The 144,179-nt window shown below is 45.7% G+C and overlaps 1 protein-coding gene, 1 long non-coding RNA gene and 1 pseudogene across 2 annotated transcripts; 2 read left to right on the forward strand and 1 right to left on the reverse strand.

The window, feature by feature from the left end:
- Positions 1-22,630: 22,630 nt before the first annotated feature.
- Positions 22,631-51,234, reverse strand: LOC146006935 (uncharacterized). The gene is made up of 6 exons (XR_014444133.1): positions 51,162-51,234; positions 49,789-49,983; positions 43,331-43,402; positions 41,958-42,152; positions 23,247-23,334; positions 22,631-23,164 (listed from the first exon to the last, which is right to left on the reverse strand). It is a non-coding gene; the product is annotated as an uncharacterized LOC146006935 (long non-coding RNA).
- LOC146012735 (U2 spliceosomal RNA) lies at positions 27,135-27,354 on the forward strand (annotated as a pseudogene).
- Positions 51,235-51,948: 714 nt separating the features above from the next.
- ERCC6 (ERCC excision repair 6, chromatin remodeling factor) lies at positions 51,949-101,106 on the forward strand. Its single transcript, XM_083146092.1, has 21 exons — positions 51,949-52,060; positions 56,456-56,812; positions 58,416-58,536; positions 66,732-66,843; positions 67,060-67,759; positions 67,846-67,971; positions 68,352-68,510; positions 73,719-73,854; positions 82,470-82,640; positions 83,581-83,757; positions 85,736-85,852; positions 88,877-88,972; positions 90,564-90,782; positions 90,987-91,097; positions 91,269-91,388; positions 91,985-92,079; positions 94,128-94,273; positions 94,681-95,127; positions 95,402-95,597; positions 98,878-98,956; positions 100,430-101,106. The coding sequence occupies exons 2-21, from the start codon at positions 56,457-56,459 to the stop codon at positions 100,847-100,849; spliced, it is 4,104 nt and encodes a 1,367-aa protein (XP_083002218.1). The 5' UTR covers positions 51,949-52,060; position 56,456; the 3' UTR covers positions 100,850-101,106.
- The last annotated feature ends 43,073 nt before the right edge of the window (positions 101,107-144,179 follow it).

Below are 144,179 nucleotides of genomic sequence, written 5' to 3' on the forward strand. Positions count from 1 at the left end.
CGGGTGCTGCTGCCCCGCCTGCTCTCGCTGCCTGTGCCACTCATGATTACCGGAGTAGCAGGGAGGGACCACACAAGCCAGACCAGCCCCAGCATATCAGCCGACAGCCAAAAAACAGCCTGCAAGCACACCATAGAGCCCACACCAAAAGCTGCAAGCCGCTGAAACAGGTAGGGGGTGTAAATAGGGGTTAGAATGCCTACTGCTATAGAAAAGTTACAAGTGCGCACCCACAATTTTAAGCTAGGGACACTAGGAAAGGTAAAAGTGAGAGGGGGCTGTGAAGATGGGGAGGGGGTACTGTAAGGAGTGGAAAGATAGAGGGAGTGCAGTGAGGAGGGTGAGGTGGTACTGTGAAAATGGGGAGGGGTGCTGTGAGATGGGTAAGAGTGAGGGGGTACTGTGAGGAGGATAAGAATTGAGGGGGTGCTGTGAGGAAGTTAATGGCGAGGGAGTGCTATAAAGGGGATGGCTTGAGGAGGGTAATGGTGAGTAAGGAGGGTAAGCATGCTGGGTGATGTGAGGGGGTAATGGTGATGGCAATGCTATGATGGGCATTATGTGAATAAGTGGCACTGCTATGATGGGTATTATATATATACCTGCACTACACCCACACACCCCCATCCAACTGCCTGCATCCACCTCTCCATTCCGCAGTACCTCTGCAACCAGCCACCGCAACACAAGTTGCCCATTCCCCTGCTACATTACACTTCCACCCACCCCCACACACCCATGCAACTGCCCGTCACGCAACCAGTCCACCCCCGCATCTAACCAACATACACCACCCACATGGCCCACAGCCTCATGTGTAACTCTACCACCCACAGAATCCCCCCACCTGACACTTGCCCATCCACAAACACCCTCACCACACATGGTACACTCGCACACCAGCCTCACCCAGCCACAGCACAATGGTACAGTGGACTTAACCACATCCACAGCACACCCAAACCCCATCAACCCACAGTATCCATGCACCTACCCATGCCAACACCACAACCACCCATCACCCACTCACACTACCCACGCACCCATCCCTCTCCCAAACACACTACCCTTGCTGCTACATCCGCAGTCCCATCTCAAATGCACCTCACAAAAACAGCGCACCACTGCACCTAACCAACCCACACAACCCAACATACACTCCACCACACACAGTATCCCTGCACCCACCACTTCACAACACACACCAACCGCTAACACTTTTCAACACCCATAGCACCCTTGCACTCAAACCTCCCCCACCCACCACACCCTTACCTACAACAACATTGCTCCCCTCCCACTTTACACCCACCACACCCCCACATCCACTGCAGAGCTGGCCCTAGCCTAAATTACGCCCTAGGCAAGATTTTGACTGTTGCCCCCTAGCACCGCCACTAGTTCCGCCTCTGACCCTGCTCCCCTTTCCCAGCATCATCAACCCTCATCATAGCAGTCATCATTTTGGTGCTCCTACCCGCAATATTTTAAATAGAAACAGCGCACCCATTCGGTGCGGAGCCCAAACAGGGGTGTGTTCTTGCTGGGAAGGGGCATGGCCATACAATAGTACCTCCAATTCAAATTATGCCACACAGTAGTGCAACTTTATTCACATTATATCCTGCGATGGTGTCCCTTATTCACGTTACATCACACAGTAGTACCACTTTACCTTATGTACATTACTCCTCATATTATTCACATTATACCATTGGAAAAAAATCCTGAGAAAATATTGTATTTTAAGCACCTCCATGGCCACACTGCAACCCAGCATAAAGCAGGGTGTGCTGGGCAGAGGAGAAGAGCTGCAGCTGCTGCTGTCCCTTATACACATGACACACATTATGCCCCTTACACATATGTCACACATTATTAATGCATTTATACATGACACACATTATGCCCCTTACACATATGCCGAACACTATTGCACAACCAACCCACCCACAGACAGGACTCGCACAGCCGCTAACAGCCTCACTCACACACACAAAATAGGCATGCTGCATATCATTTTAATCAGCAGAAGCTGCTGATGCCCCTAGGCATTCCAAATGCCCTAGGCAATTGCCTAGTTGGCCTATGCCTAAGGCCGGCTCTGATCCACTGCATCGCATACTCTCCCACCTATTGTGATTGCAATGGGAGTGGAGTCTCCATGATTGCTGGGTTTACAGCACCCATTGAATGAATCCTTATACAGGACCTCCAGTGTGTTTATTCTGTCCAGCGATGGAGTCTGCGACAGACACGGGACCTGTGCAGGGAACCGGGTGTTGTGATGGATTGGACGGTATTAATTTGGCATTGCTAACACAAGGTAACGTGTTATCATTCTCAGAATCTGAAGCAGAGAATATACTGTTTAAGCAGAGATTGGATGAGGATACCGAATGTCGCTCATTGCACCAGTTATATAATGATTGGACGAAATTGAAGCAACGAGAGGTTGATGATTTATACCATGGCATCACACTAAGTGACTATTTCAAAAGCAAACAAATGACCAAGTGGTTTTCGCATTAAGAATGCCCCTACCATCGGTCGGTTCAACATAACATTCTGTAAGAGATGGATTGCAATAATAAATAAATGCAGTTATGATCTAATTCTCCTGGTTGTCGAGGAAGCCAATCGTGAATTGAGATTGGCACGAGAACGGATTGTTCAATTTGAAACTTTGCATAAGAAGACTTTTGTGGCAGATCAATCATGTGATTGGCTTGATAAACTGACTAGACAAGTTGCTGACTATCAGAAAGAACTGGTGTTTAAAAAATGCAAAATGGAAGGTGTAAAGTCTGACTATGAACAAAATCGTGTATATCACTGGTTGACTGGGGGTCCCTCTCAATGTGGGTTTAATCAGCGCACCAATAGGAACAGAATGCGCTCCCGCAGACCGAATGCAGGGACTGATTCCTTGGTCGATGGTCTGAGGACTGACAACAAGTGACTCTGACAAAATCACTGAGGTACCCCCGAAACGCCCTGGTTTGATTCCTTTAGGGGTCAAAATGCGCGCGGACATGGCCATGACCCTGTGTCCTTATGCGGGCCTCCTTTACAAGAGTTTGCTCCGCACTACACCTCCGAATGTACTTGGCTTAGTTTACAACATTTTTAGAACATTTCTATCATTCTCTGTTATGTCCATCCAGATACAGATAAGCATAAGTGGCAGACTCGCCCACATCTACGTGGGCACATTTGTGCTAATGCACTGCTCAGTAGGGTTAGTTTAGCGAATTTTGCTTTGTGTTTGTTATGCATATTTACAATTTTTGCAAATCTATAAACTTCAACTTGCATATAAAAAGTGAAGTAATTTATCAATCAGAGGGCCGGATTCTCTTCTCTAAATATGCGGTAAAAACCCAGTTATCGGGGTTTTTACCCATTTTGATATGCAGCAAAACCCGCACAGCAAAAGCTGGCAATACCCGAAAGAAGCCTAGGGGCTTCATAACGCACACACACCACCCCGAACAGACCCCCGCCTCCTCGTGCCGACCCCCTCACCTGTGTCCTGGCAGCACAGTGCTGTGCTGCCCGGGCCTGTGACCTCCTCCTTCCTACACTGAAAATTCTCTTCCAGGTGCAGGGAGAAGGCGGAGAGCCCAGCCGCTCGCAGCAGCAGCACCGAGTAAGGAAGGGAGGGGGGAGCCGCCGGGACCCGCTGTGCATCACTGGCTCACCGCAAAGGACAGCTCTTAACGCAAGAGCTGTCCTTTGCCATAATTATCGCATATGTTAGTGCCTTTTAATCTATGGTTAGTTACAGTAGACGTAAAAAGCTTATATACGTGCATCCCACATTTATCAGGATTACAAGCAGTGAGACAAATGTTGATTAATAATATAGCCTATACTGGTCCAGGCATTAATCTCTTTATCTCGTTGTTAGAATTAACCTTAACCAAAAAAAACAAAAACTTTTTTTTCTTCAACAATGAGTACTTTCTACAGACAGCGCGGTGTGCAATAGGCTCTGCCGTGGCACCGTCGCTGGCTAATTGTTATGTTTACTGTGGAAAAGGAATTGTTTTTCACTAATCCAGAGGTGTCCAAACATTTACATAGCTACACCTTTAGATTGTAAACTTGCAGCAGGGCCCTCCTACCTCCAAGTCTGTCTGTTACCCAGTTTGTTTTATCACTGTCTACTATTGTAAAGCGCAACGGAATCTGCTGCGCTATATAAGAAACTGTAAATAAATAAATAATAAATAGTAGGTAAGGCAGAATAAAGATGCGTCCATCTAGTTCAACCTCGGTTTGTAATAGTATATCCCTTGTTGTATTGTATGTTCCGGTGTATGAAAGACAGATTATATTTCTTATTTATACCCATGGATGTTTTTAACCAATAAATATTTATCCAACCTTATTTAAACGTATTTATTGATTCGGCTGACAACACTTCTCCAGGAAGAGAATTCCAAAGTTTGACTGGTCTGACTGTAAAGAAATTTTTTCTTCTAGATGAACAAAATTTTTTTTCTTCTAATCTGAACTCGTGCCCTTGTGTCCTAGATTCCTGTCTAGCAGAAAAAAAGGGCATTTGATAGTTCCTTGTATTGGCCCCTGATATATTTGTACATGTTGAGCATGTCCCCTCTTAATCGTCTCTTCTATAGAGTAAATAATCCCAACTTGCTTAGTCTTTTCTCGTAGCTTAAATTATCCATTCCCCTAATAAGCTTTGTTGCTCTTTTTTGAAATTTTTCTAATTCTATGATGTCCTTTTTATAGTGAGGGGCCCAGAACTGTACTCCGTATTCAAAGTGAGGTCTAACCAATGCCTTTTTGTTATTTTTATTGTTTATTGTTAATTTTGATATATATAGACGATCTCCTGATCCTGTGGTCAGGTCCGCTTGAGATACTTACAGATATATTGCGTTGTTGCCGAATTAATAGTGAAGAAAAAACACGTGACACACAATTACAAGAGCTAAGAAATTTCTTAGCAGAGGGTATGAGCCGGCGATTTTGAAACAACAGTGTCTCAAAGCAAAGAACAAATCTAGAAGCCATCTTTTACATTACATGGGACAAAAAACTCCCAAGCCTAATAGAATACCATGGGTGACCTGCCATAATACGGGCAGTATCACCATAAAGAAACAAATAAAAAATCTCTGGCCGATGATTAATACCGACCCTGATTTGCCCATGCTTAAACATAAAACAATTATGCATCACTTTCGTATAGGATGATTGACCAGATACCGGTCCTACGGAGAGGTGGTGAAAGATGCCGTAGATTGTTCAAATCTGAACGGTGGGTTCATAGACTAGGCACCCTGTCGCCGTATGGTTTGAATTAACATACAGGTTTGCATAGCTTTTTATGAGAAAAAACACATTGCTTTCCATAGTCCTAGCCACTTTCAGATACATTGTGTTTCTCTTTACTCTATTACATGGGACAAAAAACTCCCAAGCCTAATAGAATACCGTGGGTGAACTGCCATAATATGGGCAGTATCACCATAAAGAAACAAATAAAAAATCTCTGGCCGATGATTAATACCGACCCTGATTTGCCCATGCTTAAACCTAAAACAATTATGCATTGTCAAAAACATGGACGTAACCTCAGAGAGCTTCTGGTCCCAAAAAAACAGGCTTTATTTTAATAAAAAGAGCTGTTTTAGATGTGCTAATTGCACTACATACCATTCTATGATGATAGGAGATTCATTCCCCTATCCACTAACAGGGATTAGAATCCCTATCAAACACCGTTTAACCTGCACATCTAAATATGTGATATATCTCATTACTTGTCCTTACGGAAACGGATATATGGGAAAAACAGAACGCATGTTCAAAGAACGCATTGCTAGACATTGTAGCACAATCAGGGCAGCGTTAGAAACCGGCTCAGTGGAACAGCCAGTAGCTAAACAATTTTTGACCCATAGACATAGCTTGGCATCACTTTCGTATAGGATGATTGACCAGATACCGGTCCTACGGAGAGGTGGTGAAAGAGGCCGTAGATTGTGAAAAATCTGAACGGTGGATTCATAGACTAGGCACCCTGTCGCCGTATGGTTTGAATTAACATACAGGTTTACATAGCTTTTTATGAGAAAAAATGCATTGCTTTCCATAGTCCTAGCCACTTTCAGATACATTGTGTTTCTCTTTACTCTATTTTTTATTTTTGTAAAAATCTTGCTCCAAGACAGAAACACAGAAGGCTGATTAAGCCTGAAGGGACATAAACCACTAAGGGTTCTCTTAGGGTACACCATGCTGTTGGTCACATGACTATGTTGATGAGGATGGGCATAAGGCCTATCAGGACAGGGGGGAGGGTCCAAGCAGGGTAGGAAGGATCACGCTGTTAGAGTGATCTGCCCCTGTCCAAGAAGCTGCTGACCAGGCAAGACCTCCAGTGCAGCTTCCCCTCTGAGTCAGGTTTTTCTATAAAATTAATAGCTGTTAATCTCTCCTTTCTATCTCTTTATAGCAACAGCATACTCTGTCCTTCCCTTCTGTCTCTATTTCCTACCTTACATAGGCCTTGCTCCGCTGCAGCTATGCCCCGTCCGTCCAGGGTATCCAGGCTGCCTGCCCGTTTGGCAGAGTCTGCGCTCACGTGCAGGGGTCGCGCTGGGTCCGGCTCTGAGGTCTCTCCGGGTCCTGTAACCCGGGGGGGGTCACGGCGGGGACCGGCGTTGTCTAGCGCACGTGGGCGCGATGAGCCGGCTGGGGCGCGTGTGGATGACGCGGCCGGGCGGCCGGCCGCGTCACACGCGAGGGGAGGCCGCGGTCGTGGCGCCGCTGCCTCTCCGGCAGCAAGGGGGTCGGGCAGCGCTAACGCCCGGGGGACTGTAGTGCACGCGGCCAGGGCGCAAGTGGATGACGCGGCCGGGCAACCGACCGCGTCACGCGCGAGGAGAGGCCGCGGCCGCAGCGCCGCAGCCTCTCCAGCTACAGGGGGGTCGGGCAGGGGTAGCGCCCGTGGTGCTGATAGTCGCGGGCGCGGGCAGGAGACCCGCGGCCCGCGTGGGACATTAATTCGCAGGGCGACCAGGTCAGGCACCCGCCAGGCGGGGCCTGATTCAGGCCTGGTCGCATCTGCTGCCCCCAGCGTTCCTGCACCACAGCAGTCAAGGGGTAGGCTTAGCATAAGGGCTAGGGACGCTCCCAGTGTCCCCAGGCGGGCGATTAGATCAACGCAGCCTGGGGTGGGATATAGACAGCCCTCAGTCACGCGCCCTACACGGGCGGTTAATGCATTAAGTGCCCCCACTGCCACCCCTACCAGGAGGATGGCAGCGTTAGCCCCTTTGCGGCTGGCAAAATGGCGCCTGTTGCAGGCTGCTAGGAGAATCCCTCAACAGCATACAGAGGGAGGGCCCTCAGTGGCTCCCACTAGTGGGGTCCCAACTGTAGCCCAGGCAACCCCGGGCCCCCGTGCCCCTATGGAGGGGGAGGATGCGCGACAGCTCCTGGCGCTGCTGTCATCTTTCTTGGGGCAACCTCTAAATGCGGCGCCTTCCCCGGTGGCATCCCCGCCTCCCTTGCCCGTGCCCTCCACGTCGGCCCAAGCATCGATGGGAGCAGGTGTCACTCAAGCTCCTGAAGCTTCCACATCCACGGCTGCAGCTGTCCGGCCAGCCTCCACGGATGACCCTGCCCACGGTGGACCCTCGGAAATGAGCCTCGTGCCTCGGGACGGCACTTCAGGTGGGTCAAAAAGAAAGAGCAAACGGCGCAGGCGTAGGGACTCCCGCACCTCCTCCTCATCCTCGGGACGTTCAGGCTCAGAGACGTCCGGGGAGGAGGGTGGACGAAAGTCAAGGAGACGTCGGCGTCGCCACGGGCGACGTCGCCGTCATTCTAGTTCCAGTGGTAGCTCAGGGTCCCCCTTATACCCTAGAGGTCAGGTGGTGCAGTGTGAGAATACCGCTGTGCTTAGAGGCCTGAGACGCAGTGTGCAAGAGCGTATTAGAGATGGAAAATACGTGAATTTCTTTAAGATGACCGCACAGGATGAAAAAGATTATCGCGCAGCTATGCGAAAAGGAGGGATTGGGGAGGAGGCTTTTTGCACTTACCACAGGTGGCAAGCGGGTCTCTTCATGTTTGCAGCCTGTTACCTGGAAACTAGGCCCCAGGAACACATGAATGTAATGCGTTACATACACATGATGCATTCTATGTTCCTTACTGATGGGGACTCGACATGGCGATCCTATGACGAGAGTTTCAGAAGGAAACAGTCAGGGCTAGCAATCATGAACTTAGGCTGCAAGGATGTGGAGATCTGGATGGGCCCAAAACCCGCAGCTCCACCGACTGCGGCCCCCACCCCTCCTCCAAAGAAGGCCGCGACGCCCTTTCGCGCAGGAGGGGGGGCGGGGGGACCCTCCGCTGGGCGCTGCTATGGTTACAACGGGGCAGGCTGTTCCCTGGGGGCGCGATGCAAATACAAGCACTGTTGCACTAAGTGTTGGGGCCCCCACACGGCCAAAGAATGCAAGAAAGGAAAGCAGGGAGGCCCGCCGGCCGCGCAAGCAGCAGGCGGACACCCTCACTAAGGCCGTTTCCCCAATTAGACTCGACCGCATGGCCAGCTGGCTGGCGGCATACCCTCATAAGGAGGAGGCTTCCTTCTTGCGGTCAGGATTTGACGTAGGTTTTCGCCTTCCCATTGACGGGGAGGTGTCGACCTCGTCACCCCGAAATTTAAAATCTGCCATACAGATGCCCGGGGTGGTTTTGGATAAGGTGGCTAAGGAGGTTTCACTGGGTAGGATGATAGGTCCTTTCCAGTTCCCCCCAGTGGCCAATTTAGTCTTATCACCAGTGGGAGTGGTTCCCAAGAAGGCCCCGGGCAAGTATCGGCTCATTCAACACCTGTCACATCCTGTGGGCAGCTCGGTGAATGACGCCATCCCCGAAGAATTGTGCCGAGTTCGATACCAGTCTTTCGAACAGGCTTTAACAATGGTTCGGGGTTATGGCCTAGGGGCACTACTGGCAAAGATTGACATCGAGTCGGCCTTTCGCCTCCTCCCCCTGCACCCGGAGTCTTTTCGGTTCATGGGCTTTCGCCTCCCCACGGGTTTTTACGTGGACAGGTGCTTGCCCATGGGCTGTTCGATCTCCTGCGCCTTCTTCGAACGTTTCAGTAGCTTTTTGCACTGGTGCGTCGTTACGGGATCAGGGGAGTCCGGGGTGGCCCACTATCTGGATGACTTCCTGTGTGTGGGCCCCGCGGAATCATCGCGCTGTGGAACTTTGCTAGCATACATGCAGGGCCTGTTCCAGTATCTAGGGGTACCGGTGGCAGCTGACAAGACGGAGGGGCCGGTTTCCTGCCTTTCCTTCTTGGGCATCGAGATCGACACGATTGCCGGATGCTGCAGGTTGCCTCTGGACAAGCTGGCCCGTCTGAGGGCGGCAATATCCCTCGCGCTCCACACAGGTAAGCTGCAGCTGCGCCAAATGCAGTCTTTGTTGGGTCTGCTACATTTTGCGTGCAGGGTGATTCCCATGGGGCGGGTTTTCTGTAGAAAACTTGAGAGATCCGTCTCTGGGGTCAGGCATCCCTTGCATTTCATACGGCTCTCAGCCGAGCTGAAAAGGGACCTGCGAGTGTGGCTATCCTTCTTAGAGCATTTCAATGGGGTCCTCATATGGCCTTCCCCCCCCTGCGACAATCACCAACTGCAGTTGTTTACTGATGCCGCGGGAGGGGTGGGTTTTGGAGCTTTCCTGGATGGGTCATGGTGCGCAGCACCATGGCCTCCGGAGTGGTTCACCGAGGGCCTCACAAAAAACTTGTTGCTCCTCGAGCTGCTTCCCATAGTGGTGGCTTTGGAGATATGGGGTGACAGGCTACGCAATGCTAGCATCATATTCTGGTGTGATAACCTGGGAGTAGTGCACGCTATCAACCGCCAGGGTTCCTCCTCCCTTCCAGTAGTTCGCCTCTTAGCGCGGCTGGTGCTAAAATGTTTGCTGCTAAACATTAACTTCGTGGCAAGACATATTCCCGGGGTGGATAACTCCGTGGCGGACGCCTTGTCCAGGGCTGACTGGGCAAAGTTCAGGGCCCTGGCACCTCATGCTGATCCCGTTGGTGAATGTTGTCCCTCTTATGTTTGGCAGATGATCAGGCCGGAATGGAGGGGCTAGCCATGCGGGCTATTGCACCCACGACGCTGCAGTGCTATCGGGCTGGTTGGCAGGAGTGGGAACAGTTTCGGCTGTCGGCCCCTCAAGCAGGTAAGACACCTAATGCGGCCATGGTGGCCTTCGTATGGAGTTTATACTCCTTAGGTCGTTCTGTCGCTTCAGTGCGCAGGATACTGGCGGGGGTGTCTTTTTTTTTTCTGCTTTGCAGGGTAGGGCGGACCCGTCCCGGTCGTTTTTGGTGTCGAGAGCATTACGTGGCTGGCGGAGAGCCTCGCCGGCGCCCCCAGACCGGAGACGCCCGATTGATATGGCATTGCTACCAGCTTTGCTGGACGCCCTAGGGGACATTTGTTGGCCTGCCTACGAGGTCCTTTTGTTCCGAACGGCGTTTGCAATGGCATATCACGGGGCCTTCAGGGTGGGAGAGCTGGTGGCTCCGTCAAAACGGGCTCCTTCACCTTTGTCCGTGGACGATGTAGTGGTCCAAGAGGATTCGGTGCTGTGTCACCTGCGACGATCCAAGACAGACCAGGCTGGTAGGGGGAGATGGCTGTCCCTGCTCCCATGTACGGTGGAGGGGGCGTGCCCTGTGGCGCTGACCACGGCCTGGACACAGGCACGCCCGGATCTGCCTGGTGCTTGGTTGATGCATGAGGACGGGTCGCCTCTCACCAAATACCAATTTGGGCACGTCTTGGGACGGGCGCTGGAGGCCATAGGCCTTGATTCGAAGGAATTTGGGTCGCATTCCTTCCGGATCGGGGCTGCTACCTCGGCGGCTGCGGAGGGCCGCTCCGACGCAGAGATTCAATCTCTGGGTCGATGGCGCTCGGCAGCATTCCGAAGGTACATTCGGCCGTCTCTATCTATCACTGATCACCATGGTCGACTGGACGCATAAGCGCTCGCCAACTTCCAGTGGGGGCCTTGAGGTGTGTTTTCGCATCCGCCCGGGGGCACAATTTGGCTATAATTACAATCTGGCATGGCGTACTTGGTAGTTTACTCCGGGCGGTGTGTTTTGTGCCTCAAGAGCTGGTCGGCCACGGGTTTTCCTCCTCCCTTCTTCATAACCTATGCAGCGTGTGAGTGCAATGACGAGTACCTTCATCCAACTAACTAACTTTTTGTGTGCATATTTCAGATCGACGGGACGTTAAGTCCGTGTGGATGTTGGGCCATTCATTTGTGTATTGGGCCTCGCAGGCAATGAACGCCTCTGATGTATGCATGTTTCCACAGGCGGGGGAGGTTAGGTGGTTGGGTGTTAGGGGCATGAAATGGTGTTCACTGCAGGCCCGAATGATCAGTGCCGTTAAGCAGTTTGGGGTCCCGGAGGTCATCATATTCCACCTTGGCGGGAATGACCTCGGACAGGGATCTGTCCTGGAGCTGCGCTCCATGATTGTCCGGGACCTCCACATCATAGCCCAGGTGTTGCCATCATGCAGGTTGGTGTGGTCCTCCATGATATCCAGGATAGTGTGGAGGGCAGCGAGATCATGCACCAGCATAGAGCGTTCACGCAAGAAGGTGAACTCTATGGTGGCGAGATACCTGTTAGCTAATGGCGGGGGTGTCATTTGGCACAACGCCATTAGTTTCCAGCGCCCTGAGCTCTACAGGAGCGACGGTGTACATTTGAGCCCTGAAGGTATGGCTTTGTTTTTAGGCAATATTTTTGCCTGGTTAGCGACGCGGTGCTGAGCGTTTTTTCTTGGTGGTGGCGGTGGCTGCGGCCTAGGGCCTGGCTGTGGCGGTAAAGAACGGTCATGCTTTAAGAACTCTGTATGTGTGTAGGTAGTGGGGTACACTCTCCCTCGACAACGATTGTCATGGGCCACGCTTCTGCCCGGGGGATGGCCGTCACCACCAGGCCTGGTGGTCGACCAGGGAGAGTGGTCATCCAGCGTTGTATGTATGACTTAGTGATCTTTAACCCCCTCCTTCCTATAATGACCGTTCTTTGGTGCCGCCACCATTCATAGTCTTAGTTTAGTTTAACTTGTCAAATAAATTTGACATTCTGTTTTTGAAACGCCAGCACTTGTGTCGTGTCTTTATTTTAGGATAAGTTTATTAAGATAAGGTTATAGATAAGTTAGATAATTAATGGTATCAACAGCAGGTGGGATCAAGGGGATACCCGATGGTGAGTTTAAGAAACACAGAAGGCTGATTAAGCCTGAAGGGACATAAACCACTAAGGGTTCTCTTAGGGTACACCATGCTGTTGGTCACATGACTATGTTGATGAGGATGGGCATAAGGCCTATCAGGACAGGGGGGAGGGTCCAAGCAGGGTAGGAAGGATCACGCTGTTAGAGTGATCTGCCCCTGTCCAAGAAGCCCCACCCACCCTTCCCTTTTTCTTTTCCTCTTCGGCGGCGGTAAAGAACGGTCATGCTTTAAGAACTCTGTATGTGTGTAGGTAGTGGGGTACACTCTCCCTCGACAACGATTGTCATGGGCCACGCTTCTGCCCGGGGGATGGCCGTCACCACCAGGCCTGGTGGTCGACCAGGGAGAGTGGTCATCCAGCGTTGTATGTATGACTTAGTGATCTTTAACCCCCTCCTTCCTATAATGACCGTTCTTTGGTGCCGCCACCATTCATAGTCTTAGTTTAGTTTAACTTGTCAAATAAATTTGACATTCTGTTTTTGAAACGCCAGCACTTGTGTCGTGTCTTTATTTTAGGATAAGTTTATTAAGATAAGGTTATAGATAAGTTAGATAATTAATGGTATCAACAGCAGGTGGGATCAAGGGGATACCCGATGGTGAGTTTAATTCCCCTTTACCATGTTTTAGACATACAGTTTTTAAATATACTCTTAAAATGTCAATATTTAAGTCAACATTTTAGCACTATTTAAATACGCTTACACAGTTTTGATTTTTTATCCTTACAGGCTTCCGTAGTTGATATAGTCACCATGGTGACGGATAGAGTACTCTTGACGCGTTTCTCCATCCTTTTTGTGTGCACACAGTATAAGAACACAGGTGCCTTTCCATATTGTACCCTCAATAAATTGCTTGCGATTATCTCTCCATGTGTAGCCACAAAGCTACAGCTCAAACTGCCCTCTCAACTTAAAAATCGGCCGATTGGACTGTTTGTATTTCTACACAAAGGTTGGAAGTACCTTATCTATGTGGATTGGAGACTTTGAGTAATCAATAAAACAGCTGATTATTGGGGCATATCATCTTAGGGTCTATTGAAATATACCAATTGGCAGGAATTGGTTAAGTGTTACCGGCCTTCTTATATTCTTTGTTATTAATTGGATGTTTTAGGAATTATTACATGTATGTATTTGTGTATAATAAATTTTTATTGATGCTCTATTGTGTGCATTATATTATAATTAAATACTAAATTTTAAAGTTTGTGGGCCAGATGTATCAAGCTTCAAAAAGTGATAAAATGGAGACTGATAAACAACCAGCAAATCAACTCCTACCTGCCATGTTACAGGCTGAGTTTGAAATATAACAGGTAGTTGCTAATTGGCTAGCTGTTTATCACTCTCCACTTTATTACTTTGTGAAGCTTGATACATCTGGCCTTGAGTGTTTCTTGCGCTCTCTATTTCTTATGTTTTGTGTACAGTTGTAGCAATTTAAGGAATACAGAGAGCCTTATTGAGAGCAGCAAGCAACACTTATTTTCAATCATTAACTGATTAACAACTAATATTCATTTTATCTGTGCGCCCGAATATTCAGCCCTTTCTTCTTTTCCTTCCTCGTTTTGTCCCAATACCATGTGTTTAAATTATCACACATGTATTTGGGGCTGACTGGGGAGTAAGACTAAAGGGGCATATACACGTAGAGATCTGTGCTAAGCAATTTTGCTAAGCTATTCTGCTAAGCAATTTTGCTGGTGTCAAGATCTCCCATGGGGAGCACATACACATGCAGAGATTTGTGCTAAGTGATTTTGCTAAGCGATTTTGCCAAGCAATTTTGCTTAAGCAAAAAAAGGCCGGGTAATGGTTCAGAATGAGAGATTGTGATCAGTATCTCTCATTCTGTACACACAGAGAGATTTGCAGTCATTTGCTAAGCAATCTGACTAGATTGTGACTGCATGCACTGACTTAGTTAGCAAGAGATATTTAATCTCTCATAGGGGCATACACACAGAGAGATCTGTGCTTACTTCCTAAGCAATCTAGTCAGATTGCTTAGAAAATTGCACCAATTTGCTCCGTGTGTACACCCCTTAAGGGGCTGGACTATTGTTTTGTTTCTGTAAAATGACAGAAGCTGATGGGTTATCTCTGTCCACATTTTGTTAGATCTCCCCCATAGTGGTTACAAACTTTAATTGACCAGGCTTTGTCACTGTGCATAGATAAGCTATAATCTATTTTGAAAAGTATGAACATGTCAAAAACATCCAGAGCCATTTCCTGCAGCTTCAGCAGCCAGTATCCTGTGCACTTTGCTGATCTGCAGACCAGGATGAAGCTCCTGAGTCTTTGTAGCTTTTGACTTGGCTTCCACATCTAATTTTCTGTGACAGTTTAATTACTCAGGGCCTATGTGCTGGCTCCAAAAGAATCTGGGACTCTCGCCTCGCTTGTTCATTAGTTTTTAATTAAACCCTTTAATTTTATTTATGCTGTCACTGACTGATTAACAGTTTGCCAACGCTGACGAAGGAGACAAAGTGTACCTGAAGGACTACAGGACAGACTGTGTGTCATGGTTCGGGCTACAGAATGATGAGATCGAGGTGTGTGTGCCCCTCTGCCCACACAGCCCAGACACTTATCTAACTAAACACTGTCATACATTGGTTTCTTCAAATTCAAGTTAGACAGAAGGAGACTACAGTAGTCATGGATTTACTGTTTCCTTTATATGATGATATATACTTTCAGGTCCCCAATGAGCTGGCTAAAGGTTCTACTTTCTTTGTAATAACAATTGCAATCTCAGTTTAACAGTTATATTAGGAATTGATTTAATTTAAAGCTATGATATTCAAGAGCTATCTTAAAAAGGAGATTTACTACATTTATTTTTACACACACACACACACACACACACACACACACACACACTTGGCATATGCCGTCATTGTCTTTGCTGTTGTCTTTTTCGTTGTTAAAGTATACACAGTTAAAAAAAAAGGTACTTGTGTATTATAGCGGCGCCCCCGATGTGCATCGCGCGATGTTTATATCGCGTCGCATCGCATCGCATGGCATGCATCGCGTACCATGCGATGCGACGCGATTTTTGCCCCCTATGCGATGAAAGATCGTATAAGCACCATAAAGGGTGCTTTTAAGCACCCTAATGGGTGCTTACAATGTGAAATGCACCCCCACGCCACCCCCCCACTATAAACGTGAACCCGAAGCGTGGCGAGCGCAGCGAGCCCGCGAGGGGCGGCGGTACGCGTCCTCCGACCTTTTCATACCCCCATTATCCACGTCGGCGTGGAGAGCGCAGCGAGCCCCGTGAGGGGATGCGGATACCTTCACAGGTATCTGAGTCCCCTCGCGGGCTTCACAGGTATCCGCGTCCCCTCGCGGGGCTCACTGCGCTCGCCACGCTTCGAGCTCGGTGGCTCGCTGCGCTCGCCACACTTTCTATTCTCAACTCCACGCCGACGTGCGCTCGCCACGCTTCGGGTTCACGTTTATAGTGGGGGGGGGGGTGCATTTCACATTGTAAGCACCCATTAGGGTGCTTATACAATGTTTAATCGCGTTGCAATGTATTGTATGCATTGTATGCCATGTACAATGTCATACAATTTTAAAATTGTATGACATTGTACAGCATCGCGCGATATCGCGTCGCATCGCATACCATCGTATGCCTTATGGTATGCGATGCGATGGGCGCCGCCAAAATACACAAGTACCAAAAAAAAAAATAATCAAGCAGTACGATAGTTACTCTGAACTAGTATCTTCCATTATGGAAATCACCCAAATTATAATTCTTGACAAACATTGCTAAACAATCAACTGTACAGCATCTGAAAGATTGGTATTCTCATTCATGTTCCTGATTATTCCAAGGGCCAGTGCAAGGCTTTTCAAGGCTTTGCAGGGCCAGTGCAAGGCAAAACTTCAGCTTATTGCTAGGGATGGCCATTGATCATCAATGATTTGAAATCAGTGATGGTTTCTGACCGATCTTGAATACTTTTGCAATCGATGTGGGAGAACCAGATGGTTTCCCTACATTGATGACTCAGGAGAACTGATGTTTCTTTTTTTTTTCAAGGTGCCGGGATATGGAGCATAGCTCCACCCCTGACAACACAGAAGCCCTGCCCCTACATTCAGGGCTGGTGCAAGCCCTGAAAGCTCCCTAGGCGACCCCCAAATCGCCTGCCCCACCTCCACTCGCCCGCCCGCCGGGGGAGGGAGGGTGTTTATCTAGCGGGCACCAGACCCGCCACGCTCACAGAGGGGAGACCAGGAAGAAAGCTGCTACTGCACCAGCAGCAGCTAGCAAGTGTGGAACACCCAGCCTGGGGATTGCGGGCGCGGTAGTGGTGGAGAGGGGGGGTGCGGGCGGGTGGGGGGGGGGTCACCTGGGGCACTCTGCAGCTGAGCAGCAGGGGGGCAGCACATTGCTGCTGTCCCGCAATGGGCTCCATGCAGGGAGGGGGGCATACAGACTCACCTGGCAGCTCCCTGCTTGGTTGAATTCCTAGCTGGGTGTTCCGCATGCTGCTGCAGCTTTCTTCCTGGTCTCCTCGGCGGCTCAGTACCGCCCTCCAGTGGCCGGCGCCCTAGGCAAATGCCTAGAGCTGCCTAGTGGTGGCGCCGGCCCTGCCTACATTCTGATTGGCTCACGAGCCATTCAGTCAAAGATAATGGATGATCATCGATAGCAAAAACTATTGATAGTTAGCCATCACATAGTTTATGACAATAGATGGCTGGTTGTTGTTTTGCTATCGATGGCAACAATCAATGTGACTGCACCGATGGCCATCCCAACTTACTGCTCCCTCCCCCATGTGTGTTTGCTTTAGGCATCTATTGTAACGTATGCAAAACTACGTCAAAAAGCTATGGGCCCATATGATAAAGACTACTCTAGTGTCCCCTATAAAATGCATACAGAGTAAAGTGACTGTTATTCAATACAGGGACCCTTATAATGATGAATAAAGAATACAGGAACCATTCTTGTTACCAATATACAATATATGAACTATTCTACTGACCAATATCAATGCGGGAATAATTCTAGTGACTAACATTTAATACAGAAATCATTCTTGTTACCAGGGCTATTTTTCTGCCGGATTGGTCTGAAACGCCATTCCTGAAGTTCAGATGAAAAAGTACATAATTGGGAACGGCGTTCCGGAACCTCTAGCAGGGTCTGTAGTGGGTGCTTGCGAACTCTTCAGGCAGCCAGGCAAGGAGATGCCCGGCGTACGTCCTGATATGTATGCTTTACAGGGGTGTGGCATGGCTAGGCAGCAGACAGGACGTATCTCCTTTGTGCTCCTGGAAGGCGCTGTGGAGCTGGGGAGAGAGTAATCGCACCCTGTGGGTTGTGGCCTCCACCCTCAGTGAAGCCACCTCCCCGCCAGCTGGACGTACGCCAGGACCAGATCCACGGCGACCCGGTCATCCTGCCCCGCCAGTTAACAGACAGACTGTCCGGTAACCTGCCGCTGATGCCCTCCCTGCCCAACTGACCTTTCTCCTGCCTGCGCGCTGCGGATCGTCCAGCCGCGCAGGCTCCAGATCTCAAGTGCATCATGCATAGCTCAAATGCGTCCCGTCATGCCCACTTCATCTGCCTCCCTCTGTGTGTCTCAGGCACAATGCAGTAATGAGGGACTCCAACCCACATTATCCTGCATTTCTGCTGGGAGTGCAGACCCCAGACCATCCCCAGGGCTTTTCTAGAAGAGACGGCCACCACCTTTATTTGCTTTTAGGGACTTGCTATAGACCACCCCTTTTCTGCAACACTCTGGACAGGTTCCCTGTGACTGGAGATAAGCTATGCCATTATCTGGTACCTGCCTACCCTCTCTACTAAGCGGCAGCTCCCATAAGAGTCCCCCCGATTTATAGCGAGTGCCGGAGTTGCACTTTGCCCTCTCAGCCCTGATATCTGTGGTGACAGAGAAGACTGGCGCTACTCATCAGACTTGACCACCCTGTTGATGGTCCTCTTGCTGCCATCCACACTACCAGCTTTGTCACATAGGCCCCTGATAAAGACCCCGTTGCCTGCTGACTTAAGTGATCGGACCCCAGATACCCCGCTATTTAGACATAGGAGCCATCAGCACAGATAAGCCTATACTATTCTTCACCTACTTATCAGATCTCTGGCAGGTCCGGGATTTGAGGTACCTCAAAGGCTCCTCAACTTTGACACTCCTACCCAGGCTACAAATACCAATTAATTTGACCAGGATACGTATGCTGTACACGGAGCCTATTGGCTACTGTGTACAAGATGGACGGGAAGGGAAGCTGCTGGCAAGTATGGAGCTGGACGCAGGGCCCTGAAGGGCAGCACCGCATGCTGCCAATGAATGGCTTCTCTACTATTTAGCTCAGCTCAGTGCCTCCTCTTCCTTAAGGATGAGTAGCAGAGATGCTGTGGCAGGCTAATGTTATTATGGGACTAAGTAAAAACCGGACCTGGATAAGACCACAGAACACCGGACCGGACATCAAACTCTATATTCCAGAGCTTGGGGGGTGTCTTGTCCGGGGTCCCTGTGATAACTTTCACCAGGGACATGGAGAATGGGAGATTACAGCCTCCCTGTGTGGTCCAGACCGTTCCAGTTTTTGCTACATGCCCGGACCATACAGGGAGCTTTTATTCTCTCCCTCCTCCTCTCCCTGGTGACAGCTGTCACAGGCAGCCCCCCAGACAGGACAGCCCCCGGACCGGACACTACAAGCCCCGGAATGCAGAGTTTGATGTCCGGTCTTGCATTCCGGGGTCTTGTCCGGGTCTGGTTTTTACCCATACCCTATTATTATCAGCCAGGTAAGCTTCTGAAATGCTGGCTCCCATTCTGTACTGCTCTGTGCTTTGATGCTTTCCTCTGTCTGCATTCCCCCCACCCTACTCATCCAGGCTCCCTTCTCCTGTCTTCTGCCGCTGCTGCCACCAAGGAGCAGCAGTCCCGATCAAGGCAGCAAGCCCAGCAGGTGACTGAGTTCACAGCCTCCCACCAGTGCTGGGTACAAATCTGCAACAGATGCCGTCATTACAATAGCTGCTCTGCTGTCCCTTCCAGCTGTGGTGAGTCCTTAATGGGACCTGGCACCCACAGTAAATACTACTGAGGTGGGACATGCAGGGCACTACTGTGGTGTCGCCATATAAATCACTACTCTGGTAGGGACATATCGGGCACCACGGTGCGAAGCTGTATGGGCTACTACTAGAAAATTCCATATTGGATTTAATACTTTTTTATTTATATTTTTAGCTGACTTAAAGCACTGTGGGCCTTATTCTAGTTCACTCTTAGAGGTAAATTCCTTCTTAGCTGGACAAAACCATGTGCACTGCAGGTGGGGCAGATGTAACATGTGCAGAGAGAATTAGATTTGGGTGGGGTTTTTCTTCAAAGTGAGATCTATATTGCAGTGTAAAAATAAAGCAGTCAGTATTTACCCTGCACAGAAACATAATAACTCACCAAAGCTAAATCTCTCTGCACATGTTACATCTGCCCCCCTCCAGTGCACATGGTTTTATCCAGCTAAGAAGGAATTTGCCTTTAAGAGTGAACTAGAATAAGGCCCAGTATGTCCTGTATTAAGGTTTCTGTAATAACTTGTTCTAAGAGCTCATACTATAAACCGTCATTTTAGGTTTTGATTTGTACAGTGTGTATATATACATTTTTGGGGTATACATTTGCCAGTCCTGCTGTGCTTCCCACTGCCAGTCTTCCTGTGCCCCCCTCTGCCAGTCCACCACAGCCCAAATGCTGACATTTAAAAAAAAAAAAAATTAAATCCATACACACTGTTTGAAGCCCTACCCACACAAAAGCTCCGCTCACATCCCGCCCACTCTGCTCCTTCCCAGAGAGTTCCTGGTCCTATTTTTCTACAAATATAGCACTGCTCGTTACTGATTTACACTACTGTTCAAAAGTTTGAAGTCACTTAGAAATGTCCTTATTTTTTAAAGAGCAGTTTTTTTCAATTAAGAGCACATTATTTATATTATTATTTTTATTTAATATAATTTATCAGAAATACACTCTATACTTTGTTAATGTAGTAAATAATTATTCTAGCTGGAAGCATCTGGTTTTTAAAGAAATATCTACATAGGTTTATATAGGCCCATTTCCAACAACTATCACTCCAGTGATAATGGTACATTATGTTTGCTAATCACATTAGAAGACTAATAGATGAACCCTTGTGCATCCAGATGGTAAGATCTGGATGCACACAAAATCACATAAAGGTGCTCATACACTTATCCAATTTGGGCCTATATTGCCCAATTCTGATTGATCGTGACGAGAAATCGGCCCAAATCTTATGTGTTTGACATCCCATCTGAACCGATACGCAGTCCTGTGTGCATCAGGTCGGACCCTAAAGATTGAACTTGCTGCAGGTTCAATCTGTTGGATTGGACCCATCAGCGGCACATTGCAGGTGCTGTTTAGCAACCATGATGTGTTGGTCCGATCCATAGGTGTGTGCCAGCGGTAAAGCACTGCTGGAACAAACCTATGTGAAGGGGCGGGCAGGGTCTGGGCTGTGTGAAGCACCCAGGGGCTGTGAGGGCAGTCCGCAGTGTCTGGGAAGCGCTGAGCAGAATTATAAAAAAAAATCAAAAGATTTGCTTGCCGCTGATTGGCTGAGAGTGCTCTCTCTCTCTCTTAGCCAATCAGCGCCTCGCTGCATTGTAACTAATTGGCTGAAAGAGAGAGAACTCTCAGCGGCCAGAATATCTTTTGAAAAAAAATTCTAATTCTGCCGCCAATGTCAGAAATGTCCGCTCAGCATTTCTCAGACACTGCGGACTGCCCGTCCTGCCGCTTCACCCACAGCCTCCCAGTGCTTCATACAGCCCAGACCACACACTGTTCAGGTTTTTTTTTTTTTCCTGCACCCGCAGCTCCCTGGGAATTACATGGGATAAATTGCAGATGACGGCAAATTTTCCCCCAAACGACGAGGTTCGCCGCTAATGCATTGAGCCGGCTGCATACAGCGGTGACCCTCGCCATCTTGACTGCCAAACTCGCTGTTTCCACCTTGCTGAAAAGACCCAGCGAGGTGGAAACGTTGAGTGCAGAGCGTTCAGTTGAATACTGACCCATGGGCTATGATGGCGAGCTATCGGCACTGCTCATTATCATAGCTCACCATAGGGCATTGAATATACCCTAATACCGATACATTCTCCCACTCAGAGGCGTAACTACCACCTTCTGGGCCCCATAGCAAAACCTTGAAAGGGGCTCACCTCCTAATCAAGTATTTTCAATTCCCCACTGACCCCCGTTCAGTCTGTCCTGTCCACCGCTCACCACAAAGTGTGATTGATGCTGTGTACCTGTGCACTGGAGGAGGCTCTTCTCATCCGTGCAGAGTCACCATCAACTGACAGCTCTGTGTCTCCACCACTCAGAGGACGGAGATCCTCCTCTACATGCGGCTCTTGTCTGGGTCTCCCACTCCTCTTCCACACATCGCTGGTGCCACGTGATTCGCGCCGGGGCTGGTCACTAGATAGTGACGTCAAGCCCCGGCAGCATCATAGTGGGGAGACAGGAGGCTGGATCATTATGTAAGCATTCATTTCCCTGCTCCGTTATGTAAAGCATTGCCGCTGGTGGGGGAGGGGGCATGTGACGACGCTGCTCATTGATGACGCTGCTCATTGTCAGTGCTGACACTGCGACTATGGCACTTCTTAAGTACAAGGGTGCAGGGGATTGCCTGCTGAGCTATGGGGCCCCCCCAAGGGCCCGGGCCCCATAGCAGCTGCATCCCCTGCACCCTCCATAGTTACGCCACTGCTCCCACTTAATTTTTGATTGCAGGAGCTGCTACAGATTGCTGATGGAGCAGGCACCTCATACAGTGGCGTAGCTACGTTTTGGGCGCCCCCCCGCAGTTAGGGGGGGCGCCCATACCCACACCCCGCCGCCCCGTCAAGCACCCCCCCGCCGCGACGTTGCCTATGCTAACCCCCTCCCCCGCAGTCTTACCTATCGCGCTGCGCTGGTCCCAGCGGCTCCGTTCTTCTGCTGAGGACCACCACAAAATGGCCGCCCCCATACAGCAGACAGTTTCACAGAACAGTGTGCTATATGGGGGCGGCCATTTTGTGGTGGTCCTTATCAGAAGAACGGAGCCACCGGGACCAGCGAGCTATGTAAGTCTGCGGGGGATTGGGGGGGTAACTATAGCACCGCAGCCCCCGGCGCCCCCACATGCACAGCGCCCCCCTGCGGTGGCGGGGGCTGCGGTGCTATAGTTACGCCCCTGACCTCATACCATTAGTTCCCACCCCTTCATGACACAATGTGGGTTTTACAGGGACATGAATAGGGTAGAGCTAGATGCGTTAGCCCTGCCCCTCCAAACTGTGATAAAATAATGTAGTGTACACACCAGGACAACCATGAACATGCGCTTGTGAAATTATTTCCATCAAAATCGCACAATGGTCTTACGATGGATTGGAGTACACGATCTGTAACCAATCCAATGTAGATGATGGATTTTTACTGCAGCAGGTAACATCTACAATCCAACTCGGCTGGGGCGTGTATCAGATTGGAATCGTACTGAAAACAGGTACGATTCTGCTCTTTTTCTATACAATCAGTTGCACGATGCATCAACATTGGGGGATTGGAGCCATTATCATCCTGGTATGTTCCCAGCATAAGGGAAGGAAGCAGCTGTCATCACTTGTGTTTGGAGAAGACCAGACACAGGGGGTTATTCTGAAGAAGACGCTGAAAGTACAAACAGCGGGGAAACGCGTTAGAGGTCATCACTCAGCACTGCACAAGTAAAAAGATCCATACAGATACCTACAGCAGACATGGCCACTGCTCTCAGCTTCTACACCGGATAAAGTTGCTTCACAGGTTATTCGGCACCAGCAGCTGGGAGGATTGAAACTCTGCGGATAATACAATTTGTAAGGTACCATTGTCTAAACCAGTGGTCAGGGAACTCGTCCCTCATTACCCTATGCAGTACATGTTTTGCAGGTCTCCTCACAGAATCACAAGTGAAATAATTAACTCCACCTGCGGACCTTATAAAATGTGTCTGTAATTAGTACACCTGTGCACCTGCTGGGTTACAAGCAAAACAGGCACTGTGTGGGGTAATGAGGACCAAGTTCCTTGACCACTGGTCTAAACTGTCTGGCCAGACCTAAACAAATGGACAGCACATAACAGTACAACAACTATGCAATAATACAGTATTCAAAACATCTGGGCACTGTGTCACCTAATAATATTAACAACAGTGACTTATTTAGAACACGGGACCATTTACTAACATTCATTAACGGACATAATAGAAATCACTCCGATTGCCCATATGCTTAATGACTACAATACGTGTGTGCACTTTATAAATACCAATGTATAGCTAATTAATTTGATACATTTTAGGATGTTCTGTCATTTATTGGTGATAATTAATCAATAAATATTATATTATTGACTAATTAACTCAAAGGGCTATTTCACACTGTCCGGCTCCTGCCGGATGGTGAAATACTGCATAGCCAGGAAGCCGTGCCGTGCACAGTAGTTGTGAATGGACACTATTGTGTCCATTTACATGGGACGGCCACGGCCCGGCCGTCCGGTTGCAGCCGGATCCCGCCACTGGAAGGGACGGCTGCCGGGCTGTGGCCATCCCATCCATGATAAACTGATGTGTGCAGCATGGCTTCCTGGCCGTGCAGGTTTTCGCCGCCCGGCAGGAGCCGGAGTGTGTGAAACCGCCCTTACAGTCACTATATACTGTGTGTATATGTATATATATATATATATATATATATATATATATATATATATAATATACACACACACACACACAAGTACCAACACACTCGCCAGTCCTACAAATGTGGTACAAACAGCACCCACTTCCCAGGTTGGGGTGCAGTGGCCTGTGACCACACACTCTAGTAAATACAAACACAGGGGGCCCAGCACTCACTACAACAAACTAACTCACCTTAGCATTAAAATAATCAATTCAATAAATTATGGAGTTTTAGTTCATGAATTGATCAATGCATTTAAGCTTGCAGACCATCGCCAAGGAACCCCATTTCACTGCAAGTCCTACACAATGAATTTTTGCAACGTTTCGGGAACCTTTAATATTCCGTCCTCTAGAAATACAGTACATGAGTACATCTAGCCTGAGGACGGGATATTAAAGGTTCCCGAAACTTTTCAAAAATTGACTGTTGCCCATTGATTGAAGCGAGGGGTAACCAAGTCCCAAGTGTGCGGTATCACAGCATGCATATGTAAGACTTTCTTATACCAGCACCTGGGCAATTGATGATTGAATGGAGTGTGCCGGCATCTCGTGGGAGATAGATAGATATAGTGACAAGGAATCACATATGCTGGATAAGATGATGGGCGGGAATTCAATGAGGCTGATTCGCCAGGTTTTTATGGCGATTTTGTGCTGTAAGGCGAATTTCTGACTAAAACGGTGAATCACCCTATTCAATGACCAGATGGCGAATACATTTCAAGGTTTTTTTCGCCATGATTCACCGAGTAGCAATCGCTATCTTTTTATGGTGAAGTGGAAGGTGAACTTTTAAAATAAAGTGTTTTGTGTTTTACAATTGGTGTCAAAATATCAGGAATTTTATTCTGAGGAGGGGCATGCTATTTTTATTCATGTGCTGTAAGCACATGAATATATATTGAATAAAAAATATATATTTTTTTTTTACACAGACCAGCCAGCAGGGGGCCGGAGCAGAGCCGCTCATTAGATATTCATATATTCACTTCACCCGATCATTACATATTCATGATCGGGTGTAGTGAATATGCCCGGTCCTCTGCTGGCACCCCCGGGGGGCAGCCTGTGCTGCCTGGCACCCGGGGAGCCCACCTCCCCCCCACAAACGTTGTGGGGCAGGCAGGGAGACTTCCATCTCCCTGCCTGCCACCGCCCTCAGGCTCCCTGCGGCGTTCGCCGCAGGAGCTCATATTCGCCGGTCAGGGGCAGCGAGCCCCTGACTCGTTGAATACCGGAGCCGGCGAGGCTCCGGAACGCTGCGACTAGTGGCGAATGTGCAGCGAATCCTAAACAGGATTCGCTGCACGTCGCCGGTATTCACATTGAATACCGCCCGATGTCTAGGTCTTTATTTAGTAGCAGGTACCAATGTAATCAGCATAAGCAAGTATGGTTACAGCATTGAAGCATACAGATGTCACAGCATAGTACAAACTATTCAGCCCCCCTTTCCATAGTAGGCAACTATGGATGATAATGAGTCCTTGTTTTGAGTTTAAGCTTCCCTTGTGCCCTCCCAGAAAGGGCAGCCAGACAAAAGGTAAGTATGTTATCATCGCTGCCACAGATCTCACACCCTGAGACACCAGCAAACTTAACATGGACATCAGACAACAGAGAAGTGTGACACATGTTATAAAATTGGTTTGTTGCCCCTATATTCAGTTTTAACACAACCCTATAATACTCCAGGTGGCATATAAGGACCTGCATCTCCTCCTAATACAGGCTCAGTGGCAAACGCAGGATTTTCAGAAGGGGGTTTCCAGAGGGGTGGAGCAAAGCATGGAGATGGACACTTAGGTGATCCAGTATATGCCGGGTCAGTTATAGATAGACCAAATGTATATAAATAATAATAATAAAAAAAAAAAAAAAATATATATATATATATATATATATATATATACACATACATACATACATACAGGGGCATCAACAGCAGTGTAGACCACTGGGCATTGCAATGTATTGGGGCCCCTACCGATCCTCCGATGTCCTACGAGTGGCAGGGGGTATTATATCAACCGCTCAGCATGTAGGGCCTGGATCAGTAATTTCTACTAATTACCCCTTTACTGCACAGATGGTGGGAGATTGGGTGGGAGAAGGGGGCATTGGGCTGAATGAAGGGGCCCTGATACATAACTTCCAGGGTGGTAGAGGATGTTTAATATGCAGAGGAGGGGTGTATAGTGGAGTGGGCTCATTATTCATTATTTTCTGGTGGGAGGACAGCTTGCTTGACTGAAGATATTTCCAGTTCCTGGAAATAGATTTCTTAGATTTTAATGGAATTAAAAACTAGAGAATCCCACCTACCAAATGGTATTGGGGACTATGGGATCAGAGTTCAGGAGGCAGAGCAATCTGCCCACGAGTATATAAAACTACATACCAGGTGTGTGGAGCTGGAGCAGTAACCAGCTGCTGGAAGGCTGATATCGCTGGTTCTGCGAATAGTAGAGACAAGCTTCTAGTGTCCCTCAAAGGGAGAGAGTCCCTTCCAGCCGTTCACCAACACCGTGCTTTAGATATCAAGGTACATAAGATTAACATACGAACAAAACAATTCACCAAGACCAAATTTTCGCAGCACCTTACCCATCAGCTCATGAGAGACACGGTCAAAGGCCTTTTCCTGATCAAGACTGATCAGGGCCGTGCGCACATTACGATCTTTCACGTAATGGACCGTGTCCCTGAGGAGGGCAAGGCTGTCTGCGATCCAGCGGCCTGGTATACCACAGGTCTGATCCGGATGGACAATCTGTCCGATGACAGCCTTCAGCCTATTGGCCAGTACCTTGGCGAGGATCTTGTAGTCCACGTTCAGAAGAGATCGTGATCATCCCTTCCCTCAGCGAAGGAGGCATTTTTCCCTCCACCACCATCTCCTCATACATCGCTTCTCGGCCTTTTGGCTAAGATCAAGTGTAGTATCTGTTCTTATCAGTGGGTATGGACTGGCCTCTGGCAGAGAATAGAGAAAGGCTGGACTGAGTAGCTGCTCTGATGGGCGGAGGGTGTGGGACCCCTCTTTTTTGCCTGGGAGTGGTGAAAAGTCTGGCTGAGTACCTTCACCTCTGCCTTTGGTAGGAGGTGTTGTTTCTGTAAATCCACTGGTAAGAGGGGGGGAGAAACACTGGGCCTAGTAGTTTGACTCTCTTGACGGGGTTCGTAGCCCCCGAAGGATGAGACAGCGAAAGGCTCAGTCTAGTATCCATTCCCAAGGAGCGGAGAAAGGCTGGGACTGAGTAGATGGCTCCTGTTCCAGAGGTTCGTAGCTTTTGATGGGGAGACCGCGAAAGGCCCAGCTTAGTACCTTAAACTTGGGATCGGAGAAACACTGAGACTGAGTAGATTGCTCTTCCGAGGGGGTCGCAGCCCCTAAGGGAGTCAGTCGACAAGCCCAGTGGAGTACCAATTCCCATGCCAGGGGCTGGAAAATGCCCTACGATGGGAACAGAGAAACCTTGGTCGGACGCTGATCGGTCGGTTGCTTGGAGTCCGAGGCTGCACTGTGCCCCCGGGGAAACTCGGGGGTGCCGAACATGCACGGGTGATCCCAAAATCACCATGCACTAGTAAGCACTTGCACTGCGCACTTTCCCTTCAGGCGACGCTTCACGTCCTTACCTCGTCCTTTTGGATGAGGTAGGACAATTTTTCACACCCCCACCCTGGCTGAGGTATCTTTATTATTTATTTCTCTTCCCCTCTCACGTTTGTCACTTTTCACGTTCCTTGTTTTTTTGTAGTTTGTCACGTTTTTTGGGTAGTGTGGTCGACCCTTTCGGGCCTTCCATTTCCCCAATGTGCCGAAGCTCTCGCCTTTTGGGGAGAGCTTCGTGCCCCCCGAGGACGACCCCGAGCCGCAAGGCAGAGGGAAGTCTACTGAGGGTCTCTCCAAACCTTCGGGTGTGGAGGACCCACCGTCCTAACCCTTCCGGGGGTTGAGGAATGAGGGTCTCTCTAAGCTTCGGCGAAGAGGACCCACCGTTCCCTATTTTCCCCTCTTCGGCCTTATGGTTGAGAGGGGTTAGGGGAAAAACGGGCCCCGCTTCCTTCGGGAGATGTACCATTTCGATCGCACGGCCCCCTTTGCACGTGTTTAGGCACAGCACTGGTGGTAGGGAGCACACCTCGGGCTCCTGAGTTTCTTCAAACTCAAAGGGAGAGAGTCCCAACTTTTGGAATATACCCTCAGAAAAACTGTAAGTCATACACAACCTGAAATATCTGACTGGGAATAACAATTAACAGGCATGGATGGGGACCACTGCTTTGAAGTCAGATATCTCCGGTTACCAAGGGCCGATTTTTACAATTCTTATACCCATGGAAAGAGGGGACCCTCAGCTTTCAGCTGAGGACCCTTAGACTCCTAGGGGGTTTTCTGGGTACTCAGAAACCCCCTCTGCATGCGCTACTGCAGGCTGCTTTCTGCCTACACACACACACACACTCACATATATAGTGGCAGATGGTCAATTAGTTTAGTAATACCACTCAGGTGCATGAAAGGGAGGTGTATTACTGGGTAAGCAAAAAAAAAACATAGATTCCCTCAGCTCACTAAATGGTATTAGTATCCAGCCTAGAACACTACATGATAATAGAATTGAGAGATATTAGTTACATATATTTGCGCAAATGTATGATTTCAGTTTAGACTGAATTTTAGTGAAGGGGTAATAAATGGTTCGATGGCCAGTGTAATAGTACATATCCACTTGCATACAAATGCGGGGATTTACGCAGCGGGGGAGACAGGCAATTGACTGGGTGGTGTTTACCCGTTCACTATGTTGTGAACATGTGCAGCCTAGCGAATGGGTCTGAATTAGGCCCAGTGTATCAGTTTGGGGAAACTTTAAAAATGAATGCTGAAATAATGAAATCTTTGTGTATTTTATGCACTTGGGAACTGATGACTGGAGTACCAAAAGAGCTGCCCATGCTCAATCGGTAATTATCAGTTTTGGTCAGGACCACAGTGTCTTGTCCAGTTACTAGACTAAAGGTGCCTATACACAGCTGCGATGTCTCGCAGCAGTGTACAGACACTCGATACCCTGCAATCCACCCGGAACCTTCCCGCCGGCAGGGGCGCATGCGATCTGTCACAATTTGGTGTGATGGATCGCATGCGTCCCTGTTCCCGCCCATCTCGCCACCAGGAGGGAGGTCGGGCGGCCAGCAGGTCCGACCACCTGCTCGGATCTGATGCACACGGGACCGCGCATCGGACCCAATGGCATGTCAGGGACAGCCGATTTGGTCCGATTTAATAGGCTGACGCGTTTTGCTGGGGGACTACCAGCTTTTTCAAAGGTCTTTGAAAAAGCTGGGAGTCCCCCAGTGAAACGCGTCAGTCACAGGCACCCCACTCCACTATCATCTTCCCACTTGTGGATTACAATTATTTTGGATTCCTGAACCAGGACTTTTGGTAACCTGCCGCAAGCTTCAGCCACTGGGCAGCAAATAAGAACATCAAGCCGTCTGCACCACTCTATGGGGTAATATCATTTAATCTGCAAATTCACGCAGGACTCTTCCCTCCAATCGTGAGTGGTCCACTGAACTGTCCAAGTAAATGGAGCACCTAGTCCATTATTTGGAACAGGTTCCTTAATAAGAGGAATTTATAGATGTGCCTATCCCAGTATCCAGTTATGAAATTAATTTTATCACCCGTCTTTTAAATTGTATTTTACTATGTTTAATCATGTTTATAGTGTCATATTAAATTTATCAAAGATATAAACTAATTATCCAGCACGCTGTGTAGCCATTGGTTATTTCCTCAGAGCGCAGCTTCTTCTTTTTTTTTGTCGATTACCATCATGCAGTTCATTGACTTCATAGTCAATAGTTACAATTATTGGGAGGGCCCTTCTGAGAGAGATCTTTAAATTTTTTTGTCTAGTGTGAAAGGCAGATGTGTCTGAAAATGCCGTGAAAATGTCGATCGCAATCTATCGGTAGCTCCGGACTTGTACAGAGCAAAGTGGGGAGAAAGAAGGTATTGGCTGACTGAGAAGAATGGGCTGCAGACTGGTTCTTCGTCCAGGACAGAGCACGGTAGATAGGTGAAGGCAGCAATTACGGCTAAAGGAAAAAGTGTGCTGGGCTTGGTCCACTGGCCAGCAGAGAGCAAACCCTGTCCAACGCTGAAGGGAGCTGGCCTGGCGTAGTATAATGAGTCGCTAGATTCATCAGCAGCTACAGGCTCTGTTACTGTCCGCAGGCTTGTATGCCCCTAGGGTTTCCAAATGCCTAGACATTTGCCTTGCTTGGCTATGCCTAGGGTTGGCTCTGAGGAGACGTCAGTAGATCCCCGGTAAGTAAGTGTATAAAAACTAGATCCCGGGCTACAAAAGTCTGGCCACCCCTGGCACTGCGGTCATTCTAACAGTACATAAAATTGTATGCTGTACACCATTCAGTTTAAGACAGCTAATATACCAATTTTTAAGAATAAATGTTTTGATGAGACATCTTTGTTTTATTTTTTTGATGATATAGATTGACTAATAGATAAAACTTTGCATTTACACTCACTCTCACATCACTGTCCCCCCTCTCTTTCATAAAGATGCTGCACATCTGCTCTGTAAATTTTAAGTGCCCGAGGGAGACGCTTCTTCCCCTGGCAAGGCTTTTCTGCCTTTAGAAGGCCAGGCAGCAGCAGCTGTTGTGATCCCCTCTTATTCTCAGAGTGAGATTGAGGCTCACATCTTTTAATTACCAGTCTGTGGCTGGGGCATCGGCTTTCACTGAGCTGTTATCCATATTTCTAGCACAGGATACATCACCGGCTGTCTGCCAACTTTAAACCTGCAGCTGCACTCTCTCTGCCATGGGCATGTAGTGGGTCCAAGTGGAATACATACCCTGCATGCACAGACATTACAAATCAACATCCCATTGCCATCTAATATCCACAAGTAGCATGTCTACAAATATCCAGCTGTTCAATGTTTAATGCAGCGTGGAGCTTGGAATATAATTTTCAATGCCCACACTGCAGGAGTTGTACATACTCACTGTAGCTGTCATATTTATATTAATACAGTTATCACTATCGCTACCAGAGTATTGCATTACAGCACAGTTAGTGCCATTTACTCTTTCAAGAATATTGCACAGGAGATTGATAATGGGTAATAAATTAGCTAAGAATACATTATATCCAGACTTCCTTGTATTGTTCAAACTAAGAAAAATGATTTACACAAACAGAAGACACTAGTATTTTAAGTGATTTTTCACTTTATTTTAATTTTATGTTCATTGAAAAATGTGTGTAAACATTATCATTTATTTGAGTATGTGCGGGTGCAAGATAATTACAATGCCAAAAGGCCAGATATGGTACAAGATATATATATATATATATATATATATATATATATATATCTCCTATATATTTGGCTACATCTGTCACTCAAAGTGGGTGTCTGTGTCTATAACGCTCTGTTCCTGGACTTTCCTCTTAATGTGTGATTGCCTTCATCTGTGCTGAACACCTTTCTGAGAAATTAACCTGTTTAAAACAGGTGATGGCAAATACATTAAGGGGAAGTCTAGAAACAGAGCATTGTGTCCCTCCTGGAGAGGGTCATGTTGGGAGGTATGTGACAGAGAACCAGCCCAGTGAGCCCACAGACAGTGCCAGACACCCACTGCCTTCCCATGTTGCCCAGCACTGCTACTCCACAGCCACCAGGTGAGCGCCCCCCTCCCGCGATTTGCGGCAAAACCTCTCCCCCCCCCCGCGAGCCTCCCGCGATTCGCGGCAAAAACACCCGCTCCCCCGTGACCCCCCCTACCGCGATTTGCAGCAAAAACATCCCCGCGACCCCCCCTCCCGCGATTCGCTGCAAAAAGATCCCCCCCACGACCCCTCCCGCAATTCGCGGCATAACCACCACCCGCGACCCCCCCCCTCCTGCGAATCGTGGAAAAAACACACACCCCAGCGACCTCCCTCCCGCGATTCGCGGCAAAAAGAACCCCCCCGCGACCCCCCCCTTGCACGATTGGCGGCACCCCCCCTGCGACCCCCCTCCCGCGATTCGCGGCACCCCCCCCCCCCCGCAATTCGCAGCAGCCCCAGGATTAAATGGCACATGCAAAACACTGACATGGCTATGGTCGACAATGAAAAAGGTTGACGTGAGTTTTTGAAGATTTATTTTTAATTTTTTTAATTTTTTCATATTCATTGTCATGTGTCGACATGGACACCAATGAAGTGGCACACTTATGTCAACATTTACATGTGTCGACCTTTCTGTGTTGGTTTTTTCTTGTGGCGATTCGCGTCACACCCCCCCGCAACCCCCCCTCCCGCGATTCGCGGCACCCCCCGTGACCCCCCACCTCCCGCAATTCGCGGCAACCCCCCACCGGAACCCCTGTGAACCCCGCCCTCCCGCGATTCGCGGCACCCACCCCCGCGACCCCCCCTCCCGCAATTCGCGGCACCCCCCCGTGATTCGCGGCAGCTCCAGAATTAAATTGCACATGGAAAACACTGGCACGGCTGTGGTCGACAATGAAAAAGGTTGACATGAGTTTTTGAAGTTTTTTTGTCATTTTTTTAATATTTTCATATTCATTCTCATGTGTCGACATGGACACCAATGAAGTGCCACACTTATGTCAACATTTACATGTGTTGACCTTTCTGTGTTGATTTTTTTCTTGTGGCGATTCGCGTCACACCCCCCGCAACCCCCCCTCCCGCGATTCGCGGCACCCCCCGTGACCCCCCCCCTCCCGCAATTCGCGGCAACCCCCCACCGGAACCCCCATGAACCCCGCTCTCCCGCGATTCGCGGCACCCACCCCCCGCAACCCCCTCCCGCAAATCGCGGCACCCCCCGCGATTCGCGGCAGCCCCATGATTAAATGGCACATGCAAAACACTGGCACGGCTATGGTCGACAATGAAAAAGGTTGACATGAGTTTTTGAAGATTTATTTCATTTTTTGAATGTTTTCATATTCATTGTCATGTGTCAACATGGACACCAATGAAGTGGCACACTTATGTCAACATTTACATGTGTTGACCTTTCTGTGTTGATTTTTTCTTGTGGCGATTCGCGTCACACCCCCCCGCAACCCCCCCTCCCGCGATTCGTGGCACCCCCCGTGACCCCCCACCTCCCGCAATTCGCGGCAAACCCCCACCAGAACCCCTGTGAACCCCGCCCTCCCGCGATTCGCGGCACCCAACCCCGCGACCCCACCCTCCCGCAATTCGCGGCACCCCCCGTGATTCGCGGCAGCTCCAGAATTAAATTGCACATGGAAAACACTGACATGGCTATGGTCGACAATGAAAAAGGTTGACATGAGTTTTTGAAGTTTTTTTTTTCATTTTTTGAATATTTTCATATTCATTCTCATGTGTCGACATGGACACCAATGAAGTGCCACACTTATGTCAACATTTACATGTGTTGACCTTTCTGTGTTGATTTTTTCTTGTGGCGATTTGCGTCACACCCCCCCCCCCACCCCACCCCCCCACCCCCCCACAACCCCCACTCCCGCGATTCATGGCACACACACACACACACCTCCCCGCGATTCTCGGCACCCCACCCCGTGACCCCCCCTCCCGTGATTCACGGCACACCCCCGCGACCCCCCCTCCCATGATTCGCCGCAACCCCCACCCCGTAACCCCCCCTCCCGCGATTCGCGGGACCCACCCCCGCGACCCCCCCCTCCCGCAATTCGCTGCACCCCCCCGCGATTCGCGGCAGCTCCAGAATTAAATTGCACATGGAAAACACTGACATGGCTATGGTCGAGAATGAAAAAGGTTGACATGAGTTTTTGAAGTTTTTTTTTTTCATTTTTTGAATGTTTTCATATTCATTCTCATGTGTCGACATGGACACCAATGAAGTGCCACACTTATGTCAACATTTACATGTGTTGACCTTTCTGTGTTGATTTTTTCTTGTGGTGATTCGCGTCACACCCCCCCACCCCCACCCCCCCGCGACCCCCCCTACCATGATTCGCCGCAACCCCCGCCCCCGTAACCCCCCTCCCGCGATTTGCGGCAACCCACCCCGCGACCCCCCTCCCGCGATTCTCTGCAATCCCTCCCCTCCCGCGATTCGCAGCATCCACCCCCCCACAACCCCCCCTCCTGCAATTCGCGGCACCCCCCGCGACCCCCCCTCCTGCAATTCGCGGCACCCTCCGCGACCCCCCCTCCCGCGATTCGCGGACACCTAAGTTGCAATACAGGGCATCTTTCATACAATTCTAACCATATTTCTCATATACAAACGTTCACAAATTAAGGGGGCGCAGCCCCTTACGACGGTGTGAAGAGCGCCCGTAGGGCGCGATGAATCACCTAGTATATATATATATATATAGATAGATACAAATTACCCTGTTGGATGGGGGATGGATAGGATGTGGGAAACCATTGTAAAATGGCGCCCTTTAAGGTGACCTTAAGGATTAGGTCAAACAAGCCTTCAAGTAATTCTTAAACTTTCTAAAGTAAATAAAGTAAAATCCATAAATTTCAAACGTTTATTAAAAGTTTCTTTTTCCACTCGGTATTGGTGGTTGGCTCAGACCATTAAAAGGTTCAGATATTTCAACATAGCAAACAGAGGGTGACATTTAATAGGTAGTGATTTTAGGATTTTGTCGATTTTTAGCGCAAAATCGTACGTTTTTCCGAAATCGCCAACTTAATGATATGCGAACTGCGGCAAAAATCGCACATTCTGAAGTGGCGATTTCTCAATTCGCATCCAGATGTTTTCCCATTGGAAAATATACAATTCGCAAATTTAATGGGGTGCGAATTTGGAAATCGCCCCCAAAAAATGTGCAAAAATCGGCAAAAAAATAGACCAGGTTCTGACTGGCAAACAAATCCCCAGGATTTTATTAAACCAGCACCAGGCTCAAGGGCCGGTCCTGGTTCCCAAAATACGAGGGACAAAATGAGTAGGGGTCCCCCGTATTTCAAGAACCAGCACCGGGCCCAACCAGCCAGCAGGGTAATGCCACAGCCGGGGGGAGACTTTTTATACAAGTCAGGCCAAAGCATTCATCCCCCTGACCGGTCAGCATGGGCAGGGGTCCTGGGGGAGTGGGGACCCCCCCAAAGAAGGGGTCCCCCCCCTCCAGAACTTACCTGCCCATGCTGAAGCCCGGGGCTGTCCTCGATGCCCCTGGGCGGTCGGCATCGAGCTGATACTTGTGTAAAAAAAAAGATGATAAACTATTATCTAATACCGTGGAACTATGAGTCCCAGCAAGCCTCCCCAGCATGCTGGGACTTGGAGAACCACAAGTCCCAGCATGCGGGGCATTAAAGGGCCCGCTGGCACTTGTAGTTTCACAGTAAAAGAAATAGTTAAATAAACACACTGACACCCATTTAAAATAAAACTTTTATACATACAAAGCCCACACATACTGATACTTACCTATCTTGAGCCCAGTGGCGTAACTAGATACATGTGGGCCCCATAGCAAAAGTTTGTAAGGGCCCCTATTCATCAACTAATTCTAAAAAATGTATATAGAACATGATACTTTGACAAGCAAAATGGGCCCCTCTCGGCCCCATAGCAGCTGCACCCCCTGCACCTATGGTAGTTACGCCCTTGCTTGAGCCCGTCGGTAGGTCCCTGGGTCCGGTCTGGGTCCTTGGTTCCAGGGCTGGTCCGGGGCTCCAGGGCTGAAGAGTCCGGGGTCCTGGATCCAAAGAAATCCATGGGGACCTGTGGAAGGAAATCCTACTCACCCAGGTCCTCTAGCGAAGATCCCGACATATTCTCCATCTTCTCCGTCTCCGCCATCTCCGCCGCATCAGCCGCCGGTACATGATGGGCTTTGAGAGGCGCAGAGATGTTTCATCTTCTGCGCCTCTCATCCAAATGATTCTATTGGCCGCCTAGTGGCCAATCAGGGGGCGAGAAATTCGACTCCTGATTGGCCGCTAGGCGGCCAACAGAATCATTTGGATGAGAGGCGTGGAAGATGAAACATCTCTGAGCCTCTCAAAGTCCATCGTGTACTGGCGGCTGATGCGGCGGAGACGGAGAAGATGGAGAAGATGTCGGGATCTTCACCAGAGGACCTGGGTGAGTAGGATTTCCTTCCACAGGTCCCCATGGATTTCTTCAGATCCAGGACCCCGGACTCTTCAGCCCTGGAGCCCTGGACCAGCCCCGGAACCAAGCCACCAGACCGGACCCAGGGACCTACCGACGGGCTCAAGATAGGTAAGTATCAGTATGTGTGGGCTTTGTATGTATTAAAGTTTTATTTTAAATGGGTGTCAGTGTGTTTATTTAACTATTTATTTTACTGTGGAACTACAAGTGCCAGCGGGCCCTTTAATGCCCCGCATGCTGGGACTTGTGGTTCTCCAAGTCCCAGCATGCGGGGAAGGCTTGCTGGGATTCATAGTTCCACGGTATTAGATAATAGTTTATCATCTTTTTTTTTACACAAGTATCAGCTAGATGCCGACCACCCAGGGGCATCGAGGACAGCCCCGGGCTTCAGCATGGGCAGGTAAGTTCTGGAGGGGGGGGGGGGCCTTCTTTGGGGGGGTCCTGACTCCCCCAGGACCCTTGCCCATGCTGACCGGTCAGGGGGATGAATGCTTTGGCCGGGGGGGACTTGTATAAAAGGTCTCCCACCGGCTATGGCATTACCCTGCTGGCTGGTTGGGCCTGGTGCTGGTTCTTGAAATACGGGGGACCCCTACTCATTTTGTCCCCCTGTATTTTGGGAAACAGGACCGGCCCTTGACGGGGGCGCTGCCCTAATTTGCATAAACTGGGACATCATTTACATACGCCACACCCCCTTTCCGTGCAGGAGGTTTTTACTTTAAAAAAGTTGGGAGCTATCCATTATGGGAACTTGCGTGGGTTTACTCCGAGTGCACTGGTTTCCTCCCACAATCCAAAAATATACTGGAAGGTTAATTGGCTCCTAACAAAATTAACCCTAGAATGTCTGCATGTACATGTGGTAAGGAATATAGAATGTACATGTGGGGCATGGGCTGATGTGAATGTCTGAATATTCTCTGTAAAGCGCTGTGGAATATGTATGTGCTATATAAGAAACTTTTAATAAATAATGTTCCTGGTTAAAGCAAGGAAAAAACAATAGTACAGTAGGTTCCTGGTTTACTGCAGGACCATCCTCAATTACTATGGCAGTCAACTTGGTACATTTAAGGCCCATACACACTGGGCGACTTTGAGCTGAAAGCTGCTCAAAACAGCTAGTTTGAACGGCTTTCAGCTCAAAGCTGCCCAGTGTGTATGGCCCGGCGATGAGCGGTGATGCCCTCTCCCGCATCATCACCCGGAAAGAAGCTCATCTGCTGGTATTACCACCCCCTGCTGTCGAGGCCGGGCAGGGGGACAGCCGATCCGTGTGTATGCACTGAGCGGCTTTCCCCCCCAGCGATGATAGCGATCATCGCTGTCCAAACACACTGGGCATAATCGCCCAGTGTGTATGGACCTTTAGAAAGACATATTGGGCAACCCTCTAACCTTTGCAAGAAGCACACATGCTGTGATAAAGATTATGCTAGTATTGTGCTAGTTGGGATCAACGTTAAATTTGAAACTGACTTTTATTTGAAAGGCACTTTAAAAAAAAACCCAGATAAGATGCACTCTCAGATGGTTAGACAAAACCTCAGTGGCTGGCTACTACACCTCTTAAATACAGGCCCTTCATGCACCAGTCCGACACTGCAACTGCTGTCCGTTAATCCACTATATATAGCAGTAAATCTTCCCAACACTATTTACCTCCATCTCCCGCGATGGGGGGTCCGAGGGTCAAATGAAGCGATCTCTGCATTTTAGCTCCACCCCTGCAGTGCAATGCCTGAAATACCGGCATTGCACAGCAGGGGGGAGGGGCTAAAATGATGCAATCATTCTAGACACCCCCCCCAATAGGGCAGCCCGTCCATGGCTCCACCCCCAAACCTCCCCCTTTTTGCTCCCGGCAATGGCCCGGGATACGGTCATTGGGTCTACAGCAAGTTGGTCGACAAGCATTGGGTCGACATGGGGATAGGTCGACATGGGTCAAGGTCGACATGGGGATAGGTCGACATGGGTTTAGGTTGACACAAGCATTCAGTCGACACAAGCATTAGGTCGACAGTCAAAATGTCAACATGGGGTTTTTCACTGTCCTTTTGAGTCGACATGTGCCGACAGGCGGTATTTCAGGCCCTACCATCCACTAGGGCGTGGTGGGAGACTAAAATAGTGTGCCGAGCGCAGCAAGGCACTGTGTTTGAAGCACGAGGGGATGCAGTGCATTGGAAACTGTGTCCATGTAGACTGTGTAGATATTCAGGTAAAAAAACAGTGAAAAACCCCATGTCAACCTTTTGACTGTCGACCTAGACCCTGTCGACCTATTGCTTGTGTCGACCTATTGACCTGTCGACCTAAACCCATGTTGACCTAGCCCCATGTCGACCTTGACCCATGTCAACCTAGAACCATGTCGACCTAATGTTTGTCGACCAACTTGCTGTAGACCAAACGATCCCAAACCCAATGGCCCCGCCCCCTTGCCACACTGAGAGGGCAGCCACAAAGTCGGCAAATATGTATTTACTACACCACAACACCACACTACAACAATTCTGAGGGCATGGGACTTAATCAGCCCTGTTAACACATGTTCACACTGAATTTCAGTTTTCCACACAAACGTATTGACGCATGCTTGCCAACTCTCTGGGAGTAGACAAGGGGGAGGGCTTTCATAGGGTTCCTACTTTTATGGGTGACCCAGTGCCTCCTGGCCATTCTGGAAGATTAGGCAAGTATTAGGCACTTTGACATCAATACACTTTAATCAAAATAAAATGCTAAAGTATCAGTTTTACCACAATACAACCGGTTGCACTAGTATGCAAATCACAACTTCTTAAACATTCTAATGACACATTTGTGCCAGTGCTAGCGCAAAACATATAATGAACACGCCCTGTACACATACCATACTTGTGTACCCTCCCGGAATGGCCTGGAGGCTCTGGAAAATTACATGGCCCCGAGAAAAGGTGGGCAAATCCCCTGTATCCCCCGTGACTACTTACAAAACAGTGGGCAGACAAAGGGAGACCTAATGACGCATTTCATGCTGAATGTCATCATCACAGCCCGCTATACAGTGCCGGAGGGGAAAGCAAAGTCAGTAACTTGCTTGTCTCATACTGAAATGTCACCTTATACAATTTCTACCCCAAAGGGATGCAGGTACCCATAGTCAAAAAACACTGACAAACTCTTTATAAACAAGTTAAAAATAATATCAAGGCAGAAAGCAAACTCTTCCCTGCTACAGGTTATAGTTAACAAGCTATAGCTCACTAATACCACTTTTACACCACCGCAAAAAACGGGTCAGTGGCAGGTCAGACCCGGATCAGCGGCAGTGTAAATGGGGTCAACCCAGGGCCGGCGCCACCACTAGGCAAACCTAGGCATTTGCCTAGGGCGCCGGCCACTGGAGGGCGGAAAATGCCGCCCGGGTACCTGTCCTAGCTACGGCGCTATCTATTTAAATCTGGCGGCGGAGGCAGCGGGGGTCCCTGCAGTCTATTAAAAATCACGAGCGCTATCCGCCGGGCTATGCGGAAGCGCTTCTAGTGTGAAAACTCTGGCAGCACGGCGCACGCTGATCTCAGCCAATCAGCGTGCTGCCAGGGTTTTCACACTAGAATCGCTTCCGCATAGCCCGGCGGATAGCGCTCGTGATTTTTAATAGACTGCAGGGACCCCCGCTGCCTCCGCCGCCAGATTTAAATAGACAGCGCCGAACGACAGGTACCACCCCACACCCACCCCCCCCCACCCCCCCCCCCCCCGGCACCGGGGCGCCCCCAGCCCGACTCGCCTGGGGCGCTCCGGTGCCTTGCACCGGCCCTGGGTCAACCCGGGTCAACCCGTGACCTGTGTGGAACACAGCTAGGACTCGTGTAGAGGCCAGTGTAAATGGTCCCAGCACGGGTTGGTACATTGGCGAGCGGCAGTTCTTCATACCTCAGAAGTCAGCGGCAGCAGGGAGAGAAGATGGCCGTATACCCTCCATGCGCTTTCCGGAAGCCATCGGCAGCGAGGAGACAAGAGAGCGCCACACACAAAGGTGGGGCCATGAGGCACTGGGGAGGCAGCGGGGTCCCTGTGGTGGATAAGCAGACAGCACCGGGGTCCCTGCGGCAGATGGGAACTAGTAGCGCCACTACTAGTTCGCAGGGACCCAGCCGCTGACTTCCCATTTACCTCAGGGACCATGCCGCTGCAGGGGGGAGATGTGTTGCTGCTGATGCGGGGGAGGGGGGGGGAGTGGGGGAGATGTGCTGCTGCTGCAGGGGGGTGTGGGGAAGAAGTGGTGCTGCTGTTACAGGGGAAAGCACAGAGAGAGATGTCCGCTGCTGCAGGGGGCAGCACATGGGTGATGCTGTGTGCTGCTGCATGGGAGGATTGGGGCTGGAGGGATACTTGATAAAGGGGTTGTAGCCCCAAAATGAGCCACTGATGACCATTTTTAATGACATCCGCAAGAAAAAGCAAGGCTGACCCAGGTTCAGTGTAAATAGTGCAGACCCAGGTCGAAGTGCTGTAATTGGGTATGAATCTGGGTCTGACCCTGGAAACTTCAGTGTTCAAAGACCAGGAATTTTAGTGTGAAAGGGATATGAATTAATCCTTGTAATGAGCACAAAAGCTTTGCAAAGGTGAAAAAGCAGAGAGCTGCATGTATCATTAATAAGCACAATACCGACTTTATTAAACAAAGTAGCACTACAGGCAAACTTCAGTCATTAAATAAAACAACATTATCAGGCGCAATATAATATATTAGCAAGATGTGTACTAAAAATATAGTTCATAGGTGTAATAATTTCAGAAATATTAATATAAATGAAATCTTCTCCCATTGACCAGACTGTCATTCCACTGTCATTTCTTTTTAGTACGTCCCTTTTGCAGCTCCCAATGGGTGAAACGTACAGTCTTAACATGGCAGGTAGGAGCTGATTGGTGGTTTATTACTCTCCATTTTATCACTTTCCAAACTTAGTATATCTGGCCCAGAGGGAGCTGGATAACTAAAAAGCACCAAGTGTTTAATTTTGCAATAACTTAGAGAGTGCAGTACAATAGAAAATGTTTTAATATTTCACATAAATGTAATACCCCTTTCTATGTAGATATGTATATACCCTGATTTAGTAAGGTGAAAATACTGCAAGTGATTATACCAATATATACCAAAGTGTTGTTCATTAATTAAGACAGCTTTGACAGTATGAGTTCCGTTGTATATGAACATATTGGTGGGACATCCCCTATTTCTACAACAATGGAACCTGTCACTTGATATAAACTATGACAGACTATACTATCTCCACTGCGGCCAGGGGAGAGACTACAGCGTGACTGTAGGATGCTCTGTTATTGTTAAATAAAGTTGGGGTGCGCGAGTGCCCCAAGGAGACAGTTGCCAGCGGAGAGAGAGGGGATAAAAGGCGGGGGGAGAGAACTTTCTGGAAGCTGTGAGTACACGGGAGAAGGACGAGGAGAAACGAGGCAGAGCTACGCAGCACAGGGTGACGGACAGCGGTGCCGGAGTGCAGGGTATACTCACCGGAGGTCTGGTGCGGTATCCCACGGCATCACGTCGACAGCGGAGATCACTGATATCTTCTACATTGCCAGTGGAGCCGTCAGCTCGGGAGGTGTGATCGTGTGACGCCGCGTCATTGGGAAGGCGGCACCTCCATTACCGGGCGGTGATTCGTCATCAGAGGCGGAGGGGAGGGAGTATATACCCTGCCCCTCGCTGAAATAAGAAAACGGAGATCAACGAGGGGTGAGTGTTGTGAGGGTTGTACCAGCCCACTAGCCCAGCCCAGTAACTCGGTCAGACCAACCCCTAAAGCTGTATAATGTCTCAGCTACCTACGCTGGATAGGGACAGCTGTCATATAGACAGACAGCGCATTGGATATTGGTAGGGATAATGCGGAGGAGGAGTTTCCCTGTGTCCTAGCTCGGAGGAGCCATTAAAGAGAGTATTGGTCACCAGCATCTGAGACGACTAATTACCCCTGTGAGGTCACAGGCTGCGCATTGTTGGATACATAGTTCCAGATAGTAATTGGTTACAGAGCAGCGAACGGATAGAAAGTACCTATATGCATCTTAGCACCACCAAGTCAGCTTAGAGGGACATACATTCACGGTATAACAAAAGATATTAAGGAAAAGAGTGAACGGCAGTTCATCCGTGTTATAAACTATACTGATGCTAATTTATTATCCCTGTGCGACCGCAGTCCTTATCCCTATTGATTACTGTTTGTACAGCCTCCTGGAGCCTGGCATAGACTGTAGGTCATTGAAAGTAGTCCCTCACAGCCATTTGTTCAACTATCATCGTACATAGCTATACTACTGATACAGAGAGAGTTAAACCCGGTGTATAAACCAGGGGACACCTCTCTGCTACCTTACAACAAAAAAGGAGCTGACCTAGTGAACAGTCTGGGGAAGTCTAGGCTACAGATTTGTCATTACTCAAGCTAAACCCGGTTCTCCAAGAGCCTGGGGACGCTCGGTCAAGTCATCAGAAAAGTAGGAGTTATAGAAGAGACCGCTAATTATAGTCATTAGCTGTCTACAGCAAGTATATACTGTCATAACCATATACTCGAGAGAACAGGGGTAGAAACCGGAACCCAGAGATATAGGAGAACAGAGACGATCTAGGATAAGGAGCGAGTCAGCTTAACGGTGGTGAAGTACTTAATAGAGCTAAACCCGGTTCTCCAAGAGCCAGGGGACGCTCTCTCAATACTACATCCACAGGATATAGCCAGAAGGAAATCTAGCATTGTTGCTGCTGTAATAGCTGCCACTATATAATTAGTACTCTGAGAGAGGAAGCAGTAACCCGTGAAGTCCAGGACTGATAATTGCATCTGTATCTACCCAACTGAGGAATACCGTAATACTTACCGTTGGTTTTAACAAACTTGATCCTATTGACTTGTGTGCCGACTTTGTTACGGGAGGTAATTGGGTGATTACCTTTAAGGGAAATAAAGTGCTGAGTTAGTTAAGGTATAAGAACAGGAATATTTATATAGTTAGGATTATTGCGCAATAATCTAAAGAGTGTAATGTATAAGTAGTCTAGGGAGTAATAGCATACAGTAATTGAAGCAAAATAGTATTACCTAGTACAGTATAACAGTTGTGTATGTTGTGTTCTAGATAAAGATAGATAGAACACTCATTGTTACTAACCCATTGTAATAGATTATATACCTTGTCGTATGTATTGTAGTAAGAAGTCTTAAATAAATTGTTATATTGTTCACTTTCATTGATATAGTTTTTGGGTGATTCCCCAAGCTCACCCAACTAGTAGTCACCAACCATAAGTGCATTGGTGATTGGTGTTAATTACAACCGACACTACTTGGGGTGGAGGCACTGCACAACCATATTGCGGAAAACAGCGTTACATCTGGAGGCACTGCTGAGATCCACCGAACCAAAATGGAACACCTAACTTCTTCAGAACTTCAGGAGTGGATGCAGCGCCATGGATTATTTGTGGATTGTAGTTTTGCACTGGCAGGACAGTTTGACAATATGTCTGACGACGAAATTCTGGAAGAAGTCGATAAACTGTATGGAGTACGTCGACCCAAATTGATTGATAAAAAATCCAGAAGTGAAGAAGGAGATGTGTGTGCAGTATTGATCACTAACCTTAACAAATTGGATTCCACCTTAATACCGGCCCAGATTATAACATCCCAATCACCCACTCAAAGGTGGAAGATTATCTGGCCGGGAAGTACTGGTGAGGAGCAGAGAGAGATACAACTGGAAAGTTATGCTACTCAGGCTGGAAATGGAGATAGGGGTAACGACTCCCATACTGGTCTGCATTTAGATACTGATGTAACTAGGGAAACGGACACAGAACCGTCGGTGGATAAAGTGATGGATCGAGTGGTTAGCCAGATGGAAAGGTGGCATTATGAAGGTGGATATAGGCGATTACGTATATTTTCTGGGTTGTTACCAGTTCCGACAGGAGAAGAAAATTATGAGGCTTGGAGGGAAACGGCTACACAGCATTCGGAAGAGTGGCGATGTCCGGAGCATATAAAAAAACAACGCATTGTAGAAAGTCTTAGAGGGCCTGCCATGGGCATCATACAAGCTACCAGGAGGAGTAATAGTAACTGTACGCTCAAGGATTATTTTGATGCCCTGGACTACTCATTCGGAACATTAGAGGATGTAGGAGATCTATTATCCAGACTAAACCACACCTACCAAGAGCCTAATGAGACACTTACTAATTTCATCTATCGCATAAATAAGATCCTTTACAAATTATTAGACAAAGGGATTCTGGGGGCAGAAATGGATGAGAAACGACTGAAGTATGTGTTGCGGGGAGCGTTGACATCAAACCCAGTGGCCCAACGGCTTAGGTGTACTATATCCAAAGACAAAGCACCGACTCTGAGTGAGCTCATAAAAGAAGTGAAATTGGAAGAAGTGCAAATTGAAAACAGAGAAAAGACCCTCAAAAGAGTCAAGGTGGTAATTCCAACTAATGAAGCACCTTTGGCCTCTGATCGGTTATACAAGCTTATGGAAGAGCAAAATAAGAAATTGGATTAACTAATAGCCTTCCAGATTCCCACTGACCCAGTGACTACTGGAGCCTCTATAAATCGGGGAAGAGGTTACAATCGAAGATTGGATGACCGAGGGAACTATAACTATACCTGTTACAGTTGTGGTCAAATGGGCCATCGTAGTTTTGAATGCCCACAACGAAGATATAGCCGACGAGGACCTAATCCTGACTCCCGGGATTCTACACCGTCGGGAAATGTACAAGGGACGCCGATGAACCCCGCATCGACTCCCAACTTATAGATGTAACTTCAATGGGGAACACACAGTGGTCTGGTTTGATACACCAGGGACTGGTTGGAGACGCCCCAATGGTTCCCGCGTTAATAAATGGACAGTATTGTAGAGTGTTATTGGACAGTGGATCACAAGTTTCCATAATCTTCGAGGGTTGGTACAATCAACATATGGCGGAGATACCCTTGAACCCTATAGATGGACTAGTGATATGGGGACTGAGTAATCAAAAATACCCCTACTTGGGATATGTGACCACTCACCTTCAGTTTATGGACGATACGGCCAAGTATCAAAACCCGTTGCCCTTTCTAGCTCTCGTATGTCCGGATCCTCCCTCGGGACAAGAGGTGGTGTCTGTAATTGTGGGGACTAATTCACATCTATTCAAAACATTGTCTAAGTGGTGCCAAAACCAAGATAACATACTCTCCCAGTCTTCTGAGCAAGAGGCTCAATCTCTCAATTGCCTTGCATCTCCGAAGGATATTGCCCACTTCATCCCTGAGGAGGTTGACCTTCCTGCCTTCAACGCCCGAATAATGGAATGTTTTGAGGGCAGCGACATCTCCTATGAAGATCGAGAACAACTAATACGGGACATGAAAGTAATTGAATCAGTATATTCATTAAGCGATTGGGATTTGGGAACCGCCAATGGGGTGGAACACCGAATACGAATGACTGATGATACCCCGTTTCGTGAGAGATCAAGAAGATTGGCTCCCGCAGACTTCGAAGATGTGCGCCTTCATTTAAAATTCCTCCTGGAGAATCAAGTAATAGCTGAATCTCAAAGTCCTTACGCGTCACCCATTGTGGTCGCCCGTAAAAAGAACGGAGATATAAGATTGTGTATTGACTACCGAACTCTGAATAATCGAACTATTGAAGATCAGTACACAGTACCAAAAGTGGAAGAAGCGTTGGACTGCCTTCAAGGGAGCCAATGGTTTTCGGTGCTTGACCTACGGTCAGGATACTATCAAATACCCATGCATCCGGATGATCGTGCCAAGACTGCCTTTATATGTCCGATAGGATTCTTTGAGTTTCTTAAAATGCCACAAGGTATAAAGGGGGCCCCCGCCACTTTTCAAAGGACGATGGAAAAAGTAATTGGGGATATGTGCTATCGTGAAGTACTTGTATACCTCAATGATGTCATAGTGTTCGGGAAGACCTTAGAAGAACACAATCGGAGATTAATGAAAGTGCTGAACAGACTACATCAGAAGGGATTGAAGCTGTCCATTGACAAGTGCAGACTGTGCCAGACCACTGTCAAATATCTGGGCCATGTAGTCAGCAGGGAAGGAGTATCCACTGACCCTGATAAGATCGCAGCCGTGAAGGAATGGCCGAAACCCACCACCTTGAAAGAGTTACGCTCATTCTTGGGATTCAGTGGTTACTACAGGCGTTTTGTCCCTCAATATTCTCAAATTGCTCGACCACTCACCGAACTTACCAAAGGGTATCCTCCGGTAGGGACACCGCGGCAGAACCTGGGAAAGTATTATAAGCCACAAGAAGAGTTTGGAGAACGTTGGACCGCAGAGTGTGACAGCTCGTTTCAACAATTAAAGCATCATTTGACACACTCACCCGTATTAGCCTATGCCAATCCCGAATTATCCTATGAAGTTCATGTAGATGCCTCCATGGATGGAATAGGAGGGGTACTTTATCAATGGCACGATAAGGTGTTACGACCCATAGCTTATGTTAGTCGAAGTCTTTCCAGTAGTGAAAAGAACTATGCTGTCCATAAATTGGAATTCCTGGCGCTAAAGTGGTCAGTAGTGGAAAAATTCCATGATTATTTATACGGAGTTCGTTTCACCGTGCATACAGACAACAATCCCCTTACGTACATCAACTCCACGGCAAAACTGGATGCCACAGGGCATCGATGGTTGGCAGCTCTGTCCAACTACACCTTTGATTTGAAATATAAGCCTGGGATCAACAATACCGATGCCGATGCATTATCGCGAGTACCACATTCCAGCAATATTAGTGAAAATGATGATTGGGTTGAAGTACCAGCGCCGGCTCTACGAGGGCTGTGTAAGCAAGTGAAATGTATCCAACAAATGCCGGAACGGGTTAGTGCATTAGGCGCTTCAGGAAAATCTTTACCGTTAATGTATTGTTGGATTACAACAGCAGAAATGAGATACTTACCTAAATGGTCGCAGGAACAGTTACGAAAAGCCCAGAACGATGACCTGGAGATAGGCCCTATGTTACAGCAAATACAACACCCTTCCAAGCCAGGGTGCACATCTCCAGATACTGTACGGTATAAGATATTGTGCCGTCAAAGAAGAAATTTAGTGATAAAACAAAGACTGTTGTATCGGAGAACTACCCAGCACAATGGTAGTACAAAAGACCAGTTAGTACTTCCCGCGGATCTAAGACAGGTGGTGTTGTGTGCCCTGCATGACCAACATGGACATTTGGGATATGACAAAACGCAACAATTAGTAGCTGAACGGGTGTATTGGCCTTTAATGAATCGGGACATTGATGAGTATTGCCGTAAGTGTAGAAACTGCATTCTAAGAAAGACTTTACCTCAGCATGCTGCAAATTTAGTCAGTATCCGAAGTTCTGGGCCTATGGACTTGGTCTGTGTAGATTTCCTTTCCTTTGAGAGTCCCAATGGTAAAAATAGTAACATTCTGGTGATAACTGACCATTTTACCCGATATGCTCAAGCCTTTGTCACCCCAGATCAAAGGTCAATCACTGTAGCAAAGACTCTATGGGAAAAGTTTTTCGTGCATTATGGGTTACCTGCTCGCATACACACGGATCGGGGTCCCGATTTCGAAAGTCACCTCATCAAGGAGTTGTGTGAACTGTGTGGGATAAGGAAATCCAGGACCACTCCCTATCATCCACAAGGAGATCCGCAGCCGGAAAGGTTCAACCGAACTTTACTGAATATGTTGGGTACATTAGACCCGACACAGAAGACGCATTGGAACAAGTACATTTGTCATCTAGTACATGCCTACAACTGCACCAGGAATGAAGCTACTGGATATTCACCCTATTTGCTCATGTTTGGCCGAGAGGCAAGACTACCTATTGATATCAGTCTGGGCACTTCTCCTAATTCAGTTAATGCCACTTCTCATTCAAAGTACGTTGATAAGTTAAAAAAAGAACTCAATAAGGCGTACTCGTTAGCCCAAGACTCTGCCCGAAAACAAAATGAAAAGAATCAAACCCTGTATAACCGAAAGGTAAAAGAGCATGTATTACTACCCGGAGACCGTGTACTTCTTAAGAGACTGGGTTGCCCTCGCAAGCAAAAACTCGTGAATCGATGGAAAGACATCCCATATGTAGTGTTAAAGAAGTTGCCTGACCTTCCGGTGTATCAGATTGTCCCTGAGAATGATACCGGACCAATCCTTACCTACCATCGTCAACATTTATTGCCCATTACACAGGACATTGTGTTTCCTTCTAGTGAACCTAAGGAGAATAAGGACTCGGCCACAGATTCTTTACCCACTAAAAAGAAATTTACTTATTCTGAGTGTCCAGTAAGCGAAGAATTTCGAGAAGATGAGGTCGATCACGAGAGGGGTTACTTCTACCAAACGGAAAATACAGCACCAGCCTTCCAGTGGGACTTGGATGTTGACCAGTTGACAGATGTAGAACCCCTCAGGGAAATACCTGGTGAACCGGAATTCACTGAGCCCTATGGGAGCCCCGAAGATAGTTGGGGGAGTGAACCTGCTATCAGTGATTATCCAAGTGAACATCCGTTACCAGCACGAGTACGTAGACCGCCCAGAATGTTGACTTATGACCAATTAGGGTGTCCCACCGTGGTCAATAGAGTAGTGCATCCGGGCATTGTAAACTCCTGGCCTTATTATGGAAGTAGTGCTGTACAATGCGGTTATATAGAATACAGTGAGGCGCTACAAATGTTATAAGTCAATAGGCAACTAAGTGTAAATGGAGATCAAGTGGCCATTTGTGAACAACATTGCCAACTTGATCGCCAGGGGGAGAAATGTAATACCCCTTTCTATGTAGATATGTATATACCCTGATTTAGTAAGGTGAAAATACTGCAAGTGATTTTACCAATATATACCAAAGTGTTGTTCATTAATTAAGACAGCTTTGACAGTATGAGTTCCGTTGTATATGAACATATTGGTGGGACATCCCCTATTTCTACAACAATGGACCCTGTCACTTGATATAAACTATGACAGACTATACTATCTCCACTGCGGCCAGGGGAGAGACTACAGCGTGACTGTAGGATGCTCTGTTATTGTTAAATAAAGTTGGGGTGCGCGAGTGCCCCAAGGAGACAGTTGCCAGCGGAGAGAGAGGGGATAAAAGGCGGGGGGAGAGAACTTTCTGGAAGCTGTGAGTACACGGGAGAAGGACGAGGAGAAACGAGGCAGAGCTACGCAGCACAGGGTGACGGACAGCGGTGCCGGAGTGCAGGGTATACTCACCGGAGGTCTGGTGCGGTATCCCACGGCATCACGTCGACAGCGGAGATCACTGATATCTTCTACATTGCCAGTGGAGCCGTCAGCTCGGGAGGTGTGATCGTGTGACGCCGCGTCATTGGGAAGGCGGCACCTCCATTACCGGGCGGTGATTCGTCATCAGAGGCGGAGGGGAGGGAGTATATACCCTGCCCCTCGCTGAAATAAGAAAACGGAGATCAACGAGGGGTGAGTGTTGTGAGGGTTGTACCAGCCCACTAGCCCAGCCCAGTAACTCGGTCAGACCAACCCCTAAAGCTGTATAATGTCTCAGCTACCTACGCTGGATAGGGACAGCTGTCATATAGACAGACAGCGCATTGGATATTGGTAGGGATAATGCGGAGGAGGAGTTTCCCTGTGTCCTAGCTCGGAGGAGCCATTAAAGAGAGTATTGGTCACCAGCATCTGAGACGACTAATTACCCCTGTGAGGTCACAGGCTGCGCATTGTTGGATACATAGTTCCAGATAGTAATTGGTTACAGAGCAGCGAACGGATAGAAAGTACCTATATGCATCTTAGCACCACCAAGTCAGCTTAGAGGGACATACATTCACGGTATAACAAAAGATATTAAGGAAAAGAGTGAACGGCAGTTCATCCGTGTTATAAACTATACTGATGCTAATTTATTATCCCTGTGCGACCGCAGTCCTTATCCCTATTGATTACTGTTTGTACAGCCTCCTGGAGCCTGGCATAGACTGTAGGTCATTGAAAGTAGTCCCTCACAGCCATTTGTTCAACTATCATCGTACATAGCTATACTACTGATACAGAGAGAGTTAAACCCGGTGTATAAACCAGGGGACACCTCTCTGCTACCTTACAACAAAAAAGGAGCTGACCTAGTGAACAGTCTGGGGAAGTCTAGGCTACAGATTTGTCATTACTCAAGCTAAACCCGGTTCTCCAAGAGCCTGGGGACGCTCGGTCAAGTCATCAGAAAAGTAGGAGTTATAGAAGAGACCGCTAATTATAGTCATTAGCTGTCTACAGCAAGTATATACTGTCATAACCATATACTCGAGAGAACAGGGGTAGAAACCGGAACCCAGAGATATAGGAGAACAGAGACGATCTAGGATAAGGAGCGAGTCAGCTTAACGGTGGTGAAGTACTTAATAGAGCTAAACCCGGTTCTCCAAGAGCCAGGGGACGCTCTCTCAATACTACATCCACAGGATATAGCCAGAAGGAAATCTAGCATTGTTGCTGCTGTAATAGCTGCCACTATATAATTAGTACTCTGAGAGAGGAAGCAGTAACCCGTGAAGTCCAGGACTGATAATTGCATCTGTATCTACCCAACTGAGGAATACCGTAATACTTACCGTTGGTTTTAACAAACTTGATCCTATTGACTTGTGTGCCGACTTTGTTACGGGAGGTAATTGGGTGATTACCTTTAAGGGAAATAAAGTGCTGAGTTAGTTAAGGTATAAGAACAGGAATATTTATATAGTTAGGATTATTGAGCAATAATCTAAAGAGTGTAATGTATAAGTAGTCTAGGGAGTAATAGCATACAGTAATTGAAGCAAAATAGTATTACCTAGTACAGTATAACAGTTGTGTATGTTGTGTTCTAGATAAAGATAGATAGAACACTCATTGTTACTAACCCATTGTAATAGATTATATACCTTGTCGTATGTATTGTAGTAAGAAGTCTTAAATAAATTGTTATATTGTTCACTTTCATTGATATAGTTTTTGGGTGATTCCCCAAGCTCACCCAACTAGTAGTCACCAACCATAAGTGCATTGGTGATTGGTGTTAATTACAACCGACACTACTTGGGGTGGAGGCACTGCACAACCATATTGCGGAAAACAGCGTTACATAAGAGTATACCAAAAAAAAGTATAATTTTATGTGAAATATTTAATCATTTGAAACTTTAGACATCCTTGCTGATCTTCACTGATACTGAAACCAGCAAGGTTGAATATACCATGATAGCAGGAACGCTATCATACCAATTCTATTAACTGTATATAGTTACCCCACTATGATAATGCCCTTATACCATTCTAGTAACCCTGGTTCATGCCACTTTGCCAGTTACCGCAATGGTCGCTGCTGCTTCTCTGCTAAATCTGCTTCCGGTATGTGACGTTCGTTGCGTGCTAGTCGCGTCACTGCCGGAAATCACTGATTGTATAAGTCGGAGCGGAGGAGACTGTGTGCCGGTACCGGAGCGGGCAGCATCATTGCTGTATGGGCAGTGTAAGACGTGGCTTAACTAGCGATTAGCAGGGTCGCCATGAATTAGATGATTGGTCACTGTATAGTTTCTCAGCTACTGGGGAAATATATCCGAGCAGCCATGCAGACCTGAGCCTTGTAGCTCCACAGTGGCTGGATATGCTCTGATGGCTTTTCTTTGGTGTAAATGAGTTATAGTTATATTAAATGTATTAGATCCAAAGTTCACCGCTAAGGATCCCACAAGTGTGCAAAGCAGTGGTTTCCAATTGTGGTCATCAAGGCACCACAACGGTCCAGGTTTTAAGGATATCTATGCTTAGGCCCAGGTGAGGTAACCTATTATGAACCTCAGTCAGTTTGATTGTAGTATCTGGACCATACTTGCCTACCTGACCCTCTCCATGCAGGAGAAAATGCTCTACTCCTGGTAATGTATGATTGCAACACCTGTGGTGAAACACATTTACCTGGCTCCCCACAGGTGATGGCAATCATACATTACTAGGTAAGTCCAGAAACAGAGCATTTTCTCCCGCATGGAGAGGGTGGTACTTATGTAGTATCTGGGCTGCCGTTAAGGCATACAATCATACCCCTTTCAGACCGCACCAAAAAAATGGTATTTTGCCGATTTTTTTAACAGTTTTAAAACGGTGATATGTGCGGCCTGAAAGGTGCAGAGTGATTTTACCGTTTCCCAAAAAAAGTTTTTTGGAAACGGTAAAAAAGCAGGGTCCTACCCGTTTCAGACCCATTTTTTTTTTGGTGTCTGAAACGGTATTTAGTACCCTGCCACTCCGCTGCCCTATAGCTAAGCTGCAATCTTCAGTCCCCTGTCATATGAATGACAGCTGACAATGGGGAGCAGGCAGCTGGCACCGGGAGGTGCGGGCACTTCAGTCTCCGCTGCTGCTGCTAGTAATGACAGCAGTGTCGTGGTCCCCACAAGCCCCCAGCCGCGGTTACCTCAGAATTTGAGCTTGTGCGGCTGCACACAGGCACCTCTCAGCTAGAGCGCAGGAGAACAGATGCGGGAGGAGGCTTTGGAGGTGAGGCGCTGCAGCAGGTCCCGCCAGAGGATGAAACCAGGCTGGGTGTTGAAGGAGACGCCGTACAAGGGGGTGGCGGGGTGGCTAGAATGGTTATGTAGTGCCAGAGCGGGCAGCCAGACTCCCGGAGTGCAGACTGGCACAACCCGGAGCGTCCCAGCAGCACCCTCACTGCCCGGAGCTTTCAGCAGCACTGTGCCCGGCACACAGGAGAGAGAGGTATCAGGCGCAGGTAGGGAGGGGGTGTGAGGTGACGGGGGGGGGGGGGAGCAGTGAATTATACCGCTTTCCACTGTTGCTTTCACACCGCAAACCTGCTTTAGACCAGGTATTTACATGCGGTGTGAAAGGGGTTAAACTTCCTCTGACCCGTTTTAAAAAACGTTTTAAATACCTTACCTGGTCTAAGCAGGTTTTGCGGTGTGAAAGCTGTATACGATGCGATTTGACGCGATTTTCGGCAAAATCGAATCACATCCAATATCGCATGCAATGCGATTTTGCATAGGATTCAATGTTAACAAGGTCCTGTTCATTTCCCCACTATCCAAGTGGGCATGGAGTTGGATATAAACCTGTGGCGAGCGTAGCGAGCCACCGAGCCCGAAGCGTGGCGAGCGGACGCAGATTTCTTAAAAAGTATTCTGTGTCCCCTCGCAGGTTTATATCCAACTCCATGCCCACTTGGATAGTGGTGAAAGGAAAAGGACCCCTTTTTCCCATTGACTTCTATGTTAAAATGGACTCAGACCATTTTAACATTGAATCCTATGGAAAAATCGGGACCATCGCATCGCATACGATTTGGTCGCATGCGATGCGATGCTACCGACTGGACCCGATTTCTAAATCGGACGCCCAGATACTACATAAGTACCGAGAGGGTCAGGTAGGCAAGTATGATCTGGACCCAAGCTGCAATATATCTAAACTCTGGACTGTTGGGGTGCCTGGATGACCACATATGTGAACCACTAATCAGTTGGTCATTTGCCCCGGATGGTGGGGCCACATATGACCATAAATCAAAAAAGGATTATAAATAACTCTTTAATATTTATTTATTAGCAGTTTCTTATATAGTGCATACATATTCCACAGCGCTTTACATAGACTATTTGAACATTCACATCCATCCCTGCCCCAGTGGAGCTTACAATCTATATTCCCTACCACATGTACACACACACAGGCATTCTAGGGTTAATTTGTTGTGAGCCAATTAGCCTACGTGTAGATTTTTGGGGGGATTGTGGGAGGAAACTGGAGTACCGGGAGGAAACACAAGCAAATACGGGGAGAATATACCAACTCCGTACAGTTAGAGCCATGGTGGGAATCAAACCCATGACCTCAATGCTGTGAGGCAGTAATGCTAACCATTACACTGTCCATACTGCCCCAAAAAGGTTATGGTGCCCATACACAATCTTCGATTTCTACTGCATCTGTGCGATAAATCGAAGGATTGTATACCCTCTGAAAGTGTCACCCGACTTGATGCGTGTGCCCGCTGGTCGAATGTTGTGTCAATAGATATTCTGTGCTGCAAATAATATATATCGAATTGCATGGTTTTTAACCACATGCGATCACTCACTGTCAGCCGCAGAATTTGAAAAAAAAACATTTAAAAATACTGGGCTCCCCTCTGATTGGCTGAGTGCAGAGTTTATGCAAGCAGAGGTGATACTGAATAATGTATTTTCTGGTTAAAATCTTTAACTAGGTGTTCTCTCAAGCATGGTGTGGATAGCAATGTGAATCCTGCTTTTCTTTATTTCTTTTTTAAAATTTTAGAATAAATGTTTATCCACAGTGATAAAACAAATCTCTAAATGTAATTTATTTATTGTCCAGACATCAGTGACTTTCACTTTGCTACACATATTAGTCTTAAGCTGGGTACACACTAGGTGATGTGTACCCTGTGAGATTGTGGGCGACGGAACCCTGCGCAGGAACTGGCATTGAAAAGGGCATACACTATCGATATCTTCGATCTGGCCTGCATGCAGAACAGATGGAAGATGTCGCTGTTGATGCAAAGGAGCATGCATCATCAGTAATCTAATAGGCACACTATAATCAATGTTCCACTTCGATCTGCCTGATTGGGCGACATTGGGCAGTATTCAATGAGAAAAATTTGCCTTGTTTTATGGCGAGTTTGTGCTATTTTCGCGTTGGAAGGAGCATTTTGCTCTCCAAAAGTGAACCACCCTATTCAATGTGATATTTTCGCCGTCTTTTTAAGTGATTTTCGCCGTGTCTCTCTGTGTAGCAATTCTCCATCTTTTCATGGAGAACTGGAATGTGAACTTTTAAACTAAAAGGTTTTTTTTTTAATTTTGGTGTAAAAAAATCAGGATTTTTTTTCTGTGAAGGGGCATGTTATTTTTATTCATGTGCTTATAGCACATGAATATATATTTAATAAAAAATATATATATATATATATATATATATATATATATATATATATCCCATCCAAAGAAATGGCACTCCAGAGGCAAGTTTAAGCAGGTAAAAGAAAGCGTGTATTAGCAATCAAGCTTTCGGGGTTTGATCCCCTTCGTCAGGATACACAACTGACGAAGGGGATCAAACCCCGAAAGCTTGATTGCTAATACACGCTTTCTTTTACCTGCTTAAACTTGCCTCTGGAGTGCCATTTCTTTGGATGGGATGTATTGCTTGACCTCTGGGCACCGGGGCCCGCTGCATTGATTTCTTTCCATTGAGTGCCGGCAGACTTGGAGAGTCTATATATATATATATATATATATATTTTTTTTTTTTTACACAGAGCAGCCAGCAGGGGGCCAGAGCTCTTGAGCCGCTCATTAGATATTCATATATTCACTGCACCCGATCATTACATATGCACGATCGGGTGCAGTGAATACTGGGTCCCCCGCTGGCTATAGGGGGGGCCCTCCTCCCCTCCACATATGTTCTGGGGCAGCCAGGGAGACTTTAATCTCCCTGGCTGCCACCGTCCCCCGGTTCCCTGCCGCGGACGCTCGTCTGCTGCAAGGGTTAAGACTCGCCGCGAGTGGCGGCGAGTCTTAACCACATTGAATAGTGGGAGCAGGAGTGGCAGCGAACCCTCCGGAACAGGGCGAGTGCATGGCGAGAGAAAAAATCTCTCGCCATGCACGGAGAATTTTTCTCATTGAATATTGCCCATTGACACAGCTTAAGCAGAGCTGTGTGAATCTAACAAAGATGTCTCCAAACAAGATGACACTGCTGTAATAGACTCTTGTTAAGTCATATTGTACCTTTACGCAGTGTCTCTAATTCAGTGAAAGCCCTGTGTAACATTGATTTATTTTTATTTTATATTTTTTGTACACAGAATGGCAGAAGAAACACCCCCAACCACAGAACATCAAGAAACATCAGACATATCAGTGCAACAAGGCAACCATGACACTCCAGGACCATCTTCCTCCTGTCTCTTGCCCACTCACATTGCTGAAGCGCCACCGCGTAAATCACAGTCTGTGTTGCAGATTGACCGCCAACAGATCCAGACTGTGGAATTGGCCAAACAAGCTCTGGAACTGCAGGGGTTGGGATTGACAGTGTACGATCAGGAAGTGTTGGAACGCGGAGTCCTCGAGCAAGTGGATAATGCCATTAATGAGGCCAGTCGGGTTGCACGTGTTGCAGAGGCTGAAAAGGAACAGCATGAGCTCTTGGATGAGTTACGGTAAGAGAAGGGCCAATCCATGAAAGGCAGAAGATTGTAAAATCTGAACTTATTTGTCGTTGTATACAAAGCTATTCGGTGTAGAGTGTTAATGTTCTCAAAATTTCCGTACATTCCTTTGATGTTTTTTTCTGTCAGAATATAACTTATTTTGGAACTTGTTTCCTAGAACGGCGCCTACATTTTCTACATACGCTAACGTAGTGAAATTGCATTGCATCGCATGGGCCATTTTAGAGGCATGCGATGCAATTTTTTTTAATGTTATTTATTCACTGCTCTGTGTGGCCCAGGGGATCGCATCGCACCTCCCGCAAAATCGCATGCAGTCGCATGCGATTTTACAGGGTGTGCAATGCCATTACATTAGCTATACAATAATATGACATACACTATCCACGCCACCCCGAAGCGTGAAAAATCGTAAAAAATCATTGTATGTCATATTATTGTATGCAGAATGTGTCCTCCAACATTTTCATACCCCCACTTTCCACGTTGGCTTGGTGTTGATTTTATATAGTATGGCTAGCGGCGCAAGCCACTGAGCATGAAGCGTGGCGAGAGGACGTGGATTACTTTACATGTATTCCGTGTTCCCTCGCGGGGCTCACTGCGCTTGCCACGCTTGGGGCTCGGTGGCTCGCTGCGCTCGCCACACTATATAGAATCAACTCCGCGCCGACGTGGATAGTGGGGGTATGAAAAAGTCGGAGGACGCGTTCCGCCGCCCCTCGCGGGGCTCGCCATGCTTCAGGGTGGGGGGGGTGCATAAAACCTTTTTTTTTTTTACATACAATCATATTATTGTATAGCTAATGTAATTGCATCGCACACCCTATAAATCCGCATGCGATTTTGCGGGAAGTCCAATGCGATGCGATCACCTGGGGCTCACAGAGCAGTGAATAAACTACATTAAAAAAATCGCATCGCACGGCACTAAAATGGCCCGTGCGATGCGATTTCCCTACGCAGAATAGCACACTAAGCAATTAGCTTAGTGGGCGCCGTTCTAGGAAACAAGTACCCTTTTTTTTTTACTAAGTCACTGTGCATCTATTCTTACTGAAGTATGATTCCATAAAGAAAGACAATGTTGCAATACAGAAATGTCACTTTCTATATAGTATTAGTAAAATCTTTGTAACACTGCACTCAGGTGAAGATTTATTAAGCTCGGTGAAGTGATAATGTGGCTGGTACTTTATCACCGGCCAATCAGCTCCTAACTGTGAAATGACAGGCTTGGTTTGAAAAATGACAGGTAGGAGCTGATTGGCTGAAAAACCAGACACGAGCTTAATAAATCGACCCCTCACTTATTTACTAACAATGATTTTGGATAATAGGGAAATAGAAAATGCTATTCAATCGAATTGGAAGAAGGTCTATAAATATATGCATTTTGATGCATACAATGTTGATTTAGCCATGCTCTCACAGCAATGTACTTTACCAAGTATATTTTTGAAAGTCTTCATGTCTACCTTGAGCAAACACAACCGTTAGGTTTGCTAACATATTATATATTGTGTGATATTTAATGTACAGATCTCTCATCATGGACACAGCAGTGAAATTCTAATCCTTTTCTTTACAGTTCATGTGTCACCTCCCTAAGACAAATCAACAAAATTATTGATCAACTTGCTCCGCAAGCTGCAACCTGCAAAGAGATTGCTCGGAAATTGGACTCTGTAAAACGGCAGAAACATAACAAAGTTAGTGCCAAACTTATGTGTGGTCATGCCACACTTAATATGTGCTTAAAAAATAGGTACTTATGTAATATCTGGGCTCCCGTTTTTCTTATGAGACCGCGTCCCCTTGCGGGGCTCGCTGCGCTCGCCACGCTTCGGGCACGGTGGCTCGCTGCGCTCGCCACACTATATAAAATCAACTCCATGCGTATTTGGATAGTAGGGGTATGAAAAAAAGGGGTGCATTTAACATGGGAGCCCAGATAATACATAAGTACCCAAAAATATTTCTGTCTTCGGAAGTGTGTGCATGTAGGAGGAAGGATAATCCAGTTGCATAATTCTTTATACTGTAGCAGCTGAAGGAGATAGATACTGTAGGCCACATGCATGTTGACATGTAATCCTCTGCCTTGTCCATGTGGATCATAGAAGAACCGGTGTCATGGGCAGATAGTAGGAACCTTTTCCAGTGTTTTAACATTGCGAGACGGGAAATGGGGAGAGCGTACCTGTGCACTAGTACCACTGATGTTTTATCTATCAAGAGTCAGGAAAAATGCATAGTAAATCCGCAATACGTTTACATATAAGTGCCTAGAAACCGATGGATGATGTGGAGGTGCTCCCCTGAGAGTCATTGAAGGTATGGTTGGAGAAAGAAAAAGCACTCTCTTTTTTGGGGGGCACACGGATCAACCCGCTCAATTGTGGGGAGTGGTTAAACCAATCCAGATACAGCAATCAGTAGCAGTTACCATGTATCAATCACATTGCAGGGCTATAATGACACAACTCTCCTTAGTTTTCACTAAGTCAGTCAGTCAGTCTTCTCTCCTTTTACACTTTTATCAATTCCAGACCACCAGATGGCACCAAAGTTGCATATGAGACAGCAGATCTAAAATACTGACAATCATAAATACGCAATCCCCACAGATCCCCATAGATACAGTATAACGGGCCTAGTTATCATTTATATCTACGAGATCATTCAACTGAGACAATGTCTCATAGGGCACTGACCCAATACTGACTATACTTATATATTCGCGGTTTACCACATGCATTGAAGTGTGGATCATAACAGTGTACAATCACTGCCAATAGACAGTTTAGTTTATTAGTATAGTTTGACTAGTCCAGCGGTTCTCAAACTGTGAGTCCCGACCTTCTCAGCATGGGGTCGCGACTCCATGTTGCTGACCATTAGGCTGATGACTTTTCTAATCTCAGTCAGTGATTCAAGGAGTCTGAAAAATCTGCTGAATTGTCTGTTATTTTACTCCTCACATCATTTCGTGCCTCCACAATGCTGCCATGTATGTGTTGTCTGCTGACTACATGTGTGATGTGATGGGTTATGGTATATTAGACTCCTCCCATCACTCTGTACCTCCACAATGCTGCCATGTATGTGCTGTCTGCTGACTACATGTGTGATGTGATGGGTTATGGTATATTAGATTCCTCACATCATTTCGTGCCTCCACAATGCTGCCCTGTATTTGTTGTCTGCTGACTACATGTGTGATGTGATGGGTTATGGTATATTAGACTCCTCCCATCACTCTGTACCTCCACAATGCTGCCATGTATGTGCTGTCTGCTGACTACATGTGTGATGTGATGGGTTATGGTATATTAGACTCCTCCCATCACTCTATACCTCCACAATGCTGCCCTGTATGTGCTGTCTGCTGATTACACATGTGATGTGATGACCTTCTGTAGTAACTTGCTGGGGTCCTGTAATAATTTTTATTGTCTGATGGGATCCCAGAGGAAAATAGTGGACCCCTGGACTAGTCCATAGAAATTGAACAACCGAATGATCATACAGGTGTACATCACACTAATATAGATCATTCACATTTTATGTTTTGTATGTGTTTGTGTCATGAAAATATTTGTCTACAGCGTTGGGGGGGGGGGGGGGGGATATTTATGTGTCATGTATGTGTTTTATGTTGATGAATAGTGTCAATTTTTTTATATATTAATCAAAGGAAACTATGGGTGAGATTTACTGGGATGAGAGATTCAGAAAGTGAGAGATTTGGTAAGGAATCTCCAGTTTTTTTAAAGCGGCAATCATTTACACTGCAAAATCAAACTGGTTTTGCAGTGTAAATGATTGCCACTTTAAAAAAAAAACCTGGAGATTTCTTATCAAATCTCTCACTTTCTGAATCTCTCATGCTATTAAATCTCACCCATTAAGTTTTATCAAGTGTGCCCCCAAACAAAGAGAGTGCTTTTTCTTTCTCCGACCATACCTTTACCTAGTGTTCATTCTAGCACCCGCCATATTTGAAAATCCATGCAGTTCCTCTTCCCTGCCTGGGGTGTCGCTGTCTACAGCAGACAGCGACACCCCAGGCAGGGAAGAGGAACTGCATGGATTTTCAAATATGGTGGGTGCTAGAATGAACACTACCTTTACCAGTGTGCAAGCCAATTTTTTTCCTTACATTCTTAACTATAACATTTTATTATTATTGTTTATTTATATGGCACCACAGGGGTTCCACAGTGCCTAAGAATACATAAATGAGCAAAAACAAATAACGAATTGCAGTACTAGGGAATGTAGAACAAGTACGTGGTAAATAAAGACAGTTGCCTCAGGGGACAGGACACTGAAGCAATTACTAGGGTGGCAGATGGCTGGGTTAATGATGTAGGGTTTGAGATCCCGTTTTGTAGGGAGTTGTAGAAGCTGATAGGGAGGGTAGAAAATTCCAATGGGCAAAATCTTGTAGCCAGGAATGGGACGAAGTAACCAGTTGACAGGAGAGACAGTGTGCATTTGTGGAGTACAGAGAGAGATAAGCTCATATATGTACAGTATGTGGGAGAGGAATGAGTGATTGCTTTATACGCGAGAGTGAGGAGCCTAAATTGTATTCCGAAGGGAAAGGGGAGCCAGTTTAGGGCTTGCAAAAGAGGGGAGATGGACATAGGCCCTTATTCAGATCTGATCACAGTACAAATTTATTCTCAAAATGAGCAAAACCATGTGCACTGCAGGTGGGGCAGATGTAACATGTGCAGAGAGAGTTAATTTTGGGTGGGGTGTGTTGAAATCTAAATAGCAGTGTAACAATAATGCAGCGAGTATTTACCCTGCAGAGAAACAAAATAATTTACACAAATCTAACTTAATCTATACATGTTACATCTGCCCCACCTGCAGTGCACATGGTTTTGCCCATTTTGAGAACAAATTTGTACTGCGATCATATCTGAATAAGGGCCATAGTACGTTTGGAGAGGAAGATAAATATGGCAGCAGCATTGAGGATAGCTTGGAGTGGAGAGAGGTGTTTGTGAGGAAGGCCAGAAAGAAGGAGCTTACAGTAGTGCAATCTGGAAATTACTAATGAGTGGATGAGTCTTTGTAGCATCCTGGGTGAGAAAGGGTCTGATCCTGGAAATATATTTGAGGTGGAAATGACAGGTCTGTGAGATGTGTTAAATTTGTGGTTTAATGGAGAGGGAGGAGTCAAGAATAATGCAAAGGCAGCCTACCGGGGGTCTAAAGGAGATAGTTGTTATATCAATAGATAGTGAAATTGTAGGAGGTGAGGTTACGCAGGATGGTGGGAAGATCATTAGCTCAGTCTTACACATGTTAAGTTTAAGAAAGCGCTGGGACATCCAAGAAGAGATAGCAGAGAGACAGTTGGAAATACAAGTGAGGGAGAGTGATCGGGAGAGGTAGAGTTGAGTATCATCAGCATAGAGAGAAGTGGACTGAGCTCACCTAGAGAGCTAAAAGAAGAGGACCAAGAAGAGAGCCTTGAGGGACACCTACTGTCAGTGGTGTCCCTCAAGGAGACAGAAAATGAGTGGTCAGAGAGGTAGGAAGATAGCTAGGAGAGAGCAGTATCACCCAGACCAAGAGCATATGAAGAATTTGGAAATGGATGGTCCACAGTGTCAAAAGCAGAGAGTAGTGGCCCTTGGACTAGGCAGTATGAAACTCATTGCAGACTTTTGTTAGGGCAGTTTCAGTGGAGTGGAGAGGATGGAAGCCAGAGTGGGAGGAGAGAAAGGCAGTTAGACCATGTGCTCATGGAGTTAAGAAGCAAAAGGTAGGAGATAGTGTTAGGATCGGTAGGTTTTTATAATAGGGTAGACAAGGGCATGCTTGAAGACCGTGCCAGATTAAAACAAGAGATTGAGGAGGTGTGCAAGTTGTGAACAGAAAGGTGAGTGGTAGCGGAGGAGGCAGGAGGGGATAGTATTTAATCGAGATGTGGTTAGGGGGGAGGACTCGATGAGTGCCTTTACTTTATCTCCAGATACATGGGGGAAAAAGTTAGTTGGTTAAATGGATGGGGAAAGGTGGTTAGATAAAGGAGGGGGCAGTTTGTTGAGGGTCTGTTGGATGTGATGTCCTACCGTATATAGTAGATTTTGGATGTGAAATAGCTGGCAAAGTCAAGGGCTGATAGTAAGTGAGGAAGGTAGACCAGGAGGGAGTTGATGGTAGCAAAGAGATGCCAAAGGATAGAAGATTGGGATGAGATAAGGTTTTTTGAGTATGACTGTTTGGAAACAGAAAGGGCAGCTCTGCACAATGAGAATTATAAATTTGAAATGGAGGAAGTCTGCTTTAGAGCATGATTTCCTCCACTGCCGATCAGCGGTACGTGAACATTTTTGCAAATATCTGGTGAATTTGGTATGCCAGGGTTGAGGTGTTGATCTTCGAGGATGAATGGTGGTCGCAGGAGCTACAGAGTCAAGAACAGAAGTAAGGGAGGTATTTGTATAGGGAAGTGGCTTGTTCAGGACAGAGAGAGAGGAGACAGAAGTGTGTCAAGCAGAGGGGATAATGAAGTCAATGGCCTCAATGTTGCACCTGGTGCTTAAGAGGTAGAAATTGAAAAGCAAAGAGGGATAAGTTAAAAGAAAGCAGGTAATGGTCAGAGAGTTGGAAGGGGGAGTTGGAAAAGTCAGAAATAGCACAGCGGTGAGTGAAGACTAAATCAAGTGAGTTCCCACTTACATGGGATGGTGAGGAGGTCCATTGGGAGAGACCAAGTGATTATGTAAGGTTGAGGAGTTTAGAGGCAGAGGATTCTTAGGGGATATCACCTGTTTAAATCATCTAAGATAAAGGAGGGAATGCCTGAAGAGGAGAAATCATTGAACCAGGAAGCAATATGATAGAGGAATTTGGTGACAATGCCTGGGGCGCGGTAAATGACAGCTAAGCGACAGTTAACAGGTTGGAATAGGTGTATGGCATGGACCACTAGGAAGGGAGATTGCAGGAGGGTTACGGTATATTAGATTTACAATGTCATGGTCAAAATTCGACATGGTCACAAGGTCCACCTGAAAAAGGTTGATGTGAGTTTTTCATGTTTTTTTTGGTGTCTATGTCGACATAGGTTGGTATGGACACCATGTAAGTGTACCATGTCCCCTCGCATGGCTCGCACACTATTGTATTCTCTCACCACGCCATAGTGGATAGTAGGGTATGAAAACCGCACGTTGACCAAACTTTTCCTTGTCGACATTCTGAATGTCAACCTTTTGACCATGTTGACCTTTTGACTGTCGACCTAGACATTGTAGATCTAATGACTGCATACCCTGCAGGAGATGGGCAGGGAGGGAGTTCAATGTGAGGAGGATAAAGGAGAGGTGGGGTGACAGGGAGAGGACGGAGAGGACGGAGTGCACAGGGCTGAGATATGACCATTGTTGAGCAGATGTGGATGAGAGCGAGATAAAAGGAGAGGAGGGGAAAGGAAGCAGAGGGCTAGATGAGAGACAGAGGACGAGGGAGGAGGTGGTGTAGGAAACTAGGGGGAAAGGATAGAGATGCAGGCAGGGTGTACGATGTAGGATTCGGTATATCAGTGGTTCTCAACCTCGGTCCTCAAGTACCCCCAACAGTTCAATTGGGCCCTGTTTCGGATATGCACATGTGCAGCCCCATGTGGGAATTCCTTCAACGAGTAACACACTCGCCAAGGCATTTCGCAAGTCAGGGGAGGGAAGGGGGCAAGCAGGGGCCACCAGCAGGGGAATGCCCAGCATTTTATGCATGTCCACATGCAAAGGGATGGGATGTGGGGGGCGCGCGGGCGTTTGGCAAGGCGTCGCTGACATGTTTGCTAGGCTAAAAGTATACGCAGCCTAGTGAACAGGTCTCAATCAGGCCCATAGTGTGTAGTAGGTAACTAGGGGGAGCGAAAATGCAAATAGGAGCAGTGTCTGTAAGAAATAGAGCAGAAGAGCAGGTGACAGTAAAGTGTTGTAATGGTATACCATCAATGACTTTTGAAAGCTTGATGCAATTTTCCTGATTTTAGGTCCTAAATGCTAACATAAAACATCATGACCCCCACATACCTGTCCGGTTACGCTTGTTATTATTTGTTACTAAAACAATCCAAATGAGTAACTTGTATTGGATATGCCCCAGCAGGTGCTTAGAGTGAAGGGAAGCCAATGATCATAAAGTAAAATCATTTGAGCAAAACAGCTTTATTTACGAAGCGGTGGGTTTTCAATCCCGGCTTCTGATTGTGTTTTGCTAGTAAAAGTCATATCTTTTTATATACTATATGGACAAAAGTATTTGGTCAACTGACCATTACATCAACAGGGACTGTGATGACGTATTTAAATACTTTAATATAGAGTAGTTGGAATAGAAAAGGGCATTCCCCAAACTGTTGTCACAAAGTTGGAAACTAGCATTGTACAAAATGACTTGGTATATTAAAGCATTAAGAATGCCCATAAATGGATGTTAGGTGCCTAGCCCAAACCCTCAAAAACAGCCCCATACCATTATCCCTCTCCACCAAACGTCAAAATTGGCATATTGCAATCAAGCAGGTAACATTCTCCCAGTGTACACCAAACCCAGATTTGCCCATCTGACTGCCAAACAGAAGTGTGATTCATCACTCCACCGGACACGTTCCACTGCTCAACAGTCCAGTGTCTGTGTACATCCAATGCTTGGTATTTCACTTGGTGAGGCTTGCATGCAGCTAGGGAGGCCAATTCCATGTCATTTTTTTTCAATCCCTGGATTGAAAAATGCTCAATCTCGGGATACCTGGGATTGAGTTTGTCAATGTACTGACAAACTTTAATCTCCCCTCCTTTCACTTACCCAGTTGGGCTAGGCAGCATGACCTGACAACACATCACGCTTCGCACTAATGCAGAACCTCACCGCCGGTGTCAGGAGCAGCCAGGCAGCGTCTGAATGGATGCTCAGCACTGCCCGGCTTTAGATTTTCGCATTTCGCAAAACTCCAATCCCAGGATTCAAATCCCTGTAGTTTTGGGGCCAAATCCCAGGATTGGCCACATTGTATGCAGTTTTTGTGCTTACATTAATACCAGTGGGATTTCAGAACTTTTCAGCTATGGAATCAGCAGGGCTTTGATGACTTTTATGCACCATGCACCTTAGCAGTTAGTGACCCCACTCTGTGAGTTTACATGCTCTTCCACTTCATGGCTGAATTGTGGTTGTACCTAAATGCTTCCACTTTCCAATAATGGGGCAGATGTATTAAGCCTGGAGAAGAGATAAACTGGAGATAAAGTGAAAGGAAATAAAGCACCAGCCAATGAACTGTGTTTGAAAATGACAGTTGGGAGTTGATTGGCTGGTGCTTTATCTCCTTTAACTTTATCTTCAGTTTATCTCTTCTCCAGGCTTAATACATCTGCCCCAATGTTTCTTACAGTTGACTTTGGGACTATACAGCAAAGATGAAATTTCACAAACAAAATCGCAAAAATGGCCTATCAAAGTACAGCGCTTAAAATAACTCTTCAGAATGACCCAATTTGTATTACAAATGTTTGCATATGGAGACTACATGGCTGGGTGCTTGATTTTACACAACTGTGGCAACTGGTCTGATTCAAACAGCTGCATTCAACAATTAACAGGTGTCCATATAGTGGGATATGCACAAAATGGGTGTGTAATCAGAAGAACTGGGTTTTACAACCTGACCGTTCATAAACCACTAAATGACAGTAGGTTGAGGAAGATGAACATGTAAAAATCACACTCCCTCAAACCATTTCAGAATCTTTAGAAGGTTCCAGTAAGCTTTTCATTGTAAAGAATAAAAAAAAATAAGTACAATTAAAGTTACATCGCACAATCCCTACAAGCTTCACACTATTTTGTTCTTTTTTTTATATGTCAGGAGCAGCAACTGAAGAAAATTAAAGCTAAACAGAGACGTCTAAGAACAATATTGGGTGACAACCAGGAGGAAATGGATGTTGATCAGGAGCATTTGGGTGATCTTGAAGATGGTGAGCTTTTAGGGGTGTGTTACTAAAGTAAGGCAAGGATTACCAGAGTAATGACAAACTCGAGCCTCAAGTGAATAGTCATTTTTTTAAAAATTCTCTATAAAGCGTCAATTCAAGTGTTATTTTTGCTTTTACATTTTTGTCATTTGTTGGTAACAGCATCTGAAAACCAGCCCGCTTTTTTAGCATCTGTTTACCTGATGTTTGTTTTAACAGATGCGATGCCCACATCTTTGGGTAGTATGATGATGCCATCCCAAGAAAGTGAGTGGGAAGATCTCATCCGCACAGGACAGATGACCCCATTTGGCACGAAGATACCCCCTAAAGAAGAACGTAAACCACGTAAACTGATGTTAAATGATTCCTCAGATTTTGAGAAGTATCTCACTGATCAAGCACAATTGGCAGCACAGAGGAAGCGGAAGTTCACTCCCAAAAAAGTTAAAAAGAAACCAGTAGTCCTAAAGGACCCTAAAAATGTACCAATAGTAAATAAAGTTTCCACAGTTCCATCTGCTGAGAAAAAAATGAATAAAAGAATGAGAAAATTACAGAACAAAACGTTCCAGAATCAGTTCAAGATAGGAGCCCCACGTAAAAAATACAATGCAATAGCTGAAGAAGACATTCAAGCAAATGATGATAGTGACAACTCTACTTACATACCTGAGGAAATAGAACTGAATATGAAAGAGGAGGAGGAGGAAGAAGAATTTGTGCTTGATAGCCCTGTATCTGATTATGAGTTAAAACCACTTCCTCGTAAATCGCTTAAAAAAAAGGCCCAAGATCATGATCCGGACCCAGAGTTTCTTCCGAGCTCCGATGAAGATGTAGAAGAGTTACCCCACTCAGCAAAAGTTAAGCGGTGCAGAGATGACGGAGATGTCAAGTTGTACAAACAAAGGCTACGGTATGCTTCCATGAAGTGTGTTGCGCTTAACTGAAACTCAATTGTTCTGGTTTGGACTTTGATTCATTGATTTTCTTTTCCCTTAGACTATGGCAAAAGCAGCGACTGAAAGAGGAACATAGGCGTATAACAGCCGAGGAGTCAGAGGACAGCGATGTGGAGTTTGATGAGGGATTCCGCGTGCCTGGGGCTCTGTGGAAAAAGCTGTACAAGTACTGATCTCTTATCCTTCTTATTATTCTTGCTGTATGTGTATGTTTAACTATTGGAAAAGGACATACATAAGAAATTAAACTGAGCACAAATTGGTAATAAAATAAATTGCAAGGTTGTTAATCCAAAGTGTTCTAAGAGCATTTATTACAATTGTTTTGTGACTCTTCTTCACGGTCTAAATCTATTTAGAGTGCTGTCACCTGTGCCCTGTGAACAAATAATTATTATCCAATAAGCAATTGGTAATAAATACTATGTTTTCTATTTGTAATGTATTTTAATATTCATATGGCACATTATGCTCTTACATTCTACTTTGTTGTCTAAATTACTTATGTATTTCCTTTGTTTACAGTTTTATTTGTTTTCCCTACAGGTACCAGCAGACAGGTGTTCGTTGGTTGTGGGAACTGCATTGCCAACAGGCAGGAGGCATTCTGGGAGATGAGATGGGATTGGGCAAAACCATCCAGATAATTGTCTTCCTGGCAGGCCTGAGCTACAGCCGGATAAGGACACGAGGCTCAGATTACAGGCAAGTGGCTGCCCTGTAGACTGCCAGTCTAAGCCTCCCATGAATATTTCATCAGCATTATTACAGAGAGGGCGGACCTGCTGAATTATTCACCGCATTTCAATTAGATAGTTCCTTTAATTCGCTTAGTGGGGAGGGGGGTAAAGTCCGCTTATGACAGGGAGGGGAGTTGCAGGGCACAGTTTATTAAAGAGCTAACACTAGTAATGAATTCTTGGCTTGCGCATTTGTGTCTTTGATTCAGCTTATGTCTTACCACTGACTGCTTGATATTCCATGTTTGGCAATAGGACATGGCATAGGCGCAGAGAGATGCTTGGAGCATATAGAGAATATTGATGTCTTGGGAGAAAGACAATTTGTAGTTGTGTGCACTAAATTACATATTAACCCTTTTTCCTGATCAGAATTGTTCATGTGTTTTCAGAAGTTTTTTCTATTTGATGCCAGTTTTCCGCCACTTGTGCTTTCTACTGACACATTGGGCGGTATTCAATGAGCCTGATTCGCCAGGTTTTTATGGCGAATTTGTGCTGTTTGGCGAATTTTTGACTAAAACGGTGAATCATTCAATGACCAGATGGCGAATACATTTGAAGGTTTTTTTCGCCATGATTCACCGAGTAGCAATCGCTATCTTTTTATGGTGAAGTTGAAGGTGAACTTTTAACATAAAGTGTTTTGTTTTTTACATTTGGTGTAAAAAAATCAGGAATTTTATTCTGAGGAGGGGCATGCTATTTTTATTCATGTGCTGTAAGCACATGAATATATATTTAATAAAAAAAAAATTTTTTTTACACAGCAGCCAGCAGGGGGCCGGAGCCGAGCCGCTCATTAGATATTCATATATTCACTGCACCCGATCGTTACATATGCACGATCGGGTGTAGTGAATATACCCGGTCCCCTGCTGGCACCCCCGGGGGGCAGCCTGTGCTGCCTGGCACACGGGGAGCCCACCTCCCCCCCACATACGCTCTGGGGCAGGCAGAGAGACTTCCATCTCCCTGTCTGCCACCGTCCTCAGGCTCCCTGCGGCGTTCGCCACAGGAGCTTATATTCGCCGGTCAGGGGCAGCGAGCCCCTGACTCGTTGAATACCGGAGCTGGCGAGGTTCCGGAACGTGGCGAATGTGCAGCGAATCCATAACAGGATTCGCTGCACCTCGCCGGTATTCACATTAAATACCGCCCATTAATGGAACATGAGCACAAAATGATACATAACATGTTTATGAGCACTCTTAGCATCCGCACTTAAGGAGCATAAACACATGACAATTTCAGCCCCTTGTCTAAGCGATCTGACCAGATGGCTTAGAAATGGAGCACTGATTGCTCCGTGGGTATGCCCTGCAGCGATGACGATTGGTGATACGCGGTCCCGGGCAATGCCCCTGGCTTTCCCTAGATCGCGGGGCTTTGCTTATCAAAAATAGGCAAAGTCCCGCTCAGCACACAGCATCACAGGGTGCACCACAATGTGTGCTAAGCAATCGCGCTGAAGCACGTCGCTCAGTCAAAATGCCGTGTTGCCCTGTGTATGCGGGGCTTTAGATTTCTTTTTTCATAAAAAAACATTAGATTTATTCTTTTCTTTATGAAGCCTATCTAAAAAATGTTAATCTTTGTTTTGTTGTTGCTCTCTAAGGAGCCCATGTACTAACATTATTTTTACTAAGATAATGTAAAAAAATGTGTTTTCACACTATTCTAAAGGGGTTTTTGGAGCAGTTTCCATGAAAAACTGCTCCAAAACCTTCAATTCGCATTTTTTAGTAAGCCGATCGCATTTCCTGTACTTCTAATCGGAAATGTGATCTGGCCAAATGGACTAAAAATCACAGGGCTCAGATGCAAATTCTGCACATCTGCAATGGTAAGTATAAATCAGTGGAGCAAGGGGTCCGCGGCCCATAGGGGAGTAGTCGCGCGTAGGAGGGGGTTTCTGCAGCACATGTGCAGTATAGCATTGAGGTATTTTTCGTGAAGTATATCCCAATGGTGTTGCAGAGACCCATCACTGGGACAGAGACTTATCGCAAGCTCTGTCCCTACATGCGATAATTGATGCATCTGTGTGATGTATTCAATTATCGCATTGATATTTTGGCCGATATTGGCCCTTATTCTGATCTCGGCGGTACGGCCCGCGTGCGGCCGTACCGCCGATGTTTTCACTCTGCACATGCGCAGAGGTCACTCTGCGCATGTGCAGGCGAAATCGCCGCACAAAAATTTTATACGCCGCAAAGGGGGCGTGAGGGGCTTAATAGCCTCATTTCCCTATGCATACGCCCCGCGTTTCATGGGCGTTCCCATGCAAACGCGGGGCGTATGCATGGTAATGAGGCTATGACGCCAGTGATGGGGGCGGAAAGCTGACATCGCCGGATGTCAGCTCTCCGCCCCCATACAAGCTTTCACACGGACGATTGTCCGTGTGGTCTAAGCTTGCGTGAGCTGGTGGAGCGTGCGGCCCTGCCTTCGATGGTCGTCGACCATCGAATGCAGGGGGCAGCTCCCACCATGGTGGAGGCGTACGCCCCACCATTTTCATGCGGATCGCCAGCCGTCCGCGTACGGACGGCCGTGGCGATCCGTCTTGTAGGCGGGGATTGGTTTGTGCGGCCGGAGCAACGTATGCGGCTCCGGCCGCACAGATCAGAATAAGGGCCATTATCACATTACATCTGCATCCTCAGATGCAGATCAGGATGTGATCAGGATCAGATTTATTAAGCCTGGTGAAGTGATAAAGTAGTGTGCAGCAGACAGTTGGGTCCTAACTGTCTTAAGAGCTGATTGGCTGGTGCTTTTTTCACCAACTTCTTTATCACTTCACCATGCTTAATAAATCTTACCCTAAATCTGTCACTGACATGAGTGTCCCTACTCTGTACTTTTATATTAGATGCTTTGTATGGTGGTGAACGTTGGGCCTTATGCAGAACTTTGTTGACTTGATGTTCATACACATCTCCAATGTTTTAGATCAGCTCTTCATTGACATCTATAGCGTTTGGCTGGTGTCTGGATGCATCCCAAAAAATGGGGTTGCATTTACCCCATTTTCTTGATGTGCTGTAGCCAGTAATTGATTGGACCCCCACAGGCATGATTTCCTGGACATCCTGAATGACCCGAAGGTTACTCAGATGACTAATGGTGTACACGCGGTGCAAAACACAGCTGTCAATACATTACGATATAGTAGAAATAGATTGCTGCACAGTCTGGGTGTCACTCTTGACTCCTCCCTCTCCTTTGCACCCCACATCCAAGCCCTGGCCCATTCTTGCTGGTTCCAGTTACGCAACATTGCTCGCATCAGGCCCTTTCTCTCACAGAGTGCAACTAAGCTGATCATCCACTCATTGGTCATCTCACGACTCGACTACTGCAATGTTCTCCTCACCGGCCTCGCTCAATCCCAACTGGCTCCTCTCCAATCTGTCCTCAATGCTGCAGCCAGGCTTATCTTCCTCTCCCGCCGCTCTAATTTTGCCACTCCCCTTCAACAAAATCTGCACTGGCTTCCATACCCCTACAGAATCCTCTTCAAACACCTCACACTCTCATACAGGGCCATCTCTAATTCCATTGCTCCACATATCTCTAACCTCATCTCCATTCATACACCCTCCCGCCCTCTACGGTCGGCTGACGACTGTCGTCTCTCCTCCACCCTGATCACTGCTTCCCATGCTAGAGTACAGGACTTTGCCTGTGCTGCACCCCTTCAGTGGAACGCACTCCCTCGCTCCATTAGACTCTCCCCGACCTTGCAAAGCTTCAAACGGGCACTGAAAACTCACCTATTCATCAAAGCATACCCTTCCACTGCATAAACCAGATGGTTCTCCGACCCCTTGCCTGTTTACATCCTGCTATCTAACCACCACCCACTTGCTTGCACCTCTTGTAATCTGTCTGTCTCCCCTTCCTACTAGATTGTAAGCTCCTCCGAGTAGGGCCCTCTTCCCTCCTGTTGTCATAGCCCACTTCTCTTCACATGTCACTCACAGCTCTCCTATACTCCAACACTCAGTGACCATCTTTGTCCGCATACTCATCTCCATCATTGGCATCTAGCCTCTAGTTGTATGTTGATTGAGTCCTCACTACTTATATCCGAGCTGTAATGTGTATTGAACTGTGGCGCTCTTTATTTGTACTGTATTCTTGTTATTTATTCAATGTTATGCCAAGCTTTGTCTCCTTGTATTGTTCCTTTGTACGGCGCTGCGAAACACTTGTGGCGCCTTATAAATAAAATTATAATAATAATACCCGTTCTATGTAAATAATAAAGTGAACATTTATGGTATTTCTGTTCTAAGTTTCTGCCATTTTGCTGATCATGTTTGTTTGTTTGTTTGAATGAGTAAATTGCATTTTCTCTCTTAGATCTATAAAGCTTTAATCCAGGGGTCCTCCAACTATTTTGCTGTGGGACCCCATCAGACAATAAAAATTATTACAGGACCCCAGCAAGTTGATACAGAAGCTCATCACATCACATTTGTAGTCAGCAGACAGCATAAACTGATGTGAGGAGTCTAAAATAACAGACAATTCAACCGATTTTTCAGACTCCTTGAATCTCTGACTAAAGGAGCCCATACACGCTCCGTTCTGCTCCGTCCGTTTTGTACTCTGAGATGCGCGCTCCCACGCATCTCATCGTACAGTACAAAAAGTATGTGCTAGCTTTACATCGCATTGCATGCACAAGGCATGTGATGCGATACGATGTGTACTTTAAAAGTACTAAACGGACGCGCAGAACGGAGCGTGTATGGGCTCCCTAAGATTAGAAAAGTCCTCAGCCTGATGGTCAGCAACAGGGAGTCGCGACCCCATGCTGAGAAGGTCGGTACCCACTTTGGGGTCAGAAGCCACAGTTTGAGAACCGCTACTTTAATCCTTTATGTTCTGCCTATAGGAAGGATAACTTAAACCCTGTCTACTTTCACAGCTTTAGAATTGTATTACTTTATAAATAAAACTATTGGTGCGTACACAAGGTGAGATTTTACTTTCTGTTTGACCCCTATTCTATCTGGCTTTCGATTCTTTAAGCAAAATCTATAGAGAAATCTTGGAAATCTCACCGTGTGTACCCTCTATATGATTTTTCAATGAGACATTATAGATTTATAATAACCTTGTAATTACAAAAATATTCCTTTTTATTTTACAGGTATGAAGGACTGGGTCCCAGTATCATTGTATGTCCAGCCACTGTAATGTACCAGTGGGTCAAGGAATTCCATGTTTGGTGGCCACAATTGCGTATAGCTGTCCTTCACGAGACTGGGAGCTTTCCTGGGAAAAAGGTAATTCATTTTGTCTTCTTCTGTACATCTGAATGCAGTGTGAGCATCTAACATTTAATTTGGAGGCCTTTTCGCAAAAATCAATAAGATGGTAGTTTTAATTAATTCAGTGTAAGAAATTAAATAAATTGGCCCATTGAGTGTATAGCGGGCCCTGCATACATTTTTATATATTGTACGTCAAGTTGTGCAATCTTGCCTGCTGATATTTTTATGTTGGTGTTTGATTTCTGGACTATTTAAATGTTTAATATCAAATAAACTAAATTTACAGAGATTGAATTATTTTAAAATAAACTTAATAAAAAACAAAACAAAAACCTGTAACCACTTTTGTATGTTACCAAAAGTGGTACAATGAGTAGTACTAAGTTGGTTATTAGGATTCGGTATGAAATCCCGGCGGTCGGGATCCCGGCGTTCAAAATCCCGACGCCGGAATCCCGACCGCCGAAATCCCGACAAGGGGGGGGGGCGTGGATCGCCCCCCCCCCTTGCGGGCTTGCTGCGCTCGCCACGCAGCGGGCCCGGTGCCTCGCTACGCTCGGCACGCTAATTTATTCTCCCTCCAGGGGTGTCGTGGACACCCACGGAGGGAGAAAGTGTCGGGATTTCGGCCGTCTGGATTCTGAACGCCGGGATCCCGACCGCCGGGATTTTAACTGCATCCCGGTTATTATTATCACAGTAATACAAACAGGCTAGACATATTATTAAAGTCACAGGGTAACCAGCATTTTCACATTGTTACAAGTGGTCACATTATAACTTGCCTATAGAAACTGGCATATTTCTGAGAAATGTAGAGGGGAGATGATTGAAGGTAGAGCTTACATTATAGAAAAGGTTATGAGTATTTTAAAGCAGCTCGTCCTTTATGCATGCTCTCTCCATATGTTTGGCTCTTGTGCATGACTTTCTCAATATTAATTTGAATCCCAGTGCAATAATTAGGCATCTGTAGTATATAGACAATGAAATAAAATTTCAGCTAGAAATAAGCATGGAGTGCTCTCCGACTTTTTACATATATCCAATGGTTGTACATATGAAGTTGTAAAAGCTTATGCTCCCTGCTGTTTGTCTAATGAGAGAGAACGAAGAAGCCAGCAGAGGGGGCTAGAACACCACTCAATTTGACGTTGTCACTGCAGACCTCAAAGTTGACAGGTTTAATTGAAGTGTGACAGGAAAAAGGGCTAAAGGCCCATACACACTAGAAGATTTTCATTTCAAAAGACTTTGCCAAAATCTTTGAAAGATATATCTATATAGTAGTGCATACACACTGAGCTATTTTCCCCAAAGAGCAAGAGTTTTTCAGGAGATGAAAGACTTTGCTTAAAATCTTTCATTATAAGGCTATTTACATAATGGGCTGGGTTTGAATACCAAAGGTGGGAGCAGGGGCCATTTTATCAAGTGAATTCCTGTTCTTGGGGCCTGATTAAAAACTGATTGCTGGACTGCATATATTCAGAGCCCTGCAATCAAGTACATGCCGCCCCACCCAGGGAAATCCCTCCCATGTGCACAGCTGCGATTGTATTTGCAACCGTGCACATAGGGAGAAATCCATTCACTGCCATAATAAAATTAGGGTTACCACCTTTGTTTTGAGAGATTCCCGTACAGTGGCCCGCCCCTTGACTCGCCTTATCATGATTTTTTTAACCTTAGCTAAAATTCTATTCTTGATTTTGCACACCGTAATGCCACTTACACATTTTGCCACACATTGTAATGCCCATTACACATTATGCCACACATCGTAATGCCCATTACATGTTATGCCACATACTACGATGGCCATTACACATTATGCCCTACACCGCAATGCCCACTACGCCACATACCATAATTCCCATTACACATAATGCCACACACTGTGATACCTATTACATATTATACCACACACCGTAATGGCTATTACATGTTATGCCACATTAGTGCCGCTTACCTACATGCTTATTGCTAGGGATTTCTTGCTCAATGCCAGCTCCTTCATGCTCGCTGCCAGGGCCTTCATGGTTGATTCCATGGGGGAGTAAAGTGCTAGTTGCCATGGGGAAGTTTGAGAGTGGTGAGAGCAACAGTCACGCAGCCGGGTCGAGAGCGTTGTGCAGCAGGGAGCGAAATAGCTGCAGACATGCTCATCGGTCCCGCTGTCGGGTGGCGGGTGAGAGAAGAGCTCTCACTCTCAGCGCAACTCTGCATCAGCTGCTGCGGAGAGTGAGTAATTAGTGTTGGCACCACTGCCGGACTCCCGGACATGCTATAATCCGGGAACGCCACCGGTCCGGATTCCTGACACTGGGCTTAATTACCGGGATGCCCGGATTAATCCCGAATGGGTGGTAACCCTAAATAAAATATACATTGGTGGCCAGTGGCGGCTGTAACTTATACATTGCTGGCCTGCGCCGGCAATGTATACGTTGCCGCCATAAAAATGATAGGTACTTGTGTATTATCATGGCGCCCCCGATTTCCATCGCAGGTCATTGTACAAACAAAAATCGCATCACATGCGATATGATCGCATGCGATGCGACCGATTTTAAGTCGCACATGCACCCAGATGCCTAATTCCTATGTTAAATGCCCCCCAGACCCGATTTTAGATTGTACACCCACCCTAATGGGTAATGACTATGTTAAATGCCCCCCCATTGTTAATGCCACCCCACTATCAACGCCAACCCGAAGCGTGGCGAGCACAGCGAGCCACACGAGGGGACGCGTAATACTTGTGAAGTTATGCGCGTCCCCTCGAGGGGCTCGCTGCGCTCGCCACGCTTCGGGCTCGCCACACTCTATAAAATCTACTCCACGCCGACGTGGATAGTGGGGGTATGAAAAGGTCGGAGGACGCATACCGCCGCCCCTCACGGGCTCGCTGCGCTCGCCACGCTTCGGATTGGCGTTGATAGTGGGGTGGCGTTAACAATGGGGGGGCATTTAACATACTTATTAACCATTAAGGTGGGGATACAATTAAAAATCGGGTCTGGCTGGGCATTTAATATTGAAATTGCGTCGCATCGCATGCCATTATAATGGCATGCGATGCGATATTAAAATTGTACACTCTTCCCGAGAAAAGCCTCAAATCGGTCCCATCGCATGCCATCGCATACCTTAATTAGGGGTATGCGATGCGATGGGCGCCGTGATAATACACAAGTACCAAATGATACATTGGAGGGCAGTGGTGCCAGTAATATATACATTGCTGGCATGTGCGGGGCATTCTGCAGGCCGTCTCTGCTGTGCAGGCAGAGACGGACGCTGCGGAGCGGCGTGGAAACGGCGGCAGGGTGAGTATGCATGGGGGGGGGGGGGGTAGAAGGGGGAGGGAGTGGGCGGGCGGTCAGCTGGGCTGAAAGTTTATCATCTTTCAGCCCGGGCGCTGCGTACACACACAGCGATGATGGATGTAAAACCATCCATCATCGCTGGCATACTGGTAAAACCAGCAGATGGGAGACTTTGCTAGTGATGATGCAGAATCGCGCATCATCGCTAGTCTCCCATCGATGGCCCATACACACGCTTTTCAGCTGAAAATCGCTAAGTGTGTTTGGGCCTTAAAAGGTTGATTTTATAGGTTCACAAATAAGATCAATATACAAAAAATTATAAAAATATACTAGCATTTACAAATCTAAATGTCATATGTTCCTGCATTTAGTTATTTGTCATGCAGACACTATCATTGAATAATCTAAATATACTATGTATAGAAAATAGTTCCTATGTCTTACTATTTACTAGTGATCCAAAATGTATTGCAAAGCAAATGCTTGCTTTAGAACTTTTTCTGTGCATTACTTCTATTTTTCTGAGTGTCCCTATACAGCACAACACTGCATTAAACATGTTAATGTTCTAACTCTGCTCCAGTTTGATATCACACTGCATGACCTGCTCGGAGACTTGTTTATTCACTGCTGAAGGTATAATTAAGGGTCAGTTGCTCCATGGATCTTATCTTTATTATAGTGAGAGGCGAATTTATCTCTCTTGACTTCTCTGGGAACAAAAAATAGTCCCTGGAGTGCAGGAAGGAGCGAGGCGCTCTCTCCTGTAAAGCAAAGGCATGCTGCATCAGGCTAATTATCAGCACAGGCCTGTTAATCTAACAAGAAGGGAGACGGACGAGCCTTGTCTTACTGATGTGCATGCAATCTATGGATAGATGTTTATTAAGGGCTAGCTAGAGCATAGGTTTTTATTAACTGTATTACTTATTACAGTTTGAACATTGTGTCTGTTTTGAATGGTATGTTTTAGTTGTTCATTACTTATGTTTCAAGTTAGTCATATTACTTATCTGTTCCTGATGAAGCTTGTGAACTGTTTTAATTGTCTGTTTTTCTACCTCCTGTGTCAATTATGTGTGTTCTGTGGGGAGTATTCTATAAAAGCAGAGCAGACACATTGAAGTAAAATATAATTTATGCTCTACAGTCCTGGACACCAGTTTATAGCCACATCCTGTAAATGTAGAAACCCTTAGGGCGGTTTCACACTGTCCGGCTCCTGCCGGACGGGAAATTACCGCACGGCTTAAAAGCCGTGCCGCCCCTACAGTGTGTGATGGACAGCTCTGTGTCCATTCACACTGGACGGTCACGGCACGGCCGCCGGGTAGCAGCCGGATCTTACCACTGCAGTGTCCGGCTGCCGTGCAGTGGCCGTCCCGTTCTGCCCATTCAGTGTGGTGTGGAAGGCAATGGGCGCCTTGCCACACCACGGAAATTACCGGATACTTACGCCCGCCCCCATGTGACGAGTAGGGCGGGCGTACACCCCGTCAGACTGGAAATGCCAGTCAAACTGTTTGGACCCACCCCCATGTGACGTGGGGGCGGGGCCACAGGATCTCCAAACCGGACCATGTGAAAGGTCCAGAAATCCGGCTAAAAGCCGGACAAAGTGGGTCCGGCTTTTTTCCGTCCGGTCAAAACCAGAGTGTATGAAACCAGCCTTAGGGCAGTTTCAAACGCTCCGGCTTCTGCCGGGCAGTGAAACCCTGCACAGACAAAACAGTAGTTAATAATAAACATGATTGTGTCCATTTACACGGGATGGCCACGGCCAGGCCACTCAGTTGCAGCCGGATGTCACCACTGGAAGGGGCGACTGCCGGGCTGTGGCCATCCCCACCATTGTAAACTTCTGTGCACGGCTTGTTGGCCATGCAGGGTTTCGCCGCCCGGCAGCTGCTGGTGTTTTTCTACCACAAGTGTGCCTTGAGCTGTTCTAAAGTGTGCCCCCAGATCTAGAGATGCCCAAACCAGTTTACAGCTACCACCAGTAGAAAAAGGGGTTTGTGGGGCAAAAAGTGTCCCGAGAGGGCGCCTAAAAATGGGTGGCTTTGCTTAAGCTGCGGTTTCGATGGTTTGGGAGTCAGGCCCAAACAAACAAAAATATACAGTAAAGAAAAGGGATGTGAAACCGCGCTTTACCTGATGCAACAGGTGGTAAATTAAAAAGCACATTTCATAAAATTATACACTTTAAAATGAATTTCATATAGACATGATAATACTGGTAGTAGTATTCATCCGTTCCTAGAAATGCTTCCTGGTAGTGTCCCAAGTGAATTTGGCCGGTGGTGGTAGGACTAGTGATTAATGAGAAAATCGTATTTCTACCATGAACTAGTTGAGACACTACCAGGAAGCATTTCTAGGAATGGACACTGGGACACTATTCCATGGAAAAATTGGGTGACTATCCTGGCTCCATTTTATGAATACTACTACCAGTATTATCATGTCTGTATGAAATTCATTTTAAAGTGTATAATTTTATTAAATGTGCTTTTTAATTTTCCACCTGTTGCATGTTATTAGGTAAAGCGCGGTTTCACATCCCTTTTCTTTACTGTATATTACAGCCACCACCAGTTCATCTGTTATTACCGGTCTCTTCTTTTCATGTATTTTATTTTTGTTACCTGTGGGGACCTGTGTGATTGTTTTTTTTATATGGAGGCCAATAGGTTTGGTTTTTTCCTGTGGGGGCCAATGTGTTTTGCCCTGTGGGGATCTCATGGTGTGCCATGGCAATTTTAAACTCTTATTTAAGGCCCATACACAGTGGGCGACTTTCACGTGCAAGCCGCTCAGCTTTCTCGTTTGAGAAGCTTTCAGCATGAAAGCCGCCCAGTGTGTACGGCCCAGCAGTGAGCGGTGATGTGCGCCCAGCGGTCCTCCCCCCTGCTAAAGGCACCGGCAGGGGGAAAGCCGGTCATACACCCTGGGCATAATTGCCCAGTGTAAATGGACCTTTAGTGTGCCGAGAGGTAAAAAGGTTGAAAATCACTGCCTTAGAGATTGACATCTAAATGAATAAGGGCAATGGAAGACTGCTCTCTAGGAAGCTCTCATCAAAAAAAATGGATTTTCCCAAGTGCATTTTCAGTGGAGCGTTATTATGTCTCTGCAGGGAAAACCCTGCTGATTCAGCTTGAGAATGGCAGCTATTAAACTAGAAGGGATCTCAGTCATAGATACTTGGGTTGAGTTTAGAGACTCAGGGGTCCATTTATAATTTAGAGATCTGGGCATTATATGAGCGCCCAGGATCGCACTAGAAAATGGGATCCTATCGGCCAGATGTATCATACAGCAACAAGCAAGGGACAGGGGCTCCGAAAGATGCTAGTTTCTGCAATGTGCCAAATGTGTAGAGCCAATGCTACTGCACATGCACAGGGGCCATTTTTAGTGAGGGTTCTGGGGAACCCTCTGCCGCCTGCAGATGCAAAAGTGTAACCCATAGGCTACAATGGACTATCGCCAATGGGATTGCTTCTGGCAGAATCACATACCACATAGAAACCTATGTGGAATATAGTTGCTGGTGGTAATGGAGAGATTGTATCAGTTATTGGAGATATCTGTCGAGAGCCCCCCTACATAGGGGTGTATTCAATGTGGGCGGCGAGTCCCTGATGGCAAATAGACAAAAAAAAAGAAAACATAGATTTAATTTGTATGAACAATCGTTTTTGTCCTTTTTCCGGTGTTTGGCAGCATATGGTTGACTGTCGTGCTCTCATCCATTACCAGACTTTCTTCCCAACCAGCCAGATCTGTCAGATGGTCTGCCAGATAATTGTATAGTGTATGCCCTACTTTAGATTTACAGTGTGTACACACAGTGCGATTTGGGCTATCGATTTGATTATATAGTTAAAATCGATAGCAAGTTAGTGCAAATCGCAAAATTGCACTGTTTAGTCAACCCTGAGTGTGATTCAGTCCTGATGTGCAGCCTCTGAATGGAAAGTCGAAATAGACTCTGCAGAACAGCCTATTTCTACTATCTAAGAACAAGGGCCAGGCTGCTCTGTGCATAATGTCTCCCCCTCCCCGTGCCATCCCTCCCTCCCGAGTCCCAGCGACCGCACACCTTGAGAGAGTTAACAAACACAGCCTGTAACATGACAGGAGCTGATTGGTTAGCACTTTGTCTCTCCTCGTGTTCTCTTTCTCCAGGGAACAGATGTACTAATCAATGGAGAGAGATAAAGTGCCAACCATTCAGCCCAAAACTGCCATGTCTCAGACTATGGTTGATTTGGTAAATAGACCCCCCCCCCCATCCCAAAATTCTTATAGTGCTGATAATGAAATAAATGCTGGGTGTAAACTAAAGAATATTGACCATAATGGGGGCATTAATTGCTATGTATGTGTGTCTGCTATTATTACCCAAGTGTGCAAAAGGGAAGGCAAATATTATGTTTCTTAGCTCGGTCTGCCTTATAGGAAATAAGTTATTGCATTTAATTAAATTTCAGACATGAGATTACGATCACACAGGGATATACTGTATAAGAATTATAATCTAATAATAAAATACTAATCATTATACACTGGTAAAGAAAAAGTGTCATTACTACATAAAACCTAATCAGCTGTACGCTTTCACTTTACATAAAGTTAAACAAACTGCAAAGAGAGAAAAAAAAAGTTAGGAAACAGCCCCTGCCCCTCCTAAATTCAACAAACCATTATTTTCCCTCTACATCATGTGAAAATGTACTTGCTAAAAGAAGGTAGCCAGGTTTGTATCTCTATATACCGTATATATACACTTTACCGCTATCTGTGAGAAAACAGCTACATGGTAGTCTTGGAAATACTGCTTGGTATTTTACTAGACTATAATTTGCATGACCAGTAGGTGGTTGTGGGTGGGTGATACCCAGGCTCCGGGGCAAGACTCGTTTGTATAACAATAGGAACTCTGACTCTGAAATAATACAAATAGGAAAATCCATTTATTCTATCACTTGATGTAATATCTGATTACAATATGCAAATTATTTATTATCATGATTGCTGTAATATTATTGAAAAATTGTACAACCACACATAACATTGATGTATCTGTATTTATATAATGATTAACATGTTATGTTTACCTTCATTGTGCAATTGTATTTTGATGCCTCAATACAATAAAAAATGTAAATTTAAAAAGAAAAGGAAAAGAAAATGTACTTGCTTATTGAAACTATTTCTTAAACTAGAGCCTCCCTTTTCTGGTCTTCCTGTTCGAAATCATTGCTAATATGTTGCTGGTTGATACAGATAAAGCTGATTGGGGAAATTGGAAATAGTCGTGGTGTCCTCATTACCTCCTACTCTAATGTGCGCTTAATGCAAGAAGAACTGCAGAAATATCACTGGCACTACATTATCCTGGATGAAGGACACAAGATTCGCAATCCCAATGCAGCTGTCACTATTGCATGCAAACAGGTGAGTGTGAAAGATCTTACAGTGCGCACTATAGCTGTGTATCTTAGTTACTGTTGGGCTGATAGAGCGAATCCAAAATCTGTATCATGGCATTGACTGCACGTATCTATGTCATCTTCTGTGAGGATGGAACTTGGCTAGATCAGCCTTTCAGTGATATAAGGTGTTTAGGGGCGAAAACTGGATGGTGAAATTGTGAATGCATGCAACCTCCTGAACTTGTTCGAGTGGCATGAGTGTAGGGGGGCTGATTCCGAATTATACACTATTGCACAGCTGCAAGAAAGCAGCTATACAGTACTGTACAGCTCATATGCACATGCAGCAGGAGACGGCTGGTGTAAATGGCTTCCATATTCCGCTGGTGCATCTGATGCACTGTGGTGCCATCATCATCCACTCCCACCCCCTGTCTGCTGATAAAACACTCTGAACCCAAGGACACTCCTTTCCTGTTCGCTCTCTTCTTATATATATTTTTCTTTTCTTCCCATCTCTATCGGGGCACGTTTTGGCCCCCAAGATATTGGAGGTCTTCCTCCTTCCCCCTTAATGTAAAATAGATCATCTCATAATAGTTATATGTACAACAGTAATGTCCTCCAATTGTTTATTCACTTAAGATCTGTTCATCATTGTCAAAATTTGGATGTGATTATTGTAATTGATTTTGATCTGCTTAATAAAAAGTTGATTATAAAAAAAAAACACTCTAACCCCATTTCCTTTCTGGGTACTTCATAATGTGCTTTTCTACGGACCATGCCCAGTGCTGTAAATTGCCGGGCCCCCCACAGCCAACATAAATCATTTCTGGGGAGGGCACTGGTGTGTGTAGGTCTGCATAGTGAGCCATGATTTGTGTATGAGCAAATGAACACCAAGATGAAGTAATAAAATGTATTTCTATAAATATTTTTTTCTTTTTTGCTCTTGCCAGTTCCGTACCCCTCATCGTATAATCCTGTCTGGATCTCCAGTGCAAAACAATTTGCGGGAACTGTGGTCTTTGTTTGACTTTGTCTTCCCAGGAAAGCTCGGTACTCTGCCTGTTTTCATGGAGCAATTCTCTGTACCCATCACCATGGGAGGGTACTCAAATGCATCTCCTGTGCAGGTAAAACTTTATTTACAGTATATGTTACCAGATCCAATTAATGCTCACAAATATACAAATAATCATTTGTTACATGTACAAATAGCATCTGGGAATTCAAAATAACTCAAAATTCTCCTAATTAAACAGTTTGGCAATGCCTTGCTATAATAACTGTAGGATAAAATGCCAGCGTATATGACCTTATTGCTAAACAGCAGATATTTGGGGAAATTTACTAAGAATAGAAATACAATTTTTCATATTCGTATTCTTCTTACGAATGCATACCACTGCATTAACCATATGCAAATTCGTATTCTGGAAGGGAATTTACAAAGCAGTCAAATATGACTGCTTTGTATTTTCCGATGGCGTATGCATTTGTATTTAGCAGCCTTATATACGGCCACAAAATATGAATTCCTATAGGCAGCCTGCACAGATCAGTCAGATCCATGCAGGGTGCAGTGTAAAATAAAAAAAAAAATAATAATAAAAAAAACAACAACGCGTGAGGTCCCCCCCACGGCCATAACCAGCCCCAGGCTCACAGAGCCAGTCCTGGTTTTAAAAAAATCGGGAAAAAACGTGTAAGGTTCTCCTGTTTTTTTTAAACCAGCACCAGGCTCAAGGGCCAGTCCTGGTTCCCAAAATATCATTCTGTTGAATGGTGATTCCTATTCTGTCAATGGTGTATTCATTCATATTTGTAAATACAAATGTGCCATGAATACGAATGAACCAATTTTCAGGATAGTAAATCCTGAAAATACGAATACGCCTAAAAAAAATATCGTATTTTACTATACAAACACGATTTTTTTTTAGCCGTATTTGGCTTTCCCCATTATTTACTATTTTCTTCCCCTCACCGCCACCCCTGCTCCCTCCACCGGGCTCTCTGGTCGCAGGCATCCCTCCCGCTCCCAGGTCCCCTAGCCGGCATCTGCAGCTCCCCGGGAGTTGCATGTGATAAATCGCATGCAATGTATCACATGCAAAACTTAGCAAATGAAGTGCCTAATCACATGCGATCCCTGCCAGGGATCTGCGGGGACAATCGGTAATAAAGTATGGTGGCCTTCACATTGTTTTTTGGTTTAGGCAGTTCACTAGTTCACTATTGCTAGTTTTGAAGTTGTACTGAACACCAGATGGTTGCAGAAGGGTTGAGGTCAGACGGGAGGAACTACTCTCTATTTGTTGTTAGGGGTGAAGGTGACCATTTGGTGGTATCATTTTGAGATGGATAAGATGAAGACCATTACAGTGCTTAACAATGAAAAAAAGCTTACGTGTGGACATACTTATTTTTTACCAGGAAGATTTTTACTCAGAATTTTGGGGTGCGGTAAAACTAGCACCTCTGGCAAGCTCAGACAGAGTTTTTTAAGATTTTTTTTGTGTGTTTTTGAAGTTTGGTTTAAATTCATAGTTTCATACAATTCAGACTTTCCCTAGTGATAGCAGGATTAGCAGTAGAGACTCAATGTTGATCTGCCTCATACATGAGCTGTCGGTGAAGGGATTCACCTCCAGGGTCTATTAAACATTTATTGGTTTAAGAACTCCCTAGAAGAATAGGGTCAGTGGTAACGGAAAAAAGAATGTAGTCTGACAGCTGTTGGCAGGATTTGGGTTTGCAATGCAATAAACAAAGTGCAGCTTAAACATTGGATACACAGACAATTATGGATAATTAGCTCCTTCGGCAAATGCCTGAAGCATGTGGCAGCCATGGAGACCTTCTATCAGTGACCAGGTTTGTAAATAATAAGAAAAGCTGATGTGTGTAAATAACCAGTCATTTCTGGGTAGGAAAGATTCTGAGCACCCCTAAGTGTTATTAGGGTAAAGATGCACCTCACCTATGTGCAGCATTCTATAATTGCTCCGTAAATTAATTTGTGTTTTAAAAAAAGCCTTGTACAAATATGCTTGGATGATGTTTTTTGATTACATTATTTCTAAAAAAAAAATGTGGTTTATATTTTAGGTGAAAACCTCATATAAATGTGCTTGTGTTCTCCGTGACACCATAAACCCCTATCTACTAAGACGTATGAAGGCAGATGTAAAGATGAGCCTCTCTCTCCCTGACAAGAATGAACAGGTAACATATCTTGTTTTTATATATATATATATATATATATATATATATATATATATATCACACATTAGTACATTGAGGTAGGTGTACTATAACAGCTTTTATCATGCCACTATAGCTCTTTCTACATAGCCTCTTTTTTCCTTTCAGCCTATGGTCTATGGGTATGATGGGGTCTGGATGGACTCTGGGCACCAAGGAGTTAACTTCTAACACAGTGCGGCCACTGGCTTCTCATACTCTCACTGTTCTCAGGAACCCGTTTTTTCTTGGCGCCTGAGGTAACAGGGCACCTTTTCATGAGAGTGCTGCTGCCCTAAATATCTTTTTTAAAAAAAAATTATTTTTACAAACGGGTTGTTAGTGTTGCCGAGCTACAGATGGAGCCGACTCCATCTTTGCAGTGGATGGCGATTCTACCGCCATCCAGCGGCCGGCTACCGCCAGGGGCACGCGCGCACGAGATGCTTACGCGCCCCGTGGCAACAGAGCTTGGCGGGGGTCCCCACTGCTTCCCCTGCCATCAGGGGATGGGCAGGGAGATGCTGCCCATCCGCATGATACTGGGACGCGCATGCACATGAGATGCACGCGCATCCCAGTGTCTATCGCCGGCGCTCGCCAGTGAAAGGCATCTGGCGAGCACCGGCCAAAGATGGAGCCGGCTCCATCTGTAGTTCGCGGCTGCTGACTGCTCCATCACGCTCTTCCTGTGGCCGGTGGATGAACCTCATTGCTGCTCACACCTACCACCTCCCAGCACTTCACAATAGCCACAGGAGGAAACCAGGAGCAGGTAAGTGGGTCTTTGCTTGCAGAGGCCCAGGGAAGCGGCTCACGCTGCCACTGCAGGAGACAGCACTGGGGGCCTGGTATCAGCTCTCAGTCATCTCTGATCTCCTGCTAGACCACCAGAGAGTTTAGTTACTGCGGCAGGAGCCATTTTAAAGTGGCAGGATTTATCACAGAATTTGGCACAAGTACTTTGTGTGGTGTGAGCTGCACCAAAATGATCCAAAAGCCTACTGCCTCTCAAGAGTGCTAGCCTTCTTATAGAAGGAGTTGGACTTGGGCATAAGTTGTGCCTCCCTGTAGGTGCAGGTTTTGGCCCTCTCTGTCCTATTTCACCAGTGTGTGGAAGCTTCTTCCACAATATGTACATTTTTGAATGAAGTGTTGCACCTACAACCTCCCGTTCTTCCTCCGGTACAGCCCTGGGATTTGCCCCTAGTACTACGACTGCTACAGGATGCTCCTTTTGAGCCATTGGAATCAGGTGATCTTCTGTGGCTCATGTGGAAGCATTGTGTCATCGTTGCCCTTTTCTGGAGTTCTATGACGATAGAGCAGTGTTACACACTCGTTGGAGTACCAGGTGTCAGGTGTTCATGTCAATCAGGAGATTGTTGTGCCAGCATTCACTCCAGAACTATCCTGTTTCCTCTTTGGATCCCTTGTAGATATTGGACATGGTCCGGACACTGCTTATGTATTTTTGCTGGACTGCCCCCTTTCGTAAAACCGAGTCCTTATTTGTCCACAAGCGAAGCTGGCCAGCCTTGAAGCAATCGTTGACACGTTGGTTGTGCCAAACCATACAAAAGGACTATCTGTTGTCTCTTCTCTACTTGATCAATTGGCACTTTGAGGGCAGCCTTCATGGGGGGCTCTGCGGAGCATCTTTGCATGGCAGCTGCGTGGTCCTCTGGCGGCAGAACAGAACCTACAGAATTTTGCAGAAGGTTCCTGGAAACACTGTCAGAGAGTGTGGTGCTGTGCTGAATGTGTGATTCTGTTAGTCTCGGCTTGTTAAGTTAACTGGTTCGTGGGAACAGGGTGGGTATGAGGGAGGAGGTGCCATGGGCTGCACTGCTTTAGAAGTTAACTCCTTGGTGCCCTGAGTCCTTCCAAAGTCCCAGCATCCACCATGGTTTCAGAGAAAAGGCTTTTACAGATAAGAAAAAAAATCCCCTTATTGTGGAGAAGCCTTCAGCAATACTGATGAGATGTGTTAACATCTTGGCCACCAGAATGCTGGAGTGAAAACTACCTCCTCCGGCAATTCTTGCCATAACCAAAGTGAATCAAAGTGGTGATGTGCTGTGTCGGATTCAGTACTGAATCCCGGCGGTCGGGATCCCGGCGTTCAGAATCCCGACGCCGGAATCCCGACAGCCGAAATGCCGACAAGGGGGGGACGTGGATCGCCCCCCCTTGCGGGCTCGCTGCGCTCGCCACGCAGCGGGCCCGGTGCCTCGCTACGCTCGGCACACTAATTTATTCTCCCTCCAGGGGTGTCGTGGACACCCACGGAGGGAGAATGTGTCGGTATTTTGGCGGTCGGGATTCCGGCGTCGGGATTCTGAACGCCGGGATTCCGACCGCCGGGATATTAACTGCATCCCGCTGTGTCTTCTGCTGGCATGCTCCAATGTGCATGCGCGAGATCTCACAACCATCTCAAGATCTCTCATGTGCAGCTGGAGATGCCAGACCCCTGGGATGCCACCGCAAGTTATTACACATACCTGCCAATATGCCACAAAAGTGTACACTTTCAATATATCTGAATCATTAGATGTTTGCATGTACCATAAGTGATTTTTCACTAGGTTATCTACTTCCATACATACTAAGGCTCGATGTAAGTGTCAAATAGTGGTGGTTATAGTGTATTTGGCACTCACCACTCCTTACATCTCCCCCATTTGATCATGGGCATGAAAGGAGGGCTATATCAAACAGTCTATAGTGCAAAGGTTGCCCAGCCATTTATCCTGTGCATTTTGTAATATAGGTAGGTGCTGATTGGTTGTTATGGCCAGATTCTTCATTACTCTCTACAGAGTTTGAGGCATCTACCCAATAGAACCTTAATTAGTACTTTGCCACTTTATTATTTACGTTCACCCTTTCTACATCCAGCAAGTTCAATATGTTTTAGTTGGAAGGTGCTGTACAAAATATAAAAACAGTGGCTACAGATTTTTCTTATTAATATTACATGTTTTATCCTGGTTCATGTAGGTTCTTTTCTGCCGCCTGACAGAAGAACAGAGGGAGGTGTACCAAACCTTCCTAGACTCTAAGGAGGTGTATGGGATTCTGAATGGAGACATGCAGGTGAGCATACCAGCAAATAGAAAAGAAGACACAAATGCAGCAGGCATTTTGAAAAATGTGTTTACAAGAGAATATATAACCTACAATAACAGAATTATGTTATTTGGAATTTAATACTTTGGGGGACTGGATCCAGACACTGACAAGAGGAAGACTGTATCAGGGATTGTGCCAATGATAGCTAAAAGGAGAAGTTGCACTCAATGCCACCATGATCTTCCCAGGACCGTCATAGGCAGCAGAATTGCATGTGGCATATCGTATGCTGTCCTTTCACATACGATATTTAACGCACGCAATGCCACCCAAGCCTACCCGGCTCTGATGTGCTCCAACAGAATGCTTCGGCAGCCAGTGCGTCATGCATGGACCACACATGGCATTGGACCTGCTGTTATCCACATGCAATTTGGACACTTTTCATGCAATTGATTGCTGCAATCAAATGATAATAGCCCAAATCGCATGTGAATCGTCTAGTGTATACAATACAATAGATGCTCACAGAACAGATGCATATGTCAAAAACAATCTAGTATTTAGGGGGTATGCAATGCTCCGCCGCTATTCCCGAAGGGGGAAATAGCGGTGTGTCCCTATTCAATGCTGTCTTTACCGACAGCATTGAAGAGGGATCACGGCAGAGCGAGCCCGACTTCAGAAGCTGTCGCGCCCATTCTGCCGATAACAGCCATAGATTGCCGCAATCCAGGTCGCAGATCAACAATCCACTGCCATTTACGCGGACACGCCCGATTTTCGACTATCGGCAGGCGTGGGATCCATGATTGCATACCCCCTTAGTATTACAAATAACTCCATAGTCACTCCATTGTCACTGTATGAGATTTTCAGGCATCATTACTTTTAAGTATGTCTGAAACCATTTGACATTCTATCCACACTCCCTCCTGTCCTCTTCGCTCCATCGCTGACCGCCGACTGACCTCTCACCTAATCACCTCCTCCCACTCCCGTGTCCAAGACTTCTCTGGCGCTGCCCCCCTGCACTGGAACAACCTCCCGCCACCCATCATGCTTTCTGATTCCCTTACCTCCTTCAAGCGCTCCCTCAAAACCCACTTTTTTCGACTAGCCTATGCCTCCTCCTAACCTCTTTTGATCCTCCTATCCTGCCTCCGTTCCCCTCTGTTCCTACTTATCCTATTGTTTTTCGTTCGTCCACCCACCTATTTTTAGTATGTTAACTCTTATGAGTAGGGCCCTCCTTCCTCACGTACTCACCCTACCTCTTTACCTCACCAGCGCTCCTGCCCTGTTCTTCCCTTCCTCTACTTCATCTTCAGTCTCCTCGACAATTTTGACACCTACTTCTGAACTGATGCTGATTTTAGTTCTACCAGCTATACCCCTATTTTTATACTGTATTTTTCAACACACCCTGTACGTTACCTTGTAATTTGTTTTTTGTTTGCTATGTACGGCGCTGCGGACACTTTGTGGCGCCTTATAAATAAACGTACTACTACTACATTTGACATGTTCATAAACTTTACAGATTTCAAAATGCTAGAATAGTTATTCATTGTAATCAAGGATCACAACCAGCTCACTTGTTTGCATCCCACAGGTGTTCCCTGGTCTCATTGCCTTGAGGAAGATGTGTAATCACCCAGATCTGTTCTCTGGAGGCCCTAAGATCTTGAAGGGGACAAAAGATGAGGATCTGGAGGAAAGTGACCAGTTTGGTTACTGGAAGCGCTCAGGAAAATTGATAGTAGTGGAGGCACTTCTGAAGATCTGGCATCGGCAAGGACACCGAGTTCTACTATTCACCCAGTCACGGCAGGTGAGAATGAGTTTGCTAAAACATGTAAAATGTTGTCTATTTGTATGCTCTTGTAGCACAATAAGCAGTCTGTATGTACTGCCTTTGTCAATGAAAGTTCATCTTTCTTTAGCTGAAAGTGGCAGCAGCAGAATGTCCCAGCCCTTTGTTTCTGGGAGCTTTGTGGAAATGTATTCTTGTGTGTTAATCCCCTTTTGTTGTCAGATGTTACAGATTCTGGAAGTGTTTGTAATGAGTATGGGTTATGCTTACTTGAAGATGGATGGTACTACAACTGTTGCATCACGGCAGCCTCTCATCGCAAGGTATAATCAGGTACAGAGCAGGAGAATAAATTGATTGCTTTTCCTATGTATTTATTTATAGTACACTACACATACTCTGAAGTTGCCGGACCTTACCTGCACTTCACTAAGTGTGACTTTACTGAAATAAGTTACACAATTGTTGATTTTGTTGTTGTCAGCCTGATTGTGTGTGTTTCAGGACACTTCGATCTTTGTCTTCCTTCTTACCACCAGAGTTGGAGGACTGGGTGTAAATCTGACTGGAGCAAATCGAGTAATTATCTATGATCCTGACTGGAATCCCAGCACAGACACCCAAGTAAGTTGTTTTTGTTTACGGAAGGATTAAGCATCATCTAAAATTATAGTTCTCTTCTGTATACAAAATTAACAATACCCTGTTACATGAGCCTTTGGGCAGTATTCAATGCTCCCGATTCACCAGTTTTTTTCCGGCGAATCGGGCTTTTTTCACTATCTACAGTGAATCTTTTTCACAGAAAATCTAATTCACCCTATTCAATGTTCACTGTTCGCCGAAAGCGAACAGTAAATGCCGGCAAGTTCTCCAGTTCTCCCCCATTGTCCGACGCATGCAAGGAGGCTTCCATCTCCCTGCCATTCACTGCCAGCCCTCCCTCTCCCCCTATTCAACGCCTCAGGGGCTCGCTGCCCCTGAGGGGGCGGTTTAAAAACGCCATCAGGGGCAGCGAGCCCCTGAGGCATTGAATAGGGGGAGAGGAAGGGCTGGCAGCGAATGCTCCAGCCCTCCGGAACCCAGCGACTGTGCAGCGAGTCCGAAACAGGTTTCGCTGCACAGGGTGAAAAAAAGCATTGAATACATTCCTTTGTGTTATGAAGTCATGTTTACATTTAGAGTCTGAGGATTGAGAGATTCAATTATTTCATTGCTAGGCTCGGGAGAGGGCATGGAGAATTGGCCAAAAGAAACAAGTTACTGTATACAGGCTGCTTACGGCTGGGACCATAGAAGAAAAGATTTACCACAGGTAAAATACCCAGGCTCTGACTTTTGGAAGGCGCCTCTATTTGTGCAAATTGTTTCCTATGGTGTCATGACATGGCGAAACTTCATAGAGTCCTATGATTTAGAGCAGGGGTCAGGAACCTTTTTGACTAAGAGAGCCATGAAAGCAAAATATTTGGAAATTTATTTCAGTGAGAGCCATATAATATATTTTAAAAGTGAATTCAACTAAATGTCAGTATAAAACGCCTCCAAACGTTTTATTTTATTGCTGGATCCGGCGTTTAAAGGTGGCATATGGGGTGGGGGTGGGTGGCGTCGGGCGGGTATGGTGTGGGTTTCCCGCTTACCTTCCCGGGGGTGTCGGGCTGAGGGTACTGTGCGGGGCTGCCTGGGTGTGTGGGGGTGCAACTCCCAAGATGGCGTCCGGTCTGTGGTTTGCTGCGTCTCAGCTCCGTCTCCGGGAGCAGCGCAGCGTCTGTCAGTCTGGTGTGAGGAGGCAAGAGGGGGTAGGAGTATTCTGTGTCCCCCGGTTCTCCTCTGCAGCGTCAGGTCCCGGTGCAAGGCTGGCGGGGTTAGTGGGGCCGCAGCCTCCAAGATGGCGCCCGGCGTTTGGTCGGTCACAAATTTAGGCCGCGGCTTCAGGGTATGAGCTAGGCCGCAACCTGCAGAGGCCTCCGAGCGGCCTCCCGGCTCCGCAGCACACAGCTCAGGTTAGTGGGGTGTAAGGGCAGGGTAGTTTGGAGTGGGGGTGCCTCCAGAATTCGTTGTTATAGCCGTTAAGGGGGATCAGCAGCAGGAGCTCAGCAAATACACGTCCTGCTGCTTCCCCAGTCAGGTCACGCCCCTCGAGAATATTTTGTTTTATCTGCGAGCCATATGCAATCATCAAAAGAGCCACACCTGGCTCGCGAGCCATTGGTTCCCGACCCCTGATTTAGAGCAAAGAGTGTCTTGTCTTTTACACTATATATTAAAAGGACATTTAATAAAGTAGCACAAACCTCACAGTGGTTGATAACTTTGTAATAGGGTTTGCCAATCAGAAACAAAGATTACATTTGGCCACATGAACCTGAATGAATTGAATCAAACATAATTACTATAATGTAGTAAATGTTTATTGAAGGTAGAAAGGGTTCTAGTTTTTGACAACACCATTGGCTCTAACCTATACAGTCTTCCATAGAAAATAGGTCTGCGATTATCAGGTTAAATACTTGTATAAATGATCTGCTATAATACAGACAACCACTGGCTAATAATAGATGACACATCACCCATAACGTCTATTAGTGTTTATCCTAGCACCCTGCACCTCCTTCCTCCTTTTTGCTTGGGGTGTAGCTGTCTGCTTAGGTGAAAGATACAGACCAGACTTTGCTAGAAAACAGCTGAGATCAACACCTCAGGCAGGAAAGAAGAAACTGCACAATTTTTAAAAGGTGCAGGGTGCTAGGATGAACCCTAATCCCTGACCCAGTGCATTTGTTTATAGGGCTGTATTTATGGTGTATTTGTGTTACCCTAAGCCACTGAATAAAGGATTATGGGCTGTATTCAGGCACAGTAGCATGTTAAGGCCGCCCAGCATTCTTAGGGCCACCAACTCTACATGCGATTGCAGTGATAAGGGTCGACTCCTACCTTTTCAGCCTGGCAGCGAAGATTGGACACCACCACTGTGTTTCCTGTCACAGCAGCTGGGTGCAATGTCACGCATCAGGACGTGGCTGCATTGTCCAGATCAAGGCGCCTGTGAATGCTGAGTCAACGTCCACTGCTGTGCATACAGCGAACGCATCCTTATGGAGCTTTAAACTTTACGTACGCTCACTGCAGCCACTGCACATACATGACTGCGATGTTCACACTTTTGCGCCCCTTATTGAATTGAGGCCTATATCCCTGAATGTTCATATTGCATTAAACTAATCTTTAATTGATTTGACTGAGCATGTTTTTGATTGAATAATTTGGCATTTGTGTAGAGCATGTACTACAGACATCGAACTGAAATCCATAATATTGATGATCCGACCTGCTTGTGACAATTTTCTTTGTTCTTAGGCAAATTTTTAAGCAATTCTTAACAAACCGTGTTTTGAAAGACCCAAAGCAGAGGCGCTTCTTCAAATCCAATGACCTGTATGAGCTGTTCACCTTGTGCAGTCCAGATGCGAACCAGGGAACAGAAACCAGTGCTATCTTCGCAGGTACTGATTAAGAAGATAGAAACTGCTACTCATGAAGAGAGACTGACCATGAAACGCTTCTATTTATTTATTTTACTACCTGCATTTAATGAGCTAATGACCAGGTCAATAGTCATGTCATCAACTCTTCCTTGGTGTAGTGTAACACCATGAACATTATTCAGTAGGTAGTTACTTATGGGTGACATGGTTCACTGTTCCCTAAAGTGCCGCCCTTTTAAATAAAACTTAGGAATAGACCATAACTCCATAGATAATAGTATTGGGACCACTGCAGTCCTATATGTTATATCCATATGAATCTTCCTACCACATTGTTAATAACACTATCTATATAGATTTATTTATATAGATGTATGTATTTATGTTAAAGCATAAGTAAATAATAAGATTCTTGTCTCTTACAGGAACTTTTTCTGATGTTAAACTTTCGAAGCATCCTAAGAAACAATCCGTATTAGATGCAAATGGTGCGTCTGGAGGAAATTCACTGTACATTAATAAAAGTACACCAGTTATGCCGCACATGCCCTCGGGATCTGCCAATGGCACCCTTGATACCTCAAAACAAGATGTCTTAAAGATGAACTCTAGTCCTGGAAAAGGTACTGGCACCAACTTAGGAGTTAACAAAGAAAGTGAGCAGACCTCGCCTTCAGTACCTGAAAGCAGCCATTGCAAACACAAAGCTAAAACGAAGCACCAGGGTAGAGAAAAGAGGAGAAAGAAAGACGCCAAGTTTGAGGGGAAAAGGATTCCCCATCTAGTGAAACAAAAGCCATTCAAAAAGGAGGTGGAGGAAAGCCAGAGTGCAAGTGATGATTATGTTCTGGAGAAGCTATTTAAAAAGTCTGGTAGGTGACGCTATCCTTCAGCCCACAAAGAAAATTGACCTATTAAGTGCCGAGCTTGTGCCCTCATCAACACCACATGATAGTGTGAATGAAGGAATGAATGAAGGAAAAAATACATTATACACCAGTAAAAGACCTGCCTGTGCCTTGTATGTCATTACGTAGGCTAGTGTTTTCTCTTTTAACAAAATGTTTTAAAACCTTTGTACTGTTTGTCTTTTATAGTCCAATGCCAGTGTTTCTGCATGTGCTGACCCAGTCACTGTCTTCTCAGGCATTCACAGTGTGATGAAGCATGATGTTATTATGGATGCCTCTAACCCAGATTATGTGCTGGTTGAAGAAGAAGCCAGTCGAGTGGCCCAAGAGGCTTTGCGAGTTTTAAAAGTCTCCCGTCAGCGTTGCCGTGCTGCCGCCTCCGGGATCCCAACGTGGACCGGCGCACGTGGTGGTGGTCCTTCAGGAACTAGGTGACAACACTGTGCAAAATAAATTCACACTTTTTATATTGTGATACTTAACCCTTTGAGAGCCAAGTGAATTTGTCAAAATGGGTGCGTGAATCATAATGGGCTGTAATGTGTACCCTGTATAGGAAATATAATCTTTTTTTTTTTTTTTTTTTTTTTGAGTTTATACAACAAATGTTAACGATGCTGGCTTTTTCAATGGATATTTTGATCATCTCTCACAGAGATTTTGTCATTTAAAGGGTTAAACACTTTCTTGGCATGGTCACGTGGTTTACCACCACACCAGGCAGTGCATTATCTGATCCGGTCTCAAATGATACGGCCAGTCGGATTCAGAGTGGTTGGCTGCCGGAAGATGATCTTCCAGCAGCCATCGTGCATAGAGGGACCTCCAAGCTCCCCTTTCCCTCCGTGTCTGCCGAGGGGTCAGCATGGCAGGACTGTTCCCACCTGGTGACGGCCCAGAAAAGCTGTGTACCTGGAGGCTGCCGGATATTCTGCTGATGGTGATCCCATGTTTGAGGGGGGGATGATATATTTCAAATAGTTTCATTTCTTTATTTAATTTTTATAAAATGGTTTTGCATAAGTTTAAATACATTTTCTTCTTGCTAAATCACTCATAACAAACACCCCCCCAACTAAGTTGTTGAACTAATGAGATGCTTAAGAGATGCCTAATCATGATAATTCATGAGTGGGCGATGTATCGGCCAGTGTTTACCCAACTTTGCAGTAATTGAGAGAAGTGAAATCCTTTCGAAACTAGTCATAGTTGGTCTATTATTATTATTATTATTATTGTTTTCAGAATTTCGCCAACAAGTAATGCACTGCTTTAAAACAAGTACAGGTTGAGTATCCTGTATCCGTACATCTCTTATCCGAATTATTCCAAAAACCGTGGTTTTTGGAATCATTCAAAAAAAATTATTTTTTAACCCCCCCCCCCCCTTACCCTCTTTTCATACTTACCAAGTCCCCGGGCATCCACAGCAGGCCTCCGGCATCTTCTCCAGGGTCTCCAGCGGTCCCAGGAATGCATTGCGCGAGTGTGCGCGCGCGCCGGTGACGTCACCGGTGCGCGCGCACACTCGCGCAATGCATTCCTGGGACTGCTGGAGACCCAGAGAAGATGCCGGAGGCCTGCTGTGGACGCCCGGGGACTGCGTGGACGCCGAGGGACCACCGGACACCATCAGGGGACAGGTAAGTATGCCTAAAAAAAAATATTCCAAAACCCGAAAAATTCCCCTATCCGGAATGCTCGTGGTCCCGAGCATTTCGGATAGGGGATACTCAACCTGTATGTAGATATTCAGATTAGTCCCTGCCCCATTGGAGATTGCAGTCTAAAGTCCCGATGAAACACACTCAAAACAATGATCTAACATTGTTCTGTTCTGCGGAATATGCTAGCAATTAATAAATAAATAATTGTTATCAATAGTTTTTGAAAATTGGAACAGCCCTCATCCCTGACAAGTAGATATTCCTATACCAGTTCTTCTAATAGCCTGTAGATGGCGCCATGGGTGCTCTTGTGGAATGCAAGAGGTGTGTTAGAAATCATACTTGCCTTCTCTATCATCTTCATCTATCATGGCAAATCCTGCCTCTTAGTCAGGGATGGGGAACCTTGCACCTCCAGCTGCTGTTGAACTACACATCACAGCATGCCCTGCAACAGTTTTAGCATGGCCTAATCGAAAACTGTGGTAGGGCATTGTGTTATGTATAGTTCAACAACAGCTGGAGGGCCAAAGGTTCCCCGTACCTGCTCTAAGTGATCAATCTAAAGGGTCAAGCAAAATAGTTGTGAGTTATGAGATACAAGTTGCCTTTAGGACTTTGCAAATTCATTTTTCCATCCAGTTAGCAACTGGCATTAAACCAGTCAACCAAACATGCATTTTCCCTTTGCTGAGGGTTTTCTTTTAAGTTTAAGATGTAAAACTCCTTGGACCAGTTTAAAAAAAACTGTCTTTCGTATGGGGGCAGCCATTTAAATGTGTGTGTGTGTGTTAACCCGCCCCCCGCGGGGGGCTCGGCGTGCTGAAGACCGCATTGGCTTTGACCCTGTATTTGGAAAGTTTCCAAAAACAGGTTTGCCAGTGTCAAAAAAACAGCACTTAAACGGTAATATAGTGTTTAAGAGATGCGGTGTGAAGGGGGTTTTACCTGGCAGACCCGTTTTTGGAAATGTTTTCAAAGCCAGTTATGCGGTCTGAAAGCAGCATAATTATGTTGATACTGATGTGCTTCCTTGCGCTGTCGTGGACTGGATTACACAAATTTTCCATCACACCGTAGCTAGTTTACATTACTAGTAACAAAACAACAAACTCCACACTTTGAATCTATCCTTGGGTAAAGTTGAATGATGTTTGTGTGTGGATGTTCCACGATAACTCTTAACACTTTAACTAATCTTCTTCACACTTTACACACTAGCTTATCATCTTAAGGAACCATTTAAGTTTGAAGATGGGTTTAATCGGACGACCCCTTAAGGGTGCTGTCATAAGGGTCTATGCTATTTCTGTTTTTTCCATGCATTGTGATGTCTTATGACTTTCTGAATACAACTGGCGTGCAATTTTCCCGGGAGAGCCCGCTCCTGGAGCGCCGCCAAAGGGCGGCGCTAAATGAAAAACACACTAAATGAAAAACATTTTCACTTTTCAGAATTTCATAAGCATAAACTTTCTCCCATCTGCCAGATGGGCCTTAAGACTAGTATGGTAATAATCTACATATAGATAAAAGGCCAACTACTAATTACCTCTGAGGTGAAGTACCGCCACTGACCACTAGGCCACTTGATAGGCTAAAGTGAAAGCAATTTTTCCAGGGGCGCCGATCTGTATGGATATGGAAAGAGGGAGCTGTGAAGACAGATATTGGAGGTAGGAGCTGATAGGGACTAGGGGTGAAGTGGTTTGTGAGCTAAAAACGGTCACAGCTGAAAGTGAAAGTACAATGCAGAAGCTGTCATTTTGATGGGCCTTTAACTAGTATGTAATAAGTGTGTACAAAAACACACCAATATAAAACTATTAGCTGTTTACATTTAAGTTACATTAAAGGTTGCATAGTATTTATGTGGTACTGGTAATTCAACTTGTTTATTACAAAAATTTGATGCGGCGAGATTTGCCCGGATGAATTAGTTCGACACCTGCTATGCTTTACAGCGGCGGGAACTCTTTCGCTACCCCACAATTGAATTCCATTTTGTATATGTGAGAAGCTTACTTGGTATGTTTCTTTGCAGACGATTTGGTCAGAAAAAGAACCCTCTCTTGCTCCGCCCTGATCGCCCTGAAAGCAAGTTCCCCCAGGACAAATGCAAGGTAAAACTGTCAAACTTATATAGTCTATAGCAGTGGTAGCCAACCCTAGTCCTCGAGAGCTACCAACAGTTCACATTTTCCAGACAACCTAGCTGCTGCACAGCTGCACTCATTAATCACTGACACATTTTAAAAGATAAACAGATGGAGCTAATTAGCTCACTTGTTATTCTGTGAGGAGACCTGCAAAACATGCACTGTTAGTAGCTCTCGAGGACTAGGGTTGGCTACCCCAGGTCTATAGTTTCTTTGATGAACCCTTTATCGTTTGAATATTAAATCATGTAAAACTGTGTATTAAATTGTAAACTACCCTGTAGTGTGAATGTTTGTCAATGTTGCCATGAGCTGCCATTATTTGGATCTATTCACATGAATGGAAACTGCATTACAGTATTGAAGACCGACACAATGACATTGAGTTGCCACATAATGTTCACTGAGTAAACTGTTCACATTGAAAAATATATTCGATCTTGCATGTAATACACAGTGCAGTGTTATAGCAGAAATACTGTACTAAATGTTAGTCACGCATTGATCCTCTACCTAACATATGGAAGAACAGACATATTTTTGAGGGGAGATGGAGACAAGGGTGTGGAGAACTGGTGACATGGGGTGTGCATGGGAAGAATCAGAGGGAGGAGGGCCTTGCCCATATGTTTTACATACTAAATGGGAGGATGGGAAATTAGCTATATCAAATAAATCACAAAGGCGAGTCTGGGTCAAATGAGACCATTACAGTGAGGGGTTGTGTATATAAATTTGGGTGAGGGAGACCTTTGTGACCAGCTCCATCCATGAAATTGTCAAAGGGGATATTGAAGTCGCGTATGATAAGAAATTCAAGGATGAAGGAGAGGAAGTGGGTTAGCCAGGCTGCAATCTTTTTTAGGAAGTGAAAGTTCGCACAGAAGGAGAGGGGGCAGATGATATTTTAAACTTAAAGAGGAATAAGGGTATAGAAGAGACAAATAGAGTGGGCCTTAAATGAGGAAAAGGAAAGATGAAGGCCCAGCAGGCAAGACACAGAAGTCTCACATGCCTAGCAACAGGTACAATAAATTCTCATGTGCCGTTTATAAAAGTGGTCTATGGCTATGTAATGTTTAGAGAAACATAGCAACACCTAATGTATGTTTTAACATAGTCAAATAAAGTTTTTAGTACTTTTAAAATGATTATTTTTAGTGAAGCATATCAATATTGCACTATTATCCTTTGAGATCTGATATTTAACTTCACTGTTTCCTAACAACTCAATATGCAATAAATGCAAATATGCTAACACGTAGTTGCCTGTGCATTGTCAGGTATGATATATGCATTAAATCAGCTTTTTGGAGAAAGATTAGAAACGGTATATTTTCCCATCTAATAACGCTTATTAATGTTTTCAGATACACACCGCAGCTTATTCATGTTGTCCATTCAGTGTTGTGACTACTAAATTTTTTTTTGTTCCAGGACCACAAGATCATTAAGCAGCAAGACCAATGTAAGGATGATGCCCCCTCTCATTTCAGCGGAGAGCTGCAATCCACAGACGCAAGCAGTTCTGCACTATCCTCATCCTCTTTGCTTGCTCGTATGAAGGCAAGAAATCATTTACTGCTTCCTCCCAGAGATGATAATGAAACAGGAGCTGGAACTCCCACAGCAGACCCCACTGAACATGATGAGTTACTGACAGATATGAGGAATTTCATAGCATTCCAAGCTCAGGAGGATGGTGAAGCCAGTACACAAGAGGTGCTCCGTGAGTTTGAAGACAAACTATCTCCTTCACAGTCCTGTGTTTTTCGGGAACTTCTGCGTAAATTGTGCACCTTTCACAGAAAAAGTGATGGGGCTGGAGTCTGGAGACTTAGACCTGAATTCTCCTGAGCTTTTTCTAATAAGACGTTGGTGTAGTGCCACAGAGTGACCGTGTCAAATATCAGGGATAAAAGGAGGATTTTGAACATTACATGACTCCAATCCATGCTGCTTGCCTCAGGACTAATCCAACCCATTTTTGGATTCATTTATTTATTTGCCAGGGCCGGGCTTTCACTTTTTATTGTCCAATTATTTTATATGATGGTGTCGGCCACTTTATAAACAAAAGTCTAAAGAAAAATAAAAGTAGTGTGGTGTCTTCTATCATTCAACTTCCGTGAAAGCTGCATAGCACTTTGGTTTTCTTGCATGATCACCAATTATTATTTCTCTTTTATCCAGCAGGAGACACTGGACATCTATACTACAATGGGTATAGATTGGTAGTCACTGAGAGCTGGCACTTTTAATCAGTGTGATTGCTCCTCCCCCTCTCTATCTAAATGCAAGCTGCACTAGAGTAGTAAATATGGTACTTGTGTAATATCTGGGCGCCCAATTTTTTTTTCACTGTATTGCATCGCATGCAATATAGTGGCATACATTTCATGTGATAAGGTTTTTTATTGTAAAGACCCAATTTTTAATTGTATAGTCACCCATGGGTGATTTCATACCCCCACTATCCAACTATGCATGGAGTTGATTTTATATAGTGTGGCGAGCCACCGAGCCCGAAGCGTGGCGAGCGGACGCAGAATACATGTAAAATAATCCGCGTCCCCTCGCGGGGCTCGCTGCGCTCGCCACGTTTCGGGCTTGGTGGCTCGCTGCGCTCGCCACACTATATAAAACCAACTCCATGCATAGTTGGATAGTGGGGGTATGAAATCACCCATGGGTGACTATACAATGAAAAATCGGGTCTTTACAATGAAAAATCGCATCGCATGCCTTAAGTAGTGGCATGCAATGAAAAAATCGGGCGCCCAGATAATACACAAGTACCGTAAATATAGAGGTGTATAGCTTGCCAGGATATTTTGGAGCACGTAAAGATAAAGATCGGTTACAGCAGGGACCTTATATTTTTTCAGACTTAAAACATCTCATTTGACAGTGTTGTTGTTGAGCGGGCTCCCCTGAGAAAGAGAGGTCTTCCATCAGTCGTCATCCCTACAATGCTCACCCCCTTTTAAGGAGGTTATGTCCCATCCATATAATTGCATTTGGATTTGGACAAATTACTTTTCCTTTTGTGAATGTAGAGGTTTTTCCTTTCTCAACTTCAAGACTAAGCTCCTCCTTTTCTTGCAGGCAAGTTTAACTGTTAGTTTGCGTCTTGGCTCATTAAGGTCCAAGTTTCTGCCCTTTCTGTTTTCTTTTCTAGGTTTCTGCTGTTGACAGACTTGCAAACCTTCTTTTAGGGGTTTTTTAGATGGTGACCACGGTTTCCTCCTCCCACTGCTCTGTGGGATTGGGATTTGGTTCTTTCCTTCTTACAATTATCTTTTCTTAACCTCTGGAATCAGTGGAGTTAAAATGTTTATCTTGGATGGTTGTCCTGCTTCTAGCTTTGGCTTCTACTGGAAGAGTTTCGGTCTTAGGGGCTCTGTCTTGCCATCCTACATATTTAATATTCCATCCTGATAGAGCGGAACTGTATACTAGGAGGTCTTTTTTCCCAAAAGTCATTCCAGCTTCCACATAAATCTGCCTATTTTGGTTCCTGTCTTCTTGAAAAGGGAGAATTATCTTAGGTCTCTAAACATGGTGCCTTATTCTGGTTCACTCTCAGAGGCAAATTCCTTCTCAATTGGACAAAACCATGTGCACTGCAGGTGGGGTAGATATAACATGTGCAGAGAGAATTTAGATATGGGTGGGGTTTTTCTTCAAAGTGATATCTATATTGCAGTGTATAAATAAAGCAATCATTATTTTCTCTGCACAGAAACAAAATAACTTAACAAATCTAATTCTCTATGCACATGTTACATCTGCCCCCCCCCTGCAGTGCACATGGTTTTGTCAATTTGAGAAGGAATTTGCCTCTGAGAGTGAACCAGAATAAGGCCCTTGGTACTGGCGTTAGTTTTTATTGTGTGGACAGAACTTCTTCTATACGGAAGTCATATTCACTGTTTGTCCGGTATGATGTTGCTTGGCTAGGTAGCTGGCTGGCTTCCAAGCAAAAGCTGGCGTGTTAAATTCCTCTTATGATTAGATAAGCTTACCTGGCCGCATCCAAAGTTCCTCCAGTGGTGAAATTTCATTCCAATCGCTCAGTAGTACCCTCATGGGCAGCTGCTCATGGGGTCTTCATGGACCAAATGTGTAGAGCGATTACGAGTCAAACCGCCATACCTTTTTGGGGTTTTTACACACTTGCAGCTTTTGTGTGGCAGTTTGGCTGTGTAGTTCTGCAGGGTTCTCAATGCTGGGAGCTCTGGGATGTCCCCATTGTAAGTATCACTCCAGTATCCCCTGCTGGATGAAAGAGAAAACTGTTTTTTTGTACAGATTGAGTGCCTCTCAGCCAGCGCCGGCACTCCCCAGAATGCGGAGGACACTTCAGGGAGACGGGCAGGGTTAGGGAAGGTCTGCAGGGAGGCGGTGGGGAGCTCCTTCGTCGTGCGTCCCCTTCCAGCGGCTGACGATCCGACCACCAGACCCCCGCTGAATGAGAGCGTCTCCATCTGTACTTCCGGTAAATCCTTTTCTTTGAATCGACAGGATTCGAGGAACAGCCCCGGTGCTGTTCCTTCCTGCCTTGGTTGTTACGTTATGTTATCTGGGTTTTTTTCATTTCTTTTAAATGATATATTCTTGTCTTGTGTGTACTTGTTCTCTCTACCTCTTTTGTTTTCCTGCTCTCCTTGGAGCAGTCACACTGTTTAAAATTCATAAAGTGCTTGCTACCAGTGACGACCAATCTATACCCATCGTAAGTATCACTCCAGTGTCCCCTGTGGATTCAGAGAAAATAATTTACCGGTAAGTACCCAAATCACGTTTTAAAGGCTCAGTCACACCTCAGCACTACTAATGCATTAGTCAGAAACGAATGCCTAAAAAGTACATTCTAAATAAGATAACTGGTCTCCTGTGTACTCATTCCCTTTATTATGGAAATAATTAAATTATCTGCCATGGGGGTATCCAGGTAAATTGTTGATATTAGATGGTGCCTTATATTTTATAGGTATGTGTGCAAAGCACCCTGAAACAAGCATTTTTATCAGGTTCCATATGTGTGAATCTGCATACAGGATTCATTTCTGTAAAACTGTATTTTACACCTAAATTAACAGGTGACAAAAAGAAAACAAGACAAATGACTGGGCTACGTTAATATACAGTGCATTTGGAAAGTATTCAGTTCTTCACTTGTTCCACATTTTGCTGTGTTACAGCTTTATTCCAAAATAGAATAAATTCATTTTTCCCTCAAACTTCTACACACAAGACCCCATTATGACCATGTGAAAAAAAACTGGGGAGATTTTTGCTAATTGATTATAAATAAAATAATAAATCACATGTGCATAAGTATGCACAACCTATGCTCAATATTTGTTGATGCACATTTGGCAGCATATACAGCCTAAAGTCTTTTTGTATATGATGCCACAAGCTTGGCACACCTATCTTTGGGCAGTATCGCTCATTGCTCTTTTACAGCACCCCTCAAGATCCATCAGGTTGGATGGAAAGCGTTGGTGCACAGCTATTTTCAGATCTCTCCAGAGATGTTTAATTCAAGTCTGGGCTCTGGATGGGCTAATCAAGGACGTTCACAGAGTTGTCCTGAAGCACATTTTCATCCAGGATGTCTCTGTACATTGCTGCATTCATCTTTTCCTCTTTCCTTACTGGTCTCACAGTTCCTGCTGCTGAAATACATCCTCAAAGCATGATCTTGCCACCATCATGTTTATTGTAGGGATGGTATTGGCCTGGTTATGAGCAGTGCCTGGTTTTCTCCAAACATGGCACCTGGCATCCATGCCAAAGAGTACAATAGAATTTTGTTTCTCATAGGGCAGTATTCAATGAGAAAAATTCTCCGTGTTTTATGGAGAATTTTTGCTTTTTTCGCCTTGGACGGAGCATTTTGCTCTCCAAAAGTGAACCACCCTATTCAATGTGAAATGTTCGCCGTCTTTCTAAGTGATTTTCGCCGTCTCTCTCCGTGTAGAAATTCTCCATCTTTTGATGGAGAGCTGGAATGTGAACTTTTAAACTAAAAGGGTTTTTTTTAATTTTGGTGTAAAAAAAATCAGTTTTTTTTTTCTGTGAAGGGGCATGTTATTTTTATTCATGTGCTTATAGCACATGAATATATATTTAATTTTAAAAAATATATTTTTTTTAATTTTTTTTTTTTTTTTTTTACACAGTGCAGCCAGCAGGGGGCCGGAGCGCTCGAGCCGCTCATTAGATATTCATATATTCACTGCACCCGATCGTTAATATGCACGATCGGGTGCAAGGAATACTGGGTCCCCCGCTGGCTATAGGGGGGGGGGGGCAGCCTGTGCTGCCTGGGTCCCGGGGAGCCCTCCTCCCCTCCACATTCCTCTGGAGCAGCCAGGGAGACTTTAATCTCTCTGGCTGCTTCCGTCCCCCGGCTCCCTGAAAGCTCCCTCCCGCGGACGCTCGTCCACTGCAGGGGTTAAGACTCGCCGCGAGTGGTGGCGAGTCTTAAATACATTGAATAGTGGGAGCAGGAGGCTATGGAACAGGGAGAGTGCATGGCGAGAGAAAAAATCTCTCGCCATGCACAAAGAATCTTTTTCATTGAATACTGCCCATGGTCTGAGAGTCCTTTAGGTGCATTTTTGCAAACTCCAGTGCTTCCATCTGACCACTCTTCAATACAGGCCTGCAGAGATGGTTGTCCTGGAAGTTTCTCTCTCCACAGAGGAATGCTGTAGCTCTTACAGAGTGACCATCTGGTTCTTGATCACCACCCTGATTTAGGGCCCTTTCTTCCACGATCGCTCAGTTTAGACTGGCAGCTCTAGGAAGAGTTCTGGTGTTTTCAAACTTCTTTCATTTACTGATGATGGAGGCCTCTTTGCTGATTGGGATATTCAAAGCACCAGATATTTTTCTGTGCCTTTTCCCAGATTTGTGTATTGAGACATGGAAAAGGCTGTGAATAGTTATGTACATGTGATTTCTTATTTTTTATATTTTTAAGAAATTGGCAAAAAATCTCTTAAAAATGTTTTTTTTATGTTGTCATTATGAGGTAAACATTGTGGAAAAAGTGAAGCGCTGTGAATACTTTCTGGATGCACTGTACACTTGTGTGAGCAGTTTCATGAACAAATGCAAGTATTGTGACTACTCACTGCAAGTGTTTGATTTTTTTTTTATTTCTCAAAATTGATCTCGGTTCATTGAATTGAACAGTCTAAAGGTGCCCATACACTGATATGATTTGGGAACTTTTTAACAGATTCCGAGGCCTCGGGTTGAGAAATCAGGTGCCCAAATCGTATGTGCCTAGCCTTCATTTCTGCTCTTGTGCGCATCGGACCCAGGGATCAGAAGTGCTGCACCTAAGATTTATTGGATCCAGAAGCACTTTCTGGGGTCGAATATGCATTGCATGCTAAAGGACAGCATATGTTGTATCATATGAGGTTGCCGAGGTACCACATGCGATGCTACATGTGATACCTCGGATTAGTATCTGGCCACTTTAAGGATGACTCATCATATGCTTACCCTGTACTTATCATTGACTCCTTTTACATTGGTGCAGAATAGAAGCTGTATACCTTGTGACATGGGATGTATCAAGTAAGGCTGCCAACACAAGGTAGCTGATACACTTTTCAACCTCACTGCCAGTAGAATTTACAGTGGTTATGGGTTCCGGGTGTGGAACATGGTCTCGACAGTCAGGATCCCGACAGTCATTAGCCCGACATTGGGATCCCTACTGGCCGGACTCAAGACAGCAGGCAAGTGCAACAAAGCCCCTTGCAGGCTTGATGCGCTCGCCACGCTGCAGGCACGGTGACTTGCTGCGCTAGCCACCTATTCTATTCTCCCGCTATGGGGTCATCGGCCCCCATGAGTGAGAATAGCTGGTGGCCGTCGGGACCCCGAGTGTCTGGGTTTTGACTGTCGGGATCCCGACTGTCAGGAAACTGTCCGGCACATGGGTTCCATGAGCTTCACTTTGTAATAATGTATTTTTTTTTTCATATGCTGTCATTTCTATGTTTCTATAAATATGAAAGCACTACCCACCTCTATGCTTCTATACTGTTATAAAGGGGATAATTTATCAATACTTGGATAAAGGACTAACCAATCAGCCTGTAAATTTAGACGCTGATTGGTTGATACTGTTCCTCTCTCCAGTTCTGTTCAAGCTTTGCTAAATCTCCACCTAAGATAGGAGAGTGAAGAGATGCTTTGGCAATTGATCATCTTTAGAGAAACATTGGGTGACATTTAATAGGATGCAAAAATATTTTTTTGCCGATATTTTCGCAAAAAACGTCAGTTTTCGCACTTTTTACAAAATCTCTTAGTTAATGAGATGTGGCAATAAATACGCATTTTGCTGCGAATTCGCACATTCTGAAGTGGTGATTTTTATTAATGCCAGAACTCGCATTCAGATGTTTCCCATTATAAATTATATATTTATAACAGTCCATCTTCCTACAGCCCTCCACAGGATGGACATAAGGCTGTAGGCTTGGGTGGGCAGCGTGCCAGGGCCCTGGCTGGAGCTGGAGCTATGGTGGGAGCCAGCGTGCAGGGAGAGGGGGTAGAGTCAGTCAGAGGCAGGAGTTGGGAGTTTTGGGCCCTCACCTCCCTGGGGGACTCCCTGCAAGGTTGTGGGGGGGGGGGGGCTGGGGGCTACAGCCGCTGTTTCATCGCTTGTCGCCTGCCGCACTGGGATCATCCACTTCCCTCCTCACCTCTGGATGCAGGCGCGGGGGGGGGGGGGGGGGGCTGCTGTGCCAGAGGCATCCATTACTTCCATTGAGCCTGATGATGGACATATAAACCAGCAATTGCAAATTGCAATTAAGTTGACTGCTTGTGTGCTAAAAGTGAACACTGCTCCCTATCATTGAGTGATAAGAACCATAATGTACAGCTTTTCATGAATGCAGATTCAGTATATAGAGATGGAGCCGGGCTCTTCTTTGCAGGGGATGGCGACGCCATCCCCCGCCATCTGTATTTGCGAAAGGGGACGCGCGTGCACGAGATGCGCGCGCGTCCCCTTCCGATGGCTTCCCCCGGGTCCCCGCCGGCTTGTCGGCGGTCACCCGGGGTCCTCCCCGCACCCCCCCCCCCCAACCCTGTCCGTCTCCCTGAAGCGGAGACGGACACTGAGACGCTCGCGTGTCTCAGTCAGATGGCGAGCCGGGCTGCTGGCAGATCGCCAGCGGTGACGTTCTGGCGATTCGCCAGCAAAGAGCCTGGCCCCATCTGTACCTGTAAAACTAAGTTCACACCAATTTAATTTATCATAGAAGGGTGCTTTATCTTTAAAAATGAAAAATGATGGCACTAATGTGTAATAACTATCAAGGTGATCAGACGCTTCTTCATCCATTGGGTATATAACATTGGCTGCTATAGGTGTGGGGCTTCTGCTGGGCCGTCCCCTGCGTCCACCCCTCCTGGAGAGAACGCCCTGGCGAGTGAAACCGATGAAGGCATTCACTTTGCACATGCACAAACTCCAAACATCAGCCGGGCTGCACCAATCGCCTGCGCCCTTAGTGTCCCTTAACTATTTAGCTCTTTTCAATCTTCTATACTATTTTTATGTTCATAAACCTTAATTCTACATGACCTAGCAACCCCAGATTTACCATACGAAGTTGGAGGAGCGGATCTCTATCCAATCTATATTCGGTACAGAGATAGGCAGGCAGAAAATCGTCTTAGGAATTCTCTGTTGTTCCGTCCGCAAGCACATCCTCTACAGAGAAGCCCATGGAAATTAACCATGCTTACAACTTAGGAGCGACAATGTCGGCAATGAAAGAACTTGTGATTGTACTGAAGAGAGTCTGGTCACCTTATTGCAGGATGTTCTCATCATCTGGGAAACCCCAGGTCCTAATCCGTACAGAGGAGGCTCCATTGGGACAAGTAAAAACTTCTCCAACTCTGATTCCGTTATTCCAATTTAGATTTCTATCTGGGGTGAGGTTCTTGAGACATGCGCTGCTGGGAACTTTATTTCTGCTAAATACATCCAGCAGTTTTCTGTTCCGGTCAAGACCCTCAGCCATCCCATTTGTCTGTCCGCAGTAGATAGGAGTTATATAACTAATGGTTTAATTACCCATTGCACAACTCCTTTAGTTATGGGTGTAGGGATGCTGCATTACAAATCTATTAAATTCCTAGTTCTTTCTCAAGCATAATTTCCATTCCTTTTAGGATTCCCATGGTTTCAGAAGCACAGTCTGAACATTGATTGGTCCACTATTCAAATCAGAGTCCAGACTGCATCAAGTCTTGCCTGTCTAAAGACGTTTCTCTTCACCATTCTGAGTCTGAAGGTGGGGCTAGTGTTCCAGAACATATCTACAATTTGCTTATGTTTTTAGCAAGAAAGCAGCGGATTTGCTACCTCCACATCAGGAATGGGATTGCCCTATTGCCACAAGATCAAAACTATCCGCTCTCCTTACCGGAGCCTGAGGCAATGTCTAGTTATATGACTGAGAATCTCAACAAGGGGTTTATCTAACCTTCCACTTCTCCAGCGGGGTTGGGTTTTTTCTTCATGAAGAAGAAAGATGGTACCTTAAGGCCTTGCATTTACTATCAGGGTTTTAACTCCTTCACTGGTAATCCCGAAAATTTTCCGGGCTATGCCTTAATACCCAGACTGGCAAACCCTGAAAATTTGTGTGATTGCCAGTGTTTAGCGGCTCCCTCTCCTCCGTTGCGCTTCTGACTTTTTTTTAGGTAGCGCTCCCCTTAAACTCCCCCAGTGGGGAGCGCTACCTTAAAAAAAACACCACTGAAGGGGTTAATGAAATCACCATTAAAATTCATTACCCATTAAAATTCATTATCTCTAAGATTTTTGACCAGATTAAGGGAGTGACCATCTTCTCCAAATTAGATTTACGCAGAGACGGCCAGTATGAATATTTAGTCAGTCGATCACTTGTCAGCTACCAGTCACTACCTGGCAGTTTCCTAATGCCGAGCCCTGATCCTGGACATCAACTTTCACATAGCTACAGTACCATTCACTTGGGGACCCCATCTGGGTTCCACTGGAAATTCTCCCTTAGTCCCAGCATGGTGCTCGGTTCTATTTCAGCTTGAGATCCACCAGCTATTCATCAGTCCAAAGGGGTCCAGTTTATATTTATTTGAATTCTTCCAGTATCCCTGGATTTAGTTATTCAACAAATTCAGCAATCCTAAATTCCAGAAGAAGCATTCTGGGATTCAGTTATTAGCCAAGTCAGCAATCCTAAATTCCAGAAGAAGCATTCTGGATTTCCTGGATTCCATTATTAGCTAAGTCAGCAAATCTAAGTTAGAAAAGTATTTATGGCATTCTCGGATAAGGTCCTATCTTCATTCATAGCTCCTGTCACACCTTCTAGCTTTATTGTGAGTACTTCTAGCTGTCCAGACACAGCAAAATCCAAACCTCCTTGCAGGGGTCTCGAGCGAACACCACTGGACAGTTAGACTCTGCTCCCCCGCAACGATGTTTGACCAACACTCACATTTAGTTAGTTAATGCACAGATCCTATAATCTTCCTGCAACATTCCCAGCACCTCAAATCCACTGTATTTAACATTTGTATAGAGCTGCTTTGCATCAGGATAAGGCCATTTTTTTATTTTTTTCTGGAGTTATATTTCACTCCTTCACCTGTCTTCTTTATTGATCATGTTGACCTATGATATATACAATTATAGATTTCCTTGTAATTGTTTGTGTTGTTTTTCTTGCTGACTGGGTTTTGCATTAGTGTAAAAGCTGTCCATTAAGTAATCTCATTTGATAGTTTTTATTTTTCTCTTTTTGTTAGCAATTGCAAATGTTTACTCTGCTGCTGTGGAATCTTATGTCATGTTCCTTCTGGATTCCTATTTGCCTTGATTTTACTTCTTACTTACTGTTACTACACAGTCCTTACAATCTGTACTCCATACATGAATGGACAGGTAACTGCCTTCCATTATATCAGTAGCTCATCTAGTGAAATCACACTAGCCTACTCTACTGGAAAGCTTAGGAGACAACCACATTTTGGGAATCTCCTGAACCAGTGAGTCTCAGCCTTCAACATCTGCACATCTCTTTAGTGAAATGTGAGGTCTGGAGAGCGTGATTTGTAATAGGTTTAATTGCCACCACAGCCCCAACTGTGTGTAGTTTGTTTATTCTTTGGTAATAAATTAATAGTGAAGTGAATTTGTCAAAAGAGGTGTAAAAACTGCCAATTAATATAATCTTTTTTTACACAACGCATTTTATTTGAATTTATATAACAAATGTGAGCAACGCTGGCATTTTTAGTGGATATTTTGACACCCAGAGATAATGGCTCTCAAAGGGTTAAACTGCTCAAGTGGTTGCAACACCATAAGTTTCTGAAATATATGCCTTTTAAAGAATGTGGTTCAGTATATTAACTTTCTGGTAACACACATAGAGATGGGGATGAATACAGATGACCAGCATTTGGGATGCTGGTGTTCAGTATACCGATGCCAGCATTCCAAAAGAGGACACAGGGGTCAGTAACCACCCCCCTCACACACACAAACACACAACCTGGAACAGCCTAACAGGGAGGAAGGTAGTTAGGATTACTGCCCCAGTTTACCACCCGCAAACAGATGGCCTGGTAGAAAGGTTTATTCAGACCCATCAACAGATGATAAAGAGGGTGGTGTCTCAAGAAAAATTAGATTGGACCATATTTAATGTTTGCAGAGAGGTTCCCCAATCTTCTGCCGGGTTTAGTTCCTATGAACCCTTCTATGGGAAGGGTAGGAGCAACAACCATGCACAGACCCTAACATTGTTAAGTTTTTGTCCCAATTTTATGGCCGACTTAGGCAGATTGTCCCATTCCGAACAAACATATGGAAAGGGCTCAGCAACATCAAAAATATAGTTATGACATCACTGCAGTCTTCTAGACCGGGAGACAAGTGCTTGTGCCCACCCCAATGGCGGGACCCATATGATATTATAGAGGTGGTGGGGCTGGTCAATAACAAGGTTCAGAGGGAGGGCACAATGTAAATCTATTAAAACTTGGAAAGAATGTGCCAGTCCGCCATCTTTTATGACAAAAAAGGTCCCAGAATGCCAGGTACCCATTGAAGTCAACCTTAATCCTGATCATAAACAGGAGATGGTGAAGTTGGTGGCACAATACCAGATGTGTTTTCTGACATTCTGGGAAAGACACAGATCATCCACCATGATGTTACTCCGCAATGGGTGTTAATTAAACAAAGGCTATATTGCATACCTGAGGCAAAGCGGGCAGCAGCAAAGCAAGAGGTGGAGGTCATAGAGGAATCAACCAGTAAGTGGAATAACCCCATTGTCTTAGTACTTAAGCCTTCGGGTGCTTTAAGGTTCTGCAATGACTTTTGTAAGTTAAATCAAGTTTCTCGCTTTCATTCTTACACTGGGTTGAAGAGCTAGTGGAACATTTAGCAAATAGTCAGTATCTTACCACTCTTTATTTAATAAAAGGGTATTGACAGATTCCTTTGACTGAAGCTGCTAAAGCAAAACAGCCTTCTCTATCCCGGAGGGATTATTTCAGTTTAAAGTACTGCAATTTGGTTTACATGGTGCTCCAGATACCTTCCAGAGAGTTATGAACAAGTTGCTGCTGCCCCACCAGGAGCATTTGGGGCACACTGAAGGCAGAGGACAAGTTAAACCTCAGCCTAGTAAGGTAATGTCACAACAGGGGTCTGAGTCGATGAGACAAAGACCTCTGGTGGGGGTCTAGATCGGTATTGGAACCGGGCAGGCTGTAGGAGACCCTTGTGCATATGAGCACGACAGTGCACCCAGAGAAGAGCAGACGATGGTAAAATACAACAGGTTTATTGTAGATGAATAAGGATGGTACAGGCAGTATGCTTAAGCGATGGTATGGCAATACAGTCTCTATTATGAGAAAGCAATACTACTCTACTACCTCTGAGAATAGCAGAGGTAGTGCCATTATTCAAAAAAGGAAAAAAAGGAGGATCCTGCTAATTACAGACCTGTTAGTTTAACATCAATAGTGGATAAAGTATTTGAAGGATTTTTAAGAGATGGTATTCAGGAATATTTAGACCTTCATAGTTTACTCAGTAATAACCAGCATGGGTTCGTGAAAAATCGTTCATGCCAAACTAATCTACTTGGTTTCTATGAGAGGTTAGCAAAAACCTTGATAATGGAAATGCTGTAGATGTGATTTTCCTAAAGTCTTCGACACAGTACCACACAAGAGGTTGATAAATAAAATGGAGGACATGGGATTAGTTGCAAATATCTGTAGATGGGTAGGGAACTGGCTGTGTAATAGAGAACAAAGAGTGGTTGTGAACAGTGCCGTATCTAATATGATACCAGTACTAAGTGGAGTGCCACAGGGTTTGGTTCTTGGGCCCATTTTATTTAACATTTTTATTAATGATATTGCGATGGGGTTACTCAGCAATGTATCCATCTTTGCGGACGATACAAAGCTGAGCAGAGTTATTAAATCATCAGAAGATGTCACCATGCTTCAAAATGATCTTGACAATCTAGATGAGTGGGCAAAAAAGTGGAATATGAGGTTCAATGTGAACAAATGCAAGGTCATGCACCTTGGGAGACATAACCAGTGTGCTAGTTATAACCTAAGTGTGGATGAATTGGGTAAATCAGTATTTGAAAAGGATCTAGGAGTCCAATTAGACAACAAACTAGGGTGTAGTGCTCAATGTAATATAGCCACAAAAAAGGCCAACAAAATTCTTGCATGTATTAAAAGGGGCATGGAAACTAGGGACTCAAAAGTAATTATGCCTCTGTACAAATCATTGGTTAGACCGCACCTCGAATACGCAGTGCAGTTCTGGGCCCCGCACTATAAAAAGGACATCCTAGAATTAGAAAAAATCCAAAGAAGAGCAACAAAGTTTATTAGGGGAATGGAGAATTTAAGCTATGAGGAAAGATTAAACAATTTGGGACTATTTACACTAGAGAAAAGACGTTTAAGGGGGCATATGCTCAACATGTATAAATATATTAGGGGCCAATATAAGGAACTGTCAAACACCCTTTTTTCTACTAGAAAGGAATCTAGGACGCGAGGGCACGAGTTTAGATCAGAAGAAAAAAGATTTTGCTCATCTATAAGAAAAAATTCCTGAAGAAGTGGTGTCCGCAGACACTATAAATATGTTTAAAATAATGTTGGATAAACATTTATTGGTTAAAAACATACATGGGTACGAATAAGTAACACAATCTGTCTTTAAAATATCAGAACATACTATACAAGGGATAAGCTACTATAAACAGGTTGAACTAGATAGACGCAAGTCTTTATTCAGCCTCACCTACTATGTAACTATGTAACTTGCACTGATGACGGATCGATGGTGGAACATCGGATAAATACTGGAGTAGTGATGTCCGGATTATCGGACCGGAGGCTGAGCTGTGGAATCCAGATGGGATGAATGGAGACAGCTGGAGATGGAAACCGGAGTATCGGATCAGGATTGATGGTGGACCATTGATGGAGCTAGGCTGGAGCTGGTAGGTAAGTATGGCAGCAGGTGGTATCACAGAGGAGCCTGGATGGACACAGGACTGTAAACCTGGCTGGACACAGGCAATGGTGAACCCGATATTCACAGGCGATGGTGAGCCCGGATGGTTCAGCGCCTGGAGCACCTGGATGGAACACTGCAGCAAGGAGAGAATACCAGCAGACAACACTTGCATAGCAGAATGACAAATGAAGCACTAGCAATGAGATGAGAGCTCGCAGGATACTAATACCCATGGCTTGGCCTGGATTGGCCGGGCAGGTATCCTAGGAGATCAACTCACTGCCGGATTGGATGAACCAGACATGTGACTGACAACATCATGGCAGCCACCATGTCTGACTAATGCGGGAAACAGTGTTTGTAGACGCCATGCTTGTGGCCAGGAGCAATGGCGGCGGACATGGAACTTGCTGAGCAAAGGATACTGTCTCTGCGGGTGAGGAGAACGGTGCGCAGCCGCAGACTCAGCATCGCTGAGAGGACTGGTGGATGACTGACATGGAGGCGCACAGCGCTCAGGATGCCGGCTGTATCGGGACTTGTACCGCAAGCTGAGCCTGCGCAGGCACTTAGCCGGTAAGAGAACTTGCAATATAGGAAAGACTAGGATATATATTTGTCTGCGCTAAGAGATTGCAGCCAGGTGTCAAAAAGAGATTAAAGGAGTGTCACCACACCCCTAGATAGATACAATGGAAAAAAGGTAAATCTCAGTGTCACTGACAATAGGCGCTTTGGAAATAAAAGGAAGAATTTCTTACTCCCCTGTAAATGTCTTTTACGGTCCCCTCCTCTCTCCTGTGTTTTTCTCCTCTCGGGATATATGAAAGATATAAGGGAACACAACGCACGTAGCCTCGTGCAATACTGAATGGGGTATTCAAGGGTTGTATACTATATATAATTTTTATGGAATAATGCAAGTATATGGACCACCGGCGTGTGGTTTTGGAGTGTGGAGGTAGCCCTCCTACGCAATCTACTCACAGGGAATCACTGGGAAAACAGCCTGTCATGGGGGTCTTTTTCTCTCTCCACTCCACTCTTTTGCTCCCAATGAATTTTCTAGAGCAAAAAGTAGGTGCTGAAGTAGATCTTTTAAAATGATTTTTATTCATAAAATTTACAAATGAACATCGCTAAAAATATGATGGGGGTACTTAGCTCTAATGGTTTGTTCAGGTATTTTCCAAGATGTAAAGTTCAGGAAAAAATCGGGGCCCCAATGTCCTTCCCGCTTCCAATAAGAGCCAGTCCCCATCACTGCAATTACAACAGAAGAGTCCCCACCAACGCGTTTCGATCTGTTATAGATCTTTGTCAAGGTGTCTTTGACAGATCGAAACGCGTTGGTGGGGACTCTTCTGTTGCCATTGCAGTGATGGGGACTGGCTCTTATTGGAAGCGGGAAGGACATTGGGGCCCCGATTTTTTCCTGAACTTTACATCTTGGAAAATACCTGACCAAACCATTAGAGCTAAGTACCCCCATCATATTTTTAGCGATGTTCATTTGTATATTTTATGAATAAAAATCATTTTAAAAGATCTACTTCAGCACCTACTTTTTGCTCTAGAAAATTCATTGGGAGCAAAAGAGTGGAGTGGAGAGAGAAAAAGACCCCCATGACAGGCTGTTTTCCCAGTGATTCCCTGTGAGTAGATTGCGTAGGAGGGCTACCTCCGCACTCCAAAACCACATATCGGTGGTCCATATACTTGCATTATTCCATAAAAATTATAGTATACAACCCTTGAATACCCCATTCAGTATTGCACGAGGATACGTGCGTTGTGTTCCCTTATATCTTTCATATATCCCGAGAGGAGAAAAACACAGGAGAGAGGAGGGGACCGTAAAAGACATTTACAGGGGAGTAAGAAATTCTTCCTTTTATTTCCAAAGCGCCTATTGTCAGTGACACTGAGATTTACCTTTTTTCCATGGTAAGAGAACTTGCTTTATTACCCTTATTAACACCCGGATCGCGACAAGTAAAAACAGCCCTCACTTGGTCTAAACCCAAGTTTAAGTTGCACCTTAGGACATTTCTTGGTCTGGCGGGATATTACTGCAGGTTCATTTAGAATTTTGACACTAGAGCAGCTCCACTAACTGAAGGTCTAAAAAACCAGTCCCCAGACAAGATAACGTGACTAGTGGAAACTGCACTGCAGGATTTAAGATGAAGGTTATGTACAGAACCTGTCTTGCAAGCTCCTAACTTTCAAAATCAGTTTGTGTTGCAGCCGGATGCCTCTGGGACAGGATAAGGGGCAGACATTTTCCAAGAGGTCAATCGTGAGGAGAAATCTATGCTCTAACTTACCTGGAAATTACTGCCCAGAGAGTGCAGGAGTGCTTGGCAATTAAGGGGGCAGTGGAGTCCTTAAAATACTGCTTGTTGGGACAACAGTTTGTGTTGGTCACAGACCATGCACCCTTGAAATGGATGCACATTAACAAAGAGGTGAATTCTCGGTACTCTTTACCTAGAACGGCGCCCGCGATCAGAATCGCGGGCGTCGGGGGTAAAAAATCGCGGGCATCGCGGGTAAATCGCGGGTACATCAAAATCGGGTACCCGCGATGACCGCGATTTTCCCATAGGGAACAATGTTAAAAAGCCTGATTGACCGCGATTTTACTTTAAAATGCCTCAATGCCCGCGATTTTCCCATAGGAATCAATGTTAAATGGGCTACAGAGCCTAAATAGCCCCAATTAACCCTTAAATGTCCCCCCAATTTTTGTACGCCACCCCACGATCCACGGCAACCCGAAGCGTGGCGAGCGCAGCGAGCCCGCGAGGGGCGGCGGTACGCGTCCTCCGACCTTTTCATGCCCTACTATCCACGTCGGCGTGGAGTTGAGAATAGAATAGTGTGGCGAGCGCAGCGAGCCACCGAGCCCGAAGCGTGGCGAGCGGACGTGGATACCTTCACAGGTAAACGCGTCCCTTCGCGGGCTTCACAGGTGTCCGCGTCGCCACGGACACCTGTGAAGTCCGCGAGGGGACGCGTATAACTGTGAAGGTATCCGCGTCCCCTCGCGGGGCTCGCTGCGCTCGCCACGCTTCGGGCTCGGTGGCTCGCTGCGCTCGCCACACTATTCTATTCTCAACTCCACGCCGACGTGGATAGTAGGGCATGAAAAGGTCGGAGGACGCGTACCGCCGCCCCTCGCGGGCTCGCTGCGCTCGCCACGCTTCGGGTTGGCGTGGATCGTGGGGTGGCGTACAAAAATTGGGGGGACATTTAAGGGTTAATTGTGCCTATTTGGGCTCTGTAGCCCATTTCACATTGATTCCTATGGGAAAATCGCGGGCATTGAGGCATTGAATGCAAAATCGCGGTCAATTAGGCTTTTTAACATTGTTCCCTATGGGAAAATCGCGGTGATCGCGGGCATCGCGTCGCGGCCGTTTATGTACTGCCCGCGATGTCGCGATCACCGCGATGGGCGCCGTTCTAGGTAAAGAGTACCGAATTCTCATGTGACCTGTTGATTTCTGGACTTACAGCCATTTAACGTTGATATGCGGCATCACCTAGTGAAACCACACATCAATGCGGATGCCCTTTGCAGAAGGTTTGTAGGTCCCTATCCTCTAAGCAACTCTATGGTGAAGCTAGGGCAGGAGGAAGAGGACAGATTACACAAATAGAGATGGGCAAGGCAGAGAGCTCGTCTGAGGATTTCTTAGCTTCCCCAGGATGGTCAAAGCTATGGGGCAGAAATGTGGTAGGGACAGCATACTTCCACATGAGGTGGATGTGGAAGATCCAGTCCAGGATTTAGAGTTGCGGCAGCAGGGCTAGTGAGATCCAGGTCAAGTTTTCCAAAGATGTATTGTAAATAATTGTTTAGTTAACAACACCTGATACTTCCCGTTAAATGTTTGTCCATAGCAGAGGGACCGGGTTCCCAATGCCTTTTTAGTGGCTGGGCCATAGGCTGGGGGGAATGTGGGGATTAGTGTAGGGCTTCTCTGGAGTACCCTTATTATGAAGCCTGTGTGTTGCCTGCTTTAACCTGAGAACTGAATTGCTGTAACCTAAGAATTGCCAAGCTGTTATCCTGATATGCTGTCTATCTGCTATAAATAAAGAACCAGACTTCATTCAAATCTAGTCTATGTGATTCATTGTCACCCTATATACTATAACTATGACAGCAATTTAGGCGCTTGTTAAAACACATACATGCATATAGACTGTTCAGTAAATATCACTTAAAAAACAAAGATTCCCAACTCCACTGCGCCCTCAGATCTGCTGCCCGGTTCCTATCAAAGGAGCACCACTCCTCCACATAAATATGCAAATGTCCAACAAAAAAAGACAGTAACCAAGCGCTGATCTATTCTACTAAATAAAAGTCCATTTATAAATAGCTTCCTCCTGGACCTCCACAGAGTTTTCTTTAAGGGTTCACGTGGATATCCACTGGACCATACTGACCTTAGTGATGGTCCCTATGTGCACATAGTGTTTTCTTTGGTTCCCCTATGTGCACATAGGGACCATCACTAAGGTCAGTGTGGTCCAGTGGATATCCACGTGAACCCTTAAAGAAAACTCTGTGGAGGTCCAGGAGGAAGCTATTTATAAATGGACTTTCATTTAGTAGAATAGATCAGCGCTTGGTTACTGTCTTTTTTGTTGGACATTTGCATGTTCAGTGAATATGTTAGACCAGCGGTTCTTTAACTGTGGGTCCCGTCCTTCTCGGCATATGCATCTGTTACTTGCCGTCTTCCCTTTTTCTGACTGTAAGAAATACAATTTTCCATTGTGGAAGCTTCATTGTGCTTCACACTTAATTTGCTATAAAAGAGTTGACACACCTTAACACTTGGCTTTTACAATTGGTGTCAGTATGTGCTTGACACCTATTACGGCGTATAAACTAACACCTCATAATGGACAATGCATTTAATGAGGGGTGACTATAACAATCTGTAAAATTTTACACTTGCATAATGAATTGGTAGCTGTATTTTTTTTTTTTGGGGGGGGGGGGGGGGAGTTTGTTTGTTGGTTTTGTTTTGTTGTACATTAAACATTGCGCATTTCTAAACATAGTTTTACTGGCTCCACACTTTTTCCCACTTCTTACAATAGAATCAAAATAATGCCTGTCCCTTTGTATGGCAAAGGAAAACAGTTTTTTCCACAACATGAAATGACTGAAAAATAAAAACTGGTGCAACATAGTATAGTAAGAGGGATTCACAAACTTTTTTGGATTATGGCGCCATAAAAATAAAAAAAAATATTAAATAAACTTAATTATGGTTATCTGTCATCATTAGGCTTAGAATAGAATTGAGGTAGTGGACAGGGATACATATATTTTATGATTGGCAGCCACCAGCTCGGTTCTGCTCATCACATTAACCATAAATAATTTGATTTGGTCCTGGACCAGCAACCTGTGCTCTCCAATTGTGTAAAGTGTTTATACTTTAGTTACTTGAAAAGGTTTAAGGTCTTTAGTAACTATTGTCTCTAACTGTATACTTTTTTGGTGTTTGAATGCTGAAGTTTTCTGTTTTGTCATACTTTAACCTATTTGATGCATACTCTTGGTGGTTCTGCCTAATCACCTTTTTAGCAAATTTAGATCTTTGCACTCTAAAGCCCCGTACACACGGGGCGACTGGTTCCTCATGCTGAGTGAGTTGCTTATGCACATATCACTCAGCACACATCGCTGCACACACGCAATGCACCTGTGATGTGTGCTGAGCCAGTGGCGTAACTAGATTTTGGGCGCCCCCCCCCCCCGCCGTTAAAGGGAGGGCGCCCACCCACGCACCCCGCCGCACCAACCCCCGCCCGTCCGCCCCGCCGCACCAACCCTCGCCCGCCCCGCCGCACCAACCCCCGCCCGTCCGCCCCGCCGCACCAACCCTCGCCCGCCCCACCAACCCTCACCCGCCCCGCCGCACCAACCCCCGCCTCGCCGCCCATGCAATCCCCCCCATCCCCCGCAGTCTTACCTACGCTCAGTACGCGCTGGTCCCGGCTCCCTTCTTCTGCTATGAGGACCACCACAAAATGTCTGCCCCCATGCAGCAGACAGTTTCAGAGAACTTTCTGCTACATGGGGGCGGACATTTTGTTGTGGTCCTCATAGCAGAAGAATGGAGCCGGGACCAGCGCGTACTGAAGACTGACAGGTAAAGACTGTGGGGGATGGCTGCGGTGCTATAGTTACGCCCCTGTGCTGAGCAATCTGTGTGGAGCAGTGTTTTGCCTATTCTAATAGGCAAAACACTGCAATCTAAGAAGGTTAGTCATACACTGTCTATTTTAGTAAGTTATGGTGCATCGACGTCGCTATAGAGTGTACACACGGAGCGATCCATGCTTCATTTCTAAGCAATTCAGTCAGACTATTTAGAAATATAGCTTGAATGGCCATATGTATGCACCATTATGGGTAAATTTACTAAGATGGGAGTTCTATTGAAGATAGGATGTTGCTCATAGAAGCATCAGATTCTATCAATTATTTTCTAGCAGGTGCAAAATAAATAACGTAGAATCTGATTGGTTTCTATGGCCAACATACCATCTTCAATAGAATTCCCATCTTAGTAAATTTACCCCCTAATATCAGTACTAGTAAAATCAGAACTTTATATTTTTATTTATAGTACTGTATTTCTCGATATTGGCATAGTGTTCTTGGTATTACTTGTAGCATGGATAGATAGATAGACAGACAGACAGACAGACAGACATGAAATAGCCCCCCGGTCCCAATGATTCATTGCATCACCGGCACACCCGTGCAATGCTTCAGTAGGACAGGGATTGCTGAACAGCCGGACAGCCAGGGACACCTGGGGTTGATGTATGTGCAGGCTGCAGGGTGAGGGTGGTGAACAGCAGGATGGAGGGGGAAGGGGAGTGGTCAGACAGTGGGGTACACAAAAAGATCCTCAAAATATTTGCTAAAAATGCCAGCAACTTTCATGGCGACTGTTCTTTTAGTATAAACAAGTACAAGTACTGTACAGCTAAATAAATGAATTGAAGTTTCATTAAATATTTCCCCCCCCCCCCCCCCCCAAAAAAAAAGAACAGTCCCTGTGAGCGATGCTGGCATTTTTAGCACATATTTTGAGGATCTTTTACAGCAACGTTGGCACTCAAAGGGTTAATTTTGCTTGATAAGGAAAGAATGGCTATATATATATATATATATATATATATATATATATATATATATATATATTATTCAGTCTGTACCAGGCTGCTACTAATGCAAGTAGTACTCTGCCCTATCAAATATTGATTGGGAATGAAGCAGACATCATGTGGGGATGATTCATTGAGATCCCCATGATCTCTTTCCTATGGGCCACAGTCCAGACATTTTTAATTATGTTCCTGATCTGAATAAATGGCTACTGTTTTATATGTGGAAGTGCTTTTAAGATGTAAATTCCACTTATCCTGCATACAGAGAAATATCTTAGTTACTGAATCAATTCAAATGTAAAGATGCAATAAACATGTGTTTGCTGAGGAAAACTAATGCTGGCCATAATGTGCTGTAACTGAAAAAAACATGCACTCAGCAGTTTATAAAATAACCGCACACATATCATAATACTAGTACATTATATGAATAAGAGTTCATTCACAAACAGGTTGACAAGTCCAATAAAAGACAATTGTCACACATAGTGCATGTGTAACACTTGTCTTTATTGGACTTGCTGTTACAATGCATTCCAGCAGAAATGGTAATTACTTGTTGACTTGTTAAGCAATTACTTATTAGTTTATTAACCATTATAAGCTGGGCAATTGCTGGGCATAGTTATTTATTTATTTATTAACAGTTTCTTATATAGCGCACACAGATTCCGCAGCGCTTTACAGAGCATAGTTATAATCAAAAACACATAACAAATTACAGTACAAGACAGTTTCGGACAAGTACATGGTTAATATGGATAGGTGCACCAGGGGACAGGACACTGAAGCAATTATCAGGGTGGCAAAGGTTTATATATTCTAAGAAAGGCACATAAGGAGAGAGGGCCCTGCTCGTGAGAGCTTACATTCTAAAGGGGAGGGTTAGACAGACTGGGGTGACACAGAAGGCGAAGAAGTGAGCTTAGACAGGTTAGGTTGAGAGATTGTCAGGTTTTATGCAGGAGGGTGGGAAGAGGTCAGCTTAGTCTTTAATATTTTAAGTCTAAAAAAGTGCTGGGTCATCCAAGAGTAGACAGCAGAGAGACAGTTGGAGATATGAGTGAGGATAGAGGGAGAGAGATCAGGAAAGGATCGGTAGATTTTAGTATTATCAGCATAGAGGTGATAGTGGAAGTTAAGTGAGCAAATAAGCTCACCCAGAGAGGACATGTAGAGATAGAGAAGAAGAGGACCTAGAATAAAATGTTGGGGGACACCTATTATCAATGGAAGAGCAGGAGAGGTGAAGTCATTAGAGGTACAGCTGTGCATTTTTAAAACAGACAGTACATATGCAAGCAGAAAGAGTAATATTCAAAGTTTTAGCAGTTAAGAGTAGTTTGAAGGTGGGGTTGTTCTTTACCATGACTGTAAAATTAGCTAACCATCAAATCCCTTGGGCAACTATAGGATTAAATCACTATTGGTTAGCTTTACAGTGCATTCACTTCTTTCACTTAATAATCACTTATCATGCTAACTCACTCAGTTATCCCACTTGAACTTAATATCCTATTACTGGTGTAGATTAGGTAGGATCTCATTGTATTTAGACAAAGCTGAATGTTTCGTAGAGCCCATACTACTACATTTTTGCACTTTCACATAGACCCATCATGTTTATGATAGTGAAAACTCACTGTATATGTACCATTTGTGATTTGTGAGAAAGGCTCGCCCTACTTTATACTGTATATATATATATATATATATATATATATATATATATATATATATATATATATATATCACACCAAATAAGAGAAAAAATATTTGCAGATGTAAAGAGTAATTGTGATCACACAGTAGCTACAAATGTGAGGAACTAGGTTATTCTGAACTTTCGCTCTGTATTTGTTTTATTTCTGTATTATTTTTTTTCAACACAATTTATTATTTTTTTTCCAATTTGGAACAAAATTTCTTTTGAAAATTTTTGAACATGAGTAATCTTTTGAAGAGTTTATTAAGGTACATATTAGGAAAGTTTAAAGTAGACACAATCTGACTGGATGTGAACTGTAATCTCTGATTTAAATTCTATATTAGGCCTAATTCAGCATAGATCACTAATTAGTTAATTCACAATCTGCGGCTGGACCTAGCAAATAATTATCTGTATGCATAGTAGTCACTTAGAATTAAACAGGAAGCCAGCATTAAGAGGCAGAAACATGGCATTTTGTAGGCATGCCCAGGTGTTTTTTTGGGTGGGTCTCTGGCGAGCCACTGGAGAGCCATGATCTTCCACAACTATAAGAGTGGTCTGCGATGGCAGGAGGGTATTGACCAAATGCAACCTATAGGTGCAGGCTGATAAGGGTTCACCCTTCTCCCTCTCAGCGCTGTGCAAACATCTTTTACCTATCATGGGGAGGCAGCACCCACCTGAATCATTGTGCTTGAGTTTGCAGAATCTTAGCATAGATGGTCCCTGGAAGATAAAAAAAGATGTGACTGACCTGTGTCCGCCTTTGCTGAGGACAACATTGTTGGCATGCGGCCCATGGTTGAGGTGGAGGCCATGCTGACTGTGGCCCAGTTAGTGAAGGCAATAAGCATCTCGATAAGACCCAATGCTGCCTTCCTGTGGGGACCGGGGTTGGTCACACGCATGTGGAGCTCCCATCTCCCATTACCTGGAGTCCCCATCCCCTGGAGAAGCGGAGAAGGGGTGCTTCATCGTGGGACCAGCGAGAGAGGATGGAGGGGAGGACGGGAGAACAGAGGAGGCCCCCGGCACAGGACGTGGCCATGGCCCCCAGCATAGGAGGTGGCTGCGGGCCCCCAGTTGCAGGATGCAGCGCTCCCCCATTTGCCCAGAGGACTCCCATGTGCACAGGCATGGCTGAACGGCAGGCAGAGGGGTAAGATGGATGGAGAAGGGAAGTGGATGGCCCCCTCAGCGCAGCCCCAGGACCCCGGCAGCATGGTGTGGCGCCTTCACCCCAGTCGGCATGGAGGAGAACACCCGGATGCATCCATGACAGCAGGACCCCCAGCCGTGAACAGCTAGTGCACCCTGCTGAGGCAGCGGAGGAATCCCACAAGTACAACCATGAGAGAAGCCCCAGGAGAGGATGTATGGCTCCTGCATCGGGACAGCAATGGTGGTCCTCAGCCCCGGTAGGACCCAAGCTCCAACTATTGACCCCTGGCCTCACGGCCTTTTGACTGACTCACTCTCACTACCCCCTCCCCCAGCTGCAGCTTCAGCCAGGGCCCTGACACACTCCTCCCCCCCCCCCCCCCCCCCCCCCACAGCCTTAGGATCCATCCTGCAGTGTGCTGTAAGGGAAATGGCCCTGTGTCTATAACTGTACTGTCTCTACTTAGTTGTTACCCACCTTGCTGTTGCAATGACCAAGTGGTGCCACGAACGGCTGCCTAGGCGCGGTGCAATTCAGCAAATTTAAGTCCCCTGGGTCTCCCATGTACATGTCCATCACCCTCCCCAAGAGTACATCTAGCATATACCTGTATGTGTATTGTATTGTATTGTTATGTACTGTCACTGTTTAACTGTGCCTAACTGGCTGTTGCACAGCAATCCAAATCTAATTCCTAGTATACGCAAGTATACCTGGCCAATAAAGCTGGTTCTGATTCTGATTGATACACAACAAAAAGCTTGGCCTGAGCAAGGTTTCTGCATGTTGGTTGTCCCATGAGCTGATTCAAGAGCAGAAGGAGGCTCGGGTGACTTGGTTCTACAACATGCTGGCCTGGTAGCTCATATTCTTTCTGGGAGATTTAACAGTGGCAATGAATCCTGTGTCTATATGTTTACCCAATGCCAAACAGTCATCCCTGTGGCCCCAGTTGGAGGTGCACCAGCATAGTAGTACCAAGCTGACTGTAGTGTGGCCAAGCAGAAGGTCGCTTTTTTTTGTGGCCAAGACTGGTCATGTAGCTACTGTGCCACTCATGGGGGACTGGAATGCCAACCAATGCCTTTCATAAGTGCTGGAAGCCAAGACAAGAAAAATAGAAATCACATACATTAACGAAAACTAATTAAATCTTCAATTGACAACCAACACTAGTAAAGAAATTGTAGTATACCTAGACTTAGAAGTCTTCATTAAAAAAACATTAAAATCAATACTAGAACCCACATAAAAGAATTAAAGGGAAACAACATACTGCTAAGCACAAGCAATCATCATAAAAATTGGACATCAAACATTCTGACTGGACAATTCGCAAAATAAAAAAGAAATTGCAAAGAAGAGACCACCTTTCATGCACAGTGTAAAGGATTGAAAATTAAGTTCATATCAAAAGGATACAAGGAATCGAATCTCAATAAACAACTGGTAAAAAATAAACAGGATTGATAGAAAATAACACAATTCACCAGCAATTCAAAAATCATTGAGCACATCATCCATAAGCATAATCATGTTCTAAGATTGGATGTAAACCTAGCATCTATCATACCGGCAAAATCAAAAACAATGTACAAGAAAGCAAAAAATATAAAGCAACAACTGGTCTCAAGCCACACAAATAATAATCAAGATGAAAAAAGATGATGGGTGGAAGGATTTTACAATTGCCTAAACTGCAAGACCTGCAAAAAACAACAGCCAAACAACTAAAGGCACTACCACCTTCCAGTCAAATGTAACAAACAAAGAGTATAAAATTAAAGACCATTTGACATGTGAAACTGAAGCAATAATCTACTTATTAGAATGCCTTGCGGCATTCAATATGTCCAATATGTCAGACAAACTAAAAGAAAAGCAAAAGTAAGATTTGCCAAACACATATACAACATTAAAAGAGAAATAAAAACACACAGTGTGTCAAACCATTTCTTTGAACAACACAACAGCAACCCCAAAGGCCTCAAAGGCCTTGTAATACAAAGGTAGAATGAAATTGGAGAGGAAGAGAATTAATTAAAGAATATAAAAAATTTGACAGAAAATGGATGGTTGAATTACAAACTTTGGAACCATCAGGTTTTAATATAGATATAAAACTGAAGGTATTTCTGTAAATCCAATCAAACACCTTCCTAATTATTTTCGCACATATATAAATATATATATATATATATATATATATATATATATATATATATATATATATATAGTGACACCTTTTTTCTTTTCTTTTGAAATATTTATTCCATTGGGCTTGAACAAACATGGCCTTGTCACCTTTTTTTAGAAAACCCAGTAATGATGGAAAATGACCAACCTGATTGAACGTGGACATATTGCCAAGTGAAGTAATAGAAATCAAAATTAAAGATAGCTTTATGGGCCTTATTTTGGTTCATTCTTTCTGACAAAATCCTTCTTAGATGGACAAAACCATGTGCACTGCAGGGGGGGCAGATGTAACATGTGCAGAAAGAATTAGATTTGGGTGAGTTATTTTGTTTCTGTGCAGCGAAAATACTGACTGCTTTATTTTTACACTGCAATATAGATCTCACTTTGAAGTAAAACCCCACCCAAATCTAATTCTCTCTGCACAAGTAACACCTGCCCCACCTGCAGTGCACATGGGCCCTTATTCTGATCGGTGCGGCTGGATCCGAATATGCGGCCAGGACCGTGCGTGCGAAACCCCGTCTTCCATACGGATCGCCAACTCCGGTAAGAAGCTGTCCGAACGGACCGCACGTGTATTTTTCACGGAATACGCCTCCTCCATCTGAGGGAACCTCCCCCATCATTCGATGGTCGCAGACTATCGAATGCAGGACCGAGTGGTCCACCAGCTCCCGCAACCTCAGACCACACGGACATTTTTCTGTGCAAAAGCAGGGATCTGGGCGGGCAGCTGACATCCGGCGATGTCATATGTCCGCCCCCTACACGTGCGTCACGGCCGCATTACCATACGTACGCCCAGCGTTTGCATGGAAACGCCCATGAAACGCGGGGCGTATGCATATGGTAATGAGCCCAAATAGCCCTTCACGCCCCTCTCCACCCCCTGTTCAGAGTGTTAACATATCATGCAGGATTTGGCCGTACGCCCCGCTCGCACATGCGCAGAGATGCCTCTGCACATGCACAGACACAAAACATCGGCGGGCCGAACGCACACAGACATTACCGCACCGATCAGAATAAGGGCCATGGTTTTGCCCATCTAAGAAGGATTTTGTCAGAAAGAATGAACCAAAATAAGGCCCTATGTGAGGAATTATCACATTGCTTGCTGCTGCATGTAAACATAAATATGAGATTTATGGGGAATATCCATCAATTTTTTGTTATAAATAGGCCCCTTACTACATAAAGAAAAATACCTTACTGTATTTTCATGTAAAGACCAGAGGCAAGTACAATAGAATTTGGAAATGTCTACACAGTCTTATTTTTATTGTAGGCTTCTTAACCATCACATGATAAAAGATAACCTGAAAACCTGAGCACAAATCGGGCCTGGTCATGAAAGTCCTGAAGTGCCTCAGAAGTGGAAGGTTGATTGAGGAACAAATAAAGACCCAGTTCGAGTTTGCTGCATCCGGTGATTCCCTATATTGATACAAGACACTAGGCTATAATGGACCATCCCTCTTGAGGAGAGACTGGTGGCAACCCTTTGTTTCCCAGCTACTGGGAAGTCATTGGCTGATCTCAAGTTTGCATTCTTCTACAAGCTTTGGGGCTAATCATCCCTGAGGTCAAAGCATGTATCCCTGAGGTCAAAGCATCCCTGAGGTCAAATACATGTGCTGCAGCGGCAATACTGTGCGGTAAGAAAAAAATTAGGACCATTTTTCAACTTAAACATGTTTTTTTATTAAAGAAACTGCAAAATGCTATTTAATGTAACATATTTTTTCCATTTCACACACTACAATCTTAAATGAAACCACTGCAGTAGATGTGCATTGTTGGTGAACAAGGTCATTAGATTTTTAAACAAGAGCTCAAATAAAAACATATTTTTATTTAATATATATACAATATATATTAGCACTATATGAAAAACAAATGTACAATAAAAGGTATTAGTGCGGTAATGTTTACACTCCTTTTAGAAGAAAGTGAGAGAGGCCTCCGTCCGCATGCAATCTCTACCTTTGAAGCCAGCGGTATTCCTCAGTGAAAAGCTGTAAGTTCAGTTGGTATCTTTCCATTTGGCTGGTTTGCGGGAAATGGCTGGATGATGTCACCGCCAAGCCCGGCATACAGGAAGATGTGGGTACTGGTGATACACATTCATTATTATTTTTTTAATTTGGGTAAATTTTTATTGAAACAAATGAAAATGAATGTACATCTGTACAGTTAGCAAACATTACTGTCATTCTTAAATTGCATCCGTTTACACATGTATGGACAACAAAACAATAAAACACTTGCCAACATTTCGACATAAATCAGTCTCTGAGTGTTCTTTGTGGCAAGGTTAAGCATCCATAAATAATATCGAGAATATTCGATGGTAGCACAGATGTACATATGAAATTGTCAAATAAATTTTTTTTCCCTTAATAAACTATCCCGGTACTCACACTTTGAGCACCATCTCCCCTCCCGCCAACATATAGAAAAGAAGTAGAAAGAGGGAGAAAGAGAAAGAAAATAAGAGAGAGTACAAAAAAAAGAAAGGAGAATACAATAAAATAGGTTTGCCTAGAAGATATAGTTGTGTAGGCAAGTAGCACGCCAACCGCTGCGAGGGCAGCAGGGTATATTTATCACGCGCCCCAGGCGGGGGGGCATTCTTATTGTGCTAAGGCAGACGAGGAAACCGCGACACGGGTCATGGTACAAAGGGAGGAGGGGGGGGGGCGGGGATCATCAGGGCCTCCCTCGTGGATGGTCAACGAGCTGTTTGTTTATGTCGTGGGGTCGGCGGGCAGGGCCAGCCTAGAGGAGGTCCATCTGTCCCACTTGGCAGCATAAGGAACGAGCGAGCCCCTCGACCTGTAAGTAAACCTCTCATGGCCCACAACCTCATTGACAAGCGCCCTCCAGTGATAAATATTCGGGCATGATACGTCGAACCATTTCCTGGCTATGAGCACCTTCGCGAGGGCAGTAAGGCAGAGGACATATTTATAAACTGGGGGCGAGTGAGACTCTTGTATTCCCAAAGCAAACATACAGTATTTAGAGTCAAAGGAAGGGAGAGACGGCTCAGTGAGGAGTACATCTGCCCAGACCGCCTCCCAGAAGGCCAAAATCGTCGGGCAGGACCATAACATGTGCCAGAAGTCGGCGCCAGGTGACGCGCATCTGGGGCAGGCGTCATCCGGTCTAAGCCCCGCTCGCAGCATGGAGAGTGGGGATCTATAGGCTCTATGTAGTATATAAAATGACACTTGCTGGTATTTCAAGCAGGGGGTTGCGTACCTGACTGAGTCTATAATCTCGGTCCACTGTTCCCCATCAAGTTCCCCGATACTAAGCTCCCATTTAGCTTTGAGGTGGTCAAGGCTATTAGTGTCTGTTCGGCTGATAATGCATTTATAAATGGTGGAGACTTGCTTTGTGGTGACCAAGGACTGGAGGAGACTTTTAATTGGGGAGTCAGAGGTAGAGGGGGGGGAGTCACCGAACTGAGTCCGGGCCGCATGTCTGAGTTGTAAGTATCTGTAAAAAGATCTATTGGAAATCTGGAGCTCCTCTGAAATTTGTTGTAATGTTTTAATGGTGCCCGTGGAAAATAGCTGTAAGATTGATGTGAGGCCCTCCCTCAACCAGAAACCATCAGAGGAGAGCTGTTTGAACTCTGGGTATGACCTGTTGAACCATAGGGGAGTCTCCCCATCCACCCCATCCCAGCCACATATTTTGTGGGATTGGCGCCAGATGAGTAGCGCCTGCCTGAAGAGAGGGGACAGAGTAGGTTTAAAGGGGGAGGAAAGAAGAAACTGAAGGGGGGGGAGGCGGGACCCCACACACTCGGCAAAGGTGCCCTCAAAGGTAGGGCCTGATCTCCCCATTATCCAGTCTGATATATGTGCCAGTTGGGCTGCAAAATAGTAGAGCCTGAAATCGGGGAGTCCCAGACCCCCGTCCACCCTCGGTTTAGTAAGGGTCTTGATTGCGATCCTAGGGGGCCTGTTTGCCCATATGAAGGAGGAAAGGAGCGTGTTGATGGCCAGGAATACATGTTTGGGAATGTAGATCGGGGAGTGTTGGAGTAGGTATAGATACTTAGGGAGAATAGACATTTTGATAAGGTTAATTCTACCCATGACTATCAGGGGGAGTTTCTTCCACTGGTGTATTTTATTCTTTAGTTCCCTGGTGACCGCATGTATGTTGAGATCTACAAAGTCTGTAATGGTAGGGGTTACCCAAACCCCCAGGTATTTAAACCTGAGGACCCACTGAAGTGGAGAGGTAGTTGGTGGCCTGTCCGGTATCACTCCGGACAGGGGGAGTATACTGGATTTCCCCCAGTTGATAAGGAGTCCCGAAAAGGTGCCGAATGATTGTATTATCTGTAGCATCTCTCTCAGGGAGGCCGCAGCATCGTTTAGAAAGAGGAGGGTGTCGTCCGCGTATAGTGCGACAACGTCTTCCCGACCACCCAGGGGGATGCCCCGGATCAGCGGGGAGTCACGAAGCATGATCGCCATGGGTTCAATGGCAAGGGCAAACAGGGCCGGTGATAATGGGCAGCCCTGCCTGGTACCCCTGCCCAGTGGAAACGCCTCCGTCACATAGCCATTGACTGAAATACGGGCCATCGGTGAGGAGTACAGCAGCTGCACCCACTTTACAAATTTAGGACCAAAGGCAAACCTGCGCATGACCTCCCAGAGATAGTCCCACTCCACCGAGTCGAAGGCCTTGGCAGCGTCCAGTGACACCACCACTGCCTCCGAACAGTCCGCGCCGCCCCCTTGTAAATGGCAGAATAGTCTTCTGAGGTTACGAGTGGTGGAGCGGCCCGGCATGAAACCAGATTGGTCCTCGTGTATGACTGAGGTTACCACCAAATTGAGCCTGGTTGCAAGTATTTTAGCGAGTATTTTTACGTCAGTGGCAAGGAGGGATATGGGACGATAAGAGTCCGGGAGGGAAGGGTCCTTCCCAGGCTTAGGGATCACGACAATAATTGCCTCTGCCATGGACGGGGGCAAGCCACCCACCTCCCCCAGCTCCCCATATAGTTGAAGGAGATAAGGGACAAAGTAGTCTTTATATTTTTTATATATCTCTATCGGTATACCATCACTACCGGGAGCTTTTTTATTAGGGAAGGAGGTTATGGCCGCCTCGATCTCAGCAGATGTAATATCAGCCTCCAGCAATGCAACCGATTGTTGAGAGAGGTGGGGTATATTGATCTCCGAGAGGTACTGAACTAGCTGTTGTGAGGTGTATGTCGCCCGGGATGAGTAGAGTGAGGAGTAGAAGGCCAGGAAGATTTGAGCAATCTCCGGCGTGGTGTAATGTTCCTCCCCCTGAGGGTCACACAGTTTTTGTATGGAGCAGGAGGATCTTCCATCCCGAGCGAGATACGACAAATAGCTACCTCCGACATCAGATTGGGAGTATCTGCTGTGGGCCGAAAAGAGGAGTTTTCGTTTAGATTTGTCAAGTAGGTGGTCAGTCCACAGTTTACGTGTGACGTCCCACCTAAGTCTATCTTCAGGGAGACCAGATCGCAGGTACGCAGCCTCACTTAGTGAGCACGCCTCCTCCAACCTGACCTCCTCCTCCCTCCCAGCCCGCTTAATGTTTGCTATTCTCCTAAGGAAGGAGCCACGGATGATTGTTTTAAACGTCTCGTGTCTTATAACCGGGTCCCTGCATGAAGCATTGTCCTCGTGGAACCCGGACCACTCCCCCACCAGCACCTCATTATCAGTAAGGAGAGTGAGCCAAAAGGGGTTGAGCCTCCAGGTGCTAGCGCCGCGAGGGGGCATCAAGTCCAGTGTGACAGATAGGGGAGAGTGGTCCGAAATCCCCCTCTGGAGGTACTCCACAGCAAGGATTTTGGGTAGCAGGTCAGGGGAGACCATCACGAGATCAATTCTAGAGAACGACTGGTGGCCCGGGGAGAAACATGAATACTGCCTATCAGTGGGATGTCTTTGTCTCCAGGCGTCAGTTAGGTTCAGTTCGGTGGTAAGTTTAGCAAACGGGGTGGGCGAGGGACCAGAGGAGGGGGGAGAGCGGCCCACAGCCGACCACCTGTCAAGTGACCTGTCAAGGATGTTATTGAAGTCCCCTATGCAGGCCGTAGGGGCCGGCGGGAAAGAGGCAATAAATGCCACTGCCTTCCTGAGGACATCGTTACTGTAAGGGGGGGGTATGTATATTGCTAATATATTCATGGTGGTGTGGTTGATATGTGCCCTAAGGAAGATATATCGACCATATTGGTCGATTTGATGATGGGTGAGGTGAAAATTGATGGTTTTTTTGATTAGGATCGCAACCCCTCTGGCGTTGTTGGAAAAGGTGGAATGGAACATGTGACCCACCCAGGGCTTCTTAAGCGACAACGTTTTAGTGCCCATCAAGTGCGTCTCTGAGAGACAGGCTATATCCACACCTTGCTTTTTGATCTCAGCCAGCACCAGCGAGCGTTTGATACGGTCGTTGAGACCCCGCACGTTCCAGCCGAGCATGTGGAGGCCAGCTACAGTGTTAGAGGGGGGCATAGGTTAGAGAAGAGACAGGGAAAAAGGAGGAGGGGGGGGGGGGCGCCCATCACCAGGACACAGGACAGACGCGCACATTTCCGGCCAAAGCGGGGGGATACAAAATATCGGCCACCTGCTCTGGAGTAAGGTCCCACCCACCCACAACCCGTCCCGGAAACAATTGATGGAGACAAAGTCACGGTTCCTCATCCTCAAATCAACCCGGCCACAGCACAAACATTCAATCGAAATTTGGTAACGTGTCAGCGTACACAACCTTGCATTTATAGACAATAAAAAAAATAGAGAGTAGAAAGTACAGTAAAAGACAGACAAAGACATAGATAACAAAAAAAATCCCAACATCCCATCCCACCCGGTATACCTACCAAACATTAGATATACTTGGATCCCAATAACAGTTAAAACTAAACTTGCCCAATTAGGCTAATAACTGTGTAAACTAAGGGGTATAGAGACTAACGGTCTACTATAGAAATGAAACTATTTCCTAGCATTCTTTGAGCTCCTTTGTGGAGTATATCCTGAGCTAAACAGATAAATTTATAGAGCAACAGAGCCAAGTAGAGGAAAAGTAAAGAGGGTTAGGTGTCCCACCAGTGGGATATTAGGATAATTTTGCTCACGATACGGATGTCAGTTCGGGTGCCGTGGTCTGCGGTCCAGCCACTGCTCGGCCTCCTGGGGTGTGTTGAAGAAATGAGTGATGCCATCCGCCACCACGCGCAGTCTCGCCGGGAATAACATAGAGTATTGCACCTGTCTGTCCCGTAGTTTACGCTTAACCTGAAGAAATTGGGCCCTGGTCTTCTGGACGTCAGCTGCAAAATCCGGATATGCCGCCACCACCTGGTTGTCGATCTTAAGTGGGCCGCGTTCTCGGGCCAGCCGGAGGACAGCATCTCTGTCCCTGTAATGTAGAAAGCGGGCAATGAAGGTGCGTGGCGGGGCCCCGGGTGGTGGGGCTCCAGTGGGCAAACGGTGAGCTCTCTCAACAGTAAACTGTCGGCTGAAGTCGTCAGGGGAGAATGTCTCTAGCAACCATTTCTCGAGGAATTTCTCGGGGGAGGGGCCCTCCGCCCTTTCCGGGAGGCCAACAAAGCGCACGTTGTTGCGACGTAGGCGCCCGTCCATATCTGACATTTTGGACTTGACCGATGCCATTTGCGTGGTGAGATCCGCCACTGCTGCCTTTAGGGGGTTAGTCACATCTTCTAAGTCAGATATTCGGTGTTCAGCCTCCCCCACCCTCTCACGAACCTTCTGCATATCATGTCGGATAAGGGAAATATCAGATTGCACCTGGCCCATTTTGTCCATGACTCTCTGTTCGGTGGCCGCCAGGGCCATGAGGATTTGCTGGGTGGACTGGGCTGGGGTTTCAGCAGGGGGGGAGTCCTCCTCCACATTCGAGGATTGTGAGGAATTGGAGGATTGCGCAGACTGCGCTGGGGGAGGGGGCTGGGAGCCACGGGCATACTTCTCAAGCCTGGACGCGGCAGTTGCGCCCCCAGTTTTTCCCATGGTTAGGGCCACTGAGAGCTCGGATATGACCAGTATCCACTAGGGGGTTGAATATCGGTGTGTTTAGAGCAGAGGTTTGAAGCTGTAATGGGTCTGAGGCCTGTGTCACCGATCTTAAAGGCGCGCTATCCCACCAGTTCCCAGCAGATGTCAGCAGTGAGGGGTGGTAGGGTCCCAGCAGCAAATTCAGATACCACTCAAATCACAGGGGTAGAGGGTGACCCTTTTGGTGTGGGTAGAAGCAGGTGAGGGTGGCACTTATGCAATATCAGAGAGCAGAGAATCACTGAGTAGGAGGTAGGTCTCCCAGCGCAGGCCGGAGTGAATGATGCAGTATCAGAAAGCAGAGAGTCACTGAATAGGAGGTAGGTCTCCCAGCGCAGGCCGGAGTGAATGATGCAGTATCAGAGAGCAGAGAGTCACTGAGTAGGAGGTAGGTCTCCCAGCGCAGGCCGGAGTGAATGATGCAGTATCAGAGAGCAGAGAGTCACTGAGTAGGAGGCAGATCTCCCAGCGCAGGCCGGAGTGAATGGTGCAATATCAGAGAGCCAAAGTCACGTAGACAGGGCAGTCCCTCAGGGGGCATCTGCAGCAGGTGGCAGTTTCACAGTAACAGAGAGTCACTTGATCAGAGTGCAACTCCTCGGGGGGTGCCCTCAGCAGGTTTTAGAATACAGGGTCCCAGAGAGAGTGAGGGAATAATGTCACTGTGTGGGATGGCAGCTCCCACTCCAGGTCTAAAGGTCACTGTCCGCGCTCCCACCCACCAACAGGGCTAGGTGAAGGAGGGGTGGTGGAGGGGCAGGGGTGGTAGAAGGGCAGGCTGCGGCCCCAGTGCCCAGTGGATGTCTCCAGGTTAGACAGTGTGGGGAATGGTGGATGTGCAGGTTATGGCCTCAGCACCCAATTGAAGTGTCCAGGGCAGACAGTATATGGAGTGGTGGGACTGCAGGCCTGTGACCCAGCGCCCGTTTATTAACTCCAGGTCGCGCAGTTTTAGGTGGTGAGACTGCGGCCCCAGCAATCTATTGGTTGCTCCTAGGTCAGACAGCGTGGGGGGGCCTAAGATGGCGCCGTTCTCCTCCCCCCAGCGTCCTCCTTCGTGCCGGACACACCGGCCTGACTCACCCGTTTTTTTGGCCTCCGGGGGGGACCGTCACCTCCCGATGGGTCTGGAGCTGGGAGGCGCCGGGTCCCCGCGTCCAGCCAGCCGCCTCCTGGTGTCAAGTACCGGGCGGGGGGACGAGGTCACGGGTGCGCGTCAGCGCCGGGCGCCGGAGCTGCTGTGCGGCGAGATAGCTGGGCGGACGGTGGCTGGTGGATGCCGGCGCTCACTCGCGCGCCGGGGAGAGGGCACAGGAGGCAGTCGGGCGGTCGGCAGCAGGTGGGTGCAGCCGCGCACAGGGGAGAGGTCGCAGCTCAGCAGCTTCTCCGGCGTCTCCGTCCCCAAGATGGCGGCGGGCGTAGTGTGCAGGGAGCCGGACAGAGAACCGGGTCTCCCGCCGGCAGGCGCCCGCTCCTCAAGAAGGATTTCAAATCGTGGCAGCAATGTCCAGGGGGTATGTGGAGGGGATATGGGAGCGCTCAGGGCTGGATAAGGTCTCAGGAGTGAGGATTATGCAGGATTAATGGAGGAGCTCCGTGAGAACACTTCTGCTCACATGCTCGGCCAAGCCACGCCCCACACATTCATTATTTAAATATTTTTATTTAAAACAAATAGATTTGTAAACACATATATAAAGTGGAGATAGATAAAGAAGCCAACAATTAGCACATTTTAAAATCAGGGGTTTATGTATCAAGCAGTGCAAATAGAGGACATGTGGCCTAGTGGACAAGTTGCCCATAGCAACCAAGCACCTTCAACCTATCCTTTACAAATTGTACTTGCAAATGATAGCCAGAAAAATATTTATTGTTTTGGGCTACTTCTCCACTGGGTCACTTCTCTGCAATGCTTTAAACATAAACCCGAACAGTTGATTGATGACTGCTTTATGTCTCTTCAATTTATAAATGTATATCTCTATTGCAAATGGTGGTATTGGGGGAGGTTACCAGGCATTTTTCATGAGAACCATTGTGCATCATACCAGTGTATACTGCACTGTATATTGGGGTAGACAGTATTTAAGGAGACCGGGCATTGAAGTGTAGGGGTGATATGTCTGCACCATTTCATGGGATGAAGGTGCAGGTTCAGGCTGTATTGGCCTAGATGTCTCAGACATAGTCTTTCTGAAAACATCTGCTTCCAAAACCCCTGTTAAACCCTTCATAAAAGTTTTTAAACGATACGATCAGCATGTATGTGCTGATTTTCTACCTAATGCTAGAAGGTGATGTCAAATTTGACCGAAATTTCACCAGTCTTCCAGTTAGCTGTACACACTAGATAATGTGCGCAATATTGCCAGATTTAATGTGCAGCACATCAAACCTAGTGGGAACTCTTAGACATAAGTACACACTGAGAGATATGGGCAATTTGATGTTACGAAACAGCAAATTGTCCTGACATCGCTCAAGTGTGTAGCCAGCCATAAACTCTGTGGTTATTTGTTAAATTATTTATATTTGTCAAAAATCGATTAACCAGTGTGTTTGGAGAGTAGGAAGAACTCCAGTTAAATATACACTATGCTATATGCCCAGTCAACATTATTGTTAATGATTTTTCTTAAATTCCCCGGAGCTAAAGAATGAACAATATGACATACAATAAAGATATAGATATATTGTTTGCTTTAGCAGTGACCATCTTGCATTATGAAAAATGTATCTGTATCCCTATAGTTATCATTCGTACACACTAAACGATATGCACCTAGTCATATCGTCACATAGGCAATATATGACTGCATGTACAGACAACGGGGTGGGAGTCTCACAGGAGTGCGCATCCTTAACACACTAGACGATATGTAATGATAATATCATTATAACAATATCGTTATCGTTCACATAGTTGGGAAACGTCTTATAGTGTGTACCCAGCCGCAGGCAAACACTAGAACACACAGATTCCACAGGGACAGTGCCTTGACCGCTTCCTGTAGAATGGTGAGATCATTTGCACTTGAAACTGAAGCACATTTAAGTCTACAGTACTAAAAAAGAATGCTGGTCACCAGAATGATTAATCATGCACAAGATAACAATAATAACTGAAAATGTATGGGAAAGTTACATAGACACACTACCAACAGAAACTAATACCGCTTTCAGACCGCAATGGTCTTTACCAGGGTCGGACACGGCTCTAACACGTGTCTATGTGCGGTCAGAAAGGCCCCGACCCGTGTCATCCGACACTGCTGTTTATGAAGTGCCGCTATTGGTGGATTTCTGTGAAAATCATCAAGCAGCACGCTGGAGCTGCGGACCACGGGACACAGGCACCATCCACACTTACAGCCTGCTGTTACCCACTTTGGAAGCCTGCTTTCCAGCAATATGTCCTCGATCTGGACAGATGCGGAGGTGAGGGAATTGCTCAACATAAGGGGTGAGGAGGAGATCCGCAGACAAATCACCGGAACCGTAAAGGACGCTGTGGTGTACAAAAATATTGCAAAAAAGTCTGCCATGCTGCTGCTGCTTCTGCTGCTGCAATGCTGTGAACAATCTCCGCCCCTCACTTTTATTTCCTTTGTGACATCATTATTGTGAGCCAGAAAAAAAGTCAATTTTTAATGACACACATAGGTTTTAAAGCACGGACCCGGGTTCAGTGTGTAAGCACCAATCCTAGGAAAACCCGGGTTAAAGTGCAGTGTGAAAGGGGTATGACACGGCTCTCCACAAGGACAAACCCGTGTTTAAAATGCAGGGTCGGACACGGGTTTGCGGTCTGAAAGTAGTATAAGCAACAAATACATAAGTGCTTCCGCACAACCCTCTGGTATGAGACCAGAATACTTTTACAGGACCCACCAACTATTCATTAATGGCTTGGGTTGGATGGCTCGGACGCGCATGGTCTCTCCCCCCCCCCCCCTCCCACATCTCCTTTTTAAGTCTTCCTGAATTTTTTTATGTTTATTTATTTTTTGTTATATAATTTTTGAATTTTTGTTTTCATTTTATTTCTCTTTCGTTTTCATTTTCATTAAGAATAACACGGTATATACATTGACAGAAGATTACATTTTTTTTATCTTTATAAAAATCATAAATGAACACTATGGTTTCAATTGTTATTCTTGTTTATTGATGATTGTATATACAAAACTAACAATTACAAGAATTGGTTAATTTATTGTATAACTGACAAATTAATCCCACATATGTCCAAAACTATACATTTATTGTTGATTGAAGTTCATACTCGTACAAAATCTCCATTGTATAATCCTCAAATTATGTATGTAATCATTAAAAAATGTAAAGGAAGAGAAAAATTGAAAGTATTTGCAATACTATTTAACAATATGTCTTATTGTATTTCACTTTTGCAATAAAAACAACTTGAAAAAAAAAAAATCAGAAAATGTGAACGAACAAAGATCTGCTAGCTAGTATATATGGCTCTCGATACTTGGGACTGGTTACATTTCTGCCAGCAAATCTTATTATTCAGGTGAACTCCTCTGATCTATATCTCATATTATATATGCCCATATATAGAGTCTGAGCTACAGCAACACAGCATTGCAATTAAAAATTAAAGGAACTCCTGCAGATTTTGCCTATTTTACACCACTTCAAGCAAGGGTAATTATTTTTTAATGGTTATCTCCTTGGAGGAAATTGTGTAGAGATGCAGAGCTAAGTGAGAGAACAGAAATGCAAACAGTTGTTAACATCAGAATTAAGACTAAACACATGTTGTAAAGAAAGCTGTACTAGGATGATCTGGTATTAGCAGTGTGTGTAGTATTACTTGCTCTTATATTAGAATTTTAGAGGATTTATAGAAGAATATTGTATATAAATCTTTGCATGTAATTCTGTGAATGTTTAAAAGGTACAGAACTTAACCCTTTCAGAACCCATACCTCCCAACTTTTCAGTCAAGTAAAGAGGGACAGCTGCGATTAAGGGGAGTGGCTTAGTGCTATTGTGGCCTTTTTGCAAGGCCACGCCCCCATTTTTGCTGCTGTGGGGGCCTGACCAGTGGCTCTGTAAACTGCTGGCCAGCCCCCAGCCTCTCTGCTGAGGGAATATTCACTGGATGACAGTGGGGACTCCCAACTGCCCCCCTGCCACGGACACTGCAGTCCCCAGTCGGGGCGCAGGAACGTCCCCAAAAACTGAAAACGGGACAGTTGGGAGGTATGCAGAACCTGTGGATTGGGATCCCTAGCTGAACTTGAATCAAAGTAATTTAATACTGCATTATTGTTTTGTCACCATTTTAAAATCTAAAAGCGTTCACTTTCTATGTGTAAGGGAAAATACTTGTGAATGCAACTATGGTATATGTAGAGTCTCGTGCAGACACAATCAGGTGCTTTAGGAAATGAGAGGGTCCATGTGCATGCTCCGATTGAGCTGCCCCATAATTGGCAATGTGGTAGACTCTGGCATTGTGCCAGAGACTATTGTGCATGCGCAGATCTTTGGAAACATGGAGCCTGTGCAGTTCTGCAGCCAACACTGGGCCGTCAAAGACGTAAGTATAATTAAATTGGTGTATGGTATGCAATGTCTGGGTCCAGGTGTCCATGTTAACTGCACACCCATTCCCGATATGCCAGTGGACTTAATTTTCATTTATCACATGTAAAGACTCCCGGGGAGCTGCAACAGTGGTGGGGTGCAGGAGAATTTAAAAACCCTAAATGAATGGGCAGCTGCTGATTTGCTGAAAAAGCTCTTTCAGCCAACCATTGGCTGACAATTATTTTGAATTTTTTTATTGTTTTTCAAATGTCCTGCCTGTGGCTGCCGCTCGGACTTGCAGATAGGTGCGTGTGCCAGTGGGGCAGCACTGCTGACACACACCTATTGACACAATTGGAAGTGATACATCGGGGATACTAAAAAACACCCATGATGACCCTCTGATTGGTCCCATTCCAATTCATCTTATGTTCTGAAGGTCCACCCTCCGACTCTGGTCTGATGAGCACAGACTGCACATCGGATTGGATGTCATACACATGCGATTTCGGCTGATTTCATTTGATTTATTTGCCCGTTTCACCTAAATCGGCCCAAATTGCATAGTGTATGGGGCCTTAATAATCATGATGGCTATAAAATCAACAGTATAGACCACACTAGATCGAAACGAAATCCAAACACAAAGGAGCACTAAATATATAATATATTTAGTTTTTTCTCCTTTTCACTACTAAGTACATTTTATTTTAATATTGTGTTGAAGAAATTTAGATTTCTTACATTTTTATACATACTACATAATTCTGAAGGAGCCCAAACATCAACAACCAATTGGCTAACTCTGCATTTTGCAGATAGTTGTGCAAAAAAATTGGCAAAATACAACATATTGGAGATCCTCAATTCCCCAATTCTGCCCAAAAGTCAGTGAATTGAAGTTGTCTAAAATGTTTCATTTTGCTTATCATAAGAGAGTCCAATCTGGGGTGAGGGAATTGGTCAATTGATATCTGGGCCCTACTAGTCTGCAACTTTGTTATTGTGTCCAATTGTTTATGTTTATTACATGAATGCTATTAAGACTAATGGGCCCCACACGCTGGCTGACATTCGGGCATTTTCTGAGCGATTTTGCTAAATCACTCAGAAAATGCCTGAAAACGCATGTAAATCGCTGTGTGTGTATGTGCACAAAGCGATTTAAATACACAGCCCTGCCGTTCTGAATCTGTCCAAGATTCAGAGTGGCCTGATCAGATAATTAAAAGCAGTCGCTCAGAAGCTCCTGCTCATCTCCCGCAGGTATGGCGCGGGCAGAAGAGCAGGGCCTTCTGAGTAATTGTATATGCTGGAGTACGCCGCTCTGAAGCCTCACCCGCCGTGCCCACCCTCTTCACTCGGTGGAAGCTGCAGGAGTGAGAGGATGCAACGCTGGAAGACTCCGGACGTGGTAAGTTTTTTTTTTTACCACTGTGCCATCACTTAAAAGATTGTGGGGAGGGGGGGGGGGGAGCACACTACCCACCAACAATCACATTTTTTTTATGGGGGGGGGGGACACCGGCCAACTCTTAAACATTTGGGGGAGGGGGGGGTTTAAACGCTATGCCACCAATGTTTAATTGTTTGGGGGAGGGGGATGATGCTATGCCACCAATGTTTATTTATAAGGCCACTGGCCACCAATGATTTTATTAACCATCAGCCTGGCACCCACTGCCCAGGGGTGCCAGTGACAGCCTCGGGCTTCAGGGGGGACCCATTTATTGGGTTGGTCCCCACTCTCCCAGGGACCTGGCCTGGGTTGACCAGCCACAGAGGTAATGCTTTGGCCATGGGACCTTTTATATGAAGTGTCCCCTGGGGTGGCATTACCCTGATGGCTGTTTCAGCCGATGCTCTTTTCCAAAATACGAGGGACCCCTACTCCTTTTGTCCCCAGTATATTGGGAACCAGGATGGTCCTAAAGCCCGGGGCTGGTCATGCTCATGGGGGAGACCCCACACCATTTTTTACATTATTTATTTAAGTTTGTACTATTTAAATCAAGGATTGCACACCCTCAGCATAAGAGATTTGAAATATCTCATGCTGAATCTCAAATTATGAATCTCTGGCACAAATCTCTCGGTGTGTAGGGCCCTTAAGAGCTCTTCCACAGCAACATACTTTGCCTGCTTATGTGAAATTCATAGTGTCTAAATAAAGATTTGTGGCAAAGCAGGGACCAAAATAATAAGTAGATATGGGGTGGGGATGATCATACAGGATTCAGCATATTCTTGTCACAAGGGGTAAGGGACTAATATTAGAAAATAACAGATGCAGCAACTACTTGAAGTTTGGATTTTCAGTACATTTACAGCGTACAGTAAGCCTTCACTATATAAATGAATCAGACAATGCAAAGCTAATCATTATACTCATGGTCTTTTCAGCAACCCTCCATATCTGACACAGCTTTTTAATATGGAATTTCATGTTCTGTAAAAGCTGTTTCCTTTTGGCGTTACTTGAATTCCATACTTCAGACAATTGCATTCAAAAAGCTTACACATCAGAATTCCTTATATACAACTGATAGGTCTATTAAAAGCCATAGCTACGGTATGTATTGAGAAAATCAGTTGCACTTAGAAATTGTATCTGGAGTTCTGGTAAGTGAAAGCACTTAACCATTTCCCTCCTTGACAGAGATGACAACCTTTGCCCCGTGAATGCTGTTTTAGTGGAAACCCGGAGTTTTCTCTAATAGGAGGCATTCTATGTTAATGGACAACTTCTATTTCCTTGATCATCAATTCCAATAAGTAATCTTGTTTTCTGTAGAGAAAACTCAATAATCAGAATTATTTAGCCATCTAAATTTTCACTTAATTGGGATGTATCATACAAGTATATAGTATTATTATTATATGTATTATGCCCAGCCTCCTTTAGCAGCCTTGTCCATTATAAGACATGGGGCAGCTGAGTACTGGGTGGACCTACAGTAATTTGCCTGGGAACGGTGGCTGCTAAAGGTGAAACCTTAGTTAGCAGGAGGCTAGAAGGTTAGCTGGGTAAGTGTACCAGTATTATCTGTGTACAGATGATACTGAAATCCAAAAGTGCTGATGAATTTACCAAGAGATGTGGTATAGAATGAGAAAAGCAGAGGATTTAAGACTGTGCCTTTCATAACTTCAAATGATAGAGGTGGAGTAGAATTCAGAGAAATTAATACTGAGGGCCAGATGTACTTAGCTTGTAAAGTGATAAAATGGAGAGCGTTAAACCACCAGCCAATCAGCTCCTTAATGTCACACTACATGACAGTAAGGTGCTGATTGGTTGGTGCTTTTTCACTCTCCATTTTATCACTTTTCAATGTTTAGTACATCTTGTGCTGAAAGAGTAATTAAATAGGTAGGGTGAGAACCAAGATATGGTTTCCTCCGGGAGACCTAGAAATTTTAGTGTTTGTATGAGAAGAGAGTAGTCATCGATGTCAAAATCTGTATGGCAGTGTCCAGGGGCGGGCTGGGCCGGGGGGCAGGGTGCCATGTGCCCCCCGGGCCGCTTACCCAGCCACCTGCTGCGGGCCACGCGGCGCACTTCCTCCAGCTCTCCTGCGCTGGCCGCG

Source organism: Crinia signifera, chromosome 6 (assembly GCF_055691185.1).
Source record: "Crinia signifera chromosome 6, ASM5569118v1, whole genome shotgun sequence".
Classification (NCBI taxonomy): domain Eukaryota; kingdom Metazoa; phylum Chordata; class Amphibia; order Anura; family Myobatrachidae; genus Crinia; species Crinia signifera.

Coding starts and splice junctions, on each gene's coding strand:
- ERCC6 (XM_083146092.1), top strand. CDS start 56,457: ATGGCAGAAGAAACACCCCCAACCACAGAACATCAAGAAACATCAGAC. Junction 58,537..66,731: donor AACGGCAGAAACATAACAAA/GTTAGTGCCAAA, acceptor TTTATATGTCAG/GAGCAGCAACTGAAGAAAAT. Junction 68,511..73,718: donor ACACGAGGCTCAGATTACAG/GCAAGTGGCTGC, acceptor TTTATTTTACAG/GTATGAAGGACTGGGTCCCA.